At 38.4% G+C, this 144179-nt stretch overlaps 1 protein-coding gene across 2 annotated transcripts; it reads left to right on the forward strand.

Moving 5' to 3' along the window:
• Positions 1–51548: 51548 nt before the first annotated feature.
• GRAMD2B (GRAM domain containing 2B) lies at positions 51549–118275 on the forward strand. 2 transcript variants are annotated; one of them, XM_053701621.1, is made up of 14 exons: positions 51549–52043; positions 65500–65607; positions 66061–66142; positions 66365–66434; positions 67557–67660; positions 75077–75172; positions 75637–75708; positions 80250–80330; positions 80614–80719; positions 101027–101116; positions 110154–110232; positions 110704–110808; positions 111525–111615; positions 116334–118275. In XM_053701621.1, exons 1-14 carry the CDS (start codon positions 51955–51957, stop codon positions 116373–116375), a joined length of 1215 nt encoding a protein of 404 aa, XP_053557596.1. In that variant the 5' UTR covers positions 51549–51954; the 3' UTR covers positions 116376–118275. The 2 variants fall into 2 exon arrangements, with proteins under 2 accessions (XP_053557596.1, XP_053557597.1); XM_053701622.1 differs by lacking the exon at positions 51549–52043 and adding an exon at positions 64334–64392.
• The last annotated feature ends 25904 nt before the right edge of the window (positions 118276–144179 follow it).

Genomic DNA, 144179 nt, shown 5'->3' on the forward strand with positions numbered 1-144179 from the left:
TGGAGTAGCCAAACCAGACCTTTTCAGTTACTAAAATATACTGAGTTACTAATGTGTGCAATCATTTTATACTATGATATACATATAACTAAATAGTTTGTTCAGGTTGTGCAGATTTCCTGTTTGTCACTTTTTCTACAGATGCTGTCCAAATTAGCCAGAAACCCCAGAATGGGCATTCTTGGTGTCAGGACAGTCATTAATGTTTTCTGCATGAGTTGCAGTAGACCCTCATGCTACATTCCCTTTTAATGTAAATATGGCACCAACTTGTTTATACTTTACTTATGTGCAATGCACTCAATTGACATAGAAAGGGATACTTTTGTACAGGATGCTCGCTGCTGAAAAGGTTTCTGTGGGCAGACTGGGCATGGTCGGTGGTGCAGAGGCCTGGCTAGGGAATACAGACATTTATATATATATAGGAGTATAGCAGGGGAAAATGTGGATGATTAGGAGCTCTGATACTGCACTAGCAGACATGACCATGTCAGTGGATTCCCCAAATGCTAGATTTTGTTCAGATTACAACTTTCTACTGTACAGATCATACATATTAAATAGTCCTGCTCAGGAATATAACTTTACAATTAGATTGTAAGGTGTTTATGGTATATTGGATCTATATGGGCACTTATATACTCATCATCAAGGTGTACATGGCTTATGTTACCTGGAAACCTCTCTCTTTACATACTGTTGCTGTGCATTAGTTTGCTATATGTATTTCATTTTCTTAATTTTTGAGTGGTCTTGGTTTATACATATTTATCATAGACATTTTATTTCTGCTTTTAAATCCCTATGATCTCCTGGATCACCTTGCAGGAAGTAAGGAGCAAGGCTTTAATGAAAAATAACTTCCCTCACAAATATATGTGTATCAAAAGAACCCTGATTTAAGGTTGAGTGTTCCACCATTCAGATATAGATTTTGTTTCCTTACGTCAATATAATAATCATGTGGCAGCAACCTTGTCCTGAGTGAAGCTCTGTTATACAAACCAGCTTGCTAGCGGGTTGATTGACTTCCGCGACTACAACCAACTGCACACAGATAACTCTTCTAACCCGAACTGTGACATACACTTCAAATATGCCCCTAGTAACGGTTTGGTGAGTTATATTGTTTTTATTTATTTTATTGTTTTATGTGATAACTTTCTATGCTCTGGGTATTATGTGGTGTATGAGCCTTTTAATCATATGAAAAGATATATAGGGCATAATGCTGCTCTAATAAATGTGTATTTTTATTCTTTATTGTTTTTCTTTTTTTTTTCTGTTTTGTTCTCTCCGTTGAAAGAAATGTCTGGGACATTTCTACTATAGGAAACTTGATACAGCACTAACTCTGATTTCAGAACACTTCAAAACAAGATTTGCATTGTGTATTCCATACAAGTATTCTATTTTGCTTTTTGTTATCACATGTACAGTCACTATGGGCCAGATTAAGAGTGGAGCACTATTTACCGCTCCCGCTCGGGCGTCAACTACGCATTGGGTTGTGCTTGTATATACAGTATATATACTATACATATATATATATGTGTGTGGTTGTGTGTGTGTGTGTATATATGTATTTATGTGTTTATATGTGTATAAAGGTCTTTAAATACATATATAAACATATAAATTCATAAATACATATGTAGACATATATATTATTATTATTATCATCATCATTTATTTGTAGAGCACCAACAGATTCCGCAGCGCTATAAACATAGGCGTGGTATGCAAGGTAACATTTATAGAGATCAAATGGGTAGAGGCCCTCCCTGCATTGTTGTAGTCAGCTCTTATGAAGGTGATTTGCAAACAGCTGGGCTCATAGGCTTACATGCTAGAGGGGGTCAAGGGGATAACAATTGAGAAGGAAAGGAACTGGGGTTAGGAAAGGTTAGTGTAGGTTGTATGCATCCCTGAACAATAGAGTCTTTAGGGAGCACTTGAAACGTTCAATACTAGGGGAGAATCTTGTGGAGCGAGGCAGTTCCACAAGATAGGAGCCAGTCTGGAGAAGTCATGCAGATGAGAATGACAGGAGGTAACAAGAGAGGAGGAGAGGAGGAGATAGTAAGCAGAGTGAAGAAGATGGGAGGGAGAGTATCTGGAGACAAAGTCTGAGATATAAGGGGGAGCAGTGCAGTTGAGGGCTTTGTATGTCAGAGTCAGAATTTTGTGTTTAATCCTGGAGGCAAGAGGAAGCCAGTGAGGTGATTGGCAGAGAGATGCAGCAGATGAAAAGGGACGTGTAAGGAAGATGAGCCTGGCAGAAGCATTCTTTATGGATTGTAAAAGTTGCTTGGCGGCAACTGGGGAGACCAGAGAGGATGCAGTTGCAGTAGTCGAGGTGGGAAAGGATGAGAGAGTGGATTATACATACATACATATACATTTTTAGACACCTGAGATTTCATATCTTTGAGCCCTTATAACTTTTTCTGCACATTAAAAAAAAAAAAAAAAAAAAAAATGTATTAGATGGTGTTATTATGAGTGTAACTGTACTTTGTAATGTATTTATTATGTGTTTTGTGGAACTTTATTGTTTAGTAGAACAATTTACCAGAGCTCTGAGGACGCACTAACCTGATGAGCGTTAACTTGAATTGCGTTCAAGAGATCACATTAGCTTTTAACTTGCAATTTGAGCGATAAACCTCAACGCCCGCAAACACCCTTGTTAGAACCCTTATCTCTCACGCGCAAACGTAATCTGGCACAATATATATATTTTTTTATCATTTGTTTCAAAGTATTGTTGAGTTGTGGTTGTGTAAGGAAACATTCATATTTCTCTCAACATACACATATTTGTAGGTATACAAATAAATAGAAACTGTCTGACTGTAAAAATATGCAACATTTTGTTAAAAATCTATATATGGGGGTGTATCCTACAAGCGATCCTGAGAAGTTGCATCCCTGCGAGCTCTCAAAGAAACTGTGATAATCCGTTATAGTGAATTCTACAGCATCTGCAAAAGAAAACGCTGTGTTCTTATCCACTATACACAGACAAACCGACATCTACCTAAATTTCTGTGCTTATGAATCTGGAGCAGTATTTTGGATGCTTTGGGCCTACAGTGGTGGCTCCCTTCATAGCCACAACTCCATACCTCCCCCCCCTGGGAAATATCAACCTCTGGCCTGGTTCAAACAGACTTAGAATACTTTATTCCTAACAAGTGAAACCACTTAATCTTCAACTACTAAGGATCCTTAACACAATGATTCTAAAACAGCCATGAAGGGTCAAGATCTGCTCCAGCGCATAAAACCAGAACTGCTCTAAAATCCAGGCATGCCTACTCTCCCTCTTCAAAAAGTTTTTCAGATGCCATGTAGGTAAATGACAACACAACCTATCAGATACCTTTGATAAGAATAGCCTCCTGTATATTCAGTTTGACAGCAGTTACAACAATCCTGATATCTCAACGCCACTTAATACAGCAAGCAGCAGATCTTCATCAAAACACCCTTACCCTAATTTAACACACAATCCACTAATGAATGATAACGATCCAACAATTACAACAGCAGGAAATTACCTGGGCTTTACTGATGGAGGGACATATCCCTTGACTGTGCAGCTCCCTCAGTCCACAAGTACAATGATCAGATTTGATGCTCTATTATATAAAGGGGGAACTCAGCTACAGGATCAACACAAGTGAGATTCCGAAACAGAACAAGATGGTGTAGAAGAACGGCGTACTCCAATGGTTACACATACATCTGAGACACACTTTCTTACAACAGTTGGGGCATGTAGACTAATCAAAACCCCTGCTCCTGGTGGAATCTAGAAGCAAGCATGGCGACATAAGGACAGATCGAAGATGTATCGAGATGCAATATAAGATATTTTGTCTATAATGTTTCTGCTAAGACCAGTGGAACTCAGGGTATTTGCAAACGTGCAGGAGTCAAAAGTGGCTGAAATGGGTTAATATAAATCTTTAAAACAATTCCTACTATTAATTACCTTTAAGACCACAAATTATTTTTGTTTATCCCAGTTATGCAGCGTTAATGTGTTTGTCTCATTGACTTTACACGTTTTTTGTATATTACTTAATTTAGCTTGTTGCTAACTCTATTGTTTACTTTATCAATAATTAATGTATAGCATGGCAGGGGTATATTAGTCCTTATAATATATTTAGATCTTCTTTTATATGTAGAGTTGATATCTAAGGAGTCACCCTTTTTTCCCTCTGACTCACATTGATTTTAGCAATGGCGATAGTTCTATTTCCTAGCTAGTACCAGATCCTACCGTCATGGCGGTGGACATTTGTCTAGCTTAGTGCCATTTAATTTTGACGCCATTTTATAAGCTCTAGATTACTAAATATGATACATTTTGTATAATTACTTATACTTTCTGCATTGACATCACACCCTTTGCTTTGCCCATTTATATCTGCACTTTTAACTCACTGAGGCCCAATAATCGAAAGTGCTATGAGGCAGCAAAATATTCAAAGGTATCCGCTGCTATGTCGAGTGAGCCTGTTTGAATATTCCAAGCTCCTGACATAGCGACATTGCTGAGAGGCGTTTACTATACACGTCATTGGTCGTCGATGCTGGCTTAGGAAACACTCAGCATCGGCGACCATATTGGCGATGTATAGTAAAGGATCCATAGAATAAAACTGCCATCTGCCTAACCGCTAATCCTAATACCCCTAAACTGAAGTACTCCACTATCGCAAACTAACACTGAACTTAAAAAGATCTTAACCGCCACATACCCATTTCAAGTAGCTAACTATTAACCTCTAAACCGCCACATACCCACCGCAAGTATCTAACTATTAACCCGTATGCCACGATATTATATACCCACCACAATCAACTTTTAACCCCTATGTTGCTAACTATAAACCCCTATGCCACCATATATTGTTCCAACGTATGGTATCTAACTTTTAACTCCTATGCCACCACATACCCACCACAATCAACTATTATCCCTTTTCCCTCCATAAACCCAAAACACAAACTAACCTAACACCTAACCTCCCCTCTAAACTAAACCCCCTAATTTAGAAATATTTTTAAAAATCTAAGTAAAAAAATAAAACAAATAAACCACCAAACTCCAAATGAAATCTAACCCTACTCTACCTAACACCTAAGCCCCCCTCTAAACTAACCCCACTAACTTACAAAAAAAAATACTCCATTATCCAAAATAAAAAATCATTACACCTAACACTAAACTACATTCCACTTAAAATAAACCCCCCAAAATAATAAAAACCCTAAAATCTAGCACTTAAATAAATTACAATAGCCCTTAAAAGGGCCTTTTGTAGGACATTGCCCTAAAGTGACAAAAAAACCCACCTACATTGAAGTAACCCCCCAAAATAACAAAATCTAACTGTAAAAAACCTAGCCTAGAATTTTTTTTTTAAAAATAACAAACCCTATTCTTAAAAATAAAAAACTCACCCCCAAAAAACCCTATCTAGCCCCAAAAGTGTTACTCACAGTTGATGGGGACTCCAGCTCCTCTTTATCTGATGTTGGGCCCTCTTGATCCAAGGTCCAGGAACCAGGGTCCATATTCACGGGGGCGGAGGCAGACTTCGGTAGCCTCTTCCGCCTCCTCCGCTCCACAATCTTCTTCAACATCGGGGCTCTCTTCATCCAGGCTCCAGGTGCCGGGGGCCCATCTTCGCAGAGGCAGAGGTGGCATTCCGAGGCCTCTTCCGCCGCCTCTTCTCTACAATCTTCGCTTCTTCAGCTCTGTTTTTGGAGCCATCCTCTTAATGCGGTCTCCAGCGCACACTGAAATCCCAGAAGTGCAGAACACTAATATACCAATAAATTCTGATTGGCTGATTTCAAATCAGTCAATCCCTTCTGGCTGATTTCATTCAGTAAATAGCAAGAACTTTTTTAAATTAAAATTCAAATCATCCAATAGGGCTCAAGTCTGGCGCCGAGTTCCTGTAGCCCAGATAGGGTTGCATCTCTGTGACACATTATTTAAACATTGATGATAACTTTAGCGACATACCATCATGGTTATAATGGGGAGGTTTAGGATTAAAGTTTAGTTTATTATAGTGAGTTTGATTTTTTTTGACAGTAGGCAGTTAGCTGGGAGTTCCATAGAGTGTAGTTTACACATGACAGTGTAGGTGGTATTAGGGACTTAGCTGGGCATACCGGGTTGTGTAGGTGAGCTGTGATATAGGTGTAAGCGGTCGGTGGGAGGTAGCGAGGTGGAGCACGGGGAGTGTAGCTTAGGTGTGACATAGTTATAAGTGTTCAGGGGGAGTTAGCAAGGCATGCTAGTGGGAGTAGCCTGCACTTTGCTTTGGTCACATCGACACAAGATCGATATGTTTAAAGCAGTGAAGTGGAGGTTGCGAGGAGGGTAGCGGCTATGTTTGTCTCACCAGCTATCAGCTGCCTGAGCTAGTAAGTGTAGGTGTAGTAAAACTTAGCTCCCCACAGTAATATTTGAAGTTTGCCTAGGCAGAAACTAATTTTAGTTTCATCGACCGCACTGTCTGCTCGTTGTAGGCACACTTCAAATAGGGCCCCTGCTCTATTGCAGATGTGGGCAGTTATTTCACGCTTCCATTGACTTCCATGGAAGCGACATCGCCGCTCGCCAGCATCATTCGAACACAACCCTTTTTTTTAACATTCCGACAGACAGTCAAGCTGTGATGCAGACGAGGCAATCGAAGCAGTTTCCCGGTGGTCTGTCGATGTTTTGAACATCAGCGCCTAAATGAGTCTCTCTGTATCAGATAATTCATAGGCAGGTCTCCTACAATACAAGTATCAATATAGGGCCAGATTCACTAGAGCACTATTTGCGCTAGAAGTACATTTTTTGCATGCGTCAAAATGCGCTCGTATTATTAAAAGTAAAAAGTTATCACTCTCACCCTAACCCAACGTTTGCAGAAAGCTGAACTGAACCTGGAGAAAAAAAAGTGGAAAAAAAATAACATTCAACTCGCACGCAAACCCAATCTCTATTTCTCAAGTGCGATAACCTGACATGAATATATAAATATTTCACATTCCAATGTTCTTCACATAGAAGAAAATGTTCTATATATTCAAAAATACATATATTTCTACATATATCTGAAGATATTTTGGTACAATATATATTTATGATAGATATATATATATATATATACACAGTCAATCCAGTCAAGCGTATCATGTCCGCCGCATATCGATAAATGTCGACAGCATACGCTGTCGGCATTTATCATTGCACAAGCAGTTTTTGTGAACTGCTTATGCAATGCAGCCCTTGCAGATTTGTGGCCAATCGGCCGCTAGCAGGGGGTGTCAATCAGCCCTATCGTATAGGATCGGGCGGATTGATGACTGCAGCCTCAGAGCAGGCAGACAAGTTCTGGAGCAGCGGTCTTTTGACCGCTGCTTTATAACTGCTGTTTCCAGCGAGCCTGAAGGCTTGCACGGAAACAGGGGCATCAAGCTCCATTCTGCGCTTGATAATTAGGCCCCCATGTAACAAAACTTAAAATTGCCAAGGTGCTATAAAATCAATGAGATAATAGTAGTACAAAACTCAGCACTCATTGGTCTTTCAAAGTAAAGCATTATGCTGTTTTTACATGGATATTAAACACGTTTTACTTTGAAAGGCCAATGAGTGCTGACTTTTGTACTACTATGCCTATATATATATATATATATATATATATATATATATACACACACACATATACACATACATACATATATATATATATATACATATATATATACATACATACATACGATTATATATACAGTAGGTATAGATATATATATATAGGAATACATATGTATAGATATATATATATATATATATATATATATACATACATACACACACAACACACAGAAAACCTGGCACTTGCCAGCAGATACACAGTAAGGTTTAAAAGCAAAACTGGGGGAAGTCAGTTATATTTGGAGCCAAAGGATCAAGCCCAGGACCACATCAAGTTCTCCTCCTTCCTGTGACCCTAACCAGCACCAACACAATGCATACTTTCAAACAAACCAGCTGGGAACCTCTTGAACACTGACAGACAGCTGCACAGTTCCCAGCAACCCAGGCAGTTAAACCCTGAGCAGCCTGGGTGACAGGACCATAGGGAAGCATTACAAACTTTATAAACAGAACACACAGAAAACCTGGCAATCGCCAGCAGATGCACAGTAATGTTTAAAAGCAAAACTAGGGTAAATCAGTTACATTTAGCACCAAAGGATCAAGCCCAGGACCACATCAAGGTCTCCCCTTCCTGGGACTTTAACCAGCACCTACACAATGCATACTTTTCAAACAAACAGGGTGACACAGGCTTTTGTAATTTCCCTTTAAGAAAATACAAAACACAGGAATGGACCGCACTCTCAGACTGGACTGGGTACACATCCTAAGCCACTGTAAACTCCACAGCCCTGAACACTGACAGACAACTGCATAGTTCCCATCAACCCAGGCAGATAACCGCTGAGCAGCCTGGGTGACAGGCCCATAGGGAAGCATTACAAACTTTAGCAACACAACACACAGAAAACCTGGCACCTGTGGGTATTTAGTCTACCTGTGGGTGCTGGTTAGGGTCACAGGAAGAGGGAGACCTTGACGTGGTCCTGGACTTGATCCTTTGGCGCCAAATGTAACTGACTTCCCCCAGTTTTGCTTTTAAACATTACTGTGCACCTGCTGGTGAGCGCCAGGTTTTCTGTGTGTTGTGTTGATAAATTTTGTTTATAAAATCTTTAATATCCATTTTTGTTTCTGAGCTTAATAAGTGTTCACTGACCAGAAACATGCCTATTCTAGATAGAGATTTGTATGCTCTAGTCTCAGATGTATATAGTTTGGCGTCTGGATTCTGAAGATGCCAGATGTCAAGTTTTAAACTTTTAGTAAACTTGCAATGGAGTTTAGCTTCTTTATTATATCTATTTATATTTTTAGAATAGAACCTATCTAGAATAGGGTTTAATGAAATGTTGAAATCTTTCGCTAGTACTAAATTAGTGTCTACATATTTGAGCAGTTTTAAATATAGCCTGTCCCAAAATTCAGGTTGATAATTATTAGGGGCATATATTACATAGAACCATATTACATCCTTGAGTATCAATTTCTATAATTAAAAACCTTCCCTCTTTATCAGCTTCCTGTGAAATACTTTTCTATTAACTGTTGGTGATGTTATCACCACTCATATCCAGCTAAATTTTAGTGTATCCATTTCAATGAGTCTAGGAGAGGTGATTCTTCCAACATTCGAAGACACAAGTTCTAAAATATCTTTCATTTCTTAAAAACGGTAAAAAGGAAATCTAAAGAATAGATAAAAAGAATATATAAAACAGAAAAAAATAAAATAAAAGCTAAGAAACCCAGTAAAGTCATCATATTTATATGTAGTACTACTATGGTACAGTTCCAATTGCTACCTTGATACCTCATTCTTTAATTTCTTAATAAATTCTCTGGCTTCCTGGACCTGATCTATTATTGTCCACTGTGATGGAGTGGGTCAGAAGCACTTTATTTGTGGATCACAACTGCACTTTATTTGTGGATCAGTGATTGAAGTAACAAGCAGACTTCTGTTGTTTTTGGAATGTCCTGAAGAGAGAAGTACTATTGATAATCAGCAGAAAAGAGAATAAAGTAACACTAGCATGTAAGTGTAAGTTGTCACACCATCATAGGTTCAGCAGACTTATATTGAAATTGCCAGGTACTATGATAGTGATGTTAGTGTACTGTTTCTTTAAGAGTATAAGATGCTGTGAGAAGGTTGACAGCAGATGCAACTGTAAGGAGCAGACAGTAGTGCTCTGAGCACAGACGAGTGGTTTCAGTCAGCTGGAGTAAACAGTTACGGTGAGTCGGATTATGTCACGGAATGGGCGGGGCCTAAGTCCAACCGGAGCCGTCTGAAAGTTATGATATACTCGTTAAAAGGCTTCAAGACCTTCGGTAGATGTTAGATTCTGACAACAGTCAGGTAGATGAAGGAAGCTAGGACTCAGTGACAGAGTACTTAGTAGGTGTAGGTTTGACATCTGGAGTTTAATCAGTCAAGGTTCTCAGAGCAGCCAGTCCGTGACAGCTTGAGTAGCTGGAAGGGAGTTCAGGTGAAACGCTTGTTAAGAGTAATAATAAGCAACAATCTTTAGGGAAACAAATGGTATTACTGTTGAAATAAAATCTTGAGGATTTAAGCAACTTGAAAACTAGAGGAGCTGACAGGCACGTGGTTTGCAGGAGAACTACAAACAAATTACTAAGCACCTGTATAGGGGTGTGTTAACCTTAAATAGGCTGATCTGTAAAAGGGATAGGACAAGAGGTGTTGGTACTGAGGAATCTGACATAACCCCCCCTTCAAACAAGCTGTCCCACAGCTTGAGGACAAGGTCTGTCAGGATGATGTCTGTGAAGAGGAAGCTCAACCTAGGAGCTCTGAGATTTGTAGAAGGTTCCCAGGCATCTTCTTTAGGTGAATACCCTTTCCAGCGAACTAGGTATTGTAACTGATTTCTGAAGAGCTTAGAGTCGAGAAGGCTCTGGACTTCGTATTTGTTGGCATCCAGTTTAAGTGATAATGGGGGTAAAACTTGGAGATCTCAAAGGAAAATAAGATTTCAACAAAGAAACATAAAATGTGGAATGTATTTTGAGATAAGAAGGTAATTGAAGAGTAACCACATTAGGGTTCACAATTTTCTGGATCTGGAAAGGACCAATGAATAGTCCACCCAATATTTTACTGGCAATCTGTAGCTTAAGGTTCTTTGTGGATAACCATACCATATCACCTTCTGCATAGGATGGGGCTGGCCGTCCTCGTAGGTCATAGTATTTTTTTGTGAGGTTTGTGCGTTTTGAATGTTCTGTCAAAGGAGCTTGAAGTTGTCAATTAGGGAGTTTGTGGTGTCATCTACCATTGGGGATGTAGAGTCCACAGGCGGAGTCAGGAGGATGGAAGGAAGGATGATAACCATAGTTGGGATAGAAGGGTGTAATCTTCGTTGGCAAATTGATGGAGTTATTTTAGGCATATTCAGCCATAGGTAGGAATTGTACCCAACCTCCTTGTTGGTATGAGCAGTAACAACATAAGTATTGTTCCAACCACTGATTGAGTTTCTCGGTCTGCCCATTGGTCTGTGGGTGAAAGGGGTACTGTAACGGTGGTCAATGCGTATATGTTCACAGAGTTGTCTCCAGAATCAAGAGGTGAATTGAGTCCCATGATCGGTGGTATGTACAGGAGGAACACCATGTAATTTAACAATATATTTAAGGAACAGTTGAGCAGTTTCAGCTGAAGTGTGCCGTTTATGATATGGTATGAAATGTGCCATTTTAGTGAATATATCTATGACAACTAGGATAGTGTTGTTACTATCTGAGGTTGGCAGTTCCACTATAAAGTCGATGCCAACATGTTGCCAAGGTTTATCAGGGATTTGCAATGGCATCAATAGACCGTATGGTGGATGTTTCTCGGATTTGGAGACAGGTTTGAAAATATTCCCTTACTGTCTTTTGCATAGAGGGCCACCAGAATTCTCTTGTAATGTGTTCCAGGGTTCTGTGAAAACCTGGGTATTCGGCAAGAGGTGAATCATGGTAACTCTTGAAAATTAAATGCCTCAAAGATGGGGGTATATATTACCTTTTTTTTCGTGATAATAGAGGCCATCTGGTCTTTTCTGCAGGTGACGGTATGGTATCTCAAGATCTGTGGCCAGAGTTTGTTGTAAGACCTCTGTGAGCTGAGGAGATAGTCCAATGAAATGTTTGGGTGGAATTATAGCTGAAGGGAGTTCTGTACAAGATGGTTTCTTGTCTTTAAGGGACAAGGCGTCAGCTTTCCCGTTTTTACTTCCAGGTCTATAAACGATGTGGTAATTAAACCTTGCAAAATATTGGCTCCAACGAACCTGTCTTGAGGAAAGAGTTTTATTGGATTGTAAATATTCCAGATTTTTATGGTCAGTATATATGATAATGGGGAGTTGAGTACCTTCCAAGAGGTGTTGCCAATATTCAAGAGAAAGTTTTATCACAAGAAGTTCATTCTCCCAGATGGGATAGAATGAGCACTGTTGCAATACACTGAATCTAACAATACACCATTTGCAGGAGCAACAGATGCACATGCACAACACAATATAACAAGTATTATTAATTAGCAATTAAGAACGCTAGAAAATAGAAGAGGTTAGTGTGACCTGTAATAAAACATAATTTATGTAAGAACTTGCCACTATGAAAGAAATGAATTTATCAGGTAAGAGTCCATGAGTTAGTGACGTATGTGACGTATGGGATATACATTCCTACCAGGAGGGGGCAAAGTTTCCCAAACCTCAAAATGCCTATAAATACACCTCCCACCTCACTCATACCTTAGTTTAAAGTGTAGCCAAGAAGTGAGGTGTAAATAAGGAGTAAAAAGCATACAAAAAGAGGAAATTGAAAAAAAAAAGTGCTTTATACAAATAAATCATGACCACAAAAAAATAGGGTGGGTCTCATGGACTCTTGCCACTATGAAAGAAATTAATTTATCAGGTAAGTTCTTACATAAATTATGTTTTCTTTCATGTAAGTGGCAAGAGTCTGTGAGCTAGTGACGTATGGGATATAATACCCAAGATGTGGAAATCCACGAGTCACTAGAGAGGGAGGGATAAAATAACAACAGCTAAATCCGTTGAGAAATTAAAATTTAAGAAATTAAAATAATTAAGTTTTCTTTTAAAAAATTTATAAAAACTCAAATCAAAGGCACTAGAATCAAACTGAGACAACTGCCTGAAGAACCTTTCTACCAAAGGCTGCTTCCGAAGAAGCAAACACATTAAAACGGTAACATTTAGTAAAAGTATGCAAAGAAGACCAAGTTGCTGCTTTGCAAATTTGATCAACTGACGCTTCATTCTTAAAAGCCCAAGAAGTGGCAACTGATCTAGTAGAATGAGCTGTAATTCTCTAAGGCGGAGACTGCCTCACCTCCAAATAAGCTTTGTGAATCAAAAGTTTCAACCAAGATGCCAAAGAAATGGCAGATGCTTTCTGACCTTTCCTGGAGCCAGACAAAATAACAAATAGACTATAAGTCTTTCTGAAATCCTTAGTAGCCTCAACATAATATTTCAAAGCTCTTACCACATCCAAAGAATGTAAAGACCTTTCAAGAGTATTCTTAGGATTAGGACACAAGGAAGGAACAACAATTTCCCTATTAATGTTGTTAGAATTCCCAACTTTAGGCAAAAATGTAAATGAAGTCCGCAACAGCTTTATCTTGATGGAAAATCAGATAAGGAGACTCACAAGAGAGAGAGCAGACAATTCAGAAACTCTTCTAGCAGAAGAGATGGCCAAAAGAAATAACACTTTCCAAGAAAGTAATTTAATATCCAATGAATGCATATGCTCAAAAGGAGGATCCTGTAAAATCTTCAAAACCAAATTGAGACTCCAAGGAGGAGAAATAGATTTAATAACAGGTTTGATATGAATTAAAGCCTGAACAAAACAGTGAGTATCAGGAAGTTTAGAAATCTTTCTGTGAAATAAGACAGAAAGAGCTAAATGTGTCCTTTTAAAGTATTTGCAGACAAACCCTTATCCAAACCATCCTGAAGAAACTGTAAAATCCTAGGAGTTCTGAAAGAATGCCAAGAATTATTATGAGTGGAATACCATGAAACCCAATGATAAATTTTCCTTGAAACAGACTTACGAGCCTTTTTTTATAATGCTAATCACTGAGTCAGAGAAACATCTATGACTAAGCACTAAGCGTTCAATTTCCATTCCTTCAAATTTAGAGATTTGAGATCCTGATGGAAAAAACGGCCCTTGAGACAGAAGGTCTGGCCTTAAAGGAAGTGGCCAAGGCTGGCAACTGGACATCCAGACAAGATCCGCATACCAAAACCTGTGAGGCCATGCTAGTGTTATCAGAAACACATAAGATTGTTTCATTATGATTTTGGAGATCACCCTTGGAAGAAGAACCAGAGACGGAAAAATGTAAGCAGGTTGGTAAAACCAAGGAACTGCTAAGGCATCCTCCATCTCCGCCTGAGGATCCCTTGACCTGGAAACGTATCTGGGAAGCTTCTTGTTTAGATGAGAGGCCATCCGATCTGTTTCTGGAAGACCCCACATCTGTACAAGATGAAAAAACACATCTGGATGGAGAGACCACTCCCCCGGATGTAAAGTCTGGCGGCTGAGATAATCCGCTTCCCAATTGTCTACACCTGAGATATGAATCGCAGAAATTTTACAAAAGTTGGATTCCACCCAAGAAAGTATCTGAGATACTTCCTTTATTGCTGAAGGACTGCGAGTCCCTCCTTGATGATTGACATATGCCACTGTTGTGATATTGTCTGTTTGAAAACGAATGCAAAGTTCTCTCTATAATAGAGGCCACGCCTGAAGAGCTCTGAAAATATCACAGAGTTCTAAAATATTGATTGGTAACCTCGCCTCTTGAGGATTCAAAACCCCTTATGCTGTCAGAGACACCCAGACCGCTCCCCAACCTGTGAGACTTGCATCTGTTGTGATCACAGTCAAGGTAGGGTGAACAAATCAGGCCCCTTGAACAATAAGGTGATAACTCTCTCTGACTTGGTGGTTAGACTAAGTGTTGGGATTTAAGTATATCAGTTGTGATATCGAGTATAATCCCTGCACCATTGGTGCAACATGCAAAGCTGTAGAGGGCTCATATGAAAACAAGCAAAGGGGATAGAGTCCGATGCTGCAGTCATGAGACATAAAACTTCCATGAACATAGCCACTGAAGGGAATGATAGAAACTGATGGTTTAGATAAGCTAAAACTAACTTCATTTGTCTCTTGTCTGTCAGAAAAAGAGTAATGGACCTTGAATCTATCTGGAAACCTAAAAAGGTGACCCTTGTCTGAGGAATCAAAAAACTCTTTTGTAAATTGATCCTCCAACCATGTTTTTGAAGAAACCACACTAGTTATTTTGTGTGAGATTCTGCTAAATGAAAAGATTGAGCTAGTAGCAAGATATCATCCGAATAAGGAAACACCACAATACCCTGCTCTCTGATTACAGACAGAAGGGCACCGAGAACCTTTAAAAAGACTCTCGGAGCTGTTGCTAGGCCAAACAGAAGAGTGACAAATTGGTAATGCTTGTCTAGAAAAGAGAATCTCAGAAAACGATAGTGGTCTGGATGAATTGGAATGTGAAGATATGCGTCCTGTAAGTCTATTGTGGATGTGAAATGACCTTGCTGAACAAAAGTCCGAACAGTCCTTATAGTCACCATCTTGAAAGTTGGGACTCTTACAAAACAATTTAAAAATTTCAGATCCAGAATTGGTCTGAACGAATCTTCTTTCTTTGGGACAATGAATAGATTTGAATAAAAACCCAAACCCTGTTCCTGCAGAGGAACTGGAACAATTACCCCTGAAAACTCTAGGTCTGAAACACATTTCCTAAAAGCCTGAGCCTTCACAGGGTTTGTTGGAACATGAGAAAGAAAGAATCTTTCCATGGGAGGTCTTATTCTGAAACCTATTCAATACCCCTGAGAAACAATATTCTGAATCCACTGATTTTGAACAGATCAGAAACTGTCCAAATGTGTTGAAATAATTTCAATCTGCCCCCCACCAGTTGAACTGGTTTGAGGGCGGCACCTTCATGCAGTCTTAGGGGCTGGATTTGATTTTTTTATGTTGAAATTGCTTTTATTTTCATATTATAACATAACATACATGCATGTAGTTGTTTACATTTTTCTTTCAATAGAGTGTATTTTTCAGTCTTTAGAATCAAACCATATCTAACAACTTACATTTGAAAATACATTGTATACAGAATATTAAACGATAGAGCCAGTAACAGGTGCAAATAACCTTTCTCTCAGTAGTCATATGTCTTGAAATATAGTGCACATACAGATTTTTGTGTTTATTGCCCTACTATAGGAAGTCTATGCTTTATTAATCGAGGTACGGTAACCTCTGGCTTCGCTATGTATGATCCAAGGTTCCCAGATGGCAAGGAATTGGTCTTTGGATGCGGTTAAGTCTGCCACTAAGCTGGACATTTTATAGATGTAGTCAACTTTCCGCTCTATGAGGAAGAAACCTGGATGTTCTGTATTCCAATGTTTGGCAAGACACAGTCTGGTAGCTGTGCACAGTAGTGCTAGCAACTTGTTTTGGTTATTAGTGTGTCCCTTAAGTGGGAAGTGCAGTAGTGCATGTTCTGGGAGAAGTTCTATCTCCTTTTCAAAAACCTCACTTAATACCTTAGTTATGTCTTTCCAGAAGGGTTAAATTTTACTACAATACCACCATGTGTGCAGATACGTTCCTTCTTCCCCACATCCCCTAAAGCAGGGTGAATTGTCCTTTCCTCTTATCTTGGTTAGTCTGGTGGGGTATACGTACCATCTAAATGCAGTCTTTATATAATTTTCTTGTAATTGGGAATTAATGGTGAATGAGGTTCCTTTACGTAGGGTGTCAACCCATGTCTGAGCTGGCCAATTCCTACCTAATTCATCTTCCCATTTATGCATAAAGGCAGTTTTTGTGATGGGATCTGATTTGTTGAATGTAGGGTATAGTTTAGCTATTGACCTCTTCGGTCTGTGTTTGGTTAAACAAAGAGCCTCGAAGGGTGTGCGGCTATAAGTAGGGGTCATTCCTAGGGCGTCTGCAACTCTAGATCTCAATTGGAAATAATGAAACCAAGTATTGGTGCCAGATGGGTCTAAGTCATTGTACTGTTGTATTGTAAGGCGTTTACCATTAACAAGAGCATCCGCTATTCTGTACAGGCTTCTATTGCTCCATTTACTTTGTACAATTTGGTCTAGTGAGGAGTTTAGATCTATTAGTGGAGCGGACGGTGACTTAGTGTTTAGTAGTGGAAAGAGTTTGGTGGCCCTGTCCCACATAAACAAAGTATGTGCTATGGCTATGTAGCTTTTCCCTTTCTGCGGTCTGTTTATTTTAGCTGTACATAGTAATTTGGCTATGTCATCTATTCTCATTATGTCCGCTTCTAATTGTCTCCATTGGATGTCGTCTGATCTGTTATGCCACAGGGCAGTCTGCACCATTCTGGCAGCATTGTAATAAGAAATAATCGGCTAGATTACGAATTTTGGGTTAGAGGCTATGCGGTGCTCACTGCTCACTTACAGACAGCGCTGGTATTACGGGTTTTTACAAACCCGGCATTAAAAGACAAGAAGTGAGCATTGAGCAACGTTTTGCTCAAAATCTCACTCCAATATCAGCTCTGCTTGCGTTAGCGGTGAGCTGGTGTAACGTGCTCGTGCACGATTTCCCCATAGGAATCAACGGGGAGAGCCAGCTGAAAAAAAGTCTAACACCTGCAAAAAAGCAGCGTTTAGCTCCTAACGCAGCCCCATTGATTCCTATGGGGAAATAAAATTTATGTTTACACCTAACACCATAACATAAACCCTGAGTCTAAACACCCCTAATATTACACTTATAGACCCCTAATCTGCCGTCCCCGACATTGCCGTCACCTACATTATATTATTAACCCCTAATCTGCTGCTCCGGACACCGCCGCCACCTACATTACACTTATTAACCCCTAATCTGCTGCCCCCAACATCGCCACCACCTACATTATACTTATTAACCCCTAATCTGCCACCCCCAACGTCGCTGCCACTATTCTAAATGTATTAACCCCTAAACCTAAGTCTAACCCTAACCCCCCCAACTTAAATATAATTTAAATAAATCTAAATAGGGGGCGTGTCTAGGCAGCGGCCATGAATGGTCGCAATTTTAGGAGCTCCTGACATGAAATGGATAATCCGCCAATTATCTATACAACATCAGATCATTTAGCCATAAAACTAATATATATTTCTGCTGTGGGATCTGAGGACCTCGCTGGCATTCTGTTTGATGTTTTTATGATTGCAGTCTCCTGAACTAGACCGCTGAGGCCTCTGGTGGCAGACTTACTCCAGAACTCAGCACCCCCCCCGCCCAACCGCGGGTAAATACAGTCGGGAATATACTGTTCTCCATATAACTACATTGATATACCGCAATCCATCAGTTTACTGGTCATGGGGGAACTTTGTTATGCCATTCTGGCTTTATTAGATGACTTTGAACACAACTTCTGTAAGACAATGGTGGACTTGACCCCTCAATTACAGCCTGGAGGTATACAGGCAGATAGACCGACATCGAGATGTGTTATCAGTGAAGCAGTCACAAGACCCAGCAACCACATGTGGGGAACGACGTCTCAGCTGCCTACTTCCCAAGCGCAAGATCTACGCATTGTATTTGTGGCACAAGAACCCAGCCTGCAGTCAGTGATTGTTCCTACCCCCACTCCGGGGAATGCGGCCGACCCCCAGGGACGGGACGTGGGACATCTACACACGGCACAAGAGGACTGTGCAGAGGGCGCGCTACAGATATTAGCCACGCATGTACATAACTACCGTGACATAAGGGACACCGCATACGAACAGACCGGTCCACTAACATCTGAGCTGAGTGCTCCTTATAGCCTACCAGATGGACTGCAGCAGGGGGAGATTTGGACCCTCAGCGCTAAATTGGTGCCACAGCCTCATAGGTCCTATAGAAAATTGTTCTTGCGGCAAGTCTATGTCCGAGGTGTTGAACATATGGCGATACTTCTACAGCCAGTCACCTTCAATGTAACTACCAGAATATATAATCTCATCAAGAGGGGTGTGGGATAGGTGCTGGGTATATTCTCTTGCTCACTCTAAGGGCTCATCCCAGATCATGGGAACTGGTAGAACATTTTAACCCAACATGTAATTTCTTAAGGTTCTTGACCTGATAACATGTATTCAGTAATATTGTATCTCTAAACTGTTTGGCTTACAGGATAGCTAGGGTTGAAATATTTATGTACTGTACATTATATTATGTGCCTCCTGCTGGTAGTCCAATCTGGATTTGTATTTTTTTAGACTATTTGTCAAACTTAGCTATTAAGCATTTCATTATGTGAGATATTCTTCTACTATATTGTGATAAAACCCCAGAGCTAATTGCAGATGTTTACCGTATTTTGTTTTTATTCCTCTACTGCATACGACTCTAGTTATTAGGTACCCATTTACTTTAGTTCTTGAGTCACACCTACTATATGATCTTAATGACCCTTAATGCTAGGTAGAGGCTTTAGGTTCCCTTATAATACTTTTTTCACAAGGTTTGCTATATTATAAGTGTACTCCTTTGCTCTAAACATCTTTCCTGGATGACAAGAGGATATTTCATATAACATATATAGTATGTGCTTATGGTTGATTACTTTAGAAATCTTACTGGCTATAATGCACTTGGGAGGTGATAATTATATACCTGTATATGCCGTGAAAGTTTCAGTTCCACCTTTCTAAGCATTGATATAAAGATTTCATTGCCTATTATAATAATTATGTATGGTCTCTTTTACAACAGGAGGTGCATGGTTACGATAAATTATTTTAGTTAATATAAGTACTACTACCAATTTTATAGACCATTGGATGCAATAACTACATATTAGCCCCATATATGTTTTCAGATGAGCTAGATGTATTAGATGTATTAGGTTTGGAACCCTCATATTTAAGTTTTTAGAGTTCCCCCATGACAGCTATGATTTATCATTGATGTTTGATGGATTAACCTCTAAGGCTCTATCCTTAGTCATACTATGATGTCTCAGGTTGTGGTTATACATTAGACCTAATTATAGTCCTGAGGGTACAAGAGTGGCCCTATCTGTTTTATCTTGATTGCTACTCTAAGACGCAACTGATTGTTATTTTTTGGAAAAGCGTTGATACCACTAGTTTTATATAATCCTATACTACATAGCAGAAAATACAGATTCACAATCTGAGATCCAAAAGTGGTCTCTTACTGATTATAGTTGCCTTCTATCCTGTTACATTTTATTTTATGATATTAGGAGGTCCAAGAGTGGCCTTAAAAGGTTTATGTTAGACCTTGTTTATATGACCTCTATTGACATACATGTTGTGTATACCTGGAATAAATCTCAATAAAAATGTATTTAAAAAAAAAAAAAAATCTAAATAAAATTCCTATCATTAACTAAATTATTCCTATTTAAAACTAAATACTTACCTATAAAATAAACCCTAAGCTAGCTACAATATAACTAATAGTTAAATTGTATCTAGCTTAGGGTTTATTTTTATTTTACAGGCAAGTTTGGATTTATTTTAACTAGGTAGAATAGTTATTAAATAGTTATTAACTATTTAATAAACTACCTAGCTAAAATAAAGACAAATTTACCTGTAAAATAAAACCTAACCTAAGTTACACTAACACCTAACACTACACTATAATTAAATTAATTCCCTAAATTAAATACAATTAAATACAATTAAATAAAATTAGCTAAAGAACAAAAAAAACAAACACTAAATTACAGAAAATAATAAACAAATTACAAGATTTTTAAACTAATTACACCTAATCTAATCCCCCTAACAAAATAAAAAAGCCCCCCAAAATAAAAAAGCCCTACCCTACACTAAATTACAAATAGCCCTTAAAAGGGCCTTTGCGGGGCATTGCCCCAAAGTAATCAGCTCTTTTACCTGTAAAAAAAATTAGAAATCCCCCCCAACATTAAAACCCACCACCCACACAACCAACCCTACTCTAAAACCCACCCAATACACCCTTAAAAAAACCTAACACTAACCCCTTGAAGATCACCTTACCGGGAGAAGTCTTCATCCAACCGGGCCGAAGTCCTCAACGAAGCCAGGAGAAGTCTTCATCCAAGCCGGGTGAAGTGGTCCTCCAGACGGGCAGAAGTCTTCATCCAAACGGCATCTTCTATCTTCATCCATCCGGGCGGAGCGGGTCCATCTTCAAGACATCCGACGCGGAGCATCCTCTTCATCCGGAGTCTTCTTACTGAATGAAGGTAACTTTAAGTGACGTCATCCAAGATGGCGTCCCTTCAATTTCCGACTGGCTGATAGAATTCTATCAGCCAATCGGAATTAAGGTAGAAAAAATCCTATTGCCTGATGCTATCAGCCAATATGATTGAAGTTCAATCCTATTGGCTGATCCAATAAGCCAATAGGATTGAGCTGGCATTCTATTGGCTGTTCCAATCAGCCAATAGAATGTCAGCTCAATCCTATTGGCTAATTGCATCAGCCAATAGGATTTTTTCAACCTTAATTCCGATTGGCTGATAGAATTCTATCAGCCAATTAGAATTGAAGGGACGCCATCTTGGATGACGTCACTTAAAGGTACCTTCATTCAGTAAGAAGACTCCGGATGAAGAGGATGCTCCACGTCGGATGTCTTGAAGATGGACCCGCTCCGCGCCGGATGGATGAAGATAGAAGATGCCGTCTGGATGAAGACTTCTGCCCGTCTGGAGGACCACTTCGCCTGGCTTGGATGAAGACTTCTGTCGGCTTCGTTGAGGACTTCGGCCCGTTTGAATGAAGACTTCTCCCGGTAAGGTGAACTTCAAGGGGTTAGTGTTAGGTTTTTTTAAGGGTGTATTGGGTGGGTTTTAGAGTAGGGTTGGTTGTGTGGGTGGTGGGTTTTAATGTTGGGGGGGGATTTGTAATTTTTTTTACAGGTAAAAGAGCTGATTACTTTGGGGCAATGCCCCGCAAAAGGCCCTTTTAAGGGCTATTTGTAATTTAGTGTAGGGTAGGGCTTTTTTTTATTTTGGGGGGCTTTTTTATTTTGTTAGGGGGATTAGATTAGGTGTAATTAGTTTAAAAATCTTGTAATTTGTTTATTATTTTCTGTAATTTAGTGGGGGGGGGTTTGTATTTTAGCTAATTTTATTTAATTGTATTTAATTGTATTTAATTTAGGGAATTCATTTAATTATAGTGTAGTGTTAGGTGTTAGTGTAACTTAGGTTAGGTTTTATTTTACAGGTAAATTTGTCTTTATTTTAGCTAGGTAGTTTATTAAATAGTTAATAACTATTTAGTAACTATTCTACCTAGTTAAAATAAATACAAACTTGCCTGTAAAATAAAAATAAACCCTAAGCTAGCTACAATGTAACTATTAGTTATATTGTAGCTAGCTTAGGGTTTATTTTACAGGTAAGTATTTAGTTTTAAATAGGAATAATTTTGTTAATTATAGTAATTTTTATTTTGATTTCTTTTAATTATATTTAAGTTAGGGGGGTTAGGGTTAGACTTAGATTTAGGGGTTAATAACTTTAATATAGTGGCGGCGACGTTGGGGGCGGCAGATTAGGGGTTAATAAATGTAGGTAGGTGGCGGCGATGTTAGGGGGGTATACGCGCCCCTGTACGCCTCAGTTCGCCTGTGGTGGGGCGAAATTACCGCAGGTATTCGCCATTGCACACGAGCGCAATTTTGCGCTCGTGTGCAATCCCGCCCCCTGCCCACGCACATCCAATCATGCGCGGGCAGGAGCTGTCCATCTCCTCGGTCTAACTAGACCGAGGAGATTGAATTTCACCACTTTAGAGGTGGCAAAGAGGTTAGGGAAGCGGCGGTCTGGTGACCGCTGCTTGATAAATTACGGCGAGCAAGTTCTTGTGAGAACTTGCAGCCGTAGAGCTTTAATAAATCTAGCCCTAAGAGTCAAATTGAAGTCACCTCCAACTATCAGTCAATGCCACTTCCATAAAGTGAGCTGTTTACTAATTTTAGAGATGAAAGTTGATATGATAAAGGGGATGTTGTGAATTGAACCTTTGACTATGAGGTATCGTCCCTCTTTGTCTGTGTTTACTTCCTCTTCCCTAAAATTAAGGGATGTGTGGAGCAGTATAGTAACTCCTCTGTGTTTTTTAGTGCTTACGGCATGATATTGTTGGGGGTATGCTTTGTCCCAGTACCTGGGTGTGTTTGTTTGTGTGAAGTGCGTTTCTTGTAATAGTACAATATGCGCTTTGAGGGATTTATACTCGGTGAACGCTTTTTTTCTATTGACATTGGAATGTAAGCCCCTTACATTATGTGATACTATTTTAATCGGTTCCATGTATGATGGGTGTAGTATTGCCTATGAGATCTATAGTTTCAATGGTGGGTTGTCTGAGATTTTGTAGCCGACTAGCCTGATGAGGAAGATATATTTTTCTAGAGATTCGAGTTAGAGATAGGGTATCTTTCAATGTTGCACTGAAAGGCTTACTGAGAATCATTCGGTACAATGAGTAAACATATATGCTTATAAGAATGGTTATACATAAAACTTTTTTTTTTGGTAAATTAAACATAAATAACATTTTAACAACTTTAGCAACCGGACCACGGCTGGTCCTAACGTCCTCTTTTATGAGGAAACCTGATAGTGGTACTTAAAAAGGCAGTAACAGATAGCTGTACAATTAAGTAGGCATTTTCGGAGGGGTAAGAGGACGGCATGCTTTTTAGGGTGGAGAGGGGGAATGGAGGGAAGGGGAGAGAGGATGGGGATAAGGTTAGGGAAAGGATAGAGAAGAAATGGTTTCCGCCAGTGCGGAAGGTTGGGTGCCATATTAGGCCATTTTCTATTAATTATTAAGTAATAAACAATGACATATCGAAGTGTCTCTAACAAACCTAGGAAGCATAACCAACAGTTTTTTAAGAGACAGAGTTGTCAACCTTTAAACTGAGCATCTCTCATCTACAATAACAATATGAGAAATAACAAAAGGAAAGGATACTTAAGTCAAGTTGGTGCGCTTTCATCTTCGTGGGCCAGCTCGGCCCTCTCTGGTGTTTTAGGGTCTCTAGAGTCCTTTCTTGACTTTTTTTGCCTAGTCACAGGTGTCCATTCTCGCTGAAATGTTTTTCTTTGTGGTTTGGGAAGAGGCAGCTGTTCTTGTTGGTCTGAAGTAAGATGTAGCTTCTTCAATAATCTTTGCCCCTCTTCAAGTGTTGTACAGGAATAAGTGACATTTTGGTGTGTGAAAATAAGGCGGAAAGGAAAGTTCCATTTGTATTTGATCTGAGAGTTGTTAAGAATCGTAAGGATGGGTTTGAATTCTCTTCACTTCCTGAGTGTGACAGGAGCAAGATCTGTATATATTTGAATATGTTGCCCTTCAAATGACAGAGTAGGTAATAGTCTTGCAGCTTTGATGAGTTGGTCTTTAATATGGTAGTAGTGTAGTTTCACTATGACATCTCTAGCCATAGAGGTCTGTGGAGGCCTCGAAAGGGTCCTGTGTGCTCTGTCCATCAGGAACATGGTATTGTCGACATCTGGGAGAAGTTGATGAAACAAATTCAATAGAGTTTCAGGGAGGTTGGTGTAGCTTTCTGCTAGGTTTCTGATGCGGATATTGGATCGCCTGGACTTATTTTCAAGGTCCTCGACTTGGTCCTCTAATCTCTGTATCTGAATTTCTTGATCTCTTAGCATGTGGTGTATATTGGGTATTTCTTCTACCACATCATCTAACTTCTCCTCTAATTCAGTAGTGTATCCTCCAATGTCGATTATGTCCTGCTTTAGATCTTTTAGCACCGTCTTGAGCTCCTCTTGAAATAAGGTCTTAATGTGAATAAGTAGCTCTTTGTTTGGCGTGGTTAGTTGTGGAGCTTCCATCTGCTCTGCTGTTGTGGAGGGTGAGCTATGCCCCCTAGGAGTCATGGAGGCCTCAATTGTTTTCTGTCTAGATTGAGATCTTGAGAGACAGTCTTTAACTGTCTGGGACTTATTCTTCATTTTAGAGGGAGTGAGGGATTGCTTATGTTGCTAAAGTAAGATCTTTGTAATATTGCCTTATGTCATATAAGTGGTATGCCTGAGCTTATTATGGTTTCCTCTGTTAATACGTTATATAATTGCCGTGGCCCATTTGCTTAATGGTTCATCTCATGGTGTTTAGTAATGCGTAGCGTTAATCTTTTAGTTCCAGTCAAATCTTGCCTTCCTTATGGTTCAGAATATGGTTCACAGCAATAAATTGTAAGTCCCTTAAAATTACTTCCTCAAACTTCTCCTTGTCAGCATCACAGAAGGTTTTGCTGACCGGGTCAAGGAAGCTACTTCTGCTGTTAAGGGACAGGTGGAGGGTGGCACTGTAAATGTTTAGAGCATTAGTTTTAGCTGCTTATAGTGGCTTATAAGCTGAGGAGTGCAAGATAAGATGGTGGTTTCCCGCTTCTTGCAGTGCTGAAAATATTAGGTCAAAGTAGTGATTTAGGGGTCTGTGAGTGCTCTGCTCTTGTGCTGTCTATTACGGGGTAATGGTGTCCCCTATAGATGGCTGCAGTTTTCTTTCCTTATTTTGCGTGTTTAAATTCCAATCACAGGCTCAGGCCTCTATTGCAATCTCTCTGCAGGTCAATTTGGGCTTTTAGTCAGGCTGCACCGTTTATCTTTGAATACCACTGTGAGATGAGATGTTTGTGTTTCTTACCGCAAAGTCTCCGATGTTTAGGCTTGCAGTTTCGTTTCGTCCAGTGTAGGCCACAGCCGCAGACTTTCCTGCTTTTGTTCCGGAACTGCTTTGGCGGTTTTTACTCGTGCTCAATCTTCTCCATTTTTTTGCCAGTTTTATGGCATGTAAAGACTCTTCCCTTTATCACAGGATTGATGAGTCTGGATTTTGTTGTTTTTGGCTGTAAAAATCGGGTTTTTATGCCGTTTTACAGCAGAGCTCCAAAAACCTGCGTCTTCTCAGTAGCTCAGTTAGCTCAGCCCCCGATTTGGTTTTTTTATAAGGCTTGGACTTATTCCAATTTGGAGATTGTCTCCAATTAGAGCCAGAGGCCTTAGGGGAAGGAGAGGTCTTTTGTTCTCTATTCTGAAGAAAGGAACGAAAACAATTGGGAGCTTTACATTTACCCTTATATTTCTTATCTTGGGGCAGAAAAACTCCCTTTCCCCCAGTGATAGTGGAGATAATAGAATCCAATTGAGAACCAAATAAATTACTACCCTGAAATGCTAAATATAGTAATCTAGATTTAGACACCATATCAGCATTCCAAGATTTAAGCCATAAAGCTCTTCTAGTAAGAATAAATAAAGACATAGATTTAATATCAATCTTAATGACATCAAATATAACATCACAAATTAAATGATTAGCATGTTGAAGTAAAAGAACAATGCTAGACAAGTCAGTGTCTGTTAACTGTTGAGCTAAACTGTCCAAACAAAAGTTGAAGCAGCAGCAACATCAGCCATAGAAATAGCAGGTCTAAGAATATAGCCAGTATGTAAATATGCTTTTCAAAGATAGGATTACATTTTACTATCTAAAGGATCCTTACAGGAAGTACTATCTTTCATAGGAATAGTAGTACATTTGGCAAGAGTAGAAATAGCCCCATCTACCTTAGGGACTTTTTCCCAAAACTCTAAATTAGCCACAGCTAAAGGATATAGATTTTTTTAACCCTAGAAGAAGGGTTAAAAGAAGCACCAAGTTTAGACCATTCTTTAGTAAACTTATGAGAGATAGCCAGTAGGAAAGTCCTCTTGCACGTTTCGCTCCGTAACACAGGCATCAAGGAGCTTCTTCCGGGTGATAGCATAATGCTTAGGACCGTTCCTCTTATTGGCTGAAAAGGTCATGTGTTCACTATGTAATCAATCAGCTGGATTTTCAAAATGGCACATTTTTTTATTTCCGTTTTTCTCTCATTATAGACAATTCTGCTTTACAAATAACCTTTCAGAGGAACACATACATAACGAGACAAGACGAACAACATATAAATAAATAAAAAGAATAATGACAAAAAGTTATTTTTACTACAAATAGTTATTATTTTAAATAGAAAGAAATTACTAAATAAATTTAAATTTTAAGGTGACCAGTATCATACGATGTATGAGACCTATACAATATTGACCCTTTTATTCAAAAAGGCTGATTGGAACTTGGGGGTCCGCTAAATCCTAGAATAGCCCAGACATCTGAGAACAATGGAATACAATAGGGCTTAGAGGGGGGTGAAGTGCATGTGTTGTCTTATATGTGTGTCTTTGTGTCTTGATTCATATAAATAATTTTATATCTTTGCATATTTACCCTTGTGTTTTGTGAATTATTTTTGGAGGGTGCTATTCCCCTGGTCTTTTGGATGCACCTTATACCAGTGCATCAACTTTCTTACTTACTTGTTTTGTATATCTATTTACCAGGTTGCACCTCCTTTTTTAGAATTAAGATTAAATTATATTTGGTATTATCATTATTATTATCATTGTTATAGTTGAGCTTACTAGTTGTTGTTTTTTTCCTTGAAATATGAGAGATAGCATCTGGAATAGGAAAAACTTCAGGAGTAACCTCAGAACAGAATTCAAACGTTTGCTATTAGATTCCTCAATACCCAAAGTAAGCAATACTTCCTTTAATAAAGAACGAATATATTCAATCTTAAAAAGAAAGGTTGATTTATCAATTTCAGTCTCTGAAGTAGGATCCTCTGAGCCAGATAAATCCTCATAAGCAGAAGATACTTCAGTATGCTGTCGATCAATACAAACTTCATCAGATTTATGAGAAGTTAGGAGAGACCCTTTACGTTTATTTGAAGGCGGAATAGCAGTCATAGCCTTCTCTATGGCTGCAGCAATATAATTTTTCATATCTACAGGAATATCATGTACATTAGACTGTGAAGGATTAAGAAATGTATTTGTACTTTTAGAAACATTATGAGTATGTAATAATTTTTTATAACAAGTGCCACATATTTGAGCTGAAGAAGTAAGATCAGCTAATTTACAACATACACACTTAGCTTTGGTAGAATTGTGTTCAGGCAGCTTAGTTCCTACAGTAACATCAGAGGAAGGATCAGTTTGAGACATCTTGCAAAGTGTAACAAAAAAGAAAAAATAACATTTAAACAAAAATATCCAATTTCCTCAAAATAGCAGTTTCAGGAATGGGAAAAAATGTTTATGATAAATTTTTTATACGAAAGTAAAATTAAAAGCAAGCAACCTAGTCCTCTATGAATCAAATGAGAGCAGAGAGCAAAAGAGGTTTAATATAACAAATTTTGGCACCAAAAATGAAGCAAACGCAGAAACTTTTGGCACCAGGGCTTAACAAATGAAATTATGCGACTCGCGTCATAACAGGCGCGACTTTGCAGCAAAAAAACTTGTGTCAAGAAAGTTGCAAGAAATTACGCAACTCGCATCATGGCAGACGCGACTTTGCGCCAAAAATGTTGCAATAAAAAGTAACATTCTGTGTCATCGTGAGCCTAAGCCCACGAAAATTTTGAAAGAACAGACTCCAAGTTACAACTAACTGGAACCCCAGGTAAGCCTAAAAACTCCCATAAACATTTCCATGCTGAAACTGTTAGACTGCAAAGGGAAATACACAGACCTGACTCATGGCAAATATAAACAATATACATTTTAAACTTTATAAGATAATGTGCCAAACATAGCTGAGAGCATCTTATAAAATGATATATACTTACCAGAAGAAACCCATCCATATATAGCAGACAGCCAAACCAGTACTGAAACATATCAGCAGAGGTAATGGTAGAGGAGTATAATGTCGATCTGTAAAGGGAGGCAGCAGATAAATCCCTGTGATGGATTTACAGAGAGCTTTAGAATAGATTTCCCAAAGGTGAAAACATGGCATCATCAGGCAATACTCTCTTCACATCTCTCAGACAAACACTGTACTTTTAGAGGAACTGGGCTTCAAAATGCTTAGAAGCACCTATCACAGAAGAAAATCAAGCACAACTTGCTTCACAACCTCCATGAGAGGCAAAGTTTGTAAAACTGAGGTATGAGTGAGGTGGGAGGTGTATTTATAGGCATTTTGAGGTTTGGGAAACGTTGCCCCCTCCTGGTAGGAATGTATATCCCATACGTCACATATGTCACTAGCTCATGGACTCTTGCCACTTACATGAAAAAAACAGGTTGTATATTCAGCATATTTGTACAATTGCATATTACTATTGCTCACGATTTTTTCCATTGCTATTTAAATTTAAATTCACAACTATGGACATCATACATTTGTATAAGGTTGCCCAATATATTAACTTTTTTATATTGCACAATTTTAAAATAAGTTTTCACTTTGGTTGTTGTGGATTGTTGTATATATTTGTGTTTACCAAGATACATAACAGAATGGAGGTATTGAATGAGTTAAATTTACGTGACTGCAGATTGAATTCTGTTGATTGGTTGAATTCACCTCCTTCTGAATAGATTTAACAGCTGTAAGTGACGCTTGATTCCCCAGCTCTGATAAATTGCCCCTGAGGCAGGAAACGCGTCAGCCGTATCCTCTGCTATGCTGTGTCCTTCTCTTTGTTTTTAAACTTGATGAAATAAATTGAACTTTTTAACCTTTAAACCACTCTCCTTGCTTATTCCGGTGAGATTGCAACAGTGTTTTGGTGCTATTATTCAGCATATGTGACAGGCAACTCCTTTTGTTTAACCGACCTTTTCTTTTTTTTTTCCCCTCTTTCTTCCTCCTTTCATTCTTTTTCTTTTTCCTTTCTTTCCACCAGCGTTGTGTAATTGACTTAATAGCAAAATAGAAGCAGCGTAAAAGGGTAAAAAAGTTACTCATTCAGCAAATTCCCATTTTACTGGTTAACTGTAATTCTTTCTTTATAAAATGGGACAAACTCCTCCGCAGTTATTACAGGAGGAGAGAAACTGTTGTATAGTTTGCATCAGTGGCCATATTAAATGACAAAGTTTAAGAGACCCATATAATCTATAGGCAGTAAATCAGCCTAAGATCTCAAAAAAGAACAATAAGCATAGAACGAATCTGCTAGGCAATAGAAGATCTGCTCACTGTGTACCACAGTATCCTTAGAAGCCACCAAGGTAGGGGTGTCCAGTCATTTTACAACCAGGTAGGGTGAGATAGGGCCAGAGTTGCGGCGTGCAACCACACTTCTGCCACTCAAGCCTTCTACACGAATACTGGGAGTGTTGTCAAAGAGTAGACCGATAAAGGCACAATATCTTTAGCAGTTATAGGCAACTTTTCAAGCTTTACAAGGGTTCCACTTAATCCTCTGGTCTTTCCAGAGTGGCCTAATAGCCACACGATACCTCCACCTCTGAATACAGTATGTGGATGGGCCTTCTTGGCTCTAGTCTGACTTCTGCACCTTACTTCGTATCTGGGAAAACACTGTTTCTCTCCCGTAGGATACCCAGTTTGGAGCGCTCGTTGCTCTAACAATGGGCCTAACATAGGCGTAGCCTGAGACGTCAATTCCACATGCCTACTCTCTCCAGCTCCACCAACTACGGAAGTCCCTATATATATATTTATATATGTATGTGTGTTATATATATATATATATATATACACAGATATATACAGATATATATATAAAAAAATATTAAATATGAATATCGCATAAGTATGCTTTTACATGTTTTCAGCTACTTAACTGCTAAGGGCTCCAATGCGCGCACACACACATCGATATACATGTATATATATCTCTATGTTAAAGCCCTTTGCCTGGCTTTTCTTTTTTTCTAACACCTGAGAGCTTATATCTTTTGAGTCCTTTTAACTTTGTTGTGCAATATTTTTTTTATATAGTTTTTATTTGATAGTGTTATTATGAGTGTAACTGTACTTTTTTACATGTATTTTCAGGTGTCAAGTCAAGCGGGAACGCATGGGAAAGGAGTTCCTGCACTATATTTGCAGGTGGAACTAAGTTCCCCCTGAAAATAGAACAGAAATGCTTCAGTAAACACTGCTGCTGCTGGTGGAAGGAACTGGAGCACAGTCTGGTTAGAGGGAAAGTGAGATCCTCTAGTAATGGGCAGTAACACTTACTACAATACATTAACTGCAAGCCTGTCAGTGGTCCTGATGTGTGATAACCCCACACTGTGTGTAACACATGGTGCTTACATTTCTGTGTGGCTTGCTCTGGGTTTATTTCACTCCCCTCAGCAGAAATAGGACTATTGCACCTTAAGTGGGTGAGACTCTGTGACAGAGGAGGAGTCTCAGGCCCAAAGGCAACCATTCAAACCTTCATTGGTTTAATTTGCATACATATAAATACAGTGTGTGTGTAAGTGTGTGTAAGAATAAAACAATATTAATTGTGATAGAAGTGGAAATCTTGGTGAGTTCCCACACTTTTTTTTTGTAGGACTTGACCCCTGTGTAGTTTTGATGTGTTTTGTGACACTTTTGTTTTGCAAAACAGTTAACCAAAGCTGTGAGGTTGCAGTAATCATTCTGACGTAAATCGTGATTATGCTCACACGTTTGCATTTAGTTTCAACTTGTAATATGAGCAATACTACCGACGTGTGCAAACAGCTCTGATAAAGCTGATATTTCTCATGCGCAACTGTTAGCGCACCACTCGTAATGTGGCCCTGGGATGTTTTGATGTTTGTGAGTGCATGGCTACTATATATGTATATATAAACACACAGCAGATTTCCATCCATTTATTATCGTATTACATTAATGAGTCCTTGTGTAACAGGAGGTTACAAGATATATCGAGAGCGTCACCTGAATTGAATGCTCATTAGGTGTGTCACTTGAAAAAAATATTTAAGAACCACAGCCCTATTGTGTTTAAATTCCAGAGTCAAGAGTTAAAAGGAAAGTTATTGCTTCAAAAACAAATCTCTGATTATGCAATCAGAGCAGAAGCAAAAGGTATAATTAAAAAATATATATTTATAAATCAAGATCTATCTGCACCACAGCTAATTTCTGTGTCAACAGTTTTGTAAAAGACGTTTGCCTTAACCTGACCTGGTATATTTGCTTTTTTTACATACACACATACATACATACATACATACATACATATTTAGTGGACTATTTCATTTAGTAACTGACATATACAAACATATTTTTTATATTTTACTCTGCTTATTACTTTTAATGAGCATCCCCTGTGATAAAGTCTTATTTTGCTATATCCCCATTTGCTTTAGATTATAAGCGTATGAGCTCCTTAGCTGTAATGTATGTAACATACACTTTTATCACATACCTCCCAACATTTGAAATAACCAAAGAGGATCACTTTTCTCCCCGTTAATAGAGCTCAACTGCCCCTTCACCCCTCAAAGGTACTACACAGCATATCCTAAAAGAACACACACACATATCTACACATATTTAAATACACACACATACATATTTACACACATACATACTTACATACATATTTACATACACATACACACACGTGCACACCTATTTACATACACACATATTTCCACACCTACTTAGATACACACAAATACATATTTCCACACCTACTTACATACACACAAATATATATTTCCACACCTATTTAGATACACACAAATACATATTTACACACTCATACATACACACAATTACATATTTACACACCTACTTACATACACACAAATACATATTTACACACTCATACACACACACAATTATATATTTACATACCTACTTACATACACACAAATACATATTTACACACTCATACATACACACAATTATATATTTACACACCTACTTACATACACACAAATACATATTTACAAACTCATACACACATACATACTCACACAGAACATTGACACTGTTAGTCTGTAATGGAGGGTGCTGCATAAGTGCAGAAGGCCACCCACTGGCTACAGGGCCAAGTTAAAATGCAAAAGACAGCAGGTCCCAGTACAGCAGCTGTGCACAGCATTAAAAACAACTGTTTTAAAATGTCTTAGTGTGCATCTGAGCCCTAAAAGATGCTGTGATGATTTGTGTGCATTCACCTTTAAGGCTATCCATCTTTCCTGGTCTGCACACCTGCAGCTCAATAAGCTCACAGCAAACTATAAATAGCGTTCACACACTCAATTGGTTGCTTGGTATTTGAAGTTACCATTCAAGCATATCAGGCTAAAGCAAAGGCTCTTTGTGCTATTATTCTTAAAAAGAGAAAGATAGATACCTAGGATAAATAGTCCTGGTATAAAAGTAAGGGAATTCCGCACTCTTTTTTTTTAAATAAACAAATACTTTATTGTATATATTCTATCTAAAATTAGGCATATCCTGTCATTATGACTATACACACATCCTAAAGTGCCAAGTGCAAACAATAAATAGTGCGCAAAATAAAGAAAAAAAACACAAAACATAACATATTATAAAAATATATAGCTATAAATACGAATCAAGGTAATGATAAAGCATGCAACTCCCTGCTGCACCAGACTCTATATAAAATAGAACTTGTCTGGCCAGGTTATCTTGGGGATCTATGCATACAAAATATCAAGATTTGTAGCGTAGATGGTATTAAGTATAGCAAAGCAGGTATTAGAGTAGTGCGTGATGTAACCACAGGCATCTAAAAATCTGGAGACAGTTTTTTGTATATTCATGTGGAATTAATCGTCATCCAGCACAAACCAGCAAAGCAAGCATGTGGTAAAGTAGCAAGTAAATGGTAAAGTATGCCACAGTATCAATATAGAAACAAGCATCCAAAGTGCCAGTTGTCAATCATGCTTTCATGTCGTATTTCGTCAGGCAACAATGTTAGAGTAATAGCCACGGGCAATAATATGCCAGTCTGTATTCCACATTAGTACACACTAGAGTGAGAGGTAGCGGCTAAACAATGTTCAAAGCATACCGGACCGCCCTCATTACAGTCAAGCAGGCTCCACATAAAGTGGTTCCGTTATGTGCCCAAAGAAATACCGCTCCTAGTGAGTCTCCGATGATTGGATCCTTTTGTCACTGTTTACTGAAGGAACATTTATCCCATATCTGCAGAAGTTACCAGTCTGCTCCTAGCAGATTCCACATTTGTTGGCAACAAAATACCTGCAAGCATACCATCAAGCCCTCAGATATCAGATCGTAGGGCCACCGCCTACGCGTGTTTCACCCACTTTGGCTGGACAACAGGGTTTCATCAGGGCATAATGACATCATAGGACCACGTACATTTTATTGATTTATAAAGGTCCTGCCCACTGACGAATGGTGAAGTTTTATTGGTTGCTAAATTGCCTAAATCTACATCACATTTAAGTTCAATTAATAACCCGGCACCCAGCAATATGTGTATACCACGGCATTCTACTTACAGTGATTAATTCTAATTATGTACATTACTACAAAAACAAAAATCAAAATTTGCAGTATTAATAAGGCAATCCGCTACCTTATCCTTCATATTCATGTACAGAGAGAAAAGTGACCATGTATGTGTCACGGGACTAAGAATAAATACTGTGGCCTCTAGTTATCAAGCTGTCAACTGCAAATATGCTGGAATTCCGCAGCGTATTTGTGGCGAGGCTGATTCGCCTTAGTTATCAACCCCTACTGCCCGGCAAAAGTAGAATATAGTGACGTAAGCTTCGATCCGACGGACTCAGTCCGACACAGATCGATGGTTACGTCACTACAGATGTTCCAAACGCAAGTTCGGCACAATCTGACTACTTTTGGTAGTTATCAAACTACTACCAGGTACGCTCGCCACTATTCCGGGCCAGCGTACCTGGATTTCAATCCACCGCCTCCAGGGAATCAATGGGAGTCTGACCATAGCGAAAGCTCATGTTCGCTGCTGCCCGATATCCCATTGTTTCCTATGGGAGATGTCTGCACCTAACACCCTAACATGTACCCCGAGTCTAAACACCCCTAATCTGCCCCCCATACACCGCCGCAACTAAATAAATGTATTACCCCCTAAACCGCCGCTCCCAGACCCCACTGCAACTATATTAAACATGTTAACCCCTAAACCGCCACTCCCTGAACCCACCGCCACCTACATTATACATATTAACCCCTAATCTGCCGCCCCCTATACCGCCGCCACCTACATAAACTTATTAACCCCTATCCTGCGGATCCCGGACCCCGCCGCAACTAAATAAATTGTTTAACCCCTAAACCGCCGCTTCCGGACCCCGCCGCCACCTATATTAAAGTTATTAACCCCTATCCTGCCCCCCCTATACCGCCGCCACCTATATTAAAATTATTAACCCCTATCCTGCCCCCCCTATACCGCCGCCACCTATATTAAAATTATTAACCCCTAAACCTAAGTCTAACACTAACCCTAACCCCCCCTAACTTAAATATTATTTTAATAAATCTAAATAATATTACTCATATTAACTAAATTAATCCTATTTAAAACTAAATACTTACCTGTAAAATAAACCCTAAGATAGCTACAATATAACTAATAATTACATTGTAGCTATTTTAGGATTTATTTTTATTTTACAGGCAACTTTGTATTTATTTTAACTAGGTACAATAGTTATTAAATAGTTATTAACTATTTAATAACTACCTAGCTAAAATAAGTACAAAATTACCTGTAAAATAAATCCTAACCTAAGTTACAATTAAACCTAACACTACACTATCATTAAATAAATTAAATAAATTAACTACAATTACCTACAATTAAATTAAATAAAATAAACTATAGTACAACCCCCCCCCACTAAATTACAGAAAATAAAAAAGAATTACAAGAAGTTTAAACTAATTACACCTAATCTAAGCCCCCTAATAAAATAATAAAGCCCCCCCAAAATAAAAAAATGCCCTACCCTATTCTAAATTACCAAGTAACCAGCTCTTTTACCAGCCCTTAAAAGGGCTTTTTGCGGGGCATTGCCCCAAAGTAATCAGCTCTTTTACCTGTAAAAAAAAATACAACCCCCCCAACATTAAAACCCACCACCCACATACCCCTACTCTAACCCACCCAAACCCCCCTTAAAAAAACGCTAACCCCCTGAAGATTATCCTACCTTGAGCCGTCTTCACCCAACCGGGCCGAAATCTTCATCCAAAATGCGCAGAGGAGGTCCTTCATCCGGTAGAAGTCTTCATCCAGGCGGCGTCTTCGATCTTCATCCATCCAGAACGGAGCGGAGCCATCTTCAAAGGAGCCGACGCGGAGCCATCCTCTTCAACCGACGACTGAACGACGAATGAAGTTTCCTTTAAGGGACGTCATCAAAGATGGCATCGCTCGAATTCCGATTGGCTGATAGGATTCTATCAGCCAATCGGAATTAAGGTAGGAAAAATCTTATTGGCTGATTCAATCAGCCAATCAGATTGAAGTTCAATCCGATTGGCTGATCCAATCAGCCAATTGGATTGAGCTTTCATTCTATTGGCTGTTCCGATCATGAGTGCCTGGTGTCCGCGGGGTCGCAGTGAATCATTGGGGCGAATAACAGCATAAAAGGTCCTGCAAGAAAGAGTCTTTGCCTTCTTTTGTGGACTCCAGCCTCCTTTTTGGGTATTCCAATCTTCCATCAAATGGGGTGGACTTCGATCAGATGATCTAGAGGAGGAATTCATTACACGAAGCAGATTCATCAGATGCAGTGTTATTACCCTGGGATCACCTCCCTTTTGCGCCCTACACTTACCTCATAGGATTGAGGGTGTGTCCTGTAAGTAGTTAATACAAACATTTTCTCTGGATACATACTTCTGTGATTACTACAAAGCAGTATACAGACTTGTTACAACGTATTTAAGAATTATACTGTTTTATTCATTCAGGACTCTCAGATTATACACCTCAGGAGTTATTTATATCATTGCAATTATTACTTTTTGTCAACTATCTTTTGCCAAATCTCTCATTTCATCTGGTAAAAACTCCTGTTATTGCGTTGCATACATTGTTATGATTTTTTATCTCTTCGATTATTTATATATATGGTATTTATTTGTATTATTCTTTGAGTGGGCACACTAACAGGCGCAGTATTCCTTCTAGTACCTCTTTTCACAATATATATATAATTGGAAAGTTGTTTAAAATTGTAAGCAGTTGGCGCACTGAAAAATTAAATTATGCAGCCAATACAAATCAGATTACTCTGCTTTTAGTGTTAAGTATCTTACAATTGCTTCGATTTTTGTATGCGTTTTGTTTTAAGTGAAAATAAAAGGTGACGGTATTGTGTCAAAATTTGTGAAACAGTTATTATCCTCATAAAACAAACAGAGAAAACTGCGTCTGCAGGGAGAAATGTAAACAGAATACACCTCTGTTCAGCAGAGGCCTTGAAACTAATTTTACAATTAGAAAAATAATACACTTTGAATTTGGTATTATAAATACTAATAATTTTTTTCCATGTGCAGTGTAGTTTATGAAATTAAATACATTTTTTCATAAAATAAGCTTTTGGTAGAAAAATTTTCTTAATATTTTTAATGTGATTAATGGGACAGTCTACTAAATATTAAACTCATAATTTAGACAAAGCATACAATTTTAAACAACTTTCCAATTTACTTAGCATGCATACGTAGATATGCTTAGGAGTAGCAATGCACAACTGGGAGCTTGGTTATTGGTGGCTATATACATATACCTCTTGTCATTTGGCTCACCTGATGTGATCAGCTAGCTCCCACTGGTGCATTGCAGTACCTGAGCCTGCAGAAATTTACTCTTCAACAAAGGATGCCAAAGAACTAAGAAAATATGACAACAAAAGTAAATTGGAAAGTTGTTGAAAATTGCATGCTCTATCTGAATGAGTTTAATTATGAGTTTACTGTCTCTTTAACCTTAATCCTATCCTGACTGAATTTGTCTTTAATAATTAAAAATACATATTTATACTGTATATTGCTTGTATGTGGTTGTTGGTGTATATAAATATATTTTTTATTAATTAATTTTGCTGTGAATGTGTGGCAACTGGCAATGCATATTTTGGCACAATGACAATTAATGGTCAGCAGTGGTTATTCTGGAGCTAATGTGATGTTGCGGCATACTGTGCTGTGCACTACATGAGGCTAAGGCTTGTGTATACCCGACACAGCATTCAGCAATAAGTGACCATCCATGAGCTTCAGTGGTACCAAACCATATTATATATAAGCAGTTAAGCAAAACTCATTCATTCTCAGATCGATAGATAGATAGATAGATAGATAGATAGATAGATAGATAGATAGATAGATAGATAGATAGATAGATAGATAGATTAATGATAGTAATAGTAAATATAATCATCATCACCTCACCAAATCTCTCACTAGTTTTCCATTAGCCTCAGTTGTATCAAACCATAAGCAATTAAGCAAAAAATCATTAAAGGACCAGTCAACACATTAGATTTGCATAATCAACAAATGCAAGATAACAAGACAATGCAATAGCACTTAGTCTGAACTTCAAATGAGTAGTAGATTTTTTTATAACAATTTTCAAAGTTATGTCTATTTCCACTCCCCTTGTACCATGTGATAGCAATCAGCCAATCACAAATGCATATACGTATAGTCTGTGAATTCTTGCACATGCTCAGTAGGATCTGGTGACTCAAAAAGTGTAAATATAAAAGACTGTGCACATTTTTTTTAATGGAAGTAAATTGGAAAGTTGTTTAAAATGACATGCTGTATCTGAATCATGAAAATTAAATTTAACCTGAGTGTCCCTTTAATTCACAAATTTCACACATAGATAGATATTAGTAGTACTAGTAAATGTTATATAATCCTCACCTCACCTCTTACTAGACCACCATAAGCTAATCAGACAGTACTAGTACCAAACTATATAAGCAAATTTTAAGCAAAAAAACTCAATAAATTCACTGTTTTCACATTGATAGATAGAACTTTACTTCAGATAGTATTAGTAGTAAATATAATCATGATGTTTATATTACAGACTTGTTTTTTTATCGTGCCTATTGTAGGTATATATTTTCTGCACTTTATATATGAATTTACGTGATTTTAATATATATATATATATATGAATTTAAAGGGACAGTCTAGGCCAGGGGTGTCCAAACTTTGCTCTCCAGAGGTTTTGGAACTACATTTCCGATGATGCACAGCCAGCATTTTATCTAGCTGAGCATCATGGGAAATGTAGTTCCAAAACCTCTGGAGAGCAAAGTTTGGACACCCCTGGTCTAGGCCAAAATAAACTTTCATGATTCAGATAGAGCATGTAATTTTAAACAATTTTCCAATTTACTTTTATCACCAATTTTGCTTTGTTCTCTTGGTATTCTTAGTTGAAAGCTTAACCTAGGAGGTTCATATGCTAATTTCTTAGACCTTGAAGCCCACCTCTTTCAGATTGCATTTTAACCGTTTTTCACCACTAGAGGGTGTTAGTTCACGTATTTCATATAGATAACACTGTGCTCGTGCACGTGAAGTTATCTGGGAGCCATCACTGATTGGCTAGACTGCAAGTCTGTCAAAAGAACTGAAAAAAGGGGCAGTTTGCAGAGGCTTAGATACAAGATAATCACAGAGGTTAAAAGTATATTATTATAACTGTGTTGGTTATGCAAAACTGGGGACTGGGTAATAAAGGGATTATCTATCTTTTAAAACAATAAAAATTCTGGTGTAGACTGTCCCTTTAATATGTGAATTTAATGTTTATTTAATTGTATGTGTCGCCTATATCCTATAATAGATATACTGTAGTCTTGTGCGTTTATGTAATTTCCCTCTTTTTTGCAAATTTTCTTTTTTGGAAGAATTTTTCGGATATTTCTTCCACCTTCGATCTAGCTGCAGAGACACAGTTCACTGTGTAACTTACAATTACCACATTACATCAGATTGAAATATTTAATATTCAATAGCAATTACTTATGATTTGATGTGCTGAATCTAGGGTAACCTAGCGCAGTCCCAGAGGTGTGGTTTATCACAATCTCTTTTACTCTTGTCTTCTGAGGATTATAGTATAAATCAATCAGCTCCTTGCAGCCAACACCATCTCCTGAGTTCTCAAGATTTGAAGGGGACCTTGGGAAAAAAATTTAAAAAGTGCCAAAACCACCAAAAAAAAAATGAATGGCAATTTTTAAAAAAAAAATTATAACAGTGTTAAGTTGTCACCAGCAAGAGCCCCGTAAATTTGAGGCCCTAGGCAGCTGCCCTGGCTGCCACACCCTAACACCAGCCCATGTATATATGTGCAGCCATTAATCAGCACCTAGTTCCCAGTAGTGCATTGCTGTTCCTATGCAACAATGTAGCATAAAAAGGAACAATTGCATATATTATTATCTAGACAAGTAACATAACCTACCATAAAAATTAAAAGAATAAATACACTTACAAAGGTTCATGTGGCTTCTCTTCAGAATTACAAGCCTCTGTGTGGCTCTCACACAAATGCAAAAACATTTATTTCTGTTAGAGGGTCTTAGATTTAGAAAGATTAATCAAGGAGCACTTTGAATTTTTAGTAAATTAAGCTAAATCTTATATTTGTAAGTGCCACTGATCTCATAAACACACCTAATATTTAGAAGAAGAATTCAAAACTGATATTAAACACCTGGGGTGAAATATTGCAAAATCAGGACATAGAAGTAAACTGTTAGTTTTAAGTAAAGTTTGAAACACTTGCATTTTGTTTAGTGCTAGACAAATCTGTTTAAAAATTAGGAGCCAGTAAGAATATTTAGGAGCCAGACATATTTTTGGGGGGCTAACAGTGACATTTGTATATAGATCTATAGAGAATAACCCAAAAAGTTAGATGCTGAAGGGAAAATTCTAAGAGCCAGTGGCTCCCAGTCACCTGGGTAGTTAATATACAGAAATAAAACAAACTGCATAGTCAAGTTGCCACTAACTCACTTGATTTGTATTCAATTCAAATCTCTCAGTCTTTCAATGATGATTTCAAAATAAAAGAAAAATTGAGATTTAGCTGAAATATTGAATATTATTTCTGCATTTAGCAGTTGTTTTTGTTTTCTCTTTTTTGTTCTGCCAGGATCTGTATGGACAGATCAAGCTACCTAGAGATCATATTAACTGAAAAGCAGATGTTCAGCACATTGTGATTATAAAATCCCTATGACTTTGTTGAGAAATAGCTGAACAGCTGTAGTGGCATCTACAGGGCACAGTTTGCATGTAGATGAAAGGTAGACTGGCATATAGCTGTTAAATTATTTATTTGCAAAGCTAAGAACTGTTTTTATTGTAACTATAATATATTTTAAACCAATAACTGAAAATAAATTTCAATGTATTAATGATATATATAGCTATATATATATACTGTATATATATATATATATATATATATATATATATATATATATATATATATCAATTAGGGTTACCACCTCAGTCATGTTTTCCTGGACACTTATGAGTTATAGTGTATTATGCAGTCTCTTCTGATATAGTCAACTAAGTAATAGTGAGGACTTGCAAGTTCCAGTTTGCTCCAATGCCCCCCTCCCCCATTGGTCCATTTTTTTAGTATACTGGAAAAATAATTTAGCACTTTAGACAAACCTCCTATAATTACTCAGGTTTAATCAGCATTATTCCATATGTCACTAATATACTGAAATTAGGGTTGCCACCACGGCCATTTTTTCCTAGACGCTTCTGAGTTATACATGCTGCAGGGTGTGCAGGGAGGAACATGAATTTAAACCCTGAACAGTACACAAATAGTGACACTGAACAGCGTTATTCATGTTGCTCTCTGCACACCCTGCAGCATGTACAACTCAGAAGCGTCTAGGAAAAAATGGCCGTGGTGGCAACCCTAATTTCAGTATATTAGTGACATATGGAATAATGCTGATTAAACCTGAGTAATTATAGGAGTTTTGTCTAAAGTGCTAAATTATTTTTCCAGTATACTAAAAAAATGGACCAATGGGGGAGGGGGGCAGTGGAGCAAACTGGAACTTGCAAGTCCTCACTATTACTTAGTTGACTATATCAGAAGAGACTGCATAATACAATCTATAGTCTTAATTTTTTCAAAACTTAGTCATGGTGCCACTGGACTGGTGTATAGCTGATGTTGTGCCACTGTTTGAAAACAGAACCAAAGCTAATCCTGGAATCAAAAGAACAGTGAGTCTGAAGTCAGTGGTTAGTGGTTAGGAAGCAACTAGATTATATTGGCACTTAGATAAACAACTGGTTGAAAGACAGTGAGCAAAGGGTTGTAGTAAATCTTGTTCTTGATTTGGATAAAAATAATGAGTGAAGTCCAACAAGGGATCAGTATTGGGCCCAGTATTTTAAATTTGCAAATAATGAAAAAAAGATTAGATAGTAACATCTATGTTTGCAGATTACACTAAATTTTGTAAGGTGATTAGGGCGGAAGAATATAATTTCTCTGCAAGGGATTTGCAAACATGAAAACAATGAGCAGATAAATATCAAATTATATTTAGCATGGATAAATGTAAGATTTTTTATTTTTGAAAAGTATTCAAAAAGGATATAAAACCCAAAATGTTTATTTCATGATTCAGATAGAGCATGCAATTTTAAACAACTTTCTAATTTACGTATATAATCAACTTTTATTCGTTCTCTTGGTATCTTTTGTTGAAATGCTGGGACAAATGCTTAGGAGCCGTCCCATTTCAAGAGCGCTATATGGAATCCATTTTACAAGAGCACTAGATGGCAGCACTATTTCCTGCCATCTAGTGATCCAGATGCCTACCTAGGTATCTCTTCAACACAGAATATCAAGGGAAACTTTTTTTAAATTGTATGCTCTATCTTAAAGGGACACTGAACCCAATTTTTTTTCTTTTGTGATTCAGATAGAGCATGCAATTTTAAGCAACTTTCTAATTTACTCCTATTATCAGATTTTCTTCATTCTCTTGGTATCTTTATTTGAAATGCAAGAATGTAAGTTTAGATGCCGGCCCATTTTTGGTGAACAACCTGGGTTGTTCTTGCTGATTGGTGGATAAATTCACCCACCAATGAACAAGTGCTGTCCAGGGTCCTCAACCAAAAAATAGCTTAGATTCATTCTCTTTCAAATAAAGATAGCAAGAGAACAAAGAAAAATTGATAATTGGGGTAAATTAGAAAGTTGCTTAAAATTGCATGCTCTATCTTAATCACAAAAGAAAAAAAATGGGTGCAGTGTCCCTTTAATTACAAAATAAAAAAATTGGGTTTCATATCCCTTTAAGGATTCTTGTAGACAAGCTAAAAGGTAGTGTTTAATATCTGTCAGCTGCTTTTAAGACAAATAAGATACTAACATATATAAAAAGAGGCATGGAAACAAAGGAAGAAAGTATAACTCTGCCCCTATACAAATCCCCAGGAAGACCAAAACTTTAGTTTAGAATACAGTTTTGGGAACAATTATTAAACAGGACATTGCAGATAGAGTTTTAAAGCGACCCAACATTTGTCTTTCATGATTTCATCATATAGAGCATATTATTTTAAGCACTTTCCAGTATAATTCTATTGTCGAATTTGCTTAATTATCTTGGTATCCTTTGCTGAATGAATAGCAATGCACTACTGGGAGCTAGCTGAACACATCTGGTAAGCCACTGACTAGAGGGATAAATGTGGAGCCACCAATCAGCAAATAGCTCCCAGTAGTGCATTGGTGCTCCTGAACTTAAAGTGCCAGTAAACCTAGAAAATAATGTTATATAATTCAGCACATAGTGCAGAACTATATAACATTATATTAGTGCTAGCTTTATGCAACATAATATTGCCTGTGAATTTTTATTAAAAAAGAGGGTTTTTCAGACCCCGCTCCCTGTGCTCTACTGAGCGGGTCTGGTTTTCCCTCTCCTGCTCTGTCTGACAGCGGGAGCGAGCTACATTGGGGCATATGTATCAAGCTCCGAACGGAGCTTGATGCTCCGTGTTTCTGGCGAGCCTGTAGGCTCGCCAGAAACAGCAGTTATGAAGTAGCAGTCACAAAGACCGCTGCTCCATAACCTGTCCGCCTGCTCTGAGCAGAGACGGACACACATCGCCACAATACAACCCGATCGAGTACGATCGGGTTGATTGACAACCCCCTGCTGGCAGCCTATTGGCCGCGAGTCTGCAGGGGGCGGCGTTGCACCAGCAGCTCTTGTGAGCTGCTGGTGCAATGCTGAATACAGCAAGTGTATTGCTCGCCGTATTCAGCGAGGTCTGGCAGACCTGATCCGCAGTGTCGGATCAGGTCCACCAGACCTTGATACATATGCCCCATTGAGTGTAATGGCGCGGTCGGGCCAGGCTGTAACTAGCCAGCTGCCCAGATGCGCTCAGAGGGAAAATCATAGTTTAAGCGATGCTGGTGATGGGATGCAGCTGTACTACCTGTCTTATCTTATCTGAGCTATACGTATAATAGTCACATAGTGTTTTCTAACATTGTGAGACAGCGAGAGACACACTTTTTTGAGTGTCTTCTTAGGTTAATACCATGGATAATCACACTATGAAAGGAAGTCATGGATGGAACTGTATTGTCGGGTGCCAATATAAACAATGTGTCATTTTTATTTTTTTATTATAAACAAATTTCATTTAAAGGGACATTAAACCCAATTTTTTTCTTTCACGGTTCAGATGGAGAATACCATTTTAAACAGCTTTCTAATTTACTTCTATTATCTAATTAGCTTCATTCTCTTGATATTCTTTCCTGAAAAGCATATCCAGATAGGCTCAGTAGCTTCAGATTGGTGACTGCACATAAATGCCTCATGTGATTGGCTCGCCCATGTGCATTGCTATTTCTCTGACAAAAGATATCTAAAGGAAGCAAATTAGATAATAGAAGTAAATTGGAATGTTGTTTAAAATTGTATTTTCTATCTGAATCAAGAAATTATTTTTTGGGGTTTAATGTTCCTTTAATTCTGAAAAAAATATTAGGGGAACAAGTATCCCAGTAATCTTTTTGAGAAAAATGGGGCATGTACATTATAGGGACTCAAAGTAAAATAGGGCCCGTTTTTAATATTTTACAGGGCTTTTTATTTCCAGTCCAGCCCTGTCCAGGATAGAACTGTGGATTGCTTTTCTAATTAGGAACAGCACCATCACCAGATCCCACAAAAAAAGAACACCTAAAGGAGGGTTTCATTTACATTATTTTAGTCTTAGTTTCATTAAACCATTTACAATTTTGAAAATGTTAATTTGCGTTACCTGTTTGCTATCTCTTCAAGCATCCCTCCCTATACTTTATACAAAAGCAATATTTTTACAATTTAGATCTTTATGTCAACCTGTTAAACATTCTGCAGTCCATTCATTTAGGTTAAATACACATACACACACACACATATATATATATATATATATATATATATATATATATATATATATATATATATATATATATATATATATATATATAGGTGGCCCTCGTTTAACAACGGTTCAATTTACACCGATTCAGAATAACAACCTTTTTTTCCAGTAATGTGACTGCTATTGAAAAGCATTGAGAAGCAGTGCATTTATTAAAATAGCCAGTAGTTGGAGCTGTCCGCTTGTGTTGCAGCAAAGCCAAGCAAGCTGAAATTAATCAGTTTAACCAGACCTGAGCTGTCGAGCAGATTTCAAAGGAACAAGATCTTCCTGTCTATAAATCAGTCCAGATTGGAATGCATAGAAAGAACTGTTTGCAGAAAAATGCAAGTTAAGTCTGTGTTGTGTGATTATTTTATTAGGTTTATAATGCTGTTTAGCAAATGTTTTTGTTCATTTAACTTAGTCTAATTATATATTCTGTGTTGTGTGATTATTTTATTAGGTTTAAAATGCTGTTTAGCATTTAAAGTCTTCATTTCAAAGCTTTAAAAATAGTGTATTAGGTGTTACTTATGACAATTTTGAGAGGGGCCTGGAACCTATCTCCCTCACTTCCCATTGACTTACATTATAAACTGAGTTTCAATTTACAACGGTTTCGATTTACAACCATTCCTTCTGGAACCTAACCCCGGTGTAAACTGAGGGCTACCTGTATATATATACACTGTATATATATATATATATATATTGTATATACTGTATTTAACATGTAGTAAACATTAGCCAGGGGTGGAACTTGCATTGGTGTAGCAGTTGCAATAGCACCAGGGCCCAAGTGCTGCGGGGTCCATAGCAGCTAATACATACATAGGAGTGTGCAAAATGTGTACAATCCTAATGCAGAGGAGCCTTCGATTAGCGCAGGTTGCAAGTCTATCAGTCCAGCTATCAATCTGTCTGTCTGTATATTGATTGATCTATCTGTTCTCAAAATCATTATACAGAGCATTGTGTATTTTATTACTATTGAGTCACCTATGGGGGGCAAGAATTGTTTTTCTCTCTCTGTTAAGTAGGTCTGATACTGACATTAGCACCATAGTTGCCAACATTTAAAAAAAAATTCCAGGGACACTTTGCAGCAGAGCAAGCAAGCGGGTTACTGGAGTATTGACGACCTACTGTTCAACTGCTCCGCCCCCTCAGTTCTGCAATCAAAACACGCCAATTTGAAAGTAATAGTATAATTTAGACTTATCCATAGTTTATTATACAGATTGCAGCACCAAGCTCTTACACCTACCCAGTCTCTGGAACCCATTCTGGGCATATGGTTATTTCTACAACACAGCATCAAAATTAGAAAGACAAATAATATGTGAACCCATTCAATAATAATAACAATATTCCATTAGGAATGAATTATATTTAAATACACTATATCTATTTATCATCTATCTATCTCTATATATGTATGTGTGTGTGACTGTGTAAGTATAATATATATATATATATATATATATATATATATATATATATATATATATATATATATATAGGCAAACAACAAATGTTGTGCAAAAGAGATTTTCAGGGACATTTCTAGGGACAAAAACAAAATCCAGGGACTGTCCCTGGAAATCAGGGACTGTTGGCAACTATGTAGCACATACTTAGAAAAATAAAAGGATTTGCGTATTGTATAGTTTTATAGTTACTGCTTGCAATTATTTGTCTGAATATGATGAGTACAAAGTACTAAATGCCACAGAGTTGCTAGGAATAAAAAAAGAAAAGCAGTTGCTGAGCATACTCACTTTTTTGCCAATGGTTTAGACATTAATGGCTGAATAATTACATAGTTACTTGAAAGAAGTTGTGGGGGGGGGTGCCCTTAGATTCTTGCACCTGGGCCCTGTGGTTTCTAGTAACGCCTCTGACTTTGACTGTACTAGGCCATGTAGCGCGGCGCCTTTGGTGGGCAAACATGTTATTGTATTTATTATTGATTGTGTTTTGAATTTTTATTATTTTGGTTTAATGTAAGGGCACCACCTATCTTTTGCTTTCTACTTTCATTATTTTTGCCTTCTTTCCCTTTAATTTAAATATGAAAATTACAGTGGATCTAAAATTGTGTTCCTAAACCATACCACACTGCAATTGCTAGCTATGTGCTGGAGCTCATTTACATCTGCCCCTTGTCTGCCACACAAAGAAGATAAGCTAAGCAATACTGAAGAAGCTTATAAAGGGGTTTGTCCCTGGACTGTCAAACAAAACAAATTTTGCAAATATGACAGTTAAAACATATTTAAAACATTTACTCTTTATCAAAATATTTTGCAACACAGAGTTAATCTATGTAATGTATAAACATTTGATTAATGGTCTCTTAAAAGTAGGGTTGCACCGATACCGATACTAGTATCGGTATCAGTACCGATACCAAGTATTTGCATGAGTACTTATACTCGTGCAAATGCACCGATACTTAAACCAATACCTCCACTTCCTACCCATATGCTACCTTGTGGCATTTTTTCACACTGCATGTTCCCATTTCATTTTAAACTGGAGTGGAGACTAAACTAAAAAAAATTGTTTACTATTGTTCTGCCAATACAAATTGCTGTTATTTGTATTATTGTAGGAGAGATCACTGTACCTCGTTCAGACAAACCCCTGAAGTACTGGGCAGTTAATAAACAGATTTCCAGCTCTGGCTAAAATGGGCCAAAAATATCTCTGTCCCATGCAGTAGTGTGGAAAGTGAAAGACTGTTCAACCTCCATACAAATGTCAGATTGATGTTATATAACAGCCCTACAACCCAATTGTATCACCCCTTTAAATGTAATATTTTATTGTAATATTTTTTATTTATAAACATGTTCAGTGAACTTTGTGACAAATAAAACTGTTTTATTATTTCATAATGTCTTTTGAATTACAGTCCTTTATAATTATAAAGAAGGAATCTTAAATAATTAGTCTGTATTGTGCTTGGTAAACTGTCACATGACATTAAAAGAAAAAGTATCGGTAATTGGTATCGGCGAGTATTTGAAAACAAGTATCGGTACTTGTACTCGGTCATAAAAAATGGTATCGGTGCAACCCTACTTAAAAGGGATATGAAACCCAGCTTTCCAATTTACTTACCTAATTTGCTTCATTCTCTTGGTATCCTTTGTTTAAGTGCAGCAATTCACTTTGCGAGCTAGCTGATCACATTGGGTGTGCCAATGACAAGAGGCATTTTTATGCAGCCACCAATCAGCAGCTAGCTCCCAGTAGTACATTGCTATTCTTGAGCCTATGTATGCTTTTCAACAAAGGGTACCAAGAGAACAATACAATTAGAAGTAAATTGGAAAGTTGTTTAAAATTGTATGCCCTGAGTCATGAATGAAATTGTAAGGTCTACGGACACAAAAAATGATACCTATGATTAAGTGCCGCAGGGCACGAAACATGTAAGGTCTCCTCCTCCTCCACTATATGTTTACAACATGAGTGTTGTCTTTTTAAATTATATATTTTGAATAAAGGAAGATTTTTTAATTCTTATCCTGGAGTGCCGCCTGTCCTTCTCTACATTTTGTATTCTGGTGCGCTCAAACCTTCTAAGTGCTGGCACCGCTCCAACACGGACCCACTACTACCCGCTTTTCAAAACTCTGGAGTAACTGTTTGTTCTACCGTATGACATGGACTGAGCGACGACGCCCCCCCCTCTCACTACTGGACACAAAAAATGGTCTAACTGGTTAGTTCTTAGCACTGCCACCAGACCTAGTTATAAAGGACATGAAATTTTAACATACTTTTCAATTATCTTCTGTTATCAAATGTACTTCTCTTAATACCCTTTTTTTTAAAGCCTTTTTCTGGAGGCGTTTGCATTAGATAGTTAGACACATAGTTGTTAATACAATAATGTTCTGACACATTAGAACATTTACTTTTTGCACTTGTAAACCACTTTAAGGGATAGTCTAGTCAAAATTAAAAAAATTCATGATAGGGTATGCAATTTTAAACAACTTTCCAATTTACTTTTATCATCAACTTTGCTTTGTTCTCTTGGTATTCTTGTTTGAAAGCTAAACCTAGGTAAACTCAAACTGATTTCTAAACCATTGAAAACCGCCTCTTATCTCAGTGCATTTTGACAATTTTTCACAGTTAGTGCTAGTTCATGTGTCACATAGATAACAGAATTAGACTGTCCCTTTCAGGAAAAAAACAGTATGTATCAAAAACTTAGCATCCATTGCATATGATGATCAAAAAGTAGGTACCTTTATTTTACAGGGTCATGGAAAGCCTTTGTATTTAAAATTATATTTTTTTCCACTAGTGAGCCATGTACCATCCCAGAACAATCCAGTATTTATCTTTACTGCCTCTTTGCATTTAAAGATACATTTCATCTGAATTTTTTATATGACCGTGACAGTCATGTTTAAAGGTAAATTATGCTATTTAGATGGAACAAAGAGTATATTTACAGTGCTTTGTTTTTTTAAATATGGATAATCCTGTGCAGCATGCATGGATTAATGAAAGCTATGGCGGTGAGCAGAAGTTATGACCTTTTGTAAAGCTGCAATAGCAAAAAGGTAACATTTTTCATGTTAAAGGGATATAATGGTCAAAAATGAAATGTTCATTAGTACATTTCAATTTTGAATATAAGCATTTTTGCATATATGAGTTTTAAAACACAGTCAAAGCTATCAATGTTTCAGTGGCGTAAGCTTATTATACTATATGTGCACTATGCACCCTTATTTAAACATTGTACAAGTATGAAGAGTGGGCAGCTGCGTATAGCGACAAAATTTAAAGGGACGGTCTACTTGAAAAATGTTATTGTTTAAAAATATAGATAATCCCTTTATTAGCATTCATCCAGTTTTGCATAACCAACGCTGTGATTACCTTGTATCTAAGCCTCTGCAGACTGCCTCCTTACAGCGCTTTTCACAAACTTGCACTTCAGCCAATTAGTGCTGACTCATGCAGAAATCCATGGGAGTGAGCACAATGTTACCTGTATGACACACATGAACTAGCACTGTCTAGCTGTTAAAAGCTAATAAAATGCACAGATTAGAGGCCTACCTATGTTTAGCATCCAACAAAGAATACTAAGAAGAAGAAAAAATTGAAGATAAAAGTAAATTGGAAATGTGTTTAAAATTGTATGCCCTAGCTGAATCATGGAAGTTTAATTTTTTTTTAATGGCCCTTTAAATCATTGTTCACTAGAGCTACTGACTCTCTAAGAAGATTTGGCCTTTAAATAATGGTGTGCAACAGAAACTGCATATGTGCCTACAGCTCTGAAACAGAGAGCACTTTTACTAGAAGAGTCTTTGCTAATGCAAATATTTTGCAAACACTTCTACTGACATAGACTAATGCACATTTCAAATTTGACCATTATGTCCCTTTTTTGATTAGTGTATTTAATATCTCATATTCCTTTAATGACTAAAGAATAAAAAAAAAAAAAAAAGACTTGGTTGCAACAGCAATTTAATAAAAAAAAATAGTAAAAAAACAAACATCCTTTTGCTTGGTTAAGTGGTGTTCTGCTGATGTGAGTTTCAAATACATTTACATAATTGTCAACATATACAGCAGCAGTGGATGATGCATAAACAAATAGGAAGATGATCAGAGCTGTGGCAACTTACTGTACAGGAACAGAATACGTTTAGAAATACAAATATTTTATTTAATGAATAGTCATCACTTTCAAATTATTAAACTATATTAGAGCTTTGTTTTACTAATAGCTAAACAAAACTGTATGCTTCAAAATGCAGATGCATCTATATTGTAATTCTTGTATTTATTGATTTATCTTGTTTCAGTAATGTTACTGTTTTTTGGAGAGGGGGTGCGTTTTTTGTGTTTTAAGATGTCTGTACGTGGAATATCCTTATTAGACTGCTAGTTAATACGTAGCTACTCATCTGAGAAATAGCTGCATAATCCTTGTATTACCCTTTCGTTGTTACTATGCTGTTTTCTTCATACACCTGCAAATACAACCCACTTAATAATAATCAGACAATGACTCAAACCATTAACCTCACCACTCTAAACTGTTTCTCTCTGGTAGCAATACGGATATAGTTGCAGACATCTCTACCTTCTCAGTTATCCTCCTCTAAAACATTTAAGCACAGCCATTGTTAACTAGCAAGGAAACAACTCCCACCATAGGCAACATCCTGCTTGAATAATTTACAGTCACTGCTGCACAAGACCGACTGTGAACTGTTTCCAGCTATTCCCGCTGTGTATTTTTTTTTTCTCTACAGTCAAAAGTTGCATAACTCCAGTAGTTTATATTTTTAGTCTAGAGGACAAAGCTAACTCAGCTGAACTTCATGGAGGGAAAAAAAGGAAAACGCTTGCAGCTGTCTAGATAATTAGGTTTCCCGTTCTAGGACAGAACTTGCAGAACAGGTTCAAGTTATTACATTTGTTGTTGTTAGGACGGTTTTACCTCCTGCACAAGTTTCTTTGGGTAGCTTACCGTAACTACATTTTATTTTTAAGTAATTATGTGGCTTCAATAGGTTTCTGAAGACAAACAGTTGCATGTTTAAAACGCTGTGTTAATGGTCAGAGAAAGGATTGTGGTCTCAGACAACAGCACTGTGTGTGTACGGAAAGCAGGAGGCAGAAATGGTGATCACTATCGAGCAGGGGTACTATGAGCCCGAGGACGCAAAGCGCCTTTCCTGCAAGAAAGAAACCAAGACGGTCTCGTTTGTGTGAGTAATACATATTTAATGCGTGCCAAGTGCTTTTTAAGGGGAGGGGGAACTGGATATTATAGTCTTCACCTTGATAAGCACAAAACTTGTTAGCCCTTTGACTATTTGATAGCCTTACAGCCAATACGTAGTGGAATATTTTACAGGGGTTTGTATTAACCCTTTCCTTGCTTTACAAGTTTCAGAAATGTGTATACTAAACAGCACATATCCCCTAAATACACGTTAGTTAGTGCAACTGGTTTGGGCAAATGCAGCGTCATGTAGGGATTTATTTAATGAGTGAGAAACAATTAATGCAGTTTTGTTGTTGAAAATTTCATGTAGATACATCGTTAATTCTCTACATATTTGTATTTGCTATATATTATTTTGTAGTAAGTGTCTTTCACACACACTGGTAAATTGACATGAAGATCTTTGTTGCGTTAAGAATTTTTTCTTAAAAAACTTTATATTTATGCTGCTTAAAATAAAAATATGATTTCATGGTTGTAGTGGTTTGTCTCTGTCCACCAATGTAGAAAATTGTTTCTATTCTTCAGTCAGTTTTAGTTCGGCAAAATATAAATTTCTGTCTAGTTTCAATATAAATGTAGAAAAACTGCAATAACATAATGTGTTAATAAATAATTACGCTTAATTGCTTTTATTTGTTGTGTTGAACAAAATTACCTTTTAATATTTTTAAGACTCGTTACCTCATAATTTTATGCTATCAAACGTATTTTTCTTTACCAATTTTTCAGAATTATATTTTACATTGCATAACAACAGTACTGTGTGTATGATAAATATAAAGGACTAGAAGGGTCTAAAAGAAATGTGCATGGGTGAATGCCAATTTAAAATGGAAACCTTTTTGCAATATACTTCCATTAGCAAAATACTTCTAGTAAAAGTTATAACAGTATTTTCAGTGGCATATGCACATATCCTGCAGTGCACCAATATTCAAAGGTTACACCTTCTCAGAGAGTCAACAGTGGCTTGTATGACACAAATTTTGTCTTCAGAAGCAATAAACACCATTTCCTGTGTTCTGGGAAAATGGAGAACTTGTGAAAATAGCGAACCTCGCCACTTCCTGTGACATGGGATTAGCTGTTTCACAAAGTTTGACCATATTGCGCATGCGTTCTAGCATCATTACATACCTGGCCGCATACGTCACTGCTACAGTTTTGAGACCCGTGACAATCATGGACCCTCTGTACGGCGCATGCGCAGCATTTGAAACTCTGTCAATACCGCTCCCGCTTTGCAGTATAATCAAAGCCTCTACAGGTCAATCTTGTATGACCAAGCAAACAGTTTTGAACAATTATTTTTTTTAATGTCAGTATGTAACTGTAATGGAAATGCGTATAAATGTATGGCAAAGCAGGGCGTGGTATGGTCATAAAAGATTGTACTTTAAAGGCTTTGATCATACTGCAAAGCGAGCGCGGTGTTGACAGAGTTTCAAATGCCGTGCATGCGCGGTACAGAGGGTCCATGAATGTCTCGGGTCTCGAAACTGTAGCAGTGACGTATGTAATGGTGCTAGAAAGCATGCGCAATATGGTCAAACTTTGTGAAACAGCTGATTTCACGTCACAAGAAGTGACGTGGTTCGCTATTTTCCCAGAACACCTGCTCTCTGAGCAAGCATGGTGTAGGAATACTAGTGCACGGACTTGATATTGCGTATGTTGCAGAAAAGCAGTGATAACTTTTACTAGAAGCATTTTTTGCTGATGAAAGTGTATTGAAAATTGAAATGCACCCAGGCATTTAATTTTTTACTTTTCTATCCCTTAAGCTAAACTTGTAATTCCTTTCCTGTTATATATTATCCTAGTGGCATCCACAATAAGTTTTTTAATAGCTTATTCTTGTTGGGCTGTGCAATAAACAGATAAGGAATTTGTCAGCCTTTCTTTGCTGAGCATTTTCACATGCATTGCAGAATACAGGAATGTAATATTTCTGCTTTGAAATAATCACTTTTAACATCTTTGCATCTAGAGTGGGCTTCGGATAAGGAAATTATTATTGATACAGCAAATGTTTTCCCAAGTTAGCTAAAACCACAAGTAGATTTTTATACAAAAGAAGAAACGGCTCCTCTCCCAATGAAGCAATATGTACAAATAATCTCGATCTCTCTCGATTTTGGGGAAATGTTAAAACATGTATTTATAGGAGAACCTAAATACCAATTTTAATGTCTCTAGCTTAGTCAGTTTTTTTTATATATATATATATATATATATATATATATATATATTATAATCTCTATATATCCTCAAATCAGCACCCAGTCTATTTTGACCCCCCTTAAGTGGATTTTGGGGAAATGGTAAAACACGTGTTACTTTATTTTTCAAGGATAATGTAAATACTAATTTTCACACCTGTAACATCGTCGGTTTTTGAGATTTAGGTATCCTCATAAATCACCCTCCCCTTTTTGACCCCCCCTTAAAGGGACAGTATTCACCAGAATATTTATTGTTTTAAAAGATAGATAATTCCTTTATTACCCATTCCCTAGTTTTGCATAACCAACAGTTATATTAATACACTTTTTACCTCTGTGATTATCTTGTATCTAAGCCTCTACAAACTTTCCCTTATTTCAGTTCTTTTGACAGACTTGCATTTTAGCCAATCAGTGCAGGCTCCTAGGAACTCCACGTGTGTGAGCACAATATTATCTACATGAAACACACAAACTAACACCCTCTAGTGGGGAAAAACTGTCAAAATGCCCTGAGCTAAGAGGCGGGCTTCAAGGGTTTAGAAATTAGCATATGAACCTCCTACATTTAGCTTTCAACTAAGAATACCAAGAGAACAAAGCAAAATTGGTGATAGAAGTAAATTGGAAAATTGTTTAAAATTACATGCCCTTTCTGAATAATTAAAGTTTGTTTTGGACTAGACTGTCCCTTTAAGTGGATTTTGGAGAAATAGAAACACAAAATTTGACGGTAGATAAGAACCAAAAAGGCCCATCAAGTCTATCCATATTACATGTTACTTTTTCCTTAGGATAGCCTTATGCATGTCCCAGGCATTTTTAAATTTCTTTACAGTCTTTGTGTTTACCACCTCAAATGGAAGTTTATTCCATGAATCCACCACCCTTTGGTGGTAAAATACATGCTTTATTTTTCAAGGAGAATCTAAATACAATTTTTTACATCTGTAACATCGTCTGTTTTTGAGATAAAGGTATCCTTATAAAAAAAGTTTACCCCCCTTTTTCACCCCTTTTGGGGCATAATTTCTAAAAAAATACTTCCTTAGTGGGTGCCTACGTCATAAAAGCAATGTAACTTCCAAATTTCACGTTCCTAGGTTAATCGGTTTGAGCTGGGTGTTTAGTCAGTCAGGAATATATATATATATATATATATATATATATATATATATATATATATATATATATATATATATATTTATTGATATTGTACACTCTGCTCTAGTAGTATGAAGTATTGTTTGTCAATGTATTTTTTTTTTTTGTCATGCAAACTAACTGCATGCTTTTTCTGAATCGTAAGTTTATTTTGACTTAAGTGTCCCTTTTTAAAGTAAAGCATTTAATTTTCATTTACTGAACATGGGGGGGGGGTAGTGACTGATGTATGTTGCTTATTGAATAAACTAGTAATATAATATAATACAGGATGGTGCAGTATGGCAGCTTGTGGTACTATGTACAACTAACTTGGTGTCTAAAATATTTAGTTTCAGTTATTTAATTTTGGATTCAGTTGGTAGCTGGTTTATTTTTAACTTATTGGGGTGGAAAATTCTGCAGTTCTTTCCGGGCCCCTTTGTGCTGGGACACCTGTTTTTAAAAAGGTTGCATAAATTAAACCATTCTCTAAGCCGAATGTTTATCTTCAGTCCTGTCTAATAGGAGATACAGAGTATTTTCAAAACATCCCATATTGTATCTAATGTATGTGTTTTTAATGGATATTTTTTCTTATGATAAATCCATACATGTAAGGATTTATCATAATACGTAATCATTTTTTTTTATATGTAACCAGATTTATTAAGCTAGAAATAGTAATTAATATCCATTAATTTCGTATTGAAGCTAAAGCCTAACGTCTTAAAAATTATTGCTAAAACCTGTGCTATACTTAAAGGGATATGAAACCCAAAATGTTTATTTTGTGATTCAGACAGAGCGTACCATTTAAAAAAGTTTCCAGTTTACTTCTGCTATCAAATTGGCTTTGTTCCCAAGATATTCTGTGTTGAAGCGATACCTAGGTAGGCATCTGGAGCAGTACATGGCTGAAATAGTTCTGCCATATAGTAATCCAGAAATGGTCTGCCTCCTATGCATACTTCCCTACATATCACCAAAAGATACAGAGTGAACAAAGAAAAATTGACCATAGGAGTACATAAGAGCATGTGATTTAATAAAAACTATCTGAAACACAAAAGAAAATATTTACGTTTCATATACCTTTTTTAATAATTATTCAATGAAGTGAAAATAACATATGCATTATAATTATAACAAATATGACAGGTGATTCCCCCCCCCCACCTTTTTGATTAAAGGGATATGAAACCCTAATGTTTTCTTTCATGATTCAGAAAGAGCATGCAAATCTAAGCAACTTTCAATTTTTCTTCGTTCTCCTGGTTTCTTTATTTGAAAATGCAGGAATGTAGTAAGCTTTGGAGTTGGTTCAGCAGCTTTTTTTTAAAAAAAAAAATTCAACTAAATCTTAGTGACAAAGTCGTGGGATTAATTATTGCATGTGATTTATGAACTTGTCACTATTGCAAGGTCTATCAAAGAATTTAGAGTACATATATCTGTACTTTTACAAATTAATTTCCCTTCTCACCTATCCAGCACTATGGCATTTGGCAATTTTATGAATAAATGATAATTGTGTCAATATTAAACAGACCCATGACTTATTATTATTATTATTATTATTATTATTATTTTATTTTTTTGGATATGCTAGTACACTAGAAGTGGAATAGATAAGTGTATGCAGAAAAAAGGGTAAAAATTATTTTTTTAAATTTTGTATAACTATTGTAACTTCATACTTGTATTATCATTACAGCCTTCCAGAAATGAAAGTGTCACAGTAATATATTTATGAATAATTTAGAAATGAAATACGTTGGCATTGCATTCCTTCAGGAGATGACAGATTTTTGTTTAGCATTGTATGCCTTAGCAAATAGCCGCTAAATCTAACAGATGTATGGTACATTTTCATGCTCTTCCTTTGAATCCTTCAAGCGATTTATCTGACTATAAATAAAACATTCTAATGTGTAGATACACCCACATTCCTTAGGTGCATTGGCTCTAAAAGTGGAGTTGTATAAAGATCATATTAATGAGAAGTTGCAGTTTGTCTAAAGGCAAAATATGCCACATCCTCAGAATGGTATGTGCAGTTACCCATAAAAAGCATAGAGTAGAAACAACTTTTTTTTTTTTTTTTTTTTTTTTTTTCTCTCTCACTCTCTCTCACTCTCACTCTCTCTCTCACTCTCACTCTCTCTCACACTCTCACTCTCTCTCACACTCTCACTCTCTCACACTCTCTCACTCTCTCATCAAAAATATTTCTCCTGGGGCTTGCCCTCCTTCACCAATAACTCTATCTGATCAGAGTCTTCAAAGTCAATGAAACAGTTTTATTCTCCTTTTTTTTTTTTTTTCCCCCCCTCTTCATAAAATGATGTTTAAATATAGTCTTCTCTCTTCCTCTGTATAGATGTATATAGTTACATTTTTGTTTAATTTACCTTTACACATTGAATACTAGATATTGCTGCTTAAACATATTTATATTTCTGTACAAACTTTGCACTAGGTGTTCATTAAAACTGTTTGCTATTTAATTGCTCGCTGGAGGATTTTCTAAAGCCATAGTGCTTTCCCATACAGGAGGTTAACTGACTGCATTAACACGGAAGGGTTTTGTATATGTCTGGGGTGATTACATAAGCCTGTGCACCCTTCACTTGTTCCCAGTTTGTTGGATTGAGAGCTTGCATTGTGTAGCTGTTTTAGGGACTCAGGTTTTTGGAAGGGACCTTGTTGTGGTACCTGGGCTTGTCCCATTTGGCCAAATGCGGTAACTAACCCTTCCATTTTTTATATATATAAACACACATACTTTAATTTTTTTTGTATATGTATATAGCATATAATAAACCCTTGCATTTAAATGACATAAAATGGATTTGTATTGCATATCTGAATATGAGAGTAAATAGCTTGAAAACTTTTAATTATATAATTATATATTTTGCATGTTTAGTATACTAACTTTCTTTAAAGGGACAGTATACTGTAAAATAGTTTTTCCCTTAATGTGTTTACAATTGCTTTTTTTACCAACTGCAGAGTAAAAAATTTATGAAAATTAGCTTTTTAAGGTTTTTTCTGTATATTAAAGCTCTGATTTTGTGTTTTGAAGTCACAACCTAATAAAATGGGTTGAGCTTGTAGGTATAATCAGATCTCATTACTGTATCACATTGTGCACATATACCTGCTTCTTTATCTTATATCTGTCCTTAAAACAATCACCAATACTTTGAGAGTACAATGGAAAATCAACATTTTATTACCTTATCTCTGCTTTATCACACTGGGAGTGTAATTTCTTCTGCTGGCTGTGTTTACAAAGCTTATCTATAGCTGGTACGCGCGGCCACAAACTTTCAGAATAGGTGGGGATACCACATGCCAAATTAACAATTTCAAATGCCAATATAAGGGTAAAGGAGCTACTTGTAAACAATTTAATACACTCCAGCAGGTAAAGTGGATCATTGGGAACAAATTAAAGGGGAGAATTTTTTTGAGTAAACTGTCTTTTTAAGTGCAGAACTAAAAATGTCAAGTTCTTGTTGGTTTTATTATCCCCCCCCCCCCCCCAGTAGCCTTACAAGTGTGACAACTAAAGCATGGGATGTCTGACATAACTAGCTCAGCTCCAAAAATGTGAAATATAGTTATTTGTCATTGGCTTTGAATGTTAAGAAAGGTTTGTACTGCAATTAGTGTCTGTGCAGAACTGATAAATGAAGTGTTATGTACTTGTGGTGGTTGCTTCAGGTTACTACTTTTCATAAATGTTGTGGCAGAAAACATGATTGTTATAAAACTTTTTTTTTTAATTATTTTTAAAGATATTGAGTATATTTCAGCCTAAGAGTATGCAGGTAGACCTGCTTTGGGCTACCCCCCCCCCTACATCCCCAACAAATGAATTTTAAATTAAATTCTTGATGTTTACATGTCTAAAGTCTGTGTTTATAAATGACACAAATCCTACTCTATTAGTTTTGAAACACTATTTACAATTTTTAATGGAGGTATTATTTAAATAGTTTGAGAGTGCTGCCTTTTTATGTTATAGTGGTATGTAGTTAGTGTGTGCAGGCATGTTTGAAAGCTATTTAATTCATGTGATGTCACAAAGTCTACACATTTGTTCATCTCTTGAGCATTACTGAGAGTTAAATGCAAATTATATCTGTCTGTCAACTGTGCTTATCCACATTATAAAGGACTTACAGAGGAAAATAATTTTATGTAGCTTTGTATCAAATGCTTAACCCAGAAAGTTAAAGGTAATGAAACCCACAATTTCTTATTTTATTCATGTAGATCATGCAATTTTGAACCGTTTTCCAATTTTACTTCTGTTTATATCATTTGATTTGTTCTCTTTGTAATCTTCTTTGAGGTAGGATCTGTCTATCTCTTATGTCATTTGCTCAGCTTGATCGCAGTATCTTGCTGCTACATCAGTAAATAACACCAAGCACATTAAGCAATTAATAATAGAAGTAAACTGGAAAGCTGTTTAAAATTGCATGTTCTTTCTGAATCTTGAAAGGAAAAAATGGGGTTTCATGACCCTTCTTACTATGGGTAGGCTTAAAGGGACATGAAACCCAAAACTCTTCTTTCATAATTCAGATAGAACATACATTTGTAAGCAACTTTCCAATTTACTGCTATTATCAATTTTGCTTCATTCTCTTGGTATTCTTTGTTGAAGGAGCAGCAATGCACTTTACTGGGAGCTAGCTGAATACATTGATAAGCCCATGATAAGAGGTATATATTTGCAGACACCAATCAGCAGCTAGCTTCCAGCTCCTGAAACTACCTAGGGCTACCAAGAGTACAAGGCAAATTAAATAAAAGTACATGAATTGGAAAGTTGTATGTTCTATCTAAATGGGCATTTTCAATTGAAGCAAGCTACTGACTACTTCCTTTAAAGACTTAGTTATATTTATTAGTATTAATTTCTAGGCAAGCTGACATAATTGGACTCATTTATCATTTTTTAGACTTTGAAATGAGTCTGCTTACTTCAGAGATGTAAAGTTAAAGGGACAGTAAACACTAGAATTTGTGTTGTTTAAAAAAGGTAGATATCACTTTATTACCCATCCCCAATTTTGCATAACCAACACAGTTATAGAAATACACTTTTTTTTATCTATGTAAATACCTTGTATCTATGGCTCTGCAAACTGCCACCTTATTTCAGTTCTTTTGACAGACTTGCATTTTTAGCCAATCAGTGCATGCTCCTAGAAGCTTCACGTGCCTGAGCTCAATGTTATCTATATGAAACACATAAACTAACGCCCTCTAGTTGTGAAATACTCTCAAAATGCTTTCAGATTAGAGGTGGCCTTCAAGGTCTAATAAATTAGCATATATACCTCCTAGATTTAGCTTTCAACTAAGAATACCAAGAGAACAAAAAATTGGTAATAAAAGTAAATTGGAAAGTTGTTTAAAATTACATGAAAGGTTTTTTTGTTTGTGTTTTTTACTTGACTGTCCCTTTAAGAATTCCAAATTATTTCCACTTTGAGTGTGCAATGCAGAATTAAATGACTATTTATATATAGATGTACAATATTTTTATATAATGCATAAAAAAAACAGATTTGCACAATATAGTGCAAATCGCCTATGTATTTTTTTTTTTTTTTGTATAATTTTGGGGTCATGGAAATGAATACTGATATACAGGAATCTGATGCAAGAATAGCAAAATAGTTTCACCTTGTTTTGCCTTTTGTCCAATATAGTTTTATAGATTCAATTTGAATATAGTTTGACTTTAAAATCACTATTCTGTTTTTTTTTTTTTTTGCTAAGCCACAAATGGAGTAGCATCACACTTAAATAAAAAAAATAATAATTTGTTTTTGTTTAAAAAGATAGGTTAAAAAAAAGTTTTTTTTATATAACCATATCTATGTTATTACCTAGTATCTAAGCATCTGCATGCTGCCCCCCTTATTTCAATTCTTTTGACAGGCTTTCATTTCAGCCAATCGGTGCCATCTCATAAGTAACTCCACGGGGGTGGGCACAATGTTATCTATATGGCACACATGAACTAATGCTTTCTAGCTGTGAAAAACTGTCAAATGCATTCAGATAAGAGGCGGCCTTCAAGGTCTTACAAATTAGCATATGATCCTACTTGGGTTTAGCTTTCAACTAAGAATACCAAGAGATCAAAGCACATTTGATGATAAAAGTAAATTGGAAAGTTGTTTAAAATGTCCTATCTGAATCATGAAAGTTTAATTTTGACTAGACTGTTCCTTTAAGTTCAAAACTACTTCTGAAATGAAACTTAAAGGGACATACTCCAGATTTATTTTGTTTTAAATAGATAATGCCTTTATTACACATTCCCTAGTTTAACATAACTAACACTGTTATATTAATACACGTTTTACCTCTGTGATTACCTTGTATCTAAGTCTCTGCAGACTGCCCCTGTTCTCTGACCGCGTTAAGTTTCCCTACCTAAGGCCATGCCTACAAAAAAATTGCAAAGGCTGTAGTGCACACTGCTGCAGTCGAAAAATATTACCACAATAAACTTGCAAATTACACTAAAGAGCACGCATGCGCTCACTGCCGCAGTTGGCAAATATTACAGAAACGGTGCGTCTATAATTTTGGGACTAGCTGGGGACATCAAAATAACAGTGCAAAAAAAAGGATTCATAGTCACAATTATTGTATGGATTTGTTTGATGAAATAAGTGAACGAAAAGGCTTCTGTATGTCAAAGGGTAGTTTTATATAATGGAGATAAAAGCCTTTTCTGTCAATGGGATTTTGATGTGCCAAAATTGTGTATAGATCGTGTCTGTAATATTTGTCGACTGCTGCAGTGAGCGCATGCATGCTATTTAGTGTAATTTTAAAGTTTATTATAGGCGCATTGTAATGTAATATTTCAACTACAGGAATGAATGCATGCGTGCACTGTGTATTTTTGAAGTTTATTGTGGCGACGTAGGTAGGAAAACTTAAAGCGGTCGGAATACAGAACACCCCCTTATATCAGTTCTTTTGACAGACATGCATTTTAGCCAGTCAGTGCTGACTCCTAGGTAAAAAAAAAATCATCAAAATGCCCTGAGATAAGAGACGGGCTTCAAGGTTTTTAGAAATTGGCATATGAGCATACCTAGATTTAGTGTTTAACAAAGAATACCAAGAGAACAAAGCAAACTTCATGATGAAAGTAAATTGGAAAGTTGTTTAAAATTGCATGCCCTTTTTGAATCAAGTTTAATTTTGACTAGACTGTCCCTTTTGAACTTCATATAAAATGCATTGTGGCTCACTTTAATCACCACACTTAAACTGGAGACCATTAACTTTCTTTTGTAATTTTTTTTTTTTTTTTGTATATAAAATTGTCTTACTTGTCTTGTTTAAACTACCCTTAACCATTTATTACAATATTTAAATTTAAAACTATATTGTAATTTTAATGTAATATAATAAGTAATTATTTTGTTTTAAAATTGATTAAAAAACATGTAATCTAATCAATAAATAAACAACTGGGTAGAAACACTCTGGGCACTCTTTGGGGTCTCCATATGGGCATATTTCCATCATCAAGACTATAGCAGCCAAAATGAAGAAATATTCCATTGTCTCTCGTTAAAAAAAGTGGAGTGAATTCAATGTTCTCCACAGTGGTTATGAAGAACTTTCGTGGTCGTATTTGTAGGAGAATTTTAGGTTCTCCTAAGGCGCAAAATAATAAATCTGAATTTCGGCGATTAGTGAGGCGTATTTCTAAAAATACAACCGCAAAACTTTGAGCTTTATTTGGCACACATGTGTACCATGGCGAGAGAGAATAGAGTGGGAGAAATCTGCGGTCGTATTTGCTTAAGTTTAGGCGTATTTTGCATTGATAAATCGAAGAATTACAACAGCTTATTTGTAGGCGCAAATGTAGGAGAATTACAATGATAAATGGAGCCCTATGGGTGCATATACCTAAGGTTGAGAAAATAAGTTGTATAACATTTAGTTGTGGTTTATGGCATTTCTCTGTACTACAACACTTTTATTGTAACTTCAGTCTTTTGTAACTTCAGTCTAGTGAAAATTAAACTTTCATGATTGATAGGGCATGTCATTTTTAAACAACTTTCCAATGTACTTTTTATCACCAAATTTGCTTTGTTCTCTTAGTTTTCTTAGCATATGACCTACCTAGGTTTAGCTTTTAACTAATTGCTAAGCCTTTGAAGGCCGCTTCTTATCTCAATACATTTGACAGATTTTCACAGGTAGAGGGCATTAGTTCATGTGTGCCATATAAATAACATTGTGCTCACGCCCGTGGAGCCTCTTATAAGAGGGCACTGACTGGCTAAAATGCAAGTCTGTCAAAAGAAGGGGGCTGTCTGCAGAGGCTTAGGTACAAGCTAATCATAGAGGTATAACATTTATTAATATAACAGTGTTTGGTATGCAAAACAGGGAATCGGTAATAAAGGGAATATCTATATTTATTTTTTTAAAACAAAAATTCTGGAGTAGTCTGTCCCTTTAACTTATGTTACAGTTTATTTTGGTTTTGTTCTTTTATATCTTATGTAACTCTAATTCTTACTGTCATTGCTTTTTAAATACAGTCTTAATGGACTTCAATAGTGTAAAGATAATTCCTAACAATGTTCAGCATCTTTAGCCTTCTGCAGGAGCTCTGTATTTTACTGCAACTTAATGTACAGCACATCTTATTCTTTTATCACATGTAATACCAGCTCATACTGTCCTTCCATTTGAATACCGCTTCATCTTGTGCTTCTCGTTGCTGATCACTTGACAAAAATGCAAACACGTGCTGTTTTAGGTAGTGAGTCATGTGCCACAGGTTAACTTCCTCCTATGTCATCTGGGGAGGATAAAGCACAGACACTGTAGGAGGCAGTTGTTAACAGCTGTTTGATGAAGTGAGGATACGTGCAGGTACGGTGAAAGCTGTCGGTTCTCATGCTTGTTTTATAATTTAGTTGTACTTGGGGATGAAATGTATTAATGTGATTGAGTTGGACATTTAGGATTAGATAAGCTCAATCTTTAAGTTATCCAAGGTTGATTGGCCAAATTTACTATTAATAAGTACCTTACAGACTTGAGTTACCGAGGACCATGCTTAGAGGCTGACATATCCTAACTGATGTACAAGCCAGTTTAACATTATATTTGTGGTAGGAAAAGGCTTTATTTATTAAAGCACTTGGCAGTTTTGTTCTTTTTTGGTTGTTTTTGTAAGGTGTGAAACAGCTGTTTTCTTGATTAGTATCAGTCTTTGTGGGGTATGTGTCATTTTACACTTGTATATCCTTTTTAATGTAAAATATATTTAATTTGTATTTTGATTCTAGATTTTTATATCAATAATGGGACCATTTTTATAGACTTAACTGTTGTCTAAAATATTTTATCGAAGACAGCTATTTGAACTTTAAAAAAATAATATTTGGATACTGATGTTGATTTTTTCTTTTTTAGAGTAATATGAGACATTTCTAAAATGTATGCAGTGTTTAGTAAACCCAACAGCTAAAGTTCTATGTTAAATTGTGATATTCAGTCAGTATTCTAAAATAAAAGATCGATACCATACTGTAAAATGTAAGCATTATATAAGATGAGTGATTAAAATGGTTAAATCTTCCATTTAACTCATCTTAGACTTCTGTTTTGTTTCTCATATAATTTATTTTTTTTGGATTATTATTATTATTATTATTATTATTATTATTATTATTATCAGTCATTTGTAGAGTGCCAACAGATTCTGAAGTGCTAATGTAATGTGTTTAACCCCTTAATGACCAAGCTATTAGCTCATCCCTCCAGAAGGCTTGTTAAAATATTGCTGTCTATTTTAAGTGGCACCCCCATAGAAAGACCAGCGACGTACAGCAAGTTGCTTACATATGATCCTAAAAGATTATAACTAGACTACAACAGAAAAACCCAAGACGTTGAGAATAGGCAGTGAATGCATTACTTTGCTAAGTCCGTGTTGATTTAATTTTTTTTTAAAATATATATTTTTCTTGACAGCTCTGAGAACGAGCATGGAACAGGTGAAAAGACTCCAAAACAACCTTTTGCTCCACAAATACGGATTGACGCAGATTTAGTAGACGGCAAACAAACGTATCTGCCAAGGTATATTTGTGTTTTTTTGTTTTTTTTAATATATATTGTTTTTATTTATTTTTTTACAATTGTAGGGTATAGCTACAGTCATTGTTAGTATTTTTTAATTCTTTTCCTCACTCCAGTCTGTAGCTATTATTGTGTTTTAAAGACAGGAACTATTGCAACTGCCAGGTGCGCATAGAACAGTCTATTTATTTAATGTTTGGTCTATTGGATCAGTTCACTTTGGCAGAACAGTAGAAAAAGTACTCCAGGTGTAGCCTGAAATAACTGGCTCTGAAACAGCCAAAATGAATGACCAATTCCCATTTGTTTGTTTTTCTTGAAATTAGACTTCCTCTTTAGACTGTTAAAACATTTATTTACTTGTAATATTTCATTGCTTATTTATTTCAAATCTATTTACTCTTTGTATACCTTCTAAAGAATGATACAGGTTAATATATCTTTGTTTTAAAGTTCAAAATCCTGTGATACCCCTTCAACCTTCAACATGAAGAACGAGCAGAAGCTTGAAAGGAAAAAATCCTCCACCAACCAAGTAAGATCTCAAAAACCTTTTTTTTTTTTTATTTTATTTTTTATTCATTTTATATTTCTTTGATCTTTTATGGTTGATTATTTTAAGGACTAAAAAAATGATTGGATATGGTTGACGCCGATCCATAGTCACTCTGTGCAACATGTCTGATAATTGTGATTATTGTACTTTTGCATTTGAGACGTTTCTTTCTTAGATTTGTTTTACATTTTTTGTTTTTAGTTTTCAAAGACAAATGCACACTTTCACAAGCTGTTTAAGGATGTTCCAAAGGATGAACAATTAAAAGAAAGTAAGTTGTTTTACGTTCACTTTTTTTTTTTTTTTGACTACCAACGTTTTGGAGTTGTGAACACTTTGAGCACATGGCAAACTTTCTAATGGATTCAATACAAGATTTTTAAAGGGATACTGAACCCACATTTTTCTTTCATGATTCAGATAGAGAATGCAATTTTAAGCAACTTTTTAATTTACTCCTACTCTCAATTTTTCTTCCTTCTCGTGGTATCTTTATTTTAAAAAGCAGGAATGTAAGCTTAAGAGCCGGCCCATCTTTGGTTCAGCACCTAGGTTGTACTGGCTAAATGGTATTCACCAATAAGCAAGCGCTATCCAGAGTGCTGAAACAAAAATGGGCTGGCTCATAAGCTTACATTCCTGCTTTTTCAAATAAAGATAGCAAGAAAACAAAGAAATTGATAATAGGAGTAAATTAGAAAGTTGCTTAAAATTGCATGCTCTATCTGAATCATGAAAGAAAAAAAAATTGGGTTCAGTATCCCTTTAAGAACTTAGAAAGCTGTCTGAATGTTGTCGGCTAGATGCATCAAATGGGGTTTCCCCTTTTTTTACTGCACTGTCCATACAAAATAGACATATGCCCACTTTGTCTGGAATAATTTTTGCTAAAATCTAGGGTTGATAGGGGTTAATTTACAGTCTTTGGCCCCACCAAAATGCTTTAAAAACAAAACGTAAGTAAAGCTTAGATATACCATATCCTTCTTTTTTATTTTTTTTAAAAAAAGCCAAAAATCTGGTCCTGGATTTGCCCCTTTAGGGAATTCGTTAATTACATAACTAGTTTCACCTATAGCTTTATCAAATATGTCCCGATATCAGATAAGCAAATTATCCACATTGTATTAAAAGGTTAATCACAGCTTATTGGGTCAAGCTGTGTTAGACTATATACAAGTGTACACTTTTAGTAGTGCGAGAATTCCTCCTTTTCAATATTAATATTAGTTTCTGGTGCCAGGCATGTCTTGTCTGTTTCATAAAATCCAACGCAAAAAAAAGGTTTGTTTGTGGGGGGTGTGATTTGTTTGTTTTTTCTGGTGCAATAATTTTTTTTATTTTTTTTTTTCTTGCTTTCTGTCTTTTTAATACGTTTTTTTTGTTCCTTTAGGTTTTACATGCGCCTTACAGAAAGATCTTCTATATCAAGGAAAATTATATATTTCAGAGAACTGGATTGGCTTTAATTCAAAGGTTTTTGGAAAAGACACAAGGGTAAGTAAACCTAAAATAAATGTGCTCTAAGAACTTTTCTGAACATAAAACCTAGAGCCTCTTTTATCGATGTGTTGCAGGATTTTCATTGCACATAAGGGTATTATGAATGTGTGATGGTTTTACTACATCTCAATAACAATGCATTCTTGTTTCTATTCCTCTTACTACAAAGAGAGCTAGAACACTGTGAAGCAATGCCCCTGTGATGGAACTGGGCACTGGGATTGATCTTTCAATCTGCTTCCTAATGAGTGGCATAAATGAGTTACAAACCAACTCAAAACCTGGTGGAATTTTAAGAATATGAATTTGTGTTTTTTTTGTTTGTTTGTTTGTTTTTTTACAGTGATTTTGGCCGTTTTTGTTGGTTTCTATAGATTTACAGATGCATCGTTTGGGATATGCAATGCAATCATAATTGTGCTGTCAGTATACTTGGATAGGTAGGCATGGCAGATAAACTTTTTTTTTTTTTTTTACTCCAGGTACACCTTTTTGTATCCCCAACATTACAATATGTTGCCTGCTTTCTTTCTATGACTACAGATGGGGAAAAAAAATAGCATATCAATTTTGCTATCTTTCGCGAGTGCCCTGTTTTCAGGCCTATGAAGTGCAGAAGCAGGAGGTTAATTTTAGACATTATAATTATTATTTGTAGTGCACCAACAAACTCCATTGCACTATAAAGATAGGCATGATATTCAAGGTAACATTTATAGGTATTATCAAGAGGGCCCTGCTGAGTGTTGCACTGTTGTAGTCAGCTCTCATGAAGGTGATATACAAACAGCTGGCCTCATAGGCTTACATGCTGAGGGATTTCAAGGGGGATAACAAAGGAGAGGTACTGAGGTTAGAAAAGGTTAGTGTTTGCTGTATGTATCTCTGAACAGTAGAGTCTTTAGGGAGCACTTGAAACTTTCAAAACTAGGGGAGAGTCTTGGGGCAAGGCCGAGAGTTCCTCAACATAGGGGACAGTCTGGAGAAGTCCTGTAGATGGGAATGTGAGGAAGTAATGAGCAGAGCAAAGGGGATGGGAAGGAGAGCATCCAGAGACAAGGTCTGAGATATAGGTGGGAGCAGTGCAATTGAGGGTCTTGTATGTCAGAATTTTGTGATTAATTATGGAGGCTAGAGGAAGCCAGTGAAGGTATTGGCAGAAAGGTGCAGCAGATGAAGAGCGACCTGTAAGGAGGATGAGCCTGGCAGAGGCATTCACTATGGATTGTAAAGGAGCTAGAAACAGTTTTCTGAGCTTCCTCACTGTTGTAATATGAGTGGGAGGGGCCTATTTTAGCGCTTTTTTGCGCAGTAAAAATTCAGTCACAATCTGTCTACTTCATCCTCCATGATCCAGATCGTCTCTAGAGAGCTCAGGTGTCTTCAAAATTCATTTTGAGGGAGGTAATCAGTCACAGCAGACCTGTGACAGTGTGTTTTGACTGTGATAAAAACGTTAATTATTAAATTGTTATCCGTTTTTGGGTATTAAGGGGTTAATCATCCATTTGCTGGTGGGTGCAATCCTTTGCTAACTTAATACATTTACTGTGAAAAATTGGTTGCTATAACTATTTTGGTTCATTGTTATTTCAACTGTGACAGCTTTTTGTGCTTCTTAAAGGCACAGTAGCGTTTTTTATATTGCTTGTAAATTTATTTAGAAAAGTATTTCCAAGCTTGCTAGTCTCATTGCTAGTCTGTTTAAACATGTCTGACACAGATGAATCTCTTTGTTCACTATGTTTAAAGGCCAATGTGGAGCCCAATAGAAATTTGTGTACTAATTGCATTGATGTTACTTTAAATAAAAGTCAATCTTTACATGTAAAGAAATTATCGCCAGACAACGAGGGGAAAGTTATGCCGACTAACTCTCCTCACGTGTCAGTACCTTCGCCTCCCGCTCAGGAGGTGCGTGATTTTGTGGCGCCAAGTACATCAGGGAGGCCCTTACAAATCACTTTGCAAGACATGGCTACTGTTATGACAGAAGTATTATCTAAATTGCCAGAATTAAGAGGCAAGCGCGATAGCTCTGGGTTAAGGACAGAGCGCGCGGATGAGGTGAGAGCCATGTCAGATACTGCGTCACAGTTTGCAGAACATGAAGACGGAGAGCTTCATTCTGTGGGTGACGGATCTGATCCAGGGAGACTGGATTCAGAGATTTCTAATTTTAAATTTAAGCTTGAGAACCTCCGCATATTGCTAGGGGAGGTATTAGCGGCTCTGAATGATTGTAACACGGTTGCAATTCCAGAAAAATTAGGTAGGTTGGATAGATACTATGCGGTACCGGTGTGTACTGACGTGTTTCCTATACCTAAAAGGCTTACAGAGATTATTAGCAAGGAGTGGGATAGACCTGGTGTGCCTTTTTCCCCTCCTCCCATATTTAGGAAAATGTTTCCTATAGACGACACCACACGAGACTTATGGCAGACGGTCCCTAAGGTGGAGGGAGCAGTTTCTACTTTAGCTAAGCGTACCACTATCCCGGTGGAGGATAGTTGTGCCTTTTCAGATCCAATGGATAAGAAATTAGAGGCTTACCTTAAGAAAATGTTTGTTCAACAAGGTTTTATCTTACAGCCCCTTGCATGCATTGCGCCTGTCACTGCTGCGGCGGCATTCTGGTTTGAGTCTCTGGAAGAGGCCATTCGCACAGCTCCATTGGATGAAATTATGAACAAGCTTAAAGCACTTAAGCTAGCTAACGCATTTGTTTCTGATGCCGTCGTACATTTAACCAAACTTACGGCTAAGAACTCCGGATTCGCCATCCAAGAGCGCAGAGCGCTATGGCTTAAATCCTGGTCAGCTGACGTGAGTTCTAAATCTAAATTGCTTAATATTCCTTTCAAAGGGCAGACCTTATTCGGGCCCGGCTTGAAAGAAATTATAGCTGACATTACGGGAGGTAAGGGCCATGCTCTACCTCAGGACAGGGCCAAATCAAAGGCCAAACAGTCTAATTGTCGTGCCTTTCGTAACTTCAAGGCAGGAGCAGCATCAACTTCCTCCGCTCCAAAACAGGAAGGAGCTGTTGCTCGTTACAGGCAGGGCTGGAAAGTTAACCAGTCCTGGAACAAGGGCAAGCAGGCCAAGAAACCTGCTGCCCCTAAGACAGCATGAAGAGAGGGCCCTGTTACAGAAGCATTAGTTATTTTGTTGTGAAGAGCTTATTTCCCAGCAGCAATGCCTGAACCAGCAAGCCAGCGCCTAAGAAGGGCTCCAAGAAAACCGTAACAAGTATCATTTCATAAAGAGTTAACTTTTTTTTTTTCAGCTTTTAGAAACTATTGCCTAAATACACGTTTGCTGGCCTCAGCTCTAAGTTTAGGGATAACCAATCCCATTGTCTAATCACCTCTGGAGCCAGACTGCTAATTGATAAGATGAACTTGTAAACTTGTTATCTTAAGTACTGTAATCCTATTGTGGCCTGTCAAAGGACAGTGCTCTCTATCTAAATGTGTGATGGGGGATTTTGTGCTTCCCCCCCCTCTCCCCCTGGGAGTGCCCTGTGTGCATGTAACCTTAATAAAAAGCAGACTGGGCATCCCAGTCCTGAGTTCTTGTTTGACCCTCAATCGCAGCGTTGACTCGTTTTTGTGGGCAGAAGGGTATCCTAGCTGTACTGCAGCTAAGGGAGATTATTCTATATTTGCGAGACTCATATAGAATACTATGGAAAGCAGCTTCTCCCCTCTTTAGCAATAGGGATCCAGGCTACTAAGCGGTCCATCTCTCAGCGAGACTAAGGGTAACCGTAACAGGCCCCCTATCCGGAAACGGATCTAGTGGGGGGGCAGACTTTCTCTCTTCGTCCAGGCTTGGGCAAGAGATGTCCAGGATCCCTGGGCGTTGGAGATCATATCTCAGGGATTTCTCCTGGACTTCAAAACTTCTCCTCCACGAGGGAGATTTCATCTTTCAAGGTTATCAGCAAACCAAATAAAGAAAGAGGCGTTTCTACGCTGTGTACAAGACCTCTTACTAATGGGGGTGATCCACCCAGTTCCGCGGACGGAACACGGGCAAGGATTCTATTCAAATCTATTTGTGGTTCCCAAGAAAGAGGGAACCTTCAGACCAATCTTGGACTTAAAAATCCTAAACAAATTCCTAAGAGTTCCATCATTCAAAATGGAAACTATTCGAACCATCCTTCCCATGATCCAAGAGGGTCAGTACATGACCACAGTGGACTTAAAGGATGCCTACCTTCACATACCGATTCACAAGGATCATTATCGGTACCTAAGATTTGCTTTCCTAGACAGGCATTACCAGTTTGTAGCTCTTCCCTTCGGATTAGCTACGGCTCCAAGAATCTTTACAAAAGTTCTGGGCTCACTTCTGGCGGTACTAAGACCGCGAGGCATAGCGGTGACTCCGTACCTAGACGACATTCTTATACAAGCGTCAAGTTTTCAAACTGCCAAGTCTCATACAGAGATAGTTCTGGCATTTCTGAGGTCGCATGGGTGGAAGGTGAACGTGGAAAAGAGTTCTCTATTACCACTTACAAGGGTTCCCTTTCTAGGGACTCTTATAGATTCTGTAGAGATGAAAATTTACCTGACAGAGGCCAGGTTATCAAAACTTCTAAATGCTTGCCGTGTCCTTCATTCCATTCCACACCCGTCAGTAGCTCAGTGCATGGAAGTAATCGGCTTAATGGTAGCGGCAATGGACATAGTACCATTTGCGCGCCTGCATCTCAGACCGCTGCAATTGTGCATGCTAAGTCAGTGGAACGGGGATTACTCAGATTTGTCCCCCCTTCTAAATCTGGATCAAGAGACCAGAGATTCTCTTCTATGGTGGCTTTCTCGGCCACATCTGTCCAAGGGGATAACCTTTCGCAGGCCAGATTGGACGATTGTAACAACAGACGCCAGCCTTCTAGGCTGGGGCGCAGTCTGGAACTCCCTGAAGGCTCAGGGATTATGGACTCAGGAGGAGAAACTCCTCCCAATAAATATTCTAGAATTAAGAGCAATATTCAATGCTCTCCTAGCTTGGCCTCAGTTAGCAACTCTGAGGTTCATCAGATTTCAGTCGGACAACATCCCGACTGTGGCTTACATCAACCATCAAGGGGGAACCAGAAGTTCCCTAGCGATGTTGGAAGTCTCGAAGATAATTCGCTGGGCAGAGTCTCACTCTTGCCACCTGTCAGCGATTTACATCCCAGGCGTGGAGAACTGGGAGGCGGATTTGCTAAGTCGCCAGACTTTTCATCCGGGGGAGTGGGAACTTCATCCGGAGGTCTTTGCTCAACTGATTCATCGTTGGGGCAAACCAGATCTGGATCTCATGGCGTCTCGCCAGAACGCCAAGCTTCCTTGTTACGGATCCAGGTCCAGGGACCCGGGAGCGGTGCTGATAGATGCTCTGACAGCCCCTTGGGTCTTCAACATGGCTTATGTGTTTCCACCATTTCCGATGCTTCCTCGTTTGATTGCCAAGATCAAACAGGAGAGAGCTTCGGTGATTCTGATAGCGCCTGCGTGGCCACGCAGGACCTGGTATGCAGACCTAGTGGACATGTCGTCCTGTCCACCGTGGTCTCTGCCTCTGAGACAGGACCTTCTAATTCAGGGTCCTTTCAACCATCCAAATCTAATTTCTCTGAGGCTGACTGCATGGAGATTGAACGCTTGATTCTATCAAAGCGTGGCTTCTCGGAGTCGGTTATTGATACCTTTAATACAGGCTAGGAAGCCTGTTACCAGAAAAATTTACCATAAGATATGGCGTAAATATTTATATTGGTGCGAATCCAAGTTTTACTCATGGAGTAAGGTTAGGATTCCTAGGATATTGTCCTTTCTACAAGAGGGTTTAGAAAAGGGCTTATCTGCTAGTTCGTTAAAGGGACAGATTTCTGCTCTGTCTATTCTTCTACACAAATGTCTGGCTGAAGTTCCAGACGTTCAGGCTTTTTGTCAGGCTTTAGCTAGGATTAAGCCTGTGTTTAAGACTGTTGCTCCGCCGTGGAGCTTAAACTTAGTTCTTAACGTTCTTCAAGGCGTTCCATTTGAACCCCTTCATTCCATTGATATCAAGCTGTTATCCTGGAAGGTTCTGTTTTTGATGGCTATTTCCTCGGCTCGAAGAGTCTCTGAGTTATCTGCCTTACATTGTGATTCTCCTTATCTGATTTTTCATTCAGACAAGGTAGTTCTGCGTACTAAACCTGGGTTCTTACCTAAGGTAGTTACTAACAGGAATATCAATCAAGAGATTGTTGTTCCATCACTGTGTCCTAACCCTTCTTCAAAGAAGGAACGACTTTTGCATAATCTGGACGTAGTCCGTGCCCTGAAGTTCTATTTGCATTCAACTAAAGATTTTCGGCAAACTTCTTCCCTGTTTGTCGTTTACTCTGGACAGAGAAGAGGTCAAAAGGCTTCGGCTACCTCTCTCTTTTTGGCTTCGTAGCATAATACGTTTAGCCTATGAGACTGCTGGACAGCAGCCTCCTGAAAGGATTACAGCTCATTCTACTAGAGCTGTGGCTTCCACCTGGGCCTTTAAAAATGAGGCCTCTGTTGAACAGATTTGCAAGGCTGCAACTTGGTCTTCACTTCACACTTTTTCAAAATTTTACAAATTTGACACTTTTGCTTCTTCGGAGGCTATTTTTGGGAGAAAGGTACTTCAGGCAGTGGTTCCTTCTGTTTAATGTTCCTGCCTTGTCCCTCCCTTCATCCGTGTACTTTAGCTTTGGTATTGGTATTCCATAAGTAATGGATGACCCGTGGACTGACTACACTTAACAAGAGAAAACATAATTTATGCTTACCTGATAAATTTATTTCTCTTGTAGTGTAGTCAGTCCACGGCCCGCCCTGTCTTTAAGGCAGATCTAAATTTTAATTAAACTCCAGTCACCACTGCACTCTATGGTTTCTCCTTTCTCGTCTGGTTTTGGTCGAATGACTGAATATGACATGTGAGGGGAGGAGCTATATAGCAGCTCTGCTTGGGTGATCCTCTTGCAGCTTCCTGTTAGGAAGAGATATATTCCATAAGTAATGGATGACCCGTGGACTGACTACACTACAAGAGAAATAAATTTATCAGGTAAGCATAAATTATGGGTTTTTTGGGTTCAGTGTCCCTTTAACTGGGAAAGTTGAATTTTGACTTCCATCTCTTTTTAATATTAATCAAAAACCTTTCAGTTATAAGTCGGTTTACAATATTAACCCACTTTACTCTACTCTTATATGGAGTGTCTGTCACCATTAATTATTATTTTTAATTATATTGTTTTGCAGCTAGGTGTTACAAATCCAAACTTAATTTAAAATAGCTAAATGCATTTGTGTTTATACAGCCTGCAGTATGCTTTTGATTTTAATAAGGTTGTTTTGTTCCCCCCCCCCCCAGCTTCTTATTCCTGTGCTTGCTGTAACGTTAATCAAAAAAGCAAAAACTGCTATTCTGGTGCCAAACGCTTTACTAATTGCTACAGTCACTGACCGGGTAAGTTGTTTTTTTTTATGTCCATTTTCTGTCCATTTAGTCTAAATAGCTAGCTGTGAATCAACCTAAAAATTAAATCCTGTTTATATATACATGGAGTGTGAGAACCAACTAGTTTTGTTTGTCGTTATAGATTTACCCTAAAATGCAGCCTGTGGAAAAGACTTAAATTTCCTTCTTAAAAATGAATGCTTCACTAATTTATATAATTAGTATGTGAGTCTGTCCTATAAATATTCTCATAGGTAGAATGTAAATCTGACTACAGCACGTATATTTTATTAATATTCAGTTTATATTTGGCAAGATTACTTTAGCCTTGCTAGTAAAGTGTTTGCAATCCTTAAATAAACATTGTGATCAAGCCATAACTGGGATCTTAACAACAAATGTTATTTTGCATATCTAAACTGGAATTTTATTTATTCATATTATTCATATTATTTTTTATTTATTTTATGCAGTACATTTTTGTTTCATTATTGTCCCGGGACACCACTTACAAACTATTAAAGTCTGTCTGCAGCCATCTAGATGTGAGTACACCATTTATTTGTTATATGAAAACAGTCATGTCAACTTGTTGATTTATGATTTTAAATACAGCATAAAAAAAGTATTTCTTTTTGGAACAATAAAATAATATATGAAAGAAATAATCCCCTTTGTGAAGGGGAATTAGTAGTGGGAACAGGTGTTTGGGCTTTCAAAGGTAGATTCCCTACAGGATAAACCTATGTATCTCTGTAGGGCAGTGCCTGATACCGGTATATATGTAATAAATATGAAATTTAAGGAACAGAGGTATCATATGGCACACTTATTTTGAGAGCCTAAATTACCATATCATAAGTTAGCACGAAGGGTAATGATTAAAATTATAACTTATTATTCACAAACTAAAAATAAAAAACAAGGAGATAGTCCTTAAAATTAGAGTATAAATGTAGCTGAAAAAGTATGAGGATGACGGTTAATAGTAAGTGTATTTTTCCCTTATACAATCATGACATAGTGTTAAAGTGATTTGTGTGAAAACACCATGTGTCTCAGTACATTTATAACAAATCTTTATTATGGTAATTCCACTTTGACAACTAAATAAGGTGACACCACTAAACCTCTTATGTCTAGAGCTACATTTAATACAGAGTAGACAAAATATGTAAAGATAGGTATATCCAGTTAAAAAGAGGGTTAGTCCCAGAAGGAAACTACCCTGTGATTGAAGTGATTCGAAACTGACTTCTTTAAAAAAAAAAAAAAAAAAAAAAAAAGATGGGAGTAGTATTTCCCACAGTTAAGAATTATATTATTCACAATTATGTATAGAGTATCCCCGGTGTGCAACAGGATTTATATCAGAATAATATGGATTCTAGTATCAATATATTATTTAGCACTGATAACGTTTTAACAGTACTTTAGCCAAAAAATGGCAACTCTATTAACCAGACACTAGTATACACTACTATGATAGTGCCACCGGGTTCATACACTTATTGTTAAATGCAGATGATACCAGGTACAAGATTTATATTTTCTTAAATAATGTGTGTTTTAGCCATAACTATATTCACTAGTGACATACAGCAGTGCATAGAGCACGTAACACTGCTATTTTTTGGCCAAACCACTAAAGTTTTTACTATTACATGCTAAGTACAGCAGTGCATAGAGCATGTAACACTGCTGTTTTTGGCCAAACCACTACAGTTTTAACTATTATATGCTGAGTACCCCTGGTTTTTCTATCAGTTTTAACAAAAAAGCGGAAGCCTTTAAAGGCCAACAGATTTTAAATTCTACCCATAAGTTTATCTATTATACAAATATCACAAAAGAAGCAGTGCGAACGCCTGACACGCGTTTCGCCAACTGCTTTGTGTGTCGCTAGTGAATATAGTTATGGCTAAAAACCACATTATTTAAGCAAATATAAATCTTGTACCTGGTATCATCTGCATTTAACAATAAGTGTATGAACCCGGTGGCACTGTCATATTAGTGTATACTAGTGTCTTGTTAATAGAGTTGCCATTTTTTTGGCTAAGGTACTGTTAAAACGTTATCAGTGCTAAATAATGATACTAGAATCCATATTATTCTGATATAAATCCTGTTGCACACCGGGGATACTCTATACATATTTGTGAATAATATAATTCTTAACTGTGGGAAATACTACTCCCATCTTTTTTTCACAAAAGAAGTCAGTTTAGAATCACTTCAATCACAGGGTAGTTTCCTTCTGGGACTAACCCTCTTTTTAACTGGATATAGCGATCTTTACATATTTTGTCTACTCTGTATTAAATGTAGCTCTAGACATAAGAAGATTAGTGGTGTCAAAGTGGAATTACCCTAATAAAGATTTGTTATAAATGTACTGAGACACATGGTGTTTTCACACAAATCACTTTAACACTATGTCATGATTGTATAAGGGAAAATACACTTACTATTAATGGTCATCCTCATACTTTTTCAGCTACATTTTATACTCTAATTTTAAGGACTATCTCCTTGTTTTTTATTTTTAGTTTGTGAATAATAAAAGTTATATTTTAATCATTAGCCTTCGTGCTAACTTACAATATGGTAATTTAGGCTCTCAAAATAAGTGTGCCATATGATACCTCTGTCCCTCAATTTAATAACCATAAAATAATGTAAGGAAGGAATATTTTGATGGGTAATGCGTTATTTTCCTCATCAGTACCTAGTACAATTAAAATCATTTGTTTTTTTTGTGTGAATTCTATGGATTTGTGCTACTATATAGCAAGCCATGGCTGTCTGCTACCATTAGCCATTAAGGGGGCTTTGCTTGTCCACTATTGTGATATAGTCTTTAGTTCTAGATTCCCCCTATGTGTGCTGCAAATTTAATTTGGTTTTACTCTTTTTTAAAGGGACGCTCAATCAGAATTAAACTTCCATTATTCCGATAGCATGCCATTTTAAACAGCTTTCCAATTTACTTCCTTTAACTAAATGTGCAGTCTTTTTTATATTTAAACTTTGAGTGACCAGCTCCTACTGAGCATGTGCAAGAATAAATGTGTATGCCTTTGTGATTGGCTGATGGCTGTCACATGGTACAGGGGGAGTGGAAAAAGACATAACTTAAAATTGTCAGAAAAAAAATCTGCTACTCATTTGAAGTTCAGACTAAGTGCTATTGCATTGTCTTATCTTGCATTTGTTGATTATGCAAATCTGCTGTGTTGACTGGCCCTTTAAGTTATTTTAAAAGGATATGAAACCAAAAAATCTTCTTTTGTGATTCAGTCAGAACATACTATTTTTAAAAAAAGTTTCCAATTTATTTCTAAAATGTTCTCTGTTCCCATGATATTCTGTGTTGAAGAGATACCTAGGTAGGCATCTGGAGCACTACATGGCAGGAAATAGTGCTGCCATCTAGTGCTCTTGTAAAATGGATAATTCTTTCAAAACTGCTGCAATATAGTGCTTCATAAATGAGCCGTCTCCTAAGCATACGTCCCTGCTTTTCAAGAAACAATACCAAGAGAATGAAGAAAAATTGATTATAGAAGTAAATTAGAAAGTTGTTTAAAATTACATTCTCTATTTGAATCATGATTTAAAAAATGGGTTTCATATCTCTTTAAGTTAATTTTTATTTTTTAATGCTTTAAAACCTCCTTTTTTTTTTTTTTAAGCGCACGATTGTAACTTTTTTTGCTTTACATAATGACTTGCCTGAGGAATACATAGTCCTCTTTTTTTTTTTTTTTTTTTTTTTAAATGGGAAACCCCCGTATAAGAAAAATATGCCTTGAAAGGATCCACGTGGTAATGACCTATACAGTCAAAATTAAATTTTCATGTTTCAGAGAGCATAACATTTTAAATAATGTTCCAATTTACTTCTATAATCCTAATTTTCTCTGTTCTTTTGATATCCCTTGTTGACAAGTATACCTAGGTAGGCTCAGGAGCAGAAGTGCACTACTGGAAACTAGCTGCTGATTGGTGCCTGCACAGATATGGTACTTGACATTGGCTCATCTGATTGCTGCTCCTTCAACAAAGGATATCACGAGAATGAAGCAAATTTGATAAAATAAGTAAATTGGAAATGTATTTAAAATTGTATATTTTATCTGAATCATAAAATAAAAATTGTGGGTTTCATGTTCCTTTAGCTTGGCTTGAACCTTTGAGTTTCTGCCCAAATTTTCACGCTCAAAAAGTAAATGTTAGAACCCATTTTATATTTGCTACAAAATAAAGTCCTATTAATCTATTCTTCACATAAGAGTTTTTTTAAGATATATAACAGTTGTTAAACTCTATCGTGTGTACATATAGTTATGCATTAAACTAGAACAAATATTCTTCCTAGACTCCAGTTTCAAGTGGAGTACTAAGGGCCAGATTACAAAAATGCAAGCGTGAACATCTCTGGGGGATAATCCAAACCACTTGCAATTTTGCACTGGGAATACAAGTCCATGGTTAATATATTTCACACATGCGGAAGTAAATTGCAAGTTACAATATTCATGTCCATGCTGGCACGCTCTTTCTCTGATTCATGTCTAATCACACTTTAGTCCTAAGCCAATGGAGATCAAAAAAATGTCTTAAGTAGTGGTGTTTTGTGTTAAATTCTTTACACACTAGCAAGCATTAACCATTTTTAATACTAGTTTGTAATACTGAGTTTGTATTTAACAACTGGTAATGTCGGCACAATGAGGACACTACTATAGTTTCCCATTGACAGTAATGGACGTGCTATGTATGTATCCAATATGTATAAAAATGCTCACTACAAATGGGATAACTATCTCCAGTTGTGTGTTTAGTTGTTTTGTTTTTAATACCCTTAGGTTTGCTCACACAGTCTAAATCTTGTGCAATAAACTAAAACCATTTAGCACTATAGAACAAGTACAATAAATCTATTACCTTTTAAGAATGGTGGATTGTTGTGTATCGTGGTGGGGTCCGATTAACCATGAGCTGCATATTTTTTTTTTTTTATATTTTGTGATAAAATAAGAATCAATTTTTTTAACACGTCTAATTCTTTTCTCAAAAGAATGCAAGCAACAATAACAGCCCTAATCCGTCATCAGTTGAGCGCAGTTTCCTTGCGGATCAATCAAGAGTATTGCCAATTGTAAGTACTTCTAAAGAAGAGCTATTTTGTGTTTGTGGCATTGTACTGAGGCTTTGTTACAAAAGCAAGATATATGGGTATGCCAATGTGTATCTTTTTAGGCTTGACTAATAGTAGCACAATGTGCTGTGCTTGTAAACTGGTACTAGTTCAGCTAGTTCAGAGCTGGTAGATGCTTTAATGTAGAGAATAGAAAATGTGATTAGCAGAGTAATTCAAAGAAGTAAATGTGTAAGGGCTATTTCTTCTGTGCACATGGCTAATAATTTGTGTGCATTTTTAGGATTTAGACTTCAATGAACTCGATGGCTTAGTACGACATCGGCGAAAGGAGCTGGAGGAATCTAGCAGCACTGGGTCCTACACACCAGAATCGGAAGTGCCCCAAGGTCTGTATATTTTATCTTTTTTTTTTTTTTTTTTTTTTTTTTCTCACCCCATAGATTTTATATACTAAAATTTCTAAGTATTACATGATACATAACCTATTAAAGGGACAGCACACTGTAAAATTGTTTTTCCCCTAATGTATTTCCCAGCTGCAGAGTAAAAAATGTATGAGACATTGCTTCTTTTTGTTTGGTTTATTTTTGTATATGAAATAGTTGGTTTTGTTCTTTGAAACCACAACCCATTGAAAAGGGCTGAGCTTGCAGGGATATCAGATTTCCTTATTTTATCCCTTTCTGTACATCCACATGCTTCTTTATATTGGAACAATGAAACAAAATTAGATAATTTTTTTTTTTTACATTTTATTACTTAAAGGGACATGAAACTAAAAAATTTTCTTCGATTCTGATAGAACATACATTTTTAAACAATTTTACAATTTAGTTATATTGTCAACTTTGCTTCATTCCTCTTGGTATCCTTTTGTTGAAGAAGCAGCAATGCTCAATAAGCCAATGACGATGCATTTATGTGCAACCACCAATCAGCAGATGGCTCCCTACTCATGAGCCTACATAGGTATACTTTTGAACAAAGGATACCAAGAGAACTAAACAAATTAGACAACAGAAGTAATTTGGAAATGTTTTAAAATTGTATCCTCTATCTGAATCGTGAGGGGGAAATTTTGGGTTTGATGTCCCTTTTTATCCCTGCTAACCCCTACTGGGAGTGTTATTTCTATAGCCAATAATTGAAGTGATGGTAAATGTTATGCATAATCCTAACATCTCAGTAGTAGGTATATATTATCTAAACACAAACCACTACGTTGTTTAAGTAAAAATATTATAATTTTAAAGTATTGTGTTGAAAAGTTTATTTTGTTTTTTTCTTTGTATCCTCCACCCCCATTTTACTTTCTGACCTGTATCATAGTGGCATAGAGAACAGACCCAACCGCTCTTTCTGTCTGCAGCAATACGTTTACTTTTGTAAAATGATGATGGTCCACAGTCCTCCATAACATATGAGATATATTTTTCGCCACTAGGAGGAGGTTAAGAACCCATACAAGAGCTTTTAAACCCTCCCATCTCTCTCCAGTTTTGTTCATGGCCTCGTAGTATATGGCTGAGAATAGAGGTTCTAGCTACTTGCTTATGGATTACAAATTGGGATCTCAGACCTATATGAGACCCAGAGTCCCTGGGGAGTATCTTCACTGCAGCTGAATGATACAGGAATACCCTGTTATGTGCACAGCATCTCCCTAACTGGACTTCAACCATAACTACTAATTTTTTGAGCACTTTACAAAATTGTGTATAGCCCTTTAAGAGAACCGGCAATAGCTTCATTCATCATGCGGCTCTTTAGTGCAGGCTCCGGTTAGGCTGGAGAACATATTTTTTAAGGGTTTCTAGGATTATTATGCTTGGTACACTTTTTTTTTTTTTTATTTTACTTTTAAACATTTAAAAGTGATTTCTTTTCTTTTTTTCCAAGTCACTGACTTTACTTCCTGCCCCCTTTTTTGGGGGGGCTTTTCTCTGTGACTAGATTTCAACTGCAACAGTTGGGGCCTGATATTTAACAGATTCTTATCTAATGTTTAGTGCCTTGCCAGTCTTAGGATGGGGGTGAGTACTCATACAGGGGGTGTTTTCTCTGTACTCTTTATTATAAGGTGTCATTGTATACGGTTATATAAGTACACATATGGAACAAACTGTTCCTGTCCCCACTGATATTTCTTTAGAGGAGTCAGTTTTTGATATCCCTCTAGGTACATATATTTTGTTTAGTTTGCAAATATGTTCCATTATGCCAGGTCAAACAAATCTGTGAGAACCTCAAATTTTGCATGCATACCAAATACAACCTTACACTTCTTAAAGGGAAGTTTGCCCAATACTAGTCACTCAGGGGGACTCTAAAATATACATGCTGCTTTTAAATTCAGGAGTAAAATCAGTAGATACCCAATGGTCCGAAAATTAGAGTCCTTCTTAAGGAAACTCTCTTTCTTCAAACAGGCCTTTTACTTTGACCGGCTGTTTTTCTCACCACGGTGGCTGCATCGGGAACACTATGGTGTGAATCTCTAGTCAAAATGGTGGTGGACAATTCCTCTGAGGATTTACAGAACTGCATTAAAGCACTTCAAATGGCTTAAGCAGTGCTTCCAAGGAGTTCATTATAGTTAAAATCTTGATCAGCAGATATGATCTCTAAAAATAGACTGACTCTTTCCTTCCAAGGGCAGATTCTATTCAGGTTCAGGCTTAGACTCCATTATTAAGACAGTCACTGGTGGGAAAGGAGCTTTTCTTCCGAAGGATAAAAAATCCAAAGGAAAGAACAGAAGAGGAAATCTGTTTCGTTCCGTTTGCTCCTTTTTGGAGATCAGAAGTCCTCCTCTTCTAAGAATCCTGAGACCTCCAAGTCAGCCAGGAAGTCTGGTTCTTCAATGTCAAAGACCAAGCAATTTAAAAAGTACAAAAACACCACTAAATCGGCATGAAGGTGTGGCCCCCAAACTAGAATCTGTTCTGGTAGGGGGTAGACTGAGTCTCTTTCAGGAGACTTGGTACAGGTCAGTCCAGGACCCCTGAGTTCAAAACATAATTTTTTAGGGTTATCGGATAGGCTTCAAGTCCAGACCTACTAGAGGGTGTCATGTTCCCGAACTTCAGTCAAAGGCGACTGCCTTTCTACAATGTGTTCGGGAATAAGAGGTTATGGGGGTAATTAGCCCAGTACCTGTACCTCAACGCGTCAAGGGTTTTACTCCAATCTGTTTATTGTCCCAAAGATGGAAGGGACCTACTGACCTGTCTTAGACATAAATGTTAAAACATGTTTGCAAATGGTTTCCATCTTGAAAGTGGGAACCTTGACACATTATTGCCCTTTTAATACAAGAAGGCCAACCTGCACATTCCCATCCATAGGGATCACTATCGTTTTCTTATATGGACAAACACTACCAGTTTGTCTCTCTTCCTTTTTGGTCTAGCTACAACTCCAAGCATCTTTACAAAGGTGTTAGGTGCCCTGTTAGCAGTGAGCTCATACAGGTGAAGCTCCTTCTATGTCATTAGCGATCACTCGTACTCGCAAGCTTCTATTATTTCTCCAGAACCATGGTTGGAAGATCAATTTTCCCAAAAGATCGTTATATCCTGCTACAACAGTAACATTTTTAGCAGTCATAATAGATTTAGTCTGTATGTGTCTGTCTGTTTCTGACCGATTTAAAACTCCAGAGAGCATGTCCCTCCCTGCTAAGTACTCCATTGCCATCTGTAGCTCAGTGCATGGAGGTACTGAGTTTTACGGTAGCCATTTCAGCTATTTCCCTTTGCCTGTTTTCACTTGCATCCCCTTCATCTATCCATACTCAGTCAGTGGTCAAAGAATTATATCCATTTGGAGCAACAAATGCATGGAGTTTGGTCTCCTTTAGAGGCAAGCTTAACAATAAACATTCTGAAACTTCGAGCGATTCTTCAGGCATGGCCTCTGTTACAGGAAGAGAAATGTTTCCAGTTGGACAATATCACAGCGTAGCCTATATCAATCAAGGAGGTACCCGCATTCCACTGGCAATGCAGGAAGTCTCCCAAATTCTGTCCTGGGCAGAGACGAATGGGTGCTACCTATCAGTATTCACATACTGGGTGTGAACAATGGGAAAGCAGACTTTCTCCAACATAGGTGTGTCCGGTCCACGGCGTCATCCTTACTTGTGGGATATTCTCTTCCCCAACAGGAAATGGCAAAGAGCCCAGCAAAGCTGGTCACATGATCCCTCCTAGGCTCCGCCTTCCACAGTCATTCTCTTTGCCGTTGTACAGGCAACATCTCCACGGAGATGGCTTAGAGTTTTTTGGTGTTTAAATGTAGTTTTTATTCTTCAATCAAGAGTTTGTTATTTTAAAATAGTGCTGGTATGTACTATTTACTCTGAAACAGGAATGAGATGAAGATTTCTGTTTGTAAGAGGAAAATGATTTTAGCAACCGTTACTAAAATCGATGGCTGTTTCCACACAGGACTGTTGAAAGGAATTAACTTCAGTTGGGGGAAACAGTGAGCAGACTTTTGCTGCTTGAGGTATGATACATTTCTAACAAGACTCGGTAATGCTGGAAGCTGTCATTTTCCCTATGGGAACCGGTAAGCCATTTTCTTAGTTTAAGTAAAAGAATAAAGGGCTTCATTAGGGCTTAAAAAACTGGTAGACATTTTTCTGGGCTAAAACGATTACTTTACTAAGTATATTTGGCAGATTATTACTTTTAATAATTGTTAAATCTTGGGGATTGTTTTAATAAAAACGGCAGGCACTGTATTGGACACCTTTTTCACTGGGGGCCTTTTCTAGTCATAGACAGAGCCTCATTTTCGCGCCTCTAATGCGCAGTTGTTTTTGGAAAGCATGGCATGCAGATGCATGTGTGAGGAGCTAAGAACCACTGAAAAAGCTTATAGAAGGCATCATTTGGTATCGTATTCCCCTCTGGGCTTGGTTGGGTCTCAGCAAAGCAGATACCTGGGACTGTATAGGGGTTAAATGTAAAAACGGCTCCGGTTCCGTTATTTTAAGGGTTAAAGCTTTCAAATTTGGTGTGCAATACTTTTAAGGCTTTAAGTTACTGTGGTGAAATTTTGGTGAAATTTGAACAATTCCTTCATACTTTTTCACATATTCAGTAATAAAGTGTGTTCAGTTTGAAATTTAAAGGGACAGTAACGGTTTTATTGTAAAACGTTTTTTGTGCTTTGTTGACAAGTTTAAGCCTGTTTAACATGTCTGAACCATCAGATAACGATGTTCTATATGTATGAAAGCCAATGTGTCTCCCCATTTAAATATATGTGATATATTTGTGTCATAATGTCCAAACAAAGTAGGGATAATAATGCCATAGATATGATATTGCCCAAGATGATTCCTCTAATGAGGGGAGTAAGCATGGTACTGCATCATCCCCTTCTGTGTCTACACCAGTTTTGCCCACACAAGAGGCCCCTAGTACATCTAGTGCGCCAATACTTATTACCATACAACAATTAATGGCTGTAATGGATAATTCTATTGCATGCATTTTTTTCCAAAATGCCTACTTATCAGAGAAAGCGTGATTGCTCTGTTTTAAACACTGAAGAGCAAGAGGACGCTGATGATATCTGTTCTGACATACCCTCACACCTATCTGAAGGGGCCAGGAGGGAGGTTTTGTCTGAGGGAGAAATTTCAGATTCAGGGAAAATTTCTCAACAAGCAGAACCTGATATTGTAACATTTAAATTTCAACATCTCCACGCACTACTTAAGGAGGTATTATCTACTCTGGATGATTGTGACAATTTGGTCATTCCAGAGAAATTAGGTAAGATGGACAAGTTCCTAGAGGTTCCGGTGCCGCCCGATGTTTTTCCTATACCCAAGCGGGTGGCGGACATAGTAAATAAGGAGTGGGAAAGGCCCGGCATACCTTTTGTCCTCCCCCTATATTTAAGAAATTAGTTCCTATAGTCGACCCCAGAAAGGACTTATAGCATACAGTCCCCAAGGTCGAGGGGGCGGTTTCTACTCTAAACAAACGCACTTCTATTCCTATAGAAGATAGTTGTGCTTTCAAGATCCTATGGATTAAAGGTTAGAGGGTTTGCTTAAAAAGATGTTTGTTCAGCAAGGTTACCTTCTACAACCAATTTCATGCATTGTTCCTGTCACTACAGCTGCGTGTTTCTGGTTCGAAGAACTAGAAAAGTCGCTCAATAAAGAATCTTCGTACGAGGAGGTTTTGGACAGAGTTCAAGCTCTTAAATTGGCTAACTCTTTTTTATTTTAGATGCCGCTTTGCAATTAGCTAGATTAGCGGCGAATAATTCAGGGTTTGCTATCGTGGCGCGCAGAGCGCTTTTGCTTAACATCCCTTTCAAGGGTAAAACACGGTTTGGCCCTGACTTGAAAGAGATTATTTCAGACATCACTGGGGGAAAGGGCCACGCCCTTCCTCTGGATAGGTCTTTTAAGGCTAAAAAGAAGCCAAATTTTCGTCCCTTTCGCAGAAACGGACCAGCCTCAAATTCTACACCCTCTAAGCAAGAGGGTAATACTTCTCAAACCAAGCCAGCCTGGAGGCCGATGCAAGGCTGGAACAAGGGTAAGCAGGCCAAGTCACCTGCCACTGCTACCAAAACAGCATGAAGTGTTGGCCCCCGATCTGGGAAGGATCTGGTGGGGGGCAGACTTTCTCTCTTTGCTCAGGCTGGGGCAAGAGGTGTTCAGGATCCTTGGGCGCTAGAAATAGTTTCTCAAGGTTATCTCCTGGAATTCAGGGAACTACCCCCAAGGGGAAGGTTCCACGGGTCTCAATTATCTTCGAACAGGCATTCTTACACTGTGTAGAAGACCTGTTAAGCATGGGAGTGATTCATCCTGTTCCATTAGGAGAACAAGGGATGGGTTTTTACTCCAACCTGTTCATAATTCCCAAAAAAGAGGGAACATTCAGACCTATTTTAGATCTCAAGATTCTAAACAAGTTTCTAAGGGTTTCATCATTCAAAATGGAAACCATTCGAACGATCCTTCCTACCATCCAGGAAGGTCAATTCATGACCACGGTGGACTTAAAGGATGCGTACCTACGTATTCCTATCCACAAGGAACATTTTCGGTTCCTAAGGTTCGCCTTTCTGGACAAGCATTACCTGTGGCACTTCCATTCGGATTAGCCACTGCTCCAAGGATTTTCACAAGGGTACTAGGGTCCCTTCTAGCGGTGCTAAGACCAAGGGGCATTGCAGTAGTACCTTACTTGGACGACATCCTGATTCAAGTGTCGTCTCTGTCAAAAGCAAGGGCTCATACGGACATTGTCCTAGCCTTTCTCAGATCTCACAGGTGGAAAGTGAACATAGAAAAAAGTTCTCTGTCCCCGTCAACAAGAGTTCCCTTCTTGGGAACAATAATAGTTTCCTTAGAAATGAAGGTTTTTCTGACAGAGGCCAGAAAATCAAAACTTCTAAGCTCTTGTCAGGTACTTCATTCTGTTCTTCTTCCTTCCATAGCGCAGTCCATGGAAGTAATAGGGTTGATGGTTGCGGCAATGGACATAGTTCCTTTTGCACAAATTCATCTAAGACCATTGCACCTGGGCATGCTCAGACAGTGGAATGGGGATTATACAGACTTGTCTCCGACGATACAAGTAGATCAAATAACCAGAGATTCACTCCGTTGGTGGCTGACCCGGGACAACCTGTCACAGGGAATGAGCTTCCGCAGACCAGAATAGGTCATTGTCACGACCGACGCCAGTCTGGTGGGCTGGGGCGCGGTCTGGGAACCCCTGAAAACTCAGGGTCTATGGTTTCGGGAAGACTCTCTTCTCCCGGTAAACATAATGGAACTGAGAGCGATATTCAATGCTCTCAAGGCTTGGCCTCGACTAGCAAAGGCCAAATTCATAAGGTTTCAATCAATCATCATGACGACTGTTACATATATCAACCATCAGGGGGTAACAAGGAGTTCCCTGGCGATGGAGGAGCATCCGGGGGAGTGGGAACTCCATCTGGAAATCTTTGCTCAAATAACTCAATTATGGGGCATTCCAGACTTGGTTCTGATGGCCTCTCGTCAGAACTTCATGGTCCCTTGTTACGGGTCCAAATCCAGGGATCCCAAGGCGACTCTATTGGATACAATAGTAGCACCTTGGATCTTCAACCTAGCTTATGTATTCCCACCGTTTCCTCTCATTCCCAGGCTGGTAGCCAGGATCAATCTGGAGAGGGCTTCGGTGACCTTGATAGTTCCTGTGTGGCCACGCAGGACTTGGTATGCAGACCTGGTGAATGTGTCATCGGCTTCACCATGGAAGCTACCTTTGAGACAGGACCTTCTTATTCAGGGTCCATTCGAACATCCGAATCTGGTTTTCCTCCAACTGACTGCTTGGAGTTTGAACGCTTGATTTTTTCAAAGCGTGGGTTTTCAGATTCTGTAATAGATACTCTTATTCAGGCTAGAAAGCCTGTAACTAGAAAAATTTACCATAATATATGGAAAAAATATATCTGTTGGTGTGAATCTAAAGGATTCCCATGGAACAAGATAAAAATTCCTAAGATTCTTTCCTTTCTACAAGAAGGTTTGGAGAAAGGATTTTCTGCGAGTTCTCTGAAGGGACAGATCTCTGCTTTATCTGTTTTACTTCACAAAAGGCTGGCAGCTGTGCCAGACGTTTAAGCGTTTGTTCAGGCTCTGGTTAGAATCAAGCCTGTTTACAGACCTTTGACTCTTCCCTGGAGTCTTAATCTAGTTCTTTCAGTTCTTCAAGGGGTTCCGTTTGAACCCTTACATTCCATAGATATTAAGTTATTATCTTGGAAAGTTTTGTTTTAGGTTGCAATTTCTTCCGCTAGAAGAGTTTCTGAGTTATCTGCTCTGCAGTGTTCTCCGCCCTATCTGGTCCATGCAGATAAGGTGGTTTTTACGTGCTGAGCCTGGTTTTCTTCCGAAGGTTGTTTCCAACAAAAATATTAACCAGGAGATAGTTGTACCTTCTTTGTGTCCGAATCCCGTTTCATAGAAGGAACGTTTGTTACACAATTTGGACGTTGTCCGTGCTCTAAAATTCTATTTAGATGCTACAAAGGATTTCTGACAAACATCTTCCTTGTTTGTTGTTTATTCTGGTAAAAGGAGAGGTCAAAAAGCAAATTCTATCTCTCTATCTTTTTGGCTTAAAAGCATCATAAGATTGGCTTATGAGACTGCCGGACGGCAGCCTCCTGAAAGAATCACAGCTCATTCCACTAGGGCCGTGGCTTCCACATGGGCCTTTAAGAACGAGGCTTCTGTTGATCAGATATGTAAGGCAGCGACTTGGTCTTCACTGCACACTTTTACCAAAATTTACAAATTTGATACTTTTGCTTCTTCTGAGGCTATTTTTGGGAGAAAGGTTTTGCAAACCGTGGTGCCTTCCATCTAGGTGACCTGATTTGCTCCCTCCCATCATCCGTGTCCTAAAGCTTTGGTATTGGTTCCCACAAGTAAGGATGACGCCGTGGACCGGACACACCTATGTTGGAGAAAACAGAATTTATGTTTACCTGATAAATTACTTTCTCCAACGGTGTGTCCGGTCCACGGCCCGCCCTGGTTTTTTAATCAGGTCTGATGATTTATTTTCTTTAACTACAGTCACCACGGTATCATATGATTTCTCCTATGCAAATATTCCTCCTTTACGTCGGTCGAATGACTGGGGAAGGCGGAGCCTAGGAGGGATCATGTGACCAGCTTTGCTGGGCTCTTTGCCATTTCCTGTTGGGGAAGAGAATATCCCATAAGTAAGGATGACGCCGTGGACCGGACACACCGTTGGAGAAAGTAATTTATCAGGTAAACATAAATTCTGTTATCTCAGCAATCGATTCCATCCAGGAGAATGGTCTCTCCATCAGGATGTATACAATTAACTGGTAATCAAATGGTGCCTACCAGACATAGATCTGATGGCTTCACACTTAAATCACAAACTTCCAAGGTACTGTGCAAGATCAAAGATCCTAGGGCTCAAATGATAGCATACCTGTTTCCTCCATTTTGTTCTTCTGCTGAGAGTCATTACTTGGATCAAACACGAGTTAGTATCCCTGCAGGATATGGTATGCAGACCTAGTATTCTTTTGCTTCAGGATCTCTGTTTGACGGTGCCTAGTTTTGAGACATAGACGATTTTCTAACTCTGTAATCGATACTCTAATTCAGCCTAGGAAACTTGTGACTCAAATGATTTACCACAAAATTTGGAAAGCATATTTTCTTGGTGTTACTTTCGGATCCCGAGAATCCTTACAAGATGGCCTTGATAAGGGTTTATCAGCTCGTTCCCTGAACGGTCAAATTTCAGCTTAACTGTTCTTTACCATAGGAAGTTGGCTAAACTTCCTGATGTTCAGGCATTGGTTAGAATTAGGCCAGTTGTAAGACCTATTTCTCCTCCCAGATATTTGAATCTAGTTCTTTCAGTTCTTCAGGGTCCTTCCTTCGAACCAATGCACTCCATAGACAGCTGTTTTGGAAGATGCTTTTCTGATTATCTATCTCTTCTGCCAGAAAAGTTTGAGTTGTCTGCGTTATCCTGTGATCCTCGATTTTTGTTTTGATTTTTCACAAGGAAAAGGCTGTACTTCATGCTAAATATGATTTCCTTCTTAATACGGAGAGAGTCCACAGTTGCATTTATTACTTGTGGGAAATACTGAACCTGGCCACCAGGAGGAGGCAAAGACACCCCAGCCAAAGGCTTAAATACGTCCCCCCACTTCCCTCATCCCCCAGTTATTCTTCGCCTTTCATCACAGGAGGTTGACAGAGAAGTGTCAGAAGATTTCGGAGTAGTTCCTTAGGAAGGGTATCTACCCTTCGATATGTGACTGGAGTTTTAAGTAGTCTTATAAGCCTCTCAGTAAGAGCATTGATGAAAGTTAGAGTCTGGAGATGCAGGGAGAGTCTCTCTGCAAATCCATCCAGACTCATGTTAGCTCCTAAGCAATCAGCGTTGACGAGTTTCACTACCTGCTTTTCATCACTCAAGTCCATGTCCGAAGCGATGCTACAGTCTGTCACACTTGAAGGACCATGTTTCTGTTCCACGGCATAGATTCCGGTAAGATTGTTTCATTTTTTGCACATATGTTAACGCTAGAAGACAGGGTTACAGTGGAACTCCTTTTATCTTTATGGAATCAAGGGTTAATATCTCCTGAGGGGGATTGTTGAACAGTGGGGTTTATGGAGTAAAAAACAGGTGAGGGGAGCTGTGTGTAGTTCAATACATATATATGTGTGTAATCGTGACCTATAGATGAGCTTCTCGTGTTAATTTTTGATTTTTCTGCAATATATATTGCACTATGAAATGGGTGAACAAATAGGTGAAAAATAATGGAGGTATGACTACAAGAGGTTAAAAACCAGAATATTTAATTGTTGCAATAAAAAACACAATATTTGACTGGATTATAAGTTCTGACTTGATTAAGTTAGTGGTAAAAAGCTTGATTACCTTGAGGAAAATAGTAACGTTAAAAATTTCTTAATCGAAAGGTAAAGTTAAAATGACATTACATTCATACTATAGTATTCAAAGCATTTGATAAGAACAAAAATAAAGGTAAAAATAATTATCGTGGAAGGTGAAAATAAATGTTCATCTGATGATTTGCATGTATCTTTTGATGAGACTAAGTGGAAAAGTAATTACTCAGTTTGTATGAAAAATTTCCAAGGTGTCTGATTGGTTGGAACACACAAGCCTTTATGTGAATAAGATAATATATTCCGCTGTGATTTTGACTAAAATTCTTTGAAACTTGTAGATCAAGATTGTAAATGAGGATAACAAATACTTGATGGTAAAGATGCTGAAACTGTTTACCTATACTGGGTTTGCAGGAGTTTCAGTTGTTGGTATAACTTGGTTCCGTTTGCTGAAACTGTTTACCTAAACTTGGTTTGCAGGAGTTTCAGTTGTTGGTATAACTTGGTTATAGAAACTGTTTACCTTGTATTGGTTTGCTGGAGTTTCTACCCTGGACTGAATAAGAAAAACCCGCTACCGGTGACTGCTATACACCGAGCACCACAAGATTTGAAGCGGACACTCACCATACCTGAAGCTCCAGCAAACCTTGAAAAAGGTAAACGGCTCCAGCAACTGTCAAGAAAATTTCTTTGTAACTACCAGTTGATCTGAAACTCCTGCAAACCACTTTAAGGTAAACAGTTTCACTATAGATCAACTACCAGCAACTGAAACTCTTATATATATATTTATATATATTTATATATATATATATATATATATATATATATATATATATATATATATTATCTTATTCACATAAAGGCTTGTCTGTTCCAACCAATCAGACACCTTGGAAATTTTTCATGGAAACTGTGAGTAATTACTTTTCCACTTAGTCACATCAAAAGATACATGCAAATCATCAGATGAACATTTTTCACCTTCCACGATAATTATTTTTACCTTTTATTTTTGTTCTTATCAAATGCTTTGAATACTATAGTTTTAACTTTACCTTTCGATTAAGAAATTTTTAAATTTACTATTTTCCTCAAGGTAATAGAGCTCTTTACCACTAACTTAATCAAGTCAGAACTTATAATCCAGTCAAATATTGTGTTTTTTATTGCAACAATTAAATATTCTGTTTTTTAACCTCCTTGTAGTCATACCTCCATTATTTTTCACCTATTTGTTCACCCATTTCATAGTGCAATATCTATTGCAGAAAAATAAAAAATTAACACGAGACGCTCATCTATAGGTCACGATTACACACATATATGTATTGAAATACACACAGCTCCCCTCACCTGTTTTTTACCCCATCGATCCCTCACAGTTGTTTGAAGGAACAACTGTATATTAGGGTAGAGCTGTCTCAATTCAATAGGTGCACTCACTCTTAATTGTTTTTCACTAATGAACAGTGGGGTTTAATCATATCTGTTTATGTGATTTCTGCTGTTTTATGTTAGATGTTTTTGGGCTCATAGGCTGATACGGAACATACAGGTTGCCTTTTTTTACAAGCGAGCTTCGCAGTTTTATTAAGCTTGGCGCACTTTTCCTTTAGCAGGGGTGGTCCTGCATGGCGCACCATGTGACTGGGAGTGGTCACAGTTTACATTTCCTATTCCTGACAGAGTGACTACGGAGAGGAGCGAGTTTTCTCTATACTGTCTGGGTCATAGGAGGTGGTGAGTGCCCCAGCCATTGGGGGTATAAGATGCCACTAGTTATGGAGGATTCAGATTTTTTTTTTTTTTTTTGAGTGGGGTCCCTCTACGACAGACTTAGATACCTGTGTTTATTGTGAGGAGGCCAAGGTAGTCCAGCCCTCTCAATTAGGTTCCGTATGCCGCAACAGGGTGTTTTCATCAACCAATGTTGAGATGTTAGATACCACTGAGCCTTCCGCCTCTGAGGACTCTTCGTCCCGTGAGGTGTGTCTCCTAGAGTCATCTGATCCTATACATGCAGCTTGCCCTGGCACCACTTATCCTCCTCCTGGAGGGGCCTTTTTCCACCAGACGTTACTGCGCAGCTCCGAATGGCCATGTCTGCGGTTTTGCCTCGTACTGCTATGCACAAATGAATAGTTAATCCATGCACTCCTGCCCAGGGAGCATCGTGTAAATTGATGGTTGTATCTGATCAGTCATCTGGGGATGCGCTTCAGAGGACGGACCTTCTGGGTCGGAGCCTGCTGCTTCTATTCATCTGGCAGAGGAGGATTTTGCCTTTAGATTTAGAGTGACACGCCTGCGCTTGCTTCTGAGAGAAGTTTTGGCAATATTAGAGATTTCTAGTACTGATCTGTCAGTCGAATCTCAGATCTCTAAATCAGATAACGAACTTGATTAAGACGGGTGGAGAAGGATGGAGATCATATTCCTTTTCGTTTCAGGTCCTATCTTGGATCGCGTTGGGGACTATCGCCTTTTTCAGGCGCTTGATTCAGGATCGTATAGGATCCATGGGTCCTAGAGGTCAGAGCTAGGCTTCAAATCCAGCCTTCCAGGGCAGTTTTCCTTCTCTTTATCCTGTCTTTTCGACAGAGAGAGGGAAGCCTTTTCAGGTGGGTGCAGTTTTTTTTTCTCTTTTGGAGTCATTGTCCCGGTGCCTATCGCCGTGTGAGGTTTGAGATATTATTCAAACCGCTGTTTCGGGGTCCAATAGAGTGAGGGAACTCTCGTCCTATTAGGGTCCTATGGTACTTAAGCAAAGCTCATCTTATCTCCTTCCAGAGGGAAACTATAAGGACACTCTACCTTTTGTACGGGAGGAGCAGTGTAGGATCACTGTCAAGGAAGGATATTATACCTTTTTCATTCCTCCTTTGGAAATTTTCCGGTTCCTAAGGACCGGCACTTCAAGTACTTTGTTTTTATTTTGGCAGTGGCCAGAATCCAGATCTAACGGTAGCTTCCCTTGTCTTGACGATTCTGGTTTAATTACCATCGTCTCATCTGATAGAAGACTTTTAGGGATCTCATCTTTCTTCCTTGATCCTTACAGATGGATCTAGACCAGTGTTTCTCTGGTACAGGCGCCAGGGTGGATCCCTGGATGCTAATTTAGCCTTTTAGCCAGGTAGACTTTTTTTTTTTTTCTTTGGGTTAGCTGTCGTGCTCTCCAGACCTCCTTCAGGCCATCGCTAACTCTGTGTTGGGGGGTGATGACTTGTCATGGGATTCATATCTGACTTAATTCCTTTTGCTAGGTCTCATCCCAGCCGAGGTTCGGTGTATGCTGAGGCAGGGAAGTGGAGCTGTTTCGACTCTGTTTTTGCTGATTGGGAGAATAGCTTTCCAGTGTCCTTGTCAAGATCATTGTCCTGTGGGATATTTTTCTTTAATCAACCGGGGCGTTTTTGACTTTGATCGCAAGTCCGTCAGGTTGGTGAGGGCGTGCCTAAGGGGGACAGGAAACTCAGGAGGGTTTCCCTCCCATTTATCTTTTTGGATCTTCAGACAATCTTTTTGCTCTGAGGGTTTAGTCTACTGGGTTCTACCCAGTGTAGGGATTCTAGTCGGTCTTACTTTTGCTGGCTTGGATCTCCTTCTGAGAACCAGACTCCCTAGCATTGAGGGTAGTATCTCGGGCTTGGTAGTGAGCAGAGGCCCACTGCTGCTTGCTGTCAGCGACCCTCTCTCCGAGGGTGATCTTCCGGGACGGATGTTATCTAGAGAAATTCCTTTTATCTGATTTGTAACTGGAAGGGAACACTGAATGAGAATTTCAGGACGTCCCATTTCTATTCCAGTTAACCCATTATGGGTCGTGGTTCAGGGATACATTAGCAGTGCCTTGTATGTTCATTACAATTTTTTTTTTTTTTTTTTTTTTGCCATATCACTCTTTCCTTAAGTGGTGACTCGAATCTAGCAGGGGCAGGCGTCAGTGATACTGATTGCTCCATTAAAGCCACATAGATCTTGGTTCCCGATTTTTAGTGTTTTCGCCTCCATGAAGGTGTGGAGAACCCCTTCGGCTGTGAAGAGCGTGGTTCGTCCTGGCATACTATTCAGGCCTGCCAGGATTCTTTCCTTCCTCCAGGATGATCTGGAGAAAGGCCTCTTAGCTAGTTCCATGTTGGGACAGTTTTGGACCTGTCTGTCTGTCTGGTTTTCTTTTCAGCTCCAGAGGCTCGTTGACCTTCTGGATGTACAGTTTTTGTTAGGGCTCTGACTGCATTCAGGCCGGTGTGTAGTTCTGATGCTCCTTCTTTGGGTTTTGGATCTTGCTTTTTATGTTTTTTTGCATCAGGTATGCATGAGGTTGTCTTTAAGTTGTTATCTTAGAAGTCCCTTTACGTCTAAATATTGCTTCTGCATGCAGAAGTCTCTGAGTTTACGGCTTTGCAATGCGACTCTCCTTTATCTGGTGTTTTGCGATAGTAAGGCTTTTCTTCGAACTTAGGATTCCTCCTAAAGTTGTATAAAATCACACTTTCAGTCAAGAATTTGTGGTCCATTTTTTATATCCTATTCCTTCTTCACAAAGGAAAGTTTACTATATAATATGGAGTCGTGCCTTAAAGTTCTATCTTCAGACTATATAGGAATAGACCGTTTTCTCTATTATCTATCTGGAAAGCATAAGGGTCAGAAGGCATCTTAGACTTCCTTATCTTTTAGTTGAGTATCTTCCGCTTGGGATATTAGTCAGTGGGACACAAGACTCCTCAGAGGTTTACAGCTCAGTTTTTTTTTTTTGAGCAGTGTCTTCCTCTTGGGCCTCTAAAATGAGACCTATATGGATCAGTTTTGTTGGACGGACTACTTGGTCTTCCTAACTTTCTTTTTCCAAAATTGAGTTTTTTTGCTTCTGTTGAAGCAGCCTTCGGGAGAAAGGGTTTTGCAGGCTGTGGTGCCCTCAGATGGGGGTCCGCCTCTTATTTTTTGCCCTCCCGTTAGCATTCAGTGTCCTCTGTAGCTTGGGTATAATTTCCCACAAGTAATGAATGCAGCTGTGGACTCTCCCTGTATTAAGAAGGAAAACCTACATTATAATAATTTTTCCTTAATAATAATAATTTCCTTTCCTTCTGTACAGGGAGATTCCACAGCTCATGCCCGTGTTATCTGTTGGGTGGCCCTAAATTTTCACTTGTTCTTCTGGCACCTTTTTTTTTTTTTTTTCCCCTGATATTTCTCCTACTGTTCCTTTTTCCCTCGGCAGAATGACTGGGGGATGAGGGAAGTCGGGCAGGTATTTAAGCCTTTGGCTAGGGTGTCTTTGCCTCCTCCTGGCGTCCAGGTTCAGTATTTCCCACAAGTAATAAATGCAGCTGTGGACTATCCCTGTACAGAAGGAAAGGAAATTATCTGGTAAACATAACTTATGTTTTTCTTCCAAAAGTGTATTCGACTGACATCAAGAAATTGTTGTTCCTTCTTTGTCCAGACCCTGCTAACTCTAAGGAAAGATTTTTACATAATCTGGACATAGAGCTCTAAAGTTCTATCTCAAGTTTAGAAACTTCTAGCTTTGTTTGTAAAAGGACAGAAAGCTACTAAGGTAGCATTGGCACCCTGGCTTAAAGTGTTTCACAAGACTTATTGGTGGCGGGTAAGTCGCCCCTAAACGTATTATAGCTCACTCTACCAGAGCAGTGGCAACATCATGGGCCTTTAGGAATTAAGCATTTTTAGAGCAGATTTGCAAAGCTGCGACACGGTCCACCTAACTAAAGTTTTTTTTTCACTACAACAGGGATCAGAGGTGGTCACTGAAAATACCAAGGAAGACCAAGTGGTGTCACTGAATGAGGCTTCATTCCAAGAAGCTTGTGCATTGGGTTCTCGTATTGATTTACAGGGTGGTCATGATGTAATGATTGAGAGCCAGCAGCGAAAAAGGTCCCAAAAAATGGGGGTCAGATTTTGACCCCATACAGTTTAGAGGGGCTGCAGTAAATCATTTTCAGAAGAATGTAGAAAAGGAAATTCTGAAGCTAGCATCTTCTAAAAAAACAGGCATCTTAAGAAGTCTGAGAAATTGGCGTTAGGGTCTCTTCAAAATAATCAAGAAATAGTAATTAGGAACTCCGATAAAGGAGGGAATATAGTCATCCTTAACATGAGTGATAACTTTGAGGCGGCTCTACGTCAACTTGGTGACACCACTACTTACAGATTGCTTAATGGTAATCCCACTCTAGTATTTAAAAAAACAGTTGTTGACATTGCTTGATGATGGTGTACATTTGGGAGTGTTTAAACAGGACGAATTGATACATCTGGCCCCTGAGTTTCCCATTGCACCTCTATTTCACTATCTGCCAAAGGTGCACAAGAATCTGATACCACCACCAGGGAGGCTCATTGTGTCGTGCGTTGGGTCCCTACTAGAACCACTGTCTGAGTGGTTGGACTCTGTCCTTCAGCCGATAGTGAAAAGCCTCTATAGTTACTTGAGGGGTTTGTCACATCTTTTGTCAAGTCTAAGGGAATTTAAGTGGAAACAAGGTTAACTCATGGGTAGTGGTGGATATTTCCTCGCTATACACATGTATTCATCATGTTTTTGGTTTAAGGGCAGTAAGATACTTCTTGGATAAATTCACAGCTTCTGAAAATGTCAAAACCTATATATGTTCAATTTTGGAATTTGTTTTATCACATAATTTTTGGATGTTTAATGATTTCTGCTGCGTTATGGCAATGGGGGCAACATTTGCCCCCTGTTTTGCCAATTTGTACTTGGGCTACTGGGAGTTGACATATCTATAATGCTGATCTGGCTAAGAGGTTAGTTTCAAGAGGATATGATCTGGCTAAAATAGAGGAAATGGAAATTAGCACTATGGTGATGGGAAATAAGGATATAACAAGAGTGGATAATTTATACAAAAAAAGTATTGTTTTTACCAGTGAATACACTACCCAATTTCCACAGATAATGACAATTCTTAAAAGAAACCTACCAATACTTGCAGGTGATAACATACTACAGAGTCATCTTGATAAATGTAAATTTATTCCCAAAAAACCTGTGACTTTGGCATCTAAATTGGCTCCTGGTATGAAGAAGATTAGGGGTGACCATTGGATAAGAAGTAAAGGAAACTATAGATGTGGAGCTAGGACCTGCTTGACATGGGATTATGATGAGGATAACAAATGTGTTTTTAAATCATCCGTGGATGATATGACCCATGAGAGTGCATTTTATGCTAATTGCAAAACTACTTTTGCAGTCTACTTGTTAGAGTGCAATATTTGCCATGTGCAATATGTTGGTAAAACAACAAGGGAGGTAAATACCAGGGTAAGGGAACATGTGTACAATGTTAAAAATTATAACAAGGATTCTACAGTGGCCAGGCATTTTAATCTCCTACATTTTACCAGTATTGGCAACTTTTCAGTAAAAGTGATTGATCTTGCAAAAAAACGCCACCAGGGGTGGTAATTGGTTTGAAATACTTGATAGAAAGGAATTATACTGAATATATAAGCTTAAAACTAGGGTGCTCACTTGTTTAAACTTGGAGTAACTATCCCTAATTATCATCAATATTCTCTGTGATGGTCTCCATGATTCACATCAAGCAAGGCATATTTGAATATTGTTTTGGTATAATCATTGCTATTGGAAAATAGATTAATTGTAATCTTTTGTTATAGGTGTGAACTTGAAATTGCTCAAAGAAGTAATGGGTAACAATATTATCAATGGGTGTGTAGATAATAGAGAAATGTTTTGAAACCCCTAATGTGTGTATACAATACCATAGTTAGGTTGGATTATAATCTCAACCTCTATGTGGAATGCTGTGATTTATATTCCATTTGTAGTATTTTTTCATGGAATATATTGCAGCTTGTGCTAATAATAAATTCTCTTGATCAGTGTGTGTTGCAGCAGATCACGTAGATATAATGCAATAGCATAAAAAGTAAGATAGAAAGAGACAGAATTTCCCAATAAAATCTCCAAAAAATACACTAAGATTTCTAGTTGTTTGTCTTAAAAATAAGTATGTACGTTTTTGAGTATCATTTGTTTATATATAAATGTTTTTTCCTTAAAGAAAATGTAAGTTTTGATTCGATTAAAAATAGGGGCACTTTAATTTATCAAAATTTATATTTCACTCGTGTTGTGAAAATACTTCGTGGGTCTAAAATGAGGAATCCGGCTTCCTCCAATCACGGCGTTGAATCAGACACTGATTCCCCTGGGGGCAAAGCCGTGATTGGAGGATGACCATTCCGTAATTTCTGACGTAGGAAAAGACTTGCGACGACCAAGGGAAGCTGGAGCGGCTGTCAAGATTAAAAAGGCAATTATTTTCACAACACAAGTGAAATGTAAATTTTGATGAATTAAAGTGCCCCTGTTTTTAATCTAATTTTTAAAAACCGGGCACTTTAGCTTCAAAATTTACATTAACTTTAACTTTAATATGTATTTATTCAAAATGTGAACTGGATAAATACTGTGACACGTATATGTTTTTGTATGTAGGGACATTAAAGATTATTATGTAAGATTTCTTGGTGCCGGTATATAAGAAGGCATCAGGCATATCACCTTTAGTTTGAGGAAGGGCCACAAGGGGGCGCGAAACGCGTCAGTAGTTTTGTCCATTTTGTGTACTTTTTACATTTGATGGAATAAAGTTATTTTTCTAACCCACTGCTGTGCTGCTGGATTTCATTTCTACATAACCCTTCTGCATATCTGCCCCTAACTGGCCTTCACAGAGGTGATAAGATACTGCAAACTTTGCTAATAAAATAACAATGGCTAGGCTGGTCAGAATTGGTTCCTCCTAATAAAACAAGTAATATATTATATATTTATTATTATTTTTTTTATTAAGTTTTAGCTTGTTGTGTTTTTTTTTTTTTTTGGAAGGTCTCTAAATTGGATTTTATTGGCCACCATCATTTTTACATTAGAGGTACATAGCTCTAGTTCTCACTCAGGGTAGGCGATTGCTCAAAATATATTTATCCCCCCCCTCTAAAATGTAATGTCAAAAGCAATGTTGTCATGTGGCAGGAAGCTATATCAAGAAAAAAATAAACTACTTAACAACTGATAAAATCTTCAAAGAATTTGAATTGCAGTTTTCATAGTCTTTACTTATGACATACTTTTCTTTTCTCTAGTGGAGTGGACATAAATTGTTTTTTTTTTTTTTTGTTTGTTTTTTAGAATTTCCAGTTCAAGATCTGAATAGCCTAGTAACTACTCAACTAGCACCTTACAAGGCTGCCAGTCACAAGTTGGCTCAACACAGAAATGGTATTTAAATATTTTTTTGTTTCCCTTTCTTTTGTTTTTAGAGCTAATCTATCACATTAACAAAGTATATTGTGCACATAAATTCACAGATTGCTGCGAAAAAACACCTGCACCTTTTTACCTTTCATGTTTACAAAAAAATTATAGTTATCCTTTATAAGTGCCAACATATTCTGGTCCATGGGTACAATTACAATAATTGTATCTTTGTTTTACTTATATTAAGAGACCAGACCAAATTTTACAAATACAGGCGGAAATGAGGGCCCTATTCCGTGTGAATTTACAATCTATAATGGTGAGAAATGGTAGGTGAGGACAATGTTGATACATAGTTAAATAAGGGCAATTGTTAATTAGGTGGAATTTATTTGTTACGGAGTTGGGTGGTAGGTTTCCTGAACAAAAATGTCTTTAGGGAGCAATTAAAAAAAAGGTCAGGTTAGGGGAAAGTCTGACCGCGCAAGGACATGCATTCCAGCGGGTTGGTGCCGCATAAGAGTTCTGCAGTCTAGCATGGGAAGTGGTGAGGATATAAGATGTGAGGAGCAGGTCATTGTTGGATCTTAGGGGGGCAGGCTGGATTATATTTGTTGATTTGTGAGGACAGGTAGTGAGCGAGCATCGTTTGTAAGGGCTTTATAGGTACAGGGTGAGTATTTTTTATTTAAATCTTCTGTGGATGGGTAGCGAGTGAAATGAGGCATCAGATATAGAGCGATGGAAAAGGTGGATTATCCTGGCAGAGGCATTTAGGATGGATTGAAGGTGGGAGAGAGGAAGGCCAGTGAGTATGTTATTACAGTAGTCTAGGGAAATTACAAAGGATTGGATTAGTTGCTTAGTGGAGTCAGCACTCGGAAAAGGAAGAATCTTGGAAATTTATTACGTAAGTGCTTGCAACAGGATGAAGAGAGCAATTGGATGTAGGGGGATGAAGAACAGATTGGATGTAACTCTGAGGCAGCAGACTTGGGGTGATTAGGAGATAGTGATGCTGTCGGAAGTGATCAGAAAAAGTCAGCGATTGGAGTAGAGAGAGAGGGAGGATTATAAGGAGCTCAGCCTTGTATATGTTACTTTTTAGGTGGTGAGAGGCCATTAAGGAAGAACTGTCATATGAGCAGTAACTTACGTGAGAGAGAACAGAGGGGTGGAGAGGTAGACCTAAAATGTCATCAGTATAGAGGTGATATTTGAAGCCATAGCTGTTGATAAGTTTACCCAGTGAAGTAGAATAAATAACAAGACCCAGGTCAGAGCTTTAAGGTACTTCCAACCAACAGAGGCAAGAGAGCTGAGCATTTGTAGGGGGTGGTGAACTGTGTCGAAGGCAGCTGGGTGGTCAAGTAAGATAAGTATAGAGTAGTCACCGTTACTTTTAGCAGCAGGAAGATTGTTGGTAACTGAGGGCAGTTTCAGTTGAGTGTTTGTTACAAAAGCAACATTGCAGGGGGTAATGCAAGGAATTGACAGGAAGTGGGTTAGGCAGTCGTAAACTAGTTTATCTACCAATTTTGATGTTGGTGGAAGCGGTGTTATGGGGTGGTAGTTTACAAGAGGATTAAGGTCAAAGGAGGGTTTTCTTTCCTAAGATATGGTGAGTCCATGGCTTCATCAATTACTGTTGGAAATATCACTCCTGGCCAGCAGGAGGAGGTAAAGAGCACCACAGTCAAGCTGTTAAGTATCACTCCCCTTCCCACAACCCCCAGTCATTATCTTTGCCTTTGGTGCATGGAGGAGGTGAAGTATTGGTGTCTGAAGAAAAATTGGATTTTCGTTACAAGCAAGTTTTGGGGTATAGCTGTATTCCACGTTAATCTTTGCACTCGAGTAGTGGTGGCTTTAAAGCAGTTAGGAACTTGTAAGGTGGACCTTGCTGCGTTTTCCTAACAGTTGCTGCCCTAGTATAGAAAGCCAAAGTTGGTTACTCTGTTCTTTCTCTTCTACAGATCTCTGTGAGCAACTGTCCTCTCATACCTTGTGACTATCTACATGCCGGACAGCGGATGGCAGGTAAGTGCTTTCTCTTCCAGGTGGGGAGACTGTGCACTTAACAATTTAAGAAGACCCTGCTTAATTATTTGGGACATAGATAATCCTGTGGTAAGGGTTACATTTGGGAATGAGGCAGGCACTGTAGTTGCATGTGAGACTGGCATTACTCTTTTATGAAGAAAAGGGTTAATGGTTTTTTTTTTTAGGTTTTTTTTTTGGGGGGGGCTCTTTATTTTTTTTACAGATTCTGAGGAACTGAGGGTGGATGCTTAGTGTGTTTGATTGCACACAGGTCTGAGGCGTTTTGCATCTTGGCATCGGATGCAGTATAGCAGAGCCTGTTACGGGGGTAGGGTAAACCTGTATGTGGCTCAATTCGCTTTGCTCTTAGGATGTCGGCGTGTGTAGAGGGAGTGTTACTTCTAAGCCGAATATAACTTGGCTCCGTTTTATTTTCTGATACGCAGTGTACCAGGAAGTAGCTTTTTCGCGCCTTCTTGTGGCGCAATAGAAGAGTCCGGTCACGTGAGCAGCTTCTTGTACTTTGGAGCGGCGCTCTGCGACTGAGATCTGCAAACCTCAAGGCTTGTTTTTTCATCCAGTTTCAAAGGTTGCGGTGATTGTTGACTCAGTGGAGACTGAGGTGTTGAGTGGCCTGAGGGGGTTGTTTGGAGCGTAACTGCGCTCTAGTATCTTGTTAAACATTTTTTTTGCTGGGGACTGATGCTCTAAGCTCTGGGTGACAAAATAAAGAGTGTGTTATTTAGAAGGCATTTGATTTGGGAATAAACGGTTTTTGGGAGTTCTCAAATCTAAAAGCATAATTTTATTTTTTGATAAATTTTTCTCTTAGAGTGTAATAACTTCAGAGGAAAAATGTCTGATATGGAGCAGGAGCCTGCTCTGATGAACTCTTGCCTTTTGTGTTTGGAAGTGCAAGTTGCTGCCCCCATGCAATTTTGTTCCTTAGGTGTCAAGAAAACCTTGCAGAATAAATAAAAAAATTTTTGTGTTAAGCCCAATATCTCTCAGGATGATGCAATTCAGGTAATACCACAGCTTTCTTTTGTAATGTCCCAAGCCTCAATGGTGTCACATGCAGTGCCCTGCGGTTCCTCTAACTCCTGGTGAAGTCTATTTGAAAACAGAAATTGCTGTCCGGGTATCTTCAGCGGTATCTGCGTCATTAGCTGCAATTCCCAGGTTACAGGGAAAGCACAAGAGGAAATCTAGAGATTCAGATCGTAAGGTTTCTTTTCCAAATTTTGCTCCCGAGGTTCCCCTTTCTTATAAATCTGATGAGGAAGATATATTGGGAGCTTCTGACGGTGAAATCTCAGATTCGGACAGTGTAATTCCTTCTTCTGAGCCTGAAGTGGTATCCTTCAAAATTAAGCTTGAACACCTTTGTGTACTGTTAAAGGAGGTTTTGGCTACTTTAGATGACTCTGATACCCCTGTCGTTGTCACTCTTAAGAAATCTAGTAAACGTAATAGTTACTTTGATGTTCCTTCCTCTTCAGAGGTTTTTTCCTGTGCCAGACCGTGCTATGGAGATTATGAGAGGAATGGGAGAAGCCAGGGGTAGCTTTTTCCCCGTCTTCTATTTTTAAAAATGTTTCCTGTTGCTGACTCCATTAAGAGGACCCTTGGCACACTGTACCCAAAGTAGAAGGGGTCATTTCTACTCTAGCTAAGAGAACTACTCTTCCTATTGAGGATAGCTGCTCTTTTAAGGACCCAATGAACAAAAAGTTGGAGGCTTATTTGAAAAAAATATATGTTCATCAAGGTCTACTATGGCATCCTGCTGTGTGTATTGTCCCTGTGACTAGTGCGGCATCCTATTGGTTTGATGCCTTGTCTGATTCTCTTCAGGTAGAGACTTCTTTGGATGAGATCCAAGACAGGATTAAGGCTCTTAAACTAGCCAATTCCTTTATTTCTGAAGCTATTTTGCAGGTTGTTAGACTGGGAGCTAAAACTTCAAGTTTCGCTCTTCTTGCCCGTAGGGCATTGTGGTTGAAATCTTGGTCAGCGGATGTTTCCTCTAAGGTCAAGCTTTAGGCGATTCCTTACAAGGGTAAGACCTTGTTTGGACTTGGTTTGTCAGAAATAATTTCTGATATTACAGGTAGAAAAGGGTCTTTTCTACCTCCAGTATAAGAAGAATAGACCTAAAAGACGTCAGAGTAATTTTCGCTCTTTTCGTAACTTTCGAGGAAAGCCTTCCCCTTCTTCTTCCAAGCAGGAGCAGTCCAAATCTTTTTGGAGACCCAATCAGTCTTGGAACAAGGGGAAACGGTCAAAGAAACCCACATCTGAATCCAAATCAGCATGAAGGTTTTGCCCCTGATCTGGGATCGTATCAGGTGGGGGGCAAACTTTCTCAGTTTTATCAAGCTTGGATACAAGATGTCCGAGATCCTTGGGCTGTGGACATAGTATCTCAGGGTTACAAATTGGAATTCAGGTCTTTTCCTCCCAGGTTTCGCCTCAAGATATCTGTAGACCAGATAAAGAGGCGTTCTTGAAATGTGTACAGGATCTTTCCTCCCTGGGAGTGATAGTTCCAGTCCTAGTACAGGAACTGGGTCTAGGTTTCTATTCCCTCTTTTTTGGGAACCACGAACAGATTGGAACTTCCCGATCTATTTTAGATCTGAAGTGTCTAAACAAGTTTCTCAGAGTACCGTCCTTCAAGATGGAAACTATCTGTTCCATTCTTCCTTTAGTGCAGGAGGTTCAGTTCATGATGACCATAGACCTGAAGGATGTGTACCTTCATGTTCCCATTCACAGGGATCATCACAAATTTCTGAGATTTGCCCTTCTGGACAAACATTTTCTGGTTGTGGCTCTTCCGTTTTGGCCTTGCCACAGCTCCCAGAATTTTCTCGAAGGTTCAGGTGGCAGTGATCAGGTCTTGGGGAATTGCTGTAGAGCTATTCCTGGATGACATATATTGTCTTTTCTACGTTCCCATGGATGGAAAGTGAATCTGGAAAGAGTTCCCTTGTTCCAGCTACAAGGGTAGTTTTTGTTAGGTACCATAATAGATTCCCTAGCTATGAAAATATTTCTAACGGAGGTCAGAAAATCAAAGATTCTTGCCTCTCTCGGCAGTCTACTGTTCAGCCATCAGTGGCTCAATGTATGGAGGTAATTGGTCCGATGGTCGCTTCCATGGACATCATTTCCTTTGCTCGGTTCCATTTGAGAGCTCTGCAGTTATGCATGCTCAGGCAATGGAACAGAGACCATTTGGATCTCTCTCAGAGGATAGATCTAGATCGGTCGACAAGAGACTCTCTCCCATGGTGGCTTTCTCAGGAGCATTGGTCTCGGGGCACATGCTTCAGTTGTCCTTAGCCCGGTTTATCAGGTTCCAGTCGGACAATATCACCTTAGTGGCTTACATCAACCACCAGGGAGGAACTCTGAGTTCCTTAGCCATGAAGGAGGTGGCTCAGATTGTTCAGTGGGCGGAAGCTCACAATTGCTGTCTATCTGCCATCAACATTCCAGGTGTGGACAACTGGGAAGCGGATTTCCTGAGCAGACAGACTTTTCATCCCGGGGAGTGGGCACTCCATCCGGAGGTGTTCTCCAGCTTGACCCTCAAATGGGGGGTGCCGGAGCTGGATCTGATGGCCTCGGCAGAACGCCGCGCTTCCAAAGTACGGTTCAAGGTCAAGAGACCCTCAGGTCGCTCTGATAGATGCTCTGGCGGTTCCTTGGAATTTCAATCGGGCATACCCGTTTCCTCGCCTTCCACGAGTCATTGCTCGTATCAAACAGGAGAGAGCATCAGTGATTCTCATAGCTCCTGCGTGGCCTCGCACAATTTGGTATGTGGACCTAGTGGAGATGTTGTCTCTACCTCCTTGGAGATTACCTCTGAGGAAGGACCTTCTAATTCAGGGTCCCTTCCTTCATCCAAATCTCATTTCTCTGCAGCTGACTGCTTGGAGATTGAACGCTTAGTTCTGTCTAAGCGTGGGTTTTCGGAGTCGGTCATTGAGATCATGATTCAGGCTTGCAAGCCTGTTAAAGATTTACCATAAGATGTGGCGTAAATATCTTTATTGGTGCAAATCCAAGGGCTACTCTTGGAGTAGGGTTAGGATTCCTAGGATTTTTCCTTTTCTCCAGGAAGGTCTGGAGAAGGGTTTGTCAGTTAGTACCCTGAAGGGTAAGATTTCTGCCTTATCTGTTTTGTTACATAAGCGTTTGGCAGATGTGCAATCTTTTTGTCAGGCCTTGGTCAGAATTAAGCTTGTGTTGAAGTCTGTTGCTCCTCCTTCAAGCCTTAACCTTGTCTTTAAAGTTTTACAGCAGGCTCCGTTTGAGCTATTACATTCCATAAATATTAAGTTGTGTTTTTTTCCTTATTGCTATCTCTTCTGTTCGGAGACACTCAGAACTTTCAGCTTTATAGTGTGATTTGCCTTATCTTCTCTTTTTCATGCGGATAAGGCGGTTTTTCATACTATGTTAGGTTTTGTACCTAAGGTTGTTTCAGATAGAATTATTAATTAGGAGATTGTTGTTCCTTCTATATGTTCTAATCCTTCTTCTCAAACGGAACGTTTGTTGCACAACTTGGATGCTGTGCGTGCTCTTAAATTCTATCTACAGGCGACTAAGGAATTTTGCCAGTTTTCTGCCCTGTTTGTTTCTTTGGGAAATGTAAAGGTCAGAAAGCTTCTGCTACTACTTTCTGGTCATGAACTATAATACGTTTGGCTTATGAGACTGCTGGTCACCAGCCTCCTGAGAGAATTACGGCTCATTCCACGAGAGCTGTTTCCTCTTCTTGGGCTTTCAAAAATTAAGCATCTTTGGAACAAATTTGCAAGGCTGCAACTTGGTCTTCTCTGCATACTTTTTCCAAATTTTATACTTTTGCTTCGACTGCGGCTTCTTTTGGGAGGTAGGTTCTTCAAACGGTAGTGTCTTCTGTTTTGGTCCGTCTGTCTTGTCCCTCCCTATTCATCTGTGCCCTCTAGCTTGGGTTTTGGTTCCCAACAGTAATTGATGAAGATGTGGACTCTCCATATCTTAGGAAAGAAAACAAAATTTATGCTTGCCTGATAAATTTTATTTATTTCCGGATATGGTGAGTCCACGGCCCCGCCCTTTATTTCAAGACAGTTCTTTTTTACTAAACCTCAGGCACTTATACACCTTGTGTTACGCCTTTTTTTTTTTTTTTTCTTCTTTTCATTCCGGTCATATGACTGGGGGTTGTGGGAAGGGGAGTGATACGTAACAGCTTGGCTGTGGTGCTCTTTGCCTCCTCCTGCTGGCCAGGAGTGATATTCCCAATAGTAATTGATGAAGCTGTGGACTCACCATATCCGGAAATAAATTTATCAGGTAAGCATAAATTTAGTTTTTTTGAATATGGGAGTGACCTTTGCATATTTGAAAGAATATAGGAATTAACTGGTAGAAAGGAATAGGTTTAATATGTGTTGGTCCATTAAAAAGTATCACAATCTACTTAAGGAACATTCTCTGTGGGACCAATACAGCAACAACACCTTCTGTTGAAGGTGTGCATAAGAGCTGGAGTGAGGGTGGAAGACAGAAAAGGTATTAGATGTGAAGGGATAGGGTTAAGCAGGCAGGTAGTGATGCATGAGGAAGACAGTAAGGAACAAACTTTATTCTCAGTGGCTGGGGGGTGACTGTGGGTTGAGATGGAAGATTGCAGGCTTGTGTTGGGATCTTATTTTGGATAGTATGCATTTTGTTTAAAAAGTAGTCTGCCAGGTCTTGAACACTAAAGATGGATGAAGGGGTGGTGCAGATGGGTAGAAAAGGGTTGTTTAAGTTTGGAGGAAATAGCTATAAGAGAAGTAGCTTTGCTTGGCTAAGTGAAGGGCAGATGTGTATGAAGGAAGAATGAACTTTTATAATGGAAGAAATCCTGTTCAAAGCAAGATTTCCTCCAGACGCTCAGCAGTGCGTGAGCATATGTGCAGGGGAGAGAGTATCGTTATAGTGGAGGTGTGAGGGAGGAGATGTTGAATAAGTTTGGAAAATTGGAGTGGATCCACAGCGTGCAGATTTCTACAGGTGCAGGGGTGAGACAGAGAAATGGGTTTAGCTGGTACATTAAGATTATAGGTGATCAGGTGGTGGTCTGAAATGGGAAAGGGTGACATATATACAGCAGGGGTAAGAAAATATCAGGCCAATAATGTTTTTGTCGAGGTGAGTACTGGTAGGCAATTTAGTGAATTGTGAGAGGCTGAAGGAGGATGTGAGTGAAAGAAGTTGAGGCAGCAGGGGGCAGATGGGGTATCAATGGGGATGTTTAAGTCCACCAGTATTAGAGCGGGTATATTTAGAGAGAGAAAGGGAGGAAGCCAGGCGGCAAAGTTGTCAAGGAATTGGGAGGTTGGTCCAGGAGGCCGATAGATGAGTCGAATGCAGTGAGGAGGAGGAGACATGGAAGTGGAGGCAGGTACTTGTAGGTGCAGGAGGGGGAGAGCAAGATCCCAACACTACCACCATATCACTCACCTGCCCTAGGGGTATGGCTAATGTGGAGATCACCATGTGTGAGCAGCAATGGAAGCAGTAGCTAAAAGGTTGAAGGAGTTAGAAAGAAACGGGTTGTGAAGTTTGTTGCAGACAGAACAAGCATTTTAGAAAGCACAAGAAAAGAGGGGATAAGTGCTGTGGGTTAATGGAGATGAAATTGTTAGAATTGTGTGGCCTAGAGTTTTTACTTTGGGAGATTGAGCAAGAGTGTGAACATTTGGTAATTGTTACGGGGCCAGGGCTGGGAGAGATGTCACCAGCAGCAAGGAGTAGTAGAAGTGAGAGAAGGCGAGAGTGAGAATTGTAACAGCGGGTATGATGGGAGACAGCGGAAGACAGGCTAGACATATATAAATAGTATCTTGTTTTCCTTTCCATTGTTACTAGACCTATAATCTCTCACATTTCAAGCATACCAAAGCATAAATTTGCATTCCTTCTCAGAAAAACAAAATGTTTCATTTATATCATTTATTAGGACATATGAAATTTCTCCAGAACCTGGGCTTTGGGAAGATGGTTTCTTTGAATGGCTTGCTCCTTTTCTATGCAATTCTGTAAGTTGTGGGGGGGTATTTTGTTTGTTTTCTTCTTCGATATTTGTACACAATTTGCATGGTTGAGAAAATTTAAGCTGTCTCTATTTTTACAAAAAAATTGTTAACTGATGTCATACATTTTTTAAATATGTGCCTGCTTGTTTTATTTTATTTTGCACATGAATCAGTATTTGTGTTTCAGTTAACATCTTGCTGTTAAAGATTTGTGTGCTCGTGAGGTTTTAACCCTTTAGCAAAGCCAATAAGTCTAATTCTGCTCCTTGAATTGCAGACATTTTAGATATATTTTGCTTTGCATTCTGTTTGAATTTTTAAATTTGTAATATTTTATTATGTATTTTATCTCATACAAGATTGCTCTACTAGTCATCACTTTTTTTTAAGAGAGAGTAAAAAATATAGCTCATTCTGTGATGCTGAAGGAGCTTGTTGATATCTGTATATATACATTTATTTATTTTTCTCCAGTGTGTGCCTGCTCCTATTTTCAACATTCTACATGCAGTCTAGAATTGGATATCTGGAAGAGAGACTCTCCTCCATCAGCCCATTTAAGGACCGTTCCTTTAAGGAGTAAGGCTTTTTCTTCATAAACCCATTACCCTCTTCACTTCTGGGAATTTCACATAAAAAGTATCAGAGAATTTGTAATATTTTTGCTATCGCTGTTTAAACAAAAGTTGAGGTTTTTGGTGTGTGTGTCTTTGTTTTTTTGTTTTGCCTATGAAAATTTTTACTGAGCATAGAAACATCTTTCAGTGGGTGATGGTTTCAGAAATATTTTCACAGAATTAAAAAAATGAATTTTATTTTTAAATTTAAAATATTATGTGTGTGATTAGAAGACAGTTTCGGTAATTGCTCAAAGGTTAAAAGCATTGGAAAGAAGCAGGTTGTGCACAGTTCTAAGTTTTGTTGTTGCTCCTGAGTCTACCTTGGTTTGCTCTTCAGCAAAGGATACAAAAAGCACAACGTAAATGTAATTAGAAAAAAAAATGGAAAGTTTTTTTAAAATGGCATGCTCTATATCTCAATCATTAAAGTTTCATTTTGACTTTACTGTTCCTTATTAAAATCAGCAACTTTTTGTGCACTTTTCTGCCCCTCACACAGTAAAAGTATTAGGAATAAAAAAAAAAAAGTGCTGTTCTGTATTCTCACACCTCATTGTTATTTCAAGCTTTTATTACATCTTCTCATCTTTCCTAAAATACTCTTTACGGATCGCTTATGCAGAACTAAGATTTGTTTTTATATTTAATAGATTAATTTCATCTTGTATTTTTCAGCTTGACATTAGACCCAGGTCTGGGAAACTGGCATATTAATGCAAATGCAATTTGTGATGAATTGACCGCCAACCTGGCAAAACTAGACAAGGTATGTATTTATTTATAAATGGTTTTCTGCAAAGTTACACATCTTGCTTAACTCATCCCGTGCTGATAGTGAAGAAAAAGAATTCCCAACCCTTTTTATAAATTCCCTTATTTATAAAATATTTTGATTCATCACCTTGCATAACTAACTGTACAATGATTCCTCTTACTGTATTCAATATTCTTTTTTTTTTTTTTTTTTGTAAAAGAGATATTGAGCAGTTTAAAGTAGAGTAAAGCTGTGGTTTGTGTGTGTGTTTTATATATATATATATATATATAATGTTCCTTATTATTAGATTTTGGTATGTTATCTTCCTGTCCACCAGAGATTTTTTTTTCCATTTTGTCCAGTATAATTTGCTTTAATTTAATATGTAACGGAAATATATGTTTGTACACAGTTATGTAAAGGAAAATCCAAGCTCAAAATATTCTTGGACATTTGCCAAGCAACATTGGAATATGTTGACTGAAGCCTGAAATATATAGAGACCAGCACCTGGGGCAGGTTCTTAACTAAATAAACCTGATTAAACCTCCTATGTCATACGGAGTAACCCATAATCCCGGGCTTATCATTTCAATTGAAATCTACCCACAAGTGTCCAGTGCATGCATACAAATGAAAGCAGACCATTTTATGCTAGCTTACCTTGTAAATGGTGGCAGCTGCAAGATTTGCATTATGCCTTGTTGGGTGGAGAGGTGCATATTTTCACCCACACACACACATTCTTCAATAAATATAACTGACTTCCTGTTGCTTTTAACAGCTGCAGATAGAGCATGAAAAATGTGCCCTTCCTTCTTATATAGCTAATGTTTATAGAGTTTTCCCCCTTGTAGCATGCTATGAATGTTGTAAATACATCATGACCTCTGAGGAGCGTTACAGCAGTTTAGTCTCATTGCCCACAAGGACCTTTTAACCAGTTAACACAGTGGAGAGAGGAAGTATTGTATAGTCTGCATACGTACACACTGCTCGTACAGCAGGCTAAGTATATGGAGACTGCTGAGGAACAGCTGTTGTATGTTGTGACTTTGAAACCTAGAGTTTAAATGAGTATTTTGTACCAATCAAACCTTGTTTATAGCTACACAAGTATTGTGTTTCTGCCCCATTTTTTTTTTGCTGCTCTTATGTTCTTGTGCGTTTCCTTACAACAATTCTCCATAGTATTTTTAAATTACTGTAATAATTAAACCATTGCCTTTTTTATTTTTTCAAGTGGTGTAAAATGGAATTATTTGTTTTACTTTTTTTTTTTTTTTCAATGTAAAATATGCCAAAATATGGTATTTTGTTGGTTAAATGGTCATGGTAGATGTTGACTAAACAGGACTGGACAGTACTTAAAGGGACATGAAACCCAAAATTTTTCTTTCATGATTCAGATAGAGAATACAATTTTAAACCACTTTCTAATTTACTTCTATTATCTAATCTGTTTCATTCTTTTGGTATCATGTGTTGAAGGAGCAGCAATGCACTAATTGTTTCTAACTGAACACATGGGTGAGCCAATCACAATCGGTGTGTGTGTGTGTATCACCAATCAACAGCTAGAACCTAGTTTCTCTGCTGCTCATGAACTTGCCTAGATAAACCTTTCAGCAAATAACAAGAGAAGGAAGCAAATTAAATTATAGAAGTAAATTGGAAAGTTGTTAAATTGTTTTCTCTATCTAAATCATGAAAGAAAATTTTTGGGTTTCATGCCCCTTTAAGTAAAACAACATACTTGTTTACCTTTCAACTTTGTTGTTGAAAAGCTTGTAAAAACTTGCATTCAGTAGAAAAAAATTATCTGTTCATAGTATTTTTCCCTCACATTTCCAGTTGTAAAGCGGATAACTTTTTAATGTTTTGTCTGTTAAGCCATACTTATATTGGCTAACTCTGTAGCACTCCCCAACCAAGAGTTGATGTCCTTAAATTTTAACTTGACTATCCCTTTAAACTTTTATGATTCAGACAGAGAATGTCATTTTAAATTACATTCCAAATTTCTTTTGATCTTATATCCTTTGTTGAAGAGCATATCTAGATAGGCTTATCTGCAGCATTGATTGATTGGTTGCTGCAGATATATGGCTCTTGTCATTGGCTCACTGATGTGTTCTGCTAGCTCCTAGTAGGGCATCACTGCTACTGAGCTTATCTCTGTATGGTTTTTCACAAAGGATGCCAAGGGAACAAACCAGATTTGATAGAAGTAATTTGGAAAGATGGTTCAGATAGAGCATAAGGGTATAATTGATTCTGTCTTTTAAATGGGGTGAATAAATCCAAAGCAGTAATTAAAGCCAAAGGTTTTTGAACACTGTTACATTCCCAAAAACACATGTAGTAGACTGGATTGCATATGTATTTCCTCTTCTTCAATGTCCCTCAAAATATTCAACAGGACAAGGCAGAGGCCAGATCTTTAGGGTCATGTACCGAGCAGTTTGGCAGCCTAATGGTGCAATTTGTAATATTGTGCTGGTGGATACACTATTAAAAGCTTGTAAAATATCTACATCAAGTGGTTTTCAAGTTTTTGCCTCTACATTTAGTTTCCCTAATGTTGTTCTAATAAGATGATGGTGAATGGGAAAATACCTTGTCACATGGTCCCCTGTCTTCATGTATTATCAGGGCACATGGTGAGGCAAACTAACAGACTCCTCATCATTCTGTATTGATATCATAAAGGATGTATGCTGGTGGATTTCAACATGGATTGCTCATTGCATATTCTGCTTTACTTCAGCCTGTCGGTTAAAGAAGGTGCCTGTTTTAAAGGAAATAAATCCTCACTTGACAAAGACAGTGGTTACTTTTGGGCAGTTGTCTTACTTAAAGGGGCAGTCTAGTCAAAATTAAACTTTCATGATTCAGATAGGGCATGTAATTTTAAACAACTTTCCAATTTACTTCTATTATCTAATTTGCTCAGTTCTTTAGATATCCTTTGTTGAAGAAATAGCAATGCACATGTGTGAGCCAATCACACAAGGCCTCTATGTGCAGCAACCAATCAGAAGCTACTGAGTATATCTAGATATGCTTTTCAGCAAGTGATATCAAGAGAATGAAGCAAATGAGATAATATAAGTAAATTAGAAAGTTGTTTAAAATTACATGCTCTTTCTAAATCACGAAATAAAAAATGTGGGTTTCATGTCCCTTTAAGGACATTCTAAAAGCAATGGTATTGAGTTTGCCTCCTCTGTCATGAAATATACATAAGATGCATTCCAGTGCATTGAGTATGCCCAGTTTAGCAGTAATATTCAGCATTCTGTTTTGGCTTCCAAATAACATTAGCAGAGTTTGTTCCAACTCTTTCCTTATGTCCACCCAAATATTTACTGTTTAGGTATTACTTTGTTGAGTACTACAAGAGTAAGCCAAAACCAAAAAAATATACAATAATTTCTGTATATTTGCTTCTATTCCCTTAGTAGCAATCATTAAGCATCCCCCTGCCCCTGCTGTTTAACATAGTTTAAAGCAGAGAGAGGATATTACAGCAGCTTGTTAGTGCTACTTTGAGAACTGAGCCAACAAATGGAAGTTGCATTATGATTTCATTTTTGTTTCCTAAAGCAGATTGCATGTACCACATGTGTGGGAATGTTGAGTTTTTTAATTTATTTTTTCAAATGTTCTTGTTACTTTTGTTGATTTAAATTCTCTATTTAAACTTTTCCACACAGATCTCAAGTCATCAAAATAGAAAGATTATGCATCAGATAATATATTTTGCGGAATAGTCAACTAAGAAAACTTAGTGATTGTAAAGTTTAATGTATAAGTGCCTGGTATCTAAAAACAGGGGCACGTTCATTCATTAAACTTTACAAAGACGCTTATTTATTTATTTTTTAAATACCTTTGCGTTATGGTAAACGCTATGCTGATCCTCCACCCGCAGCTCCAGCTTTCATTTGCATATCAATGACTAATCCAGCTTCCTCCAATCGTTGTGTGCCCCCTTTGGCGTCCAGCTCGTGAGGCACACATTGATTGGAGGAAGCTGGATCGTCATAGATATGCTAATGAAAGCAGGAGCTGCGGGCAGAGGATAGGAGTTACGTTTGCCATAACGGAAAGGTAAGTATTTAAAAAAAAAAAAAAGAAATGTCTTTTGTAAAATTTAATTAAAGGACCAGTCAACACAGTAGATTTGCATAATCAACAAATGCAAGATAACAAGACAATGCAATAACACTAAGTCTGAACTTCAAATGAGTTGTAGATTTTTTTTCTGACAATTTTAAGTTGTCTTTTTCCACTCCCCCTGTACCATGTGACAGCCATCAGCCAATCACAAATGCATACACGTACCATGTGACTGCCATCAGCCATTCACAAATGCATACAAACTTATTCTTGCACATGCTTAGTAGGAGCTGGTGACTCAAAAAGTTTAAATATAAAAAGTCTGTGCACAATTTGTTAATGGAAGTAAATTGGAAAGTTGATTAAAATGGCATGCTCTATCTGAATAATGAAAGTTTAATTTTGATTGAGTGTCCCTTTAATGAAAGTGCCCCTGTTTTTAGGGTTATTTTTAGATACAGGCACTTGTTCATTATTGCACACTTAAAGTGATTGTAACATTTATCACATGGTAATTCCATAACCGAATAAAATGTCATTGTTACAGAATTTATTTGTACCTATATAAATATATATTTATTTTTATTTTTTTAAACCTCTAGATTCAAAGAAATCTTCAACGTCTTCTGGAAGATACAAATTAATTGAATTAGGAAATGAAGAATCTAGTGAATTATTTTTCACTTCCATGATGGCCTCTGCTGGACAGAGTTTACTCTTCTTCTAAAGCTTAATGCACCGAAGTCAGGTCTTCCACCTCAGGAATGTTTGCAATTACTACCGTGATGCTGGCAAATTTATTTTTGTATACATTGCTTCTATTTCAAATGAGGATATTCTGCATTTCACTGTGAAAATAAGTACTTACAAATATTTTGCACATATTTCAAGAATAATTTATAAGGAAACACTCCATTTTATATATTTTATTTATCTTCATGTATCGTATGCCTGTATTGAAATGTGATATCTTGATAGAAAAAAAATTTCCTACATGTTTTTACTGTACATTTAAAGGGACAGTTAAGTGAAAATTAAACATTGGTGACCAATTTTCTTCTTATCAAATTTGCTTTGTTGTCTTGGAATTATTTGTTGCTTAGGAGTGTGCATGTGCCTTTAGTATTCTATAGTAGCAGTTTTTGCAACTATGTATAACATTGTTGTAAACCTTGTTGTAAACACTGCTGCCAGATGGGTAAAGACATGTGCACGCTCCTGAGCTCACCTAGGATTGATCTTTAACAAAGGATACCAAGAGAACAAAGTCATATTTATAATAAGTCAATTAAAATGTTTAAAATGCCATGCTCTATCCAATCTATTTAAAGGGACACTAAACCCAAATTTTTACTTTCATGATTCAGATAAAACATGCAATTTTAAGCAACTTTCTAATTTTCTCCTATTATCAATTTGTCTTTGTTCTCTCACTATCTTTATTTCAAAATCACAAATGTGCTGCATAGAAGCCGGCCCATTTTTGGTTGAGAACCTGAGTTATGCTTGCTTATTGGTGGGTAAATGTCAGCCTCCAATAGCAAGCGCTATCCATGGTGCTGAACCTAAAATGGATAATAGGAGTAAATAAGAAAAATTGATAATAGGAGTAAATAAGAAAGTTGCTTAAAATTCCATGCTCTATCTGAATCATGAAAGAAAACATATGGGTTCAGTGTCCCTTTAAGTTTAATTTTGACTTTACGGTCACTTCACAGCTGCAACATAATTTTACTTTTACATAACTGCAAAAATGGATTTTGTATACGGTAAGAATAGTTGCCTATCTAGTGTAACTTAAATGAGCATTATTTGTAGCAGACTGCTGTTTGCAAACAGCCAGAAGTTGAGGAAATATTGACCTATACTCCATAATGTAGTTAATGTAACAATTAAATATGTCTGTTTGAAACCAGAGCTCATTCAACTAACCAGTTAGACTTGTTTACGTTACATTTTATTGTATGGTGATGTAGCTTTTAGTTTGAAAATGCAACATTTCATTACATCTGCCTAGGTCCGTTCTTGATTATTTCATTTTTTTTTTTTTTTTTTGTAACTTTATTTATACAGTATAAAAATACTGATCACATTGACATTTTCACCCTGTATAGTCTGCATTGTGTATTTTGTACACTTGCTTAAAACTTGCACAATGGCATTGTAAAACAGCCACAGAATACAGTGTTATATTTTGTGGTGTTGAGTTTAAAAAGCAAGATATTTTAAAGTTTTTGTTCTTGTCTAATAATTTTTGCTTTGCACTTTTTAAGTTTGTTTTTGTTTTATTTTTTGTAATCTCAATTTATTTTGTATGCGACCAAAAAAGAATATTTTTGAATTATTTATAAAACTCTAATCTTTTCTGGGATTAAATCTATTTTCTTCAAGTTGGGGTTAGTTGTAAAAAAGAAAATGGATATATTACAGGCTAAATTGGTTCAGAATAAATTTTGCTTAAAAGGGGTACACTTTATACATTTCTGTGAAATGTTTTTTTCATACTGTTAATATGTTCAATAAAACTTTATTTATGCTGTCAAATCTGCTTTTGTGTTTTGAGAATGATTTACAATTTGTACATTTTGTGGTAATATAAGGAAAATGGCCATTCCATTAGTAGCTGCATTAGAGGGTGTAGTTTCACAGAAGTGAATAAAAATGAAACACAACAGGTTTATGTACGAAGCAAACCATTTTGTGATGAATTATTTTTCTGCCCACACCCTCTTTTGAGAGCGATTTGCATCACTGATGTTTACCTGGGAAAGAAGCATACTGCTTCCGCATACATCTTCACTGTAGATTTGACGTATGTAGGAGTTTAGTTTTTTTGCCCTCTTCAGCATAGATATCTAAGTGGTTAACAAGCACAATCAACCCTTTTTATAAAGTAAGTTGAAGGGATGCATAAGTGTATAGAAGACTTTGTATTGCATCGTATAGTTTTTACATATCTATCTTACTCCCCTGTGTGTAAGTGTACAAAAATGTCTCCTATTGAACTAAAACATAGGACAACATTCATTTAGATCAGTGATGGGAAATTTCCTAACACGCAGATCAAAATTTTAAAAGCCTTAAGAGTAGTGTATTGAATGTTGATATACGTCTATTGAACACACAATAATATATTTCTTAAATAAATCCAGTGGAACAGTGCCAGATTTAGGTAAGGTTGCACAATACCCTCAGTCTGTTCAAGTTGTGGTCACCTTGTTTTCCCACGTGCCAGAAGTCCCCCAAAGTGCACATTTTTTGCTTTGCTTTTTGTGGGAGTCGCAAAAACTAGTGTAGAGGGCAACCAGTTATCCATCCCTGATTTACATGATTGCATCATTAAGCCATTTTTAAGAAATATGTAAAATTTTTATTTCTGGAAAAAATCCATATTTTACATATTTAACTGACTTAAATGTTTTTTTGTGCATTCTGCAGAAATACCTTTTTCAAATGCTAAAGTTTTCATTTTGTGATTATTTTCTTTAAAAGCTTTTATTTGTCACCTTTTTGTATGGTGTTTAAAAATGTAGAGAGGTGTAGCTTAATACTAATTTTCTGTTAAAAGTATTGTAACCAGTTTGAATGTAAAAAATGTTTTTATTCAAACTAAAAGTTTGAAAGAAAAGTCCTTTTCAGCATAGACACAACCTTAAAATAAAAACAAGCCTGTAACCATGTAAAATACCACCCTTTTAGGTGGAAAAAAACTGTGGTATAATGGCAGAGTGTAACGCTTGATAGACATTCTTTTATCCCTTGAAAAATTCCAGTACATATTTAGCTAATATTATTGTACAATGTTTATTAAAAGCAAGCATGGTTGCCTGCAAGGCATTCAGACTCCTGACTGTCTAAATGAGGATTAACTGCCAATGCCACACCCAGACGCTGTATGCTGACTGGTTTAGCATTTCCCCCATTTTATAGAGTTTATTTTATTTTTTGAATACTACAGATTCTAGTGTCTCAAAGTAAACATCTCCTGATTGCAAACTGAAGCTGTTAGATCTGGTTCTGACTAGTCTTTGCTTAAAAGATGAAAAAGAATGTATCACGTCAGATTCCGGAATAAAGGCCTTGCACGCTTTGTCCATAATGCCTCTGGTGTACTGAAGACAGACAAGTAATTATCTTGTCATTTACTCTGTATCAGATGGCTTTTACATCATGCAGGGTAGTTTTGTTTACTTGAATATAATAATTAAACACTAAATGTAGCAACATTTGGAGCAACAGAATATAAAAAATAAAAATCTGTTTTATAAATAATATACACAGAGTCCAAATGGAATCTGCACTGTAGTTGCCAACATTTGAAAAAAGATTCCAGGGCCACTTTTCAGCAGAGCCATACCCATGTATGGTTTGCAAGCTCCACCCATTCCAATCCACCCCAAAACAAGCACATACAATTCTAGTAGTATAATATAGCCATACTGATTGCTTAAAGCAGTGATTTTTAACCTTTTTTTTTCCGTAGCACACTTTTTTACATTAAAAAATCCTGTGGCACACCACCATCCCAAAATTTTAAAAACATCACACATTGTAGCCTAATACAGCATATATATATATATACACATACACACATCACACACATACTGTATGTATTGTGCTGTTATGCCATGCCTCCTACAAACTACCCCTGCACTGGGAGTAAAAAACAAGCAAAGTTTAAAAAATATGTCACACTCTTGTCAGTCTGCCGTGGCACACCTGAGGATCTCTCACGGCACACTGGTTGAAAAACACTGGCTTAAAGGGACAGGACATTCTAAATTAAACTTTTATGATTCAGACAGAGCATGTAATCTTTAAAATCACTCTCTGGGTAACTGTTAAAAAGGATATCTAGCAATCCTCAGCAACAGCAATACTTGTGAGTTAGCTGTTGATTGGTAGCTACACACTTTTGCCATTGACTCACCAGATGTTTTTAGCCATCTCCCAACAGTGCATTGCTGTTTTGGAACTGCCTTTAATAATATGTTATCACTTTACACATGGTTAAATGCAATAATAAAATTGTTCTAATATATTAGAGCATTTTCTTTATAATCTTATACCTTTTAATGGATGTTAAAACATTAAGCTCCTCATCACCTTCCTTACTCTCAAGCACATAATTGGCATAGGAAGAATATCTTTCCAGTGAGTACTAGGAAATGTAAGAATTAAGAGAAAAATCACCCAGCGCCTGTTGATATTGACCCTTGGCTGAGATAAATTGACCCCTAGTGGTCAATAGACAAACAATCAAACTAATAGAAAAATATATCAAAGCGCCAACAATGGAGGCAGGGTCTTAAGCTTAAATTAAATTTCTTTAACAATATTTATTACAATAATGGTTAAAAATCCATTTCTGGAAGATATTAAAACATAAGTTGAAAATATGAATTAACAATTTTCACAGTTAGCTTTACTATTCAGTCTAAAAATGACTATTTCTCCAACATTGGTGTGTCCGGTCCACGGCGTCATCCTTGTGGGAATATCTCTTCCCCAACAGGAAATGGCAAAGAGTCCCAGCAAAGCTGGACATATAGTCCCTCCTAGGCTCCGCCCACCCCAGTCATTCTCTTTGCCCACGGAGATGGTTAAGAGTTTTTTGGTGTTTAAAAAAGTTCTCTGTCTCCGTCAACAAGAGTTCCCTTCTTGGGAACAATAATAGATTCCTTAGAAATGAGGATTTTTCTGACAGAGGTCAGAAAATCAAAACTTCTAAGCACTTGTCAAGTTCTTCATTCTGTTCCACGTCCTTCCATAGCGCAGTGCATGGAAGTAGTAGGGTTGATGGTTGCAGCAATGGACATAGTTCCTTTTGCACGAATTCATCTAAGACCATTACAACTGTGCATGCTCAAACAGTGGAATGGGGACTATACAGACTTGTCTCCAGTGATTCAAGTAGATCAGAAGACCAGAGACTCACTCCGTTGGTGGCTAACCCAGGATCACCTGTCCCAGGGAATGAGCTTCCGCAGACCAGAGTGGGTCATCGTCACGACCGACGCCAGTCTAGTGGGCTGGGGCGCGGTCTGGGACTCCCTGAAAGCTCAGGGGCTATGGTCTCGGGAAGAGTCTCTTCTCCCGATAAACATTCTGGAACTGAGAGCGATATTCAATACTCTCAGGGCTTGGCCTCAACTAGAAAAGGCCAGATTCATAAGGTTCCAATCAGACAACATGACGACGGTTGCTTACATCAACCATCAGGGGGGAACAAGGAGTTCCCTGGCGATGAGAGAAGTGACCAAAATCATAAAATGGGCGGAGGATCACTCCTGCCACCTATCTGCGATCCACATCCCAGGAGTGGAAAACTGGGAGGCGGATTATCTGAGTCGTCAGACATTCCATCCGGGGGAGTGGGAACTCCACCCGGAGATCTTTGCCCAGTTAACTCAATTATGGGGCATTCCAGACATGGATCTGATGGCGTCTCGTCAGAACTTCAAGGTTCCTTGCTACGGGTCCAGATCCAGGGATCCCAAGGCGACTCTAGTAGATGCACTAGTAGCACCTTGGACCTTCAACCTAGCTTATGTATTTCCACCGTTTCCTCTCATTCCCAGGCTGGTAGCCAGGATCAAACAGGAGAGGGCCTCGGTGATCTTGATAGCTCCTGCGTGGCCACGCAGGACTTGGTATGCAGACCTGGTGAATATGTCATCGGTTCCACCATGGAAGCTACCTTTGAGACAGGACCTTCTTGTTCAGGGTCCATTCGAACATCCAAATCTGGTCTCCCTCAAGCTGACGGCTTGGAGATTGAACGCTTGATACTATCAAAGCTTGGGTTTTCAGATTCTGTGATAGATACTCTAGTTCAGGCCAGAAAACCAGTAACTAGAAAGATTTACCATAAAATATGGAAAAGATATATCTGTTGGTGTGAATCCAAAGGGTTCCCATGGAATAAGATAAAAATTCCTAAGATTCTCTCCTTTCTACAAGAAGGTTTGGAGAAAGGATTATCTGCAAGTTCTTTAAAGGGACATATCTCGGCTTTATCTGTCTTACTACATAAAAGACTGGCAGCTGTGCCAGATGTTCAAGCATTTGTTCAGGCTCTGGTTAGGATCAAGCCTGTTTACAGACCTTTGACTCCTCCCTGGAGTCTAAATCTAGTTCTTTCAGTTCTTCAAGGGGTTCCATTTGAACCTTTACATTCCATAGATATTAAGTTACTATCTTGGAAAGTTTTGTTTTTGGTTGCTATTTCTTCTGCTAGAAGAGTTTCAGAGTTATCTGCTTTGCAGTGTTCTCCGCCTTATCTGGTGTTCCATGCAGATAAGGTGGTTTTGCGTACTAAGCCTGGTTTTCTTCCAAAGGTTGTTTCTAACAAGAATATTAACCAGGAGATAGTTGTACCTTCTTTATGTCCGAATCCAGTTTCAAAGAAGGAACGGTTGTTACACAATTTGGATGTAGTCCGTGCTCTAAAATTCTATTTAGAGGCTACAAAAGATTTCAGACAAACATCTTCTTTGTTTGTCGTCTATTCTGGTAAAAGGAGAGGTCAAAAAGCGACTTCTACCTCTCTTTCCTTTTGGCTTAAAAGCATCATCCGATTGGCTTACGAGACTGCCGGACGGCAGCCTCCTGAAAGAATCACAGCTCACTCCACTAGGGCTGTGGCTTCCACATGGGCCTTCAAGAACGAGGCTTCTGTTGACCAGATATGTAAGGCAGCGACTTGGTCTTCACTGCACACTTTTGCCAAATTTTACAAATTTGATACTTTTGCTTCTTCGGAGGCTATTTTTGGGAGAAAGGTTTTGCAAGCCGTGGTGCCTTCCGTTTAGGTAACCTGATTTGCTCCCTCCCTTCATCCGTGTCCTAAAGCTTTGGTATTGGTTCCCACAAGTAAGGATGACGCCGTGGACCGGACACACCAATGTTGGAGAAAACAGAATTTATGCTTACCTGATAAATTACTTTCTCCAACGGTGTGTCCGGTCCACGGCCCGCCCTGGTTTTTTTAATCAGGTCTGATGAATTATTTTCTCTAACTACAGTCACCACGGTACCATATGGTTTCTCCTATATTTTTCCTCCTGTCCGTCGGTCGAATAACTGGGGTGGGCGGAGCCTAGGAGGGACTATATGGCCAGCTTTGCTGGGACTCTTTGCCATTTCCTGTTGGGGAAGAGATATTCCCACAAGTAAGGATGACGCCGTGGACCGGACACACCGTTGGAGAAAGTAATTTATCAGGTAAGCATAAATTCTGTTTTTCCACGTAGATCTTACTCTAAGTCCTTACAAAGAATAAGATTTATGTGTTTATATAAAAAACACCTTGGATTGATGTCTCCAATTACTTACAAAAGTGGAGTAAAAAATCAATAAAAAGTCCTTATATATTCCTCATGGATCCATGTTAACAATCTAAAATACTGACAATATTAACAATCTTTTATAGTCAGGTTAAGCCAATTCTTTGGTTATTAAAGATTTAGACACCCACCTACTACTTAGGTATGATGGGATTCTGATTCCCCTTTAGGCTTATGTAATTGTATTCCGTGCCTATTTCAACAACACTAATTTGGGCTGTGACTTACCACAACATAAGCTTTTCTTTCCTAAAATATGGAGAGTCCACAATGTCATTCTAATTACTAGTGGGAATATCACTCCTGGCCAGCAGGAGGAGGCAAAGAGCACAACAGCAAAGCTGTTAAAGGGACACTGAACCCAAATTTTTTCTTTTGTGATTCAGATAGAGCATGCAATTTGAAGCAACTTTCTAATTTACTCCTACTATAAAATGTTCTTCATTCTCTTGATATCTTTATTTGAAAAGCAAGAATGTATGTTTAGATGCCGGCCCATTTTTGGTGAACAACCTGGGTTGTTCTTGCTGATTGGTGGATAAATTCACCTACCAATAAAGTGCTGCCCAGTGTTCTGAACCAAAAATTGTCTGGCTTCTTAGCTTAGATGAGTCCCAGAATCCAAATGTTAAAACTTCCAATGCTTTAATCCAAAAAATACATTAAAAGCACAAACGATCAATCAACATGGTAGAAAGGTAGAAATGGGTTATAAGCCCCTAAATAATAAGCTTGGATTAAAGCATTGGAAGTTTTAACATTTGGATTCTTGGACTCCTCTTTTCTGCTATTATTTGCCTTTTTTTTACCCAAGAACCACTTTGGAGCAACCACTAGGCACTAGCATCCAATTGGAAACGTTGGGAGTGTGTTTCCAGCCTGTAACACGCACGGTCAGGAGGCCAGTGACGTATGTGCTTTTACCCCCATGTGATTAACCCGGAACCAGAGGGAGGGATACGAGGCGAGCGGTGTAGGTGATACCGGAGTACCTTCCGGGTAGTGATGTTGTGAATTGTTCGCCGGCGAATAGTTCCCGTCGACCATAGCTTGTTCGCGTTCACAGCGGCGGGCGAACATGTGCGATGTTCGATCCGCCCCCTATTCATCATCATTGAGTAAACTTTGACCCTGTATCTCACAGTCTGCAGACACATTTCAGCCAATCGGCAGCAGACACTCCCTCCCAGACCCTCCCAGCTCCTGGACAGCAGCCATTTTAGATTCATTCGGAAGCTGCATTGTTAGTGAGAGGAGGGACAGTGTAGCTGCTGCTGATTTCATAGGGAAATTGATAGCTAGGCTAGTGTATTCAGTGTCCACTACAGTCCTGAAGGACTCATCTGATCTCTGCTGTAAGGACAGCACCCCAAAAAGCCCTTTTTAGGGCTAGAACATCAGTCTTTTTTTTTTTTTTTTTTGACTGTGAAGCATCAGTCTGCTAGTGTAATCTAATTGCAGTTGCCTTCCTGCCAGCGTGTGTGCCAGGCCCACTTGCCAACTAGTGGCACCACTCATATCTGTTGTAACAGTAGTGTAAATTTAAAAAAAAAACTTTTTTGACTGTGAAACATCAGTCTGCTAGTGCAATCTAATTGCAGTTGCCTGCCTGCCAGCGTGTGTGCCAGGCCCACTTGCCAACTAGTGCCACCACTCATATCTGTTGAAACAGTAGTGTAAATTTTAAAAAAAACTTTTATGACTGTGAAACATCAGTCTGCTAGTGCAATCTAATTGCAGTTGCCTGCCTGCCAGCGTGTGTGCCAGGCCCACTTGCCAACTAGTGCCACCACTCATATCTGTTGTAACAGTAGTGTAAATTTTAAAAAAAACTTTTTTGACTGTGAAACATCAGTCTGCTAGTGTAATCTAATTGCAGTTGCCTGCCTGCCTGCCAGCTTGTGTGCCAGGCCCACTTGCCAACTAGTGCCACCACTCATATCTGTTGTAACAGTAGTGTACATATTTTTTTAAAAACTTTTTTGACTGTGAAACATCAGTCTGCTTGTGTAATCTAATTGCAGTTGCCTGCTTGCCAGCGTGTGTGCCAGGCTCACAGCTTATACTGTGCCCACTTGCCCAGTGCCACCACTCATATCTTGTTTAATAGTAGTGTAAGTGTACATTTAAAAAAAAAAAAACTGTTTTTACCGTGAAACATCAGTCTGCTTTTTTGTGTCAGGCTCACAGCATATACTGTGCCCACTTGCCCAGTGCCACCACTCATATCTTGTTTAATAGTAGTGTAAGTGTACATTTAAAAAAAAATGACAGGCAGAGGCAGGCCACCCCGCAGGTGCCGTCGTGGTCGTAGTGCTGTGATTCCCTTTGACCCTACAATAATGCCCAGTGTTCAGAGGTCACGTACCATGAACGCGAAAAGTTCTGAGGAGGACCTAGTTGACTGGCTAACACAGGACACCCAATCTTCTACAGCTTCCGCTCAAAACCTTGACGCACCATCCACCTCCAGCTGTGCTTCGGGCACCTCTCAAGTGACCACTTGCCCGCCTGCCGCTACCACCAACACTAGCACCACAGCCGCTTCACTTGATCTGTCAGAGGAGTTATTGACACATCAGTTGGAAGAAATGAGTGATGCGCAACCATCATTGACAGAGGATGTACATAACAGTGATATGTCAGGCAGCATTACAGACATGGACGTACGGTGTGATGATGATGATGTTGTAGCCGCTGCTGCTTCCTTTGTTGAATTGTCAGATACAAGTGAAGCGGTTGATGATGATGCGTCCGTGGATGTCACGTGGGTGCCCGCTAGAAGAGAAGAAGAAGAGGGGGAAAGTTCAGATGGGGAGACAGAGAGGAGGAGGAGGAGGAGACGAGTTGGAAGCAGGGGGAGGTCGTCGCAAGGAGCTAGTGGCACAGTCAGACAGCACGCCAATCAACGCATGCTGTTGCCACCACCAGAATGCCGTCATCGCAGAGCTCAGCAGTGTGGCATTTTTTTTTGTGTGTCTGCCTCTGACAACAGCGATGCCATTTGCAACCTGTGCCAAAACAAAGTCGTGGGAAGTCCAACACCCACCTAGGTACAACTGCTTTGCGAAGGCACATGATCTCACATCACAAACACCGATGGGATGAACACATGAGTAGAAGCAGCACACAAACTCAAAGCCGCCATCCTCCTCCTGGTCCAGCATCTTCAGCCATGTCAACCACTTCTGTTCTCCTTGCCCCCTCTCAACCATCCGCCACTCCGTCTCTCTTCCGTAGCAGTTCCTGCTCATCTGCCCACAGTCAGGTGTCTGTCAAGGACATGTTTGAGCGTAAGAAGCCAATGTCCCAAAGTCACCCCCTTGCCCGGCGTCTGACAGCTGGCTTGTCTGAACTCTTAGCCTGCCAGCTTTTACCATACAAGCTGGTGGAGTCTGAGGTGTTCAAAACATTTGTAGCTATTGGGACACGGTAGTGGAAGGTACCCGGCAGAAATTTCTTTGCACAAAAGGCAATCCCCAACCTGTACTCGATTGTGCGAAAGGAAGTAATGGCACGTCTGGCACACAATGTTGGGGCAAGGGTCCATCTGACCAATGATAGCTAGTCTGTAAAGCATGGTCAGGGCAGGTATATCACCTACACTGTGCATTGGGTAAACCTGCTGACGGCTGCCAAGCATGGAATGCGTGGCTCTGCAGAGGAGTTGGTGACACCGCCACGACTTGCAGGCAGGCCTGCTGCCACCTCCTCTACTACTCCTACTCCATCCTCTTCCATAACCTCCTCGGCTGAGTCCTCTTCTGCTGCTGCGTCTTGCTCCACATCAACGGCGCTCCCCAGGTACTATTCCACATCCTGGATACGGCAGTGTCACGCCGTCTTGGGGTTGACTTGCCTGAAAGCAGAGAGTCACACCGGAACAGCACTCCTGTCCACCCTGAACACACAGGTGGATCAGTGGCTGACTCCGCACCAACTGGAGATCGGCAAAGTGGTTTCTGACAACGGAAGTAATTTGTTGGCGGCATTGAAATTGGGCAAGTTGACACATGTGCCGTGCATGGCACATGTGTGTAATCTGATCGTACAACGCTTTGTGCATAAGTACCCAGGCTTACAGGACGTCCTGAAGCAGGCCAGGAAAGTGTGTGGCCATTTCAGGCGTTCCTACACGGCCATGGCGAATTTTGCAGATATCCAGCGGCGAAACAACATGCCAGTGAGGCGCTTGATTTGCGACAGCCCGACACGTTGGAATTCAACACTCCAAATGTTCGACCGCCTGCTCCAACAAGAAAAAGCCGTTAACGAGTATTTGTATGACTAGGACAACCTCTGCAGAGCTGGGGATTTTTTTGCCATGTTACTGGACGCTCATGCGCAATGCCTGTAGGCTCATGCGTCCTTTTGAGGAGGTGACAAACCTAGTCAGTCGCACCAAAGGCACCATCAGTGACATCATACCATTTGTTTTCTTCCTGGAGCGTGCCCTGTGAAGAGTCCTGGATCAGGCCGTAGATGAGCGGGAAAAGGAAGAGTTGTGGTCACCATCACCACCAGAAACAGCCTTATCAGCATCCTTGCTGGACCAGCGGCAACACTGGAAGAGGATTGTGAGGACGTGGAGGAATGTGTCTTTGAGGAGGAGGAGGAGGAAGACCCACCACAACAGGCATCCCAGGGGGCTCGTCACCTATGTGGTACCCGTGGTGTTGTACGTGGCTGGGGGGAAGAAGATACCTTCAGTGAGATCACTGAGGATGAGGAATGGGACATGAGTAGCTCGGCATCCAACCTTGTGCAAATGGGGTCTTTCATGCTGTCGTGCCTGTTGAGTGACCCTCGTATAAAAAAGCTGAAGGAGAAGGACCTGTACTGGGTGTCGACGCTACTAGACCCACGGTATAAGCATAAAGTGCCTGAAATGTTACTAAATTCCCGCAAGTCGGAAAGGATGCAGCAGTTCCAAAATAAATTAAAAAGTATGCTTTACACAGCATATAAGGGTGATGTTGCAGCACAACGGGAAGAGGTGAAAGTAATCCTCCAACTCCCACGACCACGCGGCAAGGACAGGACGCTTTACAGATGTGTTGTTGATGGAGGACATGCGGAGCTTTTTAACTCCTATGCATCGCCACAGCCCTTCGGGGGCTACCCTCAGAGAACGACTCGACCGACAGGTAGCAGACTATCTTGCCTTAACTGCATATCTCGACACTCTGAGGAGCGATGAACCCCTTGACTACTGGGTGTGCAGGCTTGACCTGTGGCCTGAGCTATCCCAATTTGCGATAGAACTTCTGGCCTACCCCGCTTCAAGTGTCCTGTCAGAAAGGACCTTCAGTGCAGCAGGAGGTATTGTCACTGAGAAGAGAAGTCGCCTAGGTCAAAAAAGTCTATATTACCTCACCTTTATTAAGATGAATGAGGGATGGATCCCAAAGGGACTGACATTGGGCGATACATTCGAGTAAAAAAGGCCTAATGAGATGATCTGCCTTGGGCTATAAATGGTCCACAAGCTGCTGTATGTTATCTTTGAATGCCGGATGACTTGCGTGACTTATCCGCCACCAACTAGGGTTCAAGCCGCAATGTTTTAGGGCACTTTCTACAGCAGCGGCTGCAACAATACCTAATTTTTCAGGCATGTGTACATGCCAAATTTTTCTGGCCTCTGGTGCTGCACTGTGGCTTCAAAAAAACAAAACAAAAAAAAGGCACATAACAGGGATTAAATTGATAGGAGTGGTGTGTTAAGTAGTACTATTGCTATCTGGTGGCACATTAGATTGCACACGCAGTGCCCCAATATTTGAAGTAGGAGGACCGACCAAGCATCTTTTTCCATCTCCCGGTTCCTAAAATCCATGCCATATACACATCCCCTGATAGGGGACGTAACAGGTAAGAATAGTACTACTTAACACATCACTCATATCTGGTGGCACAGTAGATTGCACACGGTGCTCTGACAAAATGCAGAAGGACATTTGGCAGACGGACATTTGGCCAACAGGCAGAAAGCAAAAGAATGTTCTGATTTCGGCCGAGGGCAGATACGTTCCAGAGTGCTCTGTCCTAATCAGAGCCTCAGGCGCCGCAACTGCCTCTGGGAACCTTACCATGGGTCACAGACCGCACGTCTTGTAATTCTCTGTCTGGGAAATTATCTATCTATTAAATCTATCTATTGATCTATCAAATCTATCGTATCTATCAAATGTATCTATTGCATCTATTGATCTATCTATCTAATCTATGTATCTATCTATCAAATCTATCCATCTCGTGGCAATGGGGAGTTTACGGTTGTGCAAATGGACTGTTTGCAGATGTTTGCGGTGCGTTAAACGGGGAGTTTGGTCTGTCACTGTGATGCGGGTGTAACCCTTACACTACCCGATCGATACAACATCATACCTGATGTTTTAAAGCACGTTATTCCAAACAATTTAGGAATGTTAGGTGATTTATGCCCTTTATAGATTAAAACCAGACTCTGCATCAACTATGTAATTTTCCGTGGGAGTTTTGCCATGGATCCCCCTCCGGCATGCCACAGTCCAGGTGTTAGTACCCTTGAAACAACTTTTCCATCACTATTGTGGCCAGAAAGAGTCCCTGTGTGTTTTAAAATTTGCCTGCCTATTGAAGTCAATGGCGGTTTGCCCGTTCGCGAACGGAAAATTTTAAGTTCGCGACATCACTACTTCTGAGTAAGAAGTACGTTTTGAGAGGACACCCAGGACCACCGAAGTAGTCTACCCTCATAAGCTTAGAGACAGTGAATAAACAAGCCTTGTTAAGCTGTTTGGTTTTCAACCAAGTGAGAACTTTTCATTACCGCATACTAGCAGTTTGCTCAGACAGCTCTAAGGAGTTTTGTATGTATACAGGCTTTACTTTATATGGACATCACTCTACAAGTTGAATTCTTACAACTCACAGCTTTTTCACTAGGGGTATGCACAAAGGATCACACAGAGGCACATATCTCTGGTGCGAGACAAACAATATTGTTTTTAAGGCACACACCACATTAGCTAGTTTTTCCCTAGTTGGCTTTTTCTCCCTAGTGGTGATGGAGTTTATCATATATTAGGGGAACATTGTTACTCCATTACAAGCATCTTTCCCCCACATTTATTTACTTAGCTTAGATGCCTTCCTTTTCAAATCAAGAGAACAAAGAAAAATTGATAATAGGAGTAAATTAAGAAGTTGCTTAAAATTGCATTCTTTGAATCACAAAACAAAAAAATTGGGTTCAGTGACCTTTAAGTGTCACTCCCCTACCCATAATCCCAGGTCATTCTCTTTGCCTCTGTCAATGGAGGAGGTGAAGTTTGATGACTGAAGAAATTTAATTCCTTTTTCGGGTACTTTTCCCTGCAAGCAAGGAATTGGGTTTAGCCGAGTTCACGTCAATCTCTTCAGTAGAGTAGTGGTGGCTTTTAAGCAGTTAGGAAGTTGTGAGGTAGTCCTTGCTTTGTTTCCTAACACATTGCTGCCCATGGTACAGAAAGCCAGAGTTGGTTACTCTGTTCTTTCTTTTTCTACAGGTCTCTGTAAGGAGTAAGTGTCCTTTCACGCCTTGTGAGCTGTCTTCCTGACGGATAGCTAGACTGCAGGTAAGTGCTTTTGTCTTCTAGGTCTTGGAGACTTGAACTTCAGAAGAATGGCATATGCAGTAGATGGGGACATTTTTAAATTAGGATTTTCTTTGGCAGTGGGCAGGCACATTATGTCAGTTGAGACTAGGTGTTAATCTTCACTTTATTGGGACATTTTTCTTCTTTGGGCTAATTTTGTTGAAATACTTTATTAGTATGTGTGTGGCTTATGTTTTATACAGAGATTTATGTATAAACTTAAAATTTGGCAGTTGGTTTTCATTGATTGCTTAGCTAGAACAGACTAATTGACAGACTGCTTGAGCGTTTATGTATTATCATTTATTTGTAAAGCTCCGCCAAATTCCGTAGCGCTGGGTACAATGATAGGGGTATACAATGACAAAGATTTGTGATAAAATACAAAACATAACAAAACTAAACAAATCTAGTACAGGAGGAAGAGGACCCTGCTCTGAAGAGCTCACAGTCTATAGGTTTAGGGTGCAGAGACATAAGGTTGGGGTAGCTTGTTACATTGGTTGTATTTGCAGCAGTGAGTCAGGCAGTTCATGTACATGTATTAGTTTGGTTCAGATGAAGGATGGAGGAGAGATGGTAAGCCTCTCTGAATAGGTGAGTTTTCAAGGAGCGTCTGAAGCTATTCAAAGGTTGTAGACAGTCCTATGGAGCAGGGTAGAGAGTTCCAGAGGACAGGAGCAGCACGTGCAAAGTCTTGGAGGCAGGAGTTTGACGTAGAGATAACAGGAGTGTAGAGACGTAGGTCAGAGGTTGATCGAAGAGGACGGGATGGGGAATATTTCACGTAAGAGAGATGAAATATAGTTGGGAGTTAAGACTGTTGAGTGCTTTGCAAGTTAGGGTTAATATTTTAAATTGTATTCTGGAGTGTATGGGGAGCCAGTGTAGAGACTGGCAGAGTGGAGCAGCAGATGTAGATCGGCGACTTGGATGAGTCTAGCAGAAGCATTCATAATAGATTGTAGGGAGGAGAGGCTGTGTTTTGGAAGGCCATTTAGGAGTAGATTGCAATAATCAATGCGTAATAAAATGAGGGAATGAATAAGTATTTTTGTAGTTTTTTGAGTAAGGAAAGGAATAATTCTGGAAATGTTGCATAGGTGTGAACTGCAGGATTTGGTAAGCGCTGGTATATGTGGGTTGAATGTGAGTTCTGAGTCTAGTGTGACCCCAAGACATCGGACCTGGGGTGAGGTGTTGAGAATAGAGTCTCCAACTGTCAGAGAAATGTCAGGTGTTGGATGTCTCGAAGACGGGGGGGATAAGAAGCAGCTCAGTTTTGGACAGATTCATTAAGAGGTAGTGTGAAGACATCCAAGAGGAAATTGCAGAGAGGCAGTCAGAAATCTGGTTGAGTAAAGACGGAGAGATATCAGGAGAGGAAAGATAGATTTGGGTATCATCAGCATATAAGTGGTACTGGAATCCAAAGGAGGCTATAAGTTTTCCAAGGCAGGATGTATATAGAGAGAAAAGCTTGGGGCCCAAGACGGAGCCTTGCGGTACTCCAACTGAGAGAGGCATAGGATCACAAGATATGTTGTTAAAGGAAACTGAAAATGAGCGGTTTGACAGATATAATGTGTAAATTAAGCTCCGGTGTTGTAGGCAGAGGGAAATGTGCACCTTTTACTTGCTGCGTAGTTTTCTCTCTCTGCCAGTCATGTGACTTCTCTCTGCTGTCGGATATTCACGGAGCAGAGCAGCAACATTGAATTTTAGCCTCTTCAGTGTCGATCTACTATAATATTGTTTTAGAGACTTCTGTCAGCCAAATTGTGTATAAGTGTTACGGTAAGGCACCTCAACCTGTCTGAGGTGTAGGGGGCCTGATTGGTTTATTATTTTAAAGAATTTTTGCATAACGTTAAGCAGCTGTGGTATTAAAAATTCTTAGTGACAGTGTATTTAAACATTTTCTACAATTTGGGGAATTTTTTATTTAGTATTATGGAAATGGACAAAGACTCTGTGTCTTTTGACAAATGCTTGTTATGCCTTAAGGCACAAATTGTTTTGCCTATGCAATTCTGTGCTGCATGCTTAGCTAGAACACTTCAATTTAAATATAAGTTGTTGCCCTCTGAGCCCAATGTCTCTCAGGATGATGCTGTTTAGGCAATACTACAGCATTCTCCTGAAACGCCCCAAGCCTCTATGGCCTCACATACAGTGACCTGCAGTTCCTCTCAGCCTCCTGGAGGAGTTTATTTGCCTGCAGATTTTGCTTTACAGGTATCTTCTGCGGTATCTGCGGCATTATCTGCTTTTCCTATGTTGGGGAATCGCAAGAGGAAAATTAAACATTTTTCAGATAGTAAGGTATCTGTCCCTTCTGCTGCTACGCAGGTTGCCCTCCCTCTGATGAGGATACATCGGTAGCCTCTGAGGGTGAAATCTCAGATTCGGAGAGTATAACTCCATCTGATACTGAAGAAGTAAACTTCAGATTTAAGCTTGAACACCTTTGTGTACTGTTAAAGAGGTATTGGCTACTTTGGACGACTCCGATACTTCTGTTGTTGTCAACCCTGAAGAAGTAAACTTAATAAATACTATGATGTTCCTTCCTTTGTGGAAGTGTTTCCTGTTCCAGACCGTGTGACGGAGATTATTTCACAGGAATGGGACAAAGCCAGGTATACCTGTCTCCCGTCTTTAAAAAGATGTTTCCTGTTTAAAGTAGAAGTGGCTATTTCTACTTTGGCTAAGAGAACTACAATCCCTATATAGGATAGCTGCTCCTTTAAGGATCCCATGGACAAAAAGCTGGAGGCTTATTTGAAAAAGATGTATGTTCATCAAGGTCTTCAATGGCAACCTGTAGTTTGTATTGCCACAGTAGCAAGTGCAGCATCTTATTGGTGCGACGCCTTGTTTGAATCAAGTTTAGTAGAGACTCCTTTGGAGGAGATCCAAGATAGGATTAAGGCTCTCAAACTAGCCAATTCCTTTATTTCTGATGTTAACATGCAAGTTATTAGACTGGGAGCCAAGATGTCTGGCTTTACTGTCTTAGCCCGCAGGGCTTTGTGGCTAAAATCTTGGTCAGCTGATGTTACCTTCAAGTCCAAGCTTCTGGTGCTTCCTTACAAGGGTAAGACCTTGTTTGGACCTGGTCTGACAGAAATAATTTTTGATATTACGGGTGGAAAAGGGTATTTTCTACCACAAGACAAGAAGAACAGACCTAAAGGATGTCAAAGTAATTTTCGTTCCTTTCGTAACTTCAAAGGTCAAAAGTCTTCCTCTCCCTCTTCCAAGCAGGAACAGTCCAAGTCTTCTTGGAAGCACAATCAATCTTGTTGCCAACGGTTTAGACATTAATGGCTGTGTGTTGAGTTATGTTGAAGGGACAGCAAATTTACACTGTTATACAGGCTGTACACTCACTACTTTACATTGTAGCAAAGTGTCATTTCTTCAGTGTTGTCACATGAAAATATATCATAAAATGTTAACAAAAATGTAAGGAGTGTACTCACTTTTGTGGGATACTGTATTTATTTCTTCAATATTTATACCACTAATATAATTTAAAAAATGCACCTGCATATTATGTCTTATTATTTTGCCAATGTAAATGCTAATACATACAATACTTACATAAAAATGGCTTCACAGTTAACATTGGATTTTTTTCTTTGTGTCTAAAGATTAGTTTTATGTTTTACCCCCATAAAATTTGAGCTCTTTTCTCTGCTGGAGGGTTGTGTTATATAGTAGGGCAGTGATGGTAACCCTTGGCACTACAGATGTTTCAAAACTACATTTCCCATGATACACGACTGGACTTCAGATTGCCTAAGCTGTTGAGTCATAGGCACAGGGAAAAATATTGCATTTCTTATAATCATAGGCACAGGAAAAAATAATGCATTTCTTATAACAGAAACACTATATTTTAAAATTGCAAACTGTCCTATAAATGTTTGCTCAACGTGTGAAACCTGTTTTCAAAAGACTTCCGCCTAGATCACGAGTTTGGCGTTAGCTTTAAAAAGCAGCGTTGAGAGGTCCCAACGCTGCTTTTTAATGCCCGCTGGTATTACGAGTCTGACAGGTACAGGTGTACCGCTCATTTTACTTCCGCGACTCGAGCTTACCGCAAATCCCCTTACGTTAATTGAGTATCCTATCTTTTTAATGGGATTTGCCTAACGCCGGTATTACGAGTCTTGGATAAAGTGAGCGGTAGACCCTCTCCTGTCCAGACTCCTACCGCATTTAAAAGTCAGTAGTTAAGAGTTTTATGGGCTAACACCGGAACATAAAGCTCTTAACTAAAGTGCTAAAAAGTACACTAACACCCATAAACTACCTATTAACCCCTAAACCGAGGCCCCCCCACATCGCAAACACTAAAATAAAATATTTAACCCCTAATCTGCCGACCGGACATCGCCGCCACCTACATTATACCTATGAACCCCTAATCTGCTGCCCCTAACATCGCCGACACCTACATTATATTTATTAACCCCTAATCTGCCGCCCCCAACGTCGCCGCCACCTACCTACAATTATTAACCCCTAATCTGCCGACCGGACATCGCCACCACTTTAATAAATGTATTAACTCCTAAACCGTCGCACTCCGCCTTGCAAACACTAGTTAAATTTTATTAACCCCTAATTTGCCCCCCCCAACGTCGCTGACACCTACTTACATTAATTAACCCCTAATCTTCCAACCCCAACGTCGCCGCTACTATAATAAATTTATTAACCCCTAAACCTAAGTCTAACCCTAACTCCCCCTAATTTAAATATAATTTAAATTATATGAAATTAATTTAAAATAATTAAATAAATTAATCATATTTAAAACTAAATACTTACCGATAAAATAAACCCTAAGATAGCTACAATATAACTAATAGTTATATTGTAGCTAGTTTAGGATTTATATTTATTTTACAGGCAACTTTGTATTTATTTTAACTAGGTACAATAGTTATTAAATAGTTATTAACTATTTAATAACTACCTAGCTAAAATAAGTACAAAATTACCTGTAAAATAAACCCTAACCTAAGTTACAATTACACCTAACACTACAATATCATTAAACTAATTACCTAAACTACCTACAATTAATTACAATTAAATTAAATAAACTAAATTATGGAAAAAAACAAACACTAAATTACAGAAAATAAAAAAAGAATTACAAGAATTTTAAACTAATTACACCTAATCTAATCCCCCTAATAAAATAAAAAAGTCCCCAAAATAATAAAATTTCCCTACCCTATGCTAAATTACAAATAGCCCTTAAAAGGGCCTTTTGCAGGGCATTGCCCCAAAGTAATCAGCTCTTTTACCTGTAAAATAAAAATACAATACCCCCCAACATTACCACCCACCACCCACACACCCCTACTCTAAAACCCACCCAATCCCCCCTTAAAAAAACCTAACACTAACCCCCTGAAGATCACCCTACCTTGAGCCGTCTTCACCCAGCCGGGCACAAGTGGTCCTCCAGAGGGTCCACAATCTTCATCCGATCGGGGCAGAAGAGGTCCTCCAGACGGCAGAAGGCTTCATCCAGGCTGCATCTTCTATCTTCATCCTTCCGGAGCGGAGCGGGTCCATCTTCAATCCAGCCGATGCGGAGCATCCTCTTCAAACGAAGTCCTAACGAAGAATGAAGGTTCCTTTAAATGACATCATCCAAGATGGCGTCCCTTGAATTCCGATTGGCTGATAGAATCCTATCAGCCAATCGGAATTAAGGTAGGAGAAATCCTATTGGCTGATGTAATCAGCCAATCGGATTGAAGTTCAATCCGATTGGCTGATCCAATCAGCCAATAGGATTGACCTCGCATTATATTGGCTGTTCCAATCAGCCAATAGAATGCGAGGTCAATCCGATTGGCTGATAGCATCAGCCAATAGGATTTTTCCTACCTTAATTCCGATTGGCTGATAGGATTCTATCAGCCAATCGGAATTCAAGGGACGCCATCTTGGATGACGTCATTTAAAGGAACCTTCATTCTTTGTTAGGACTTCGTTTGAAGAGGATGCTCCGCGTCGGCTGGATTGAAGATGGACCCGCTCCGCTCCGGAAGGATGAAGATAGAAGATGCAGCTTGGATGAAGCCTTCTGCCATCTGGAGGACCAATTCTGCCCCGATCGGATAAAGACTTCGGACCCTCTGGAGGACCACTTGTGCCCGGCTGGGTGAAGACGGCTCAAGGTAGGGTGATCTTCAGGGGGTTAGTGTTAGGTTTTTTAAAGGGGGATTGGGTGGGTTTTAGAGTAGGGGTGTGTGGGTGGTAGGTTGTAATGTTGGGGGTATTGTATTTTTATTTTACAGGTAAGAGAGCTGATTACTTTGGGGCAATGCCCCGCAAAAGGCCCTTTTAAGGGCTATTTGTAATTTAGTATAGGGTAGGGAAATTTTATTATTTTGGGGGGCTTTTTTATTTTATTAGGGGATTAGATTAGGTGTAATTAGTTTAAAATTCTTGTAATTCTTTTTTTATTTTCTGTAATTTAGTGTTTGTTTTTTTCGTAATTTAGTTTATTTAATTTAACTGTAATTAATTGTAGGTAGTTTAGGTAATTAGTTTAATGATAGTGTAGTGTTAGGTGTAATTGTAACTTAGGTTAGGGTTTATTTTACAGGTAATTTTGTACTTATTTTAGCTAGGTAGTTATTAAATAGTTAATAACTATTTAATAACTATTGTACCTAGTTAAAATAAATACAAAGTTGCCTGTAAAATAAATATAAATCCTAAACTAGCTACAATGTAACTATTAGTTATATTGTAGCTAGCTTAGGGTTTATTTTATCGGTAAGTATTTAGTTTTAAATAGGATTAATTTATTTAATTATGTTAAATTAATTTTGTTTAATTTAAATTATATTTAATTTAGGGGGGTGTTAGGGTTAGACTTAGGTTTAGGGGTTAATAACTTTATTATAGTGGAGGCGGCAGATTAGGGGTTAATAAATGTAATATAGTTGCGGCGGGATTGGGGGGGGCAGGTTAGGGGTTAATAAATCAAATGTAGGGTTCGGCGATGTTAGGGGCAGCAGATTAGGGGTTCATTAGCATAATGTAGGTGGCGGAGGAGTCCGGAGCGGCAGATTAGGGGTTAATAGTATAATGCAGGTGGTGATGTTGTCAGGGGTGGCAGATTAGGGGTTAATAAGTGTAAGATTAGGGGTGTTTAGACTCAGGGTTCATGTTAGGGTGTTAGGTGCAGACATAACTTTTATTTTCCCATAGGAAACAATGGGGCTGCGTTAGGAGCTGAACGCTGCTTTTTTGCAGGTGTTAGGTTTTTTTTCACTTTTTTATCTGATGAAACAACCTGTTTGAGGTTGAGAAACGCGTCCTAAGTATTAAAAGCCATTTTATTTGAAGTTGTCTGTGTTGTGGTTTATCAATACCAACTGAACAACACTCAAAAGATTACACCTCTGCAGCACCTGAAGTCCAGCCAACAGGAGACACACTCAGAGTTTCAACTGGGACAAGTGCCTTTGGAGCTTGGCTTCCACAGTGTACTAGCCACTGATAAGTGCTAGCCTGCTTTCTTGCACTGGTCACAGCACAGTGTCACACTATCTGGTAAGCATAATACTTACTTATATCTATACCTACATATCCAGACGGTATCACGCTATTGTGGCGCCCTCTTTCTACTTTCTATTTTTTTCACCCAGCTCAGCCCCATTGTTTCCTAGGGGGAAATCGTGCACGAGCATGTTTAGCCAACTTACCGCTGACTTAAACAACGCTGGTATTGAGGTGAGATGTGGAGATAAATTTTGCTCAACGCTCACTTTTCTGAGGCTAACGCCGGCTTAAAGAAAACTCGTAATACCAGCGTTGGCTTAAGGGAGCGGTAAGAAAAAAAGGAGCGTTAGCACCGCACAGCCTTACTGACAAAACTCGTGATCTAGCTGTTCCTCTTCAGCCCCCACCATTGTTAAAACTTTTTTTTATTTTATTTTTTATTTAATTGAGGTTTATTTCAAAGCATACAACATTATAAAAACAATACTTATGTTGCATGTAATAAAATACCACTTTTACAGAAAATAGAAAGAGCAGGTTATATAAAAGGAAAACAAGTGGGTAAAAGCCTATGTACCATACAAATTGTATACAGATAGGATGCCAATTTGTCTGGTAGCCTCCAAAACAACATGGAAAGGCCTCTCTTGGGCCTTGTAAAACAAAGAGTTTAAAGTAATTGGAGGAAATTGTAAACATAAGAGACCACTTTCTTTCATGTAATTGGCAAGAGTCCATGAGCTAGTGACGTATGGGATATACAATCCTACCGGGAGGGGAAAAGTTTCCCAAACCTCAAAAATGCATATAAATACACCCCTCATCACACCCACAATTCAGTTTTTACAAACTTTGTCTCCTATGGAGGTGGTGAAGTAAGTTTCTGCTTGACTTTCATCGTTGATATGCACTTCTCAGCATTTTGAAGCCCGATTCCTCTCAGAGTACAGCGTTGTTTAGAGGGATGTGAAGGGAGTATCACCTATTGATTCTATGGTTTTCCTCACGGGAAATCTTTTCAAAGTTTCTCTGTTATTGGTCATAGAGATTCATCTCCTACCTCCTTTTTCAGATCGACGATATACTCTCATATTCCATTACCTCTACTGATACTCTTTCAGTACTGGTTTGGCTATCTGCTATATGTGGATGGGTGTCTTTCGTTAAGTATGTTTTCATTACTTAAGACACTCTCAGCTATGGTTTGCACTTTATGTATTATTATAAAGTTTAAAATATATGTATTGTACTTATATTTGCCATGAGTCAGGTTTATGAATATTTCCTTTTGCAGACTATCAGTTTTACACAAGGTTGCGTCTGCCATGACGCGAGTTGCGTCATTTCCGTATGTTGTTAGCGCAAAAAATGTCATTTTGCATTGTGCGTCATACTTGCCTCCAAATAATTTATTCATTTAAACCCCACTTCCTATATGCCACTTGCTCTTTTTTGTGCTCAGAGGGCTATGCTGAAACTGCCATATAAGGAAATTGATAAATTTGCCTTATATGTTGTTTTTTTCGCTTACATTTGCAAGACGTCTCAATCTGATCCTGTCTCAGAAACCACTGTTGGAATCCTGCTGCCTGATAACAGTTCTACCAAAGATAAGTGTATCTGTTGTAAGTTTGTGGAGATTATATCTCCAGCTGTAGTATGTAACAGTTGTCATGACAAGCTTTTGCATGCAGACAATGTATCCTTCAGTACTAGTACAATGCCTGTTGTTCTTTCAACATCTGATCTACATGATATCCCTGTGAATATAAAAGATTTTTATTGCTGATGCGATTCAGAAGGCTTCGTCTGCTATTCCACCTTCTAATAAACATAAAAGGTCTTTTAAAACTTCTCGTAAAGTCGATGAAATTTCAAATGACCAGCAATATACTGAATTATCCTCCTCTGATGAGGATCTATCTGGTTCAGAAGATCCTTCCTCAGATATTGACACTGACAAATCTACTTATCTCTTTAAGATGGAGTATATTCGTAAAGAAGTGTTGGTTACTTTGGATATTGAGGATTCTAGTCCTCTTGCTACTAAAATTAGTAAACGTTTAAATACTGTTTACAAACCTCCTGTGGTCCTGAGGTTTTTCCAGTTCCTGATGCTATTCCTGATATGATCTCTAATGAATGGAATAGGCCTAGTACTTCTTCTATTCCTTCTTTTAGGTTTAAGAAGTTGTATTCTTTGCCATTTGCTAGAGAAACAAAAAAATCCCCTAAAATTGATGGGGCTATTTCTACTCTTGCCAAATGTACTACTATTACTATGAGATAGTACTATATCTCATAGTACTTATTTTACGGTTCCTTTAGATAGGAAACTTGAATCTTATCTAAGGAAAGCTTATTTATATTCTGGCTATATTCATAGGCCTGCTATATCTATGGCTGATGTTGCAGCTGCATCAACTTTTTGGTTGGAAAGCTTAGCACAACAGAAAACAGATTTTGATTTGTCTAGCATTGTTTGCTTGCTTCAACATGCTAATCGTTTTATCTGTAATGCTATTTTTGATATCATCAAAATTGATGTTAAATCTAGATATTTAGCTATTTTAGCTAGAAGAGCTTTGTGGCTTAAAGGGACACTGAACCCAAATTTTTTCTTTTGTGATTCAGATAGCATGCAATTTTAAGCAACTTTCTAATTTACTCCTATTATCAAATTTTCTTCATTCTCTTGGTATCTTTATTTGAAATGCAAGAATGTAAGTTTAGATGCCGGCCCATTTTTGGTGAACAACCTGGGTTGTTCTTGCTGATTAGTGGATAAATTAATCCACCAATAAAAAAGTGCTGTCCAGAGTTCTGAACCAAAATGAAGCTTTGATGCCTTCTTTTTCAAAAAAAGATAGGAAGTGAACGAAGAAAATTTGATAATAGGAGTAATTTAGAAAGTTGCTTAAAATTGCATGTTCTATCTGAATCACGAAAGAAAAAATTTGGGTTCAGTGTCCCTTTAAATATTGGAATGCTGACATGGTATCTAAGTCTAGATTACTATCTCTTTCTTTCCAAGATAATAATTTATTTGGTTCTCAGTTGGATTCAGTTATCTCAACTATCACTGGGGGGAAGGGAGTTTTTTTGCCTCAGGATATAATCCTAAGGTTAAATCTAAAACCTTCTAATCGTTTTCGTTCTTTTCAACAGAATAAGGAACAGAAAACCAATCCTTCCCCCAAAGAATCTGGTTCCATTTGGAAACTGTGACTGTTCCCTAGTCACATACATGGACAATGTCTGACACAGTGCCATCTATTGGTTGAACTATCCCAAAAACAACATTACAGCGCCATCTATTGGTTGCACTCTCACCACCAAAATGGACACAGGAGAATTAATGACTAATTTGCATATATTTGCATAGGCTCAAATAAGAGGTTCTGACCCTACATTCTGGCTGCACCTCTCCCTGCAAGAGAGACCTGCTATAGAGTCTGTGGGCCTGTATGCAAGAGCTGGCCTTGTGAGCCCCAATTGTCTTTTAAAAAGACAGTGCAGGGAAAAGAATAAATACCTACCTGAAGAAAGGAGTGTGGCAGAGGGGACGTTACTTGCCTGAAAGAAACAAGAGGGGACGCTACCTGCTGGAAGTGTGCAGTGAGGCAGAGGGATATATTCCTACCTAGAATCAGACAGGCAGAGGGGATGCTACCTGCTTGGGAGCCCACTAAGACCAGCCCAGCTGGGGGAAATACAGCTGCTGGCTTGACCACAGTCTCAGCAACTATATCTCTAGTCCTACTATCTGGTGGCCACCCCTGGGTTTGGACAGAAGAAGGGAGACCCCCTAGCAGATTACCGCTACAGAAAACATCTTCAAGTTGGAATAGATCCAAGCCCTTTAAGAAACCAAAGCTAGCCCCCAAGTCTGCATGAAGGTGCTGCCCTCATTTCAGCTCAGCTGGTGAGGGGCAGATTGAATCGTTTTGTAAGATTGCCATCTTTCAAATGTTAGCTATAAGGACTATTTTGCCTTTTGTTCAGCAAGGTCATTATATGTCCACGATAGGCTTACAGGATGCGTATCTTTTTTTTTTTTTTTTTAATAATTTTGTTTATTGAAAATAATCATATTTCACATACAAAAACTGAGAGGGACATTTCTTGTTACATGTCAAGGAAACATCACATACTTAGACACTAATATAACAACACGATCTTAACAACAGCTGGAACATTTTGTCTTGGTGAGTAGTATATTACATCTCATTCTAGCCCATTGCTTTCAATTTCAATTTATCTTATCATCCTATAAGAGGGGCTGCTTTATCTTAAAGCTACATATAATATTTCTGCAACAGCCAATGTTTTTCATATCACATTGACTGCAAAATCAACCGTCAGCATTATTTCAAAGAAAGAAAAAAAAAAAAAAAAAAAAAACACAATCGGGTTATCTAGAACCCCTTCACCATACCTTCATAAATGTGAGTGTGCACCCACCACTAGTGATGTCGCGAAGTTAAAATTTTTGCGAACCGCCATTGACTTCAATAGGCAGGCGAACTTTAAAACCTACAAGGACTCTTTCTGGCCACAATAGTGATGGAAAAGTTGTTTCAAGGTTACTAAAACCTGGACTGTGGCATGCTGGAGGGGGATCCCTGGCAAAACTCTCATGTAAAATTACATAGTTTATGCAGAGTCTGCTTTTAACCCATAAAGGGCCTAAATCACCTAACATTCCCAAATTGTTTGCAATAATGTGCTTTAAAACATCAGTAATGATGTCGTATCTATCAGGTAGTGTAAGGGTTACGGCCGCATCACAGTGACAGAGCAAACTCCAAGTGTAACGCACCGCAATCAACCGCCAACAGTCCACTTGCAGAACCATGAGATAGATAGATTTGATAGATAGATACATAGATTACATAGCTCAATCGATGCAATATACATATGATCG

Source organism: Bombina bombina, chromosome 2, assembly GCF_027579735.1.
Source record: "Bombina bombina isolate aBomBom1 chromosome 2, aBomBom1.pri, whole genome shotgun sequence".
NCBI classification, from domain to species: domain Eukaryota; kingdom Metazoa; phylum Chordata; class Amphibia; order Anura; family Bombinatoridae; genus Bombina; species Bombina bombina.

What these genes read in the sequence shown, in the direction of transcription:
- GRAMD2B (XM_053701621.1), top strand. Translation starts at nt 51,955, where the DNA reads ATGGTGATCACTATCGAGCAGGGGTACTATGAGCCCGAGGACGCAAAG. An exon ending in AAAAATCCTCCACCAACCAA is followed by an intron (nt 66,143 to 66,364) that starts GTAAGATCTCAA and finishes TTTTGTTTTTAG; the next exon opens with TTTTCAAAGACAAATGCACA. An exon ending in AAGGACCGTTCCTTTAAGGA is followed by an intron (nt 110,809 to 111,524) that starts GTAAGGCTTTTT and finishes TGTATTTTTCAG; the next exon opens with CTTGACATTAGACCCAGGTC.